The 120,872-nt window shown below is 50.4% G+C and overlaps 5 protein-coding genes and 2 long non-coding RNA genes across 20 annotated transcripts; 3 read left to right on the top strand and 4 right to left on the bottom strand.

Annotated features, from left to right (window-relative positions):
• Positions 1-2,190: 2,190 nt before the first annotated feature.
• Positions 2,191-37,281, bottom strand: DCPS (decapping enzyme, scavenger). Of its 3 annotated transcripts, XM_084867581.1 has the most exons (8): positions 37,033-37,265; positions 35,494-35,662; positions 14,037-14,182; positions 13,780-13,890; positions 12,531-12,638; positions 8,964-9,077; positions 3,507-3,617; positions 2,191-2,582 (listed from the first exon to the last, which is right to left on the bottom strand). In XM_084867581.1, exons 1-8 carry the CDS (start codon positions 37,240-37,242, stop codon positions 2,316-2,318), a joined length of 1,236 nt encoding a protein of 411 aa, XP_084723707.1. In that variant the 5' UTR covers positions 37,243-37,265; the 3' UTR covers positions 2,191-2,315. The 3 variants fall into 3 exon arrangements, with proteins under 3 accessions (XP_084723707.1, XP_084723708.1, XP_084723709.1); XM_084867582.1 differs by lacking the exon at positions 12,531-12,638; XM_084867583.1 differs by lacking the exons at positions 12,531-12,638; positions 13,780-13,890 and having other exon boundaries at positions 37,033-37,281.
• Positions 37,282-40,341: 3,060 nt separating this feature from the next.
• Positions 40,342-51,932, bottom strand: TIRAP (TIR domain containing adaptor protein). 4 transcript variants are annotated; one of them, XM_084867693.1, is made up of 5 exons: positions 51,807-51,932; positions 45,139-45,257; positions 44,791-44,949; positions 42,532-43,158; positions 40,342-41,445 (listed from the first exon to the last, which is right to left on the bottom strand). In XM_084867693.1, exons 3-5 carry the CDS (start codon positions 44,855-44,857, stop codon positions 41,426-41,428), a joined length of 714 nt encoding a protein of 237 aa, XP_084723819.1. In that variant the 5' UTR covers positions 44,858-44,949; positions 45,139-45,257; positions 51,807-51,932; the 3' UTR covers positions 40,342-41,425. The 4 variants fall into 4 exon arrangements, with proteins under 4 accessions (XP_084723819.1, XP_084723820.1, XP_084723821.1 ...); XM_084867694.1 differs by having other exon boundaries at positions 51,827-51,932; XM_084867695.1 differs by lacking the exon at positions 44,791-44,949 and having other exon boundaries at positions 44,981-45,257.
• Positions 51,933-54,464: 2,532 nt separating this feature from the next.
• Positions 54,465-63,272, bottom strand: FOXRED1 (FAD dependent oxidoreductase domain containing 1). 3 transcript variants are annotated; one of them, XM_084867595.1, is made up of 11 exons: positions 63,114-63,272; positions 60,660-60,880; positions 59,523-59,633; positions 59,160-59,278; positions 58,025-58,119; positions 57,357-57,458; positions 56,926-57,002; positions 56,598-56,758; positions 55,861-55,990; positions 55,304-55,408; positions 54,465-55,112 (listed from the first exon to the last, which is right to left on the bottom strand). In XM_084867595.1, exons 1-11 carry the CDS (start codon positions 63,196-63,198, stop codon positions 54,858-54,860), a joined length of 1,461 nt encoding a protein of 486 aa, XP_084723721.1. In that variant the 5' UTR covers positions 63,199-63,272; the 3' UTR covers positions 54,465-54,857. The 3 variants fall into 3 exon arrangements, with proteins under 3 accessions (XP_084723721.1, XP_084723723.1, XP_084723722.1); XM_084867597.1 differs by having other exon boundaries at positions 58,025-58,115; positions 63,114-63,213; XM_084867596.1 differs by lacking the exon at positions 60,660-60,880 and having other exon boundaries at positions 63,114-63,230.
• A 202-nt stretch (positions 63,273-63,474) lies between these two features.
• Positions 63,475-69,551, top strand: SRPRA (SRP receptor subunit alpha). Its single transcript, XM_084867669.1, has 14 exons — positions 63,475-63,723; positions 64,367-64,450; positions 64,733-64,896; positions 65,083-65,243; positions 65,470-65,620; positions 65,748-65,901; positions 66,294-66,385; positions 66,494-66,612; positions 66,745-66,831; positions 67,123-67,295; positions 67,387-67,600; positions 68,001-68,164; positions 68,247-68,345; positions 68,472-69,551. Exons 1-14 carry the CDS (start codon positions 63,607-63,609, stop codon positions 68,598-68,600), a joined length of 1,908 nt encoding a protein of 635 aa, XP_084723795.1. The 5' UTR covers positions 63,475-63,606; the 3' UTR covers positions 68,601-69,551.
• A 247-nt stretch (positions 69,552-69,798) lies between these two features.
• Positions 69,799-104,926, bottom strand: FAM118B (family with sequence similarity 118 member B). 7 transcript variants are annotated; one of them, XM_084867681.1, is made up of 8 exons: positions 104,829-104,926; positions 89,491-89,583; positions 86,623-86,875; positions 79,520-79,747; positions 78,002-78,130; positions 75,795-76,080; positions 70,643-70,702; positions 69,799-70,333 (listed from the first exon to the last, which is right to left on the bottom strand). In XM_084867681.1, the coding sequence occupies exons 2-8, from the start codon at positions 89,574-89,576 to the stop codon at positions 70,320-70,322; spliced, it is 1,056 nt and encodes a 351-aa protein (XP_084723807.1). In that variant the 5' UTR covers positions 89,577-89,583; positions 104,829-104,926; the 3' UTR covers positions 69,799-70,319. The 7 variants fall into 7 exon arrangements, with proteins under 7 accessions (XP_084723807.1, XP_084723808.1, XP_084723810.1 ...); XM_084867682.1 differs by having other exon boundaries at positions 70,643-70,699; XM_084867684.1 differs by having other exon boundaries at positions 75,795-76,023.
• Positions 70,716-75,235, top strand: LOC311613617. The gene is made up of 2 exons (XR_014793489.1): positions 70,716-71,941; positions 73,646-75,235. It is a non-coding gene; the product is annotated as an uncharacterized lncRNA (long non-coding RNA).
• A 59-nt stretch (positions 104,927-104,985) lies between the features above and the next one.
• LOC311613616 lies at positions 104,986-108,122 on the top strand. The gene is made up of 4 exons (XR_014793488.1): positions 104,986-105,216; positions 105,558-105,723; positions 106,443-106,533; positions 106,632-108,122. It is a non-coding gene; the product is annotated as an uncharacterized lncRNA (long non-coding RNA).
• Positions 108,123-120,872: the final 12,750 nt, after the last annotated feature.

Here is a 120,872-nt window from a genome sequence, read left to right as displayed (position 1 = left end):
TGGGGAGCGGGGAGTAAGCCTGGCCCTCAGTGACAGCAGGTGTGGTCCTACAGGAAAGACCAGCCCCATCTCCCAGCATGACAGGGACAAAGCCAGGCCTCCCTCTGGCTCAGCCCTTACCCAGTCTTGTCCTGGGCTGATCCCACCCCCTGAGCCATGCTTCTGGAGGGATCTCCCTGATACCACGGTCACCCTGAGATTTTATGCCAAATCCTGTGAAGCTTTGCCCAGGTGAGACGTGGCGCAGGTGTGACGGGTGGCGGAGTCAAACTGTGAAGGAGCAGAGATGGACCCATCAGACTGGGAGTTGTGCCTGGAGAGGCGGGAGGCCTTCACGGGGCACCCACCCAGGGAGGGGAAGGCCTGGCTCCGGGGAGGCCCTGGTGTCTTCCTCTCATTCAGGATGAGTCGCCCGCCCGCCCGCCCGTCCGTCTGTCTTTCCAAGCAGACAGCCTCCATGGGGAGCCAGATGAGGCCCCGCTGAGAGGACTTGTGCTTTCCAGGAAACACAGCCTGCACTCTGCAAGGAGGGGCCTCTGGGCTGGCGTCTGCTCCGCTCCTCCTCTCCAGGCCCCCCCACCCACGTGCCTTTTTCTGACACGTGAGAAGACAAGCCGGCTTCCCTTCCAGGCCTGGTAGGGAACGCAGCCCCACGGCCTTCCCGCCCTCAGTGCCTGATCCCATTCACTGTCCCCCTGGAGGTGCCCTGCGAGGGGAGCCGAGGACTGTCAGGATCCACGCCCCACTCGCCCACACGCCTGCTTTCAAAGCAGCTTTGGTGAGTGGTCTGTCACCGTGTGCTCACCTGTCTGCCCCACCAGCCAGAGGGTAGGAGCTTTGCCTCAGGCCCCTCTGTGTTCCCAGCCCCAGGATACTGTCTGGCTGACACTACTGTCAGACAGTTCCTGATAAAGCTTCATTGTCACAACCTGACATAGCAGATTACATCACGGACCCTCCTCCCTCCTCCCCTGCACACAACGCATGCTCAGACCGCCCTGGGTCTCGCCCCATGTTAAGGGTCAATGTCGGCTCCAGAGACACTTCTGACCGTTTGCTCACCGTCACCAGCATCTTGGCAATGCCTTGCCTATAGCACATGTTCAATAAACCTCGGAGGAATGAGCGAATGAATGAATGAATGAATGGAGCTCGGCTCTGCAGCCAGGTCTCCTGGTCCTCTGTCCAGGGGACGCAGAGGAAGAGCCACCCCCTCCTCTGCCTTATACTTTCCTCTTATCACCCAGCAAAGCCCAAATCCTGCCTCCCAAGTGCTGCCCGAGTAAGACCCGGGACCTGTCAGCCACAGCTCGACGCTGACACGCACAGCCCTGGGCCCTGACACACCTGTCTTCTGTGAAGCGGGCCGTGTGCATCTGTCATGCATGCCGGTCCCTGCTCTGCTGGGGCAGTGGCAGGGGCCCCACTGCCCAGGGAGGCAGCCTCTGCTGGCTCCTTACAGGCCACCAGCCTGGCGTCCCTTCTGAAGTCCCTTCCTGGCCTTGAGATTCTCTGGCCAGGCCTCTGAGGCTTGGCCACTCCTTGGACCCGAGCCCGCTGGGGCCGCTGGGGCCGCTGGGGCCACCACACACGTATCGCTTTGCCCCGCTCTCCTGTTTTGTACTTGATCTTCTGGCTGCTCCAGCGAGTTTGTTTTGTCTTCCTGCCTAGATAATAAACTCAAGGCCAGGGACTCGCTGACCAAATAACAGAGACACGAAGGCAGGCGTTCTGGGCACGCATCGCCCCGATTCTTTTTAAAACCCTCCCACTTCCAGGCCAGGATCCTTCATCCTTGTCAACAAGTTTATCAGCAGGCGTGACTCACCCCCATGACCTCAATGCTGGGAATGAAGGAAGCGAAGCGCCATCAAAAAAGGCTATAGATTACTCCACTCCCAGAAAGTTTGCCTGTTTTCCGCCTTGAGGGCATTCCCAGGAACACCGTCCGGCAGGAAGGAGAGGACGTGGCAGGAGAATGGGGGGTGAGAACAGGGAGTGAGAACCTGGGACCCTTCAGTCCGCAGGACCCTCGGAAACCGGCAGGAGGGGTGTGCAGGATTTGGTGTCGGGCCTGCCAGCCATCCGGGTCAGCTGAAGCCACCCCCCACCCTCTTTTTGGGGGTCTGCCCACTCCACCTTCCTGAGCACCTGCCTCCTGGGTGTGGCACGGCCAGTCCACGCCAAATGCGACCAATACTTTACTGGCACACTAGAAATAAGCCCGTACAAACCACAGTTATAAAAATTAATTTGTCGCTAAAAAACCCCACCCCAGTCCCGCGTATCTTGTGTTCTCTGGACCGTCCAGGAGCTCAGCTCTTCTGGGCCTCCTGCAGGAGCCTGAGCAGGGGGTCATCCGCCCGGAGGGCGAAGGTGAGGGTGCGCTGCTGGTAGTGCTCGGGGTCGCGCTCCAGGTTCTCGATCACCTCCGCCAGCAGGTGGGCCCGCTCCACGCCCGAGCCGGGCGCCTCGAAGCCCAGGGCGGTGAAGTGCACGTGCAGGTGGTAGTAGGAGGGCAGGTAGTGCAGGTACACGCGGAGGCGGTCCCCCCTCACCCGGTACCGCTGCAGGATGGCTTCCTGGGGAGAAGGGAGCGGTGGGAGAGGGGTCACCGTGCTGCCCCTCCTCCCGCCCTAACCTCAGAGCAACCTTCGGACAGGTAATAAAACTGCCCACAGCCCTCTGCCCACCGCGCTGCAGGTCCCTGCATCCCTCTGGATCAGAGCGGGCAGGTGACAGCCAAGCTGAGGCTCTTGCTTTAAAAAAAAATATAAATATATAAAGAAATATATATATATATATATATATATATATATATATATATATATGTGTGTGTGTGTGTGTGTGTGTGTGTATATATATATATATATATATATATATATATATATTTAAATCTTTATTGATTTCAGAGAGGAAGGGAAAAGGAGAGAAACATCAGGGATATCAGGGATGGGAGAGAATTATTGGTCAGCTGCCTCCTGCATATCCCGCACTGGGAATCAAACCCACAACCTGGCCATGTGCCCTTGGCTGGATTCTAGCCTCTCTTCCCCCATCTTCCCTCCCCTCGGGGCTCCTTTCAGCACCCCCATAATTTCATTCGACTCAACAGTCACCCCACATAGACAGTCTCCCGAATCCCAGGAGTCAGGAATACGGCTCTGTCTGCGGGCTAGAGGCGGTTCCTGCACTCACACCTCAGAGCCATCGATCCAGCTACAAGAAACGTGGCTGTGTGTGCGGCTGTCACAGCCAGACAGGCGACCCTGGGCTGGGCCTGGGGGGGAAGGCAGGCACCGAAGTGGGAACTTAGGAGGAGGAGAGAGGGGGTGAGGAGGGTTGGCGGCAGGGCCTGGAGAGAGCCTGTGCAGCCCCACGCAGACTCAGAAAGAAGCCCCCGTCGCAGACACCGTCTGGGGAGGGTGAGGAGGGTACAGGGAGCACGCTGAAAGCAAGAGGTGATTGATTCCTCTGGGCTTCGACGTGTTGCCAGGGCAACTCACCTGCCCCTCCCGGAGGATGTTCCTGAGCAGCGGCAGGTGCTCCGAGGTGAGGTCCCGAATCGACCTGATGCCCCGGCGGTGGCAGATGGCGATCAGGTACAGGTCATCCAGCTGCAGGGAGCGGGAGGACAGCGGGCTCAGCGGGTGGCAGAGCCGGGAACTGCCCAGCGAAGCCAGCAGGCGCCCACCCCCAGGCCTGCGGTGCCAGCCACAGCCCGCCCCAGGGACCCCACAGCAGGACTGATGCCCAGCGATGTGGGCGTCCACGAGCCCAGGGAGTGGACGGCCTAAGGAACGGAACTTCTGTCCATTCCTCCTGCAAAGGAATATCCTAAACTCGGAGCTGATGGGGCTCACGTGCCAGGACAACTCTCCCCTGAAGAGTTAATGGTCTAATCGCATGGACACAAGTGACTCCTCAGACACGAGGTGACAGAAGGACTGGGAGAAGGAAGACCAGCTGGGGCCATCCGGAGAGGCTTCCTGGAGGAGGCGGCGGGGATCGGCGTCTTGAAGAGGTGGGCTTACAGGAGGGGCCTTCGGGGAGAGGCAACAGTGAGAGCAAAGGCTCGGAGGCAGGAAAGCATAGAGCTGAGGGCAGAGGAAATAACCCGATCTGCAGGGACTCGAAGGCGGTGAAGGCGTGTGAAGGCGGAGAGGGAGCCGGGACCGGTTCGGCAGGGGCACCACCAGAGCCGCACTGACCTTCTCCTCTCCCCACCCCTCTCCACCCCCTTGTCCCCAGCAGCCCTTCCCACTGTCCTCCCTGAGAACAGCGCCTGGCCCAAACCTGGAGGTCACCACGCTGCAAAGAACCAAAGTCGACAAGATGGTGCCCATGACAGAAATGAACGCCTCTGGCCCAGAATCTGTCCCCACCCCTCCCCTCCCCGGCCCGCTGGCCTTGGCTATCACATCCTGTGCCTGCGTGTGAGGCAGGCCCAGCCTCCCGGGCTCCAGGGGAAGGCCTGGGGCAACTCCAGCAGCACTCAGCCCTGTGTCTGAGCTGCCAGATTCCTCCACGAGATATAGTCTGGGGACCGGCCCCGAGCTGAAAAGCGGGAATGAGGTTTTCCATGTGGCACCTGATGTCCATGTGCCTCTTCCTGCCAGCGGTCCCCTCCCGCCCCAGACGCTCTCCGCTGCCAGGGCTCCAGCCTCTCTGGGCTCCCTGCCCCAGGCCTGCTGCACACGGGCCCGGGGGAGCCTCTGGCAGATGACAGAGCTGTGCCAACCGGGCTCTCTCGCCCACAAGCGCCTTCGGTGCTCTCCTTTTCCGGGACACGCGTCCAGGACGTTTACTCTCTCATGAGGTGGAGGCCCCGGGAGAAGCCAGGAGAGAAAAAACAAAACGTCTTAAACTCCAGGCATGGGTGTGTCTGTGGATGTCTGCGGTCGTCCCAGGTGTCACTATCACAGGACTCCCGAAGAATAGGAGCCTTTGTTTTAATGCCGCCTGATGGCCATCCAAACATGACACTCAGTCGCACCCCCTGCTCCCCCGACGTGGACTGAGGCGGGCGGCCCGGCGCTGGGCGTCGGCTCATGGCGGGGTGTGGAAGGGAAGAGAACGCCATCCTCGGATATCAGACGTTACTTCAGATGTTCTGCAGCCAAAGGGCCTCTGGCTCAGAGAAACTCTCTGGAAAAGGCCAGACAAGGGGCCGGCAAGGGTCTCACACTGGCACCCCAGGGGGTGGCCGGGAAGGCAGCCATCAATCTCATTTTACAAGGGAGGACGGAGGACTCGGAGGGGCAGCTTCCTGGCTCAGGCTGAGGGGTGAGAATGCGATTGGCCGGAGCTTCGGAGGGCGAGCCATCCCTCCGCCTCGGGGTGACCCGAAGGGCAGTGTCCTGTGCTGAGAACTTAGACCAGAGAACTGAAGTCACATGGCCTGAAAGTGCACGTGTGTCTCCATAAACACACACACATGCTCCTACGTACAACAGGGAAAGGCTCTCTGGAAGGACAAAGAAATGATCTCTCCTCGCCGAGACCGGTTTGGCTCAATGGATAGAGCGTCGGCTGGGGACTGAAAGGTCTTGGGTTTGATTCCGGTCAAGGGCATGTACCTTGGTTGCGGGCATATCCCCAGTAGGGGGTGTGCAAGAGGCAGCTGATCGATGACACTCTCTCATCGAAGTTTCTAACTCTCTATTTCTCTCCCTTCCTCTCTGTACAAAATCAATAAAATATATTTTTAAAAAAAGAAAAGAAATGATCTCTCCTGGGGAAGGGAAGTAGAGGAAGGAGGGTGACGACCTATTCTCCCTGCACACCTTGGGCTGTGTGCACGTTTACTCTGTGCAGGTACGAACCAGACCTACAACGAATAAGCAACTAAAACACGCAGGCGATCTCTTAAGAGAACCGAGGGAGGGATGTGTGGCTCCAGGAAGGCAGAGGTCTGGCACACATTAGGGGCGTGGCAGGTATTCGTGGCACGGATGGATGGACACATGGACGCAGAGTCTTGCTAATTAATCCCGAGTCATTAACATAAATACAGGGCATCCCCCAAAAAATGTACACACAGCTGAGTTCTACTGCATTTTGAAAATGAAGTGTATTTTAATACATTTAGTGTAAATGTAATAAGCACTGCCTTCATAATTATTACAGATTTTGGGGGACACCCTGTATGTAAAGACACCCTCCTGGGAGAAAGAGCAGCGGGAGGTTCCAGGCGAGCAGAAAGCCTCCCCGGAGAAAATGCAGGTGCGCGCTCTCCTCCACCCCTGCCCGCCCTCTCCCTGCTGGGTACACTGCCTAATTGTCAGGTTCTGTCACAGTGACATATGGCACTACCAAAGTGCTAATTAAGCAAAGGTTAAGAACAATGGCACCTATATTACCATCAAGGAAAGTCTGACTTAAAAAAACATTTTAAAGAGAGAAAGGCAGCCGAAACCGGTTTGGCTCAATGGATAGAGCGTCGGCTTGGGGACTGAAAGGTCCCGGGTTCGATTCCGGTCAAGGGCATGTATCTTGGTTGCGGGCATATCCCCAGTAGGGGGTGTGCAAGAGGCAGCTGATCGATGACTCTCTCTCATCGATGTTTCTAACTATCTCTCTCCCTTCCTCTCTGTATAAAATCAATAAAATATATTTTTAAAAAAATAAAGAGAGAAAGGCAGAGGGCGGGAGGAAAAGGGGGAAAGAAGGGGGGGAGAGAGAAAGAGAGAGAAGGAGGGAGAAAGGGAGGGAGGGAGGGAGAGAAAGAGAGAGAGAGAGAGAGAGAGAGAGAGAGAGACAGAGAGAGACAGAGAGAGCGAGAGCTCAGTTGCCTCCCACATGCACCCCAACCAGAGACTGAAATCTGGGAATCTGCCATGACCTGAACCAGTGACCTTTTGGTGCACGGAATGACGCTCACTCAACTGAGCCCCATGGGCCAGGGCAACAGCCTGACATTCAGCGTGCGCATCCTCAGTCGCGGAGGACCAGTCCGGACCTGCGGCTGGATGCCAGTGCAGCTCCTGGAGCCTCTCTGTCTTAGAGGAACAGAAGAGGGCAGCCCTGCTGGCCTTCTCAGTGCGTGGGCTTCTAGAATGAAGACGCACAAGTCTGTCTCCTGTTGCCCCTCAGGCCAATCACAAGCTCAGATCTTGTGAGTCAGGAGTTCCTCCCACCCCACCCCCACCTCCCATGACCAGGCTGCAACCCAGGACCTCCAGGCGCAGGGCTGCCAAGGGGCAGATGGGGTTTGCACAAGGCATTGCCCACAGCTGCCACCAGCATCCCCAGGGCCTGTCCCAGCTCCCCCATTCCAGGGCCAGTCCTGGCTGCCTCTGTGGAGGCTTGAGGTGGGGCTGAGCTGCGGGGGGATGGTAAGATGGGGGCCGTCTCTCTCCACTACTGCACCCCACACTCTGCTCTTGCCTAGCTCTCCAACTCCTGGAAACTCCCTTCATTTCCTTCCACCCGAGCCACGTTCAGGAAGCCCCACAGGCTGGTAAGGCAGCTGGCGCTCACGAGCCTGTGCGCCTGAGCCGCGAGGCTGGCCCGGTGCCCGGCCCTGGGCTCCCAGCCCCCATGTCTGGCAGCGAAGGGGGCACGGCAGGTCCGGAAATCACCCGATCAAGACCAAGCAGGCTGCCGGGGAGCCCGGTAAGGATCCAAAGACCCCGAGAGCAGGCCCAGGCCGGGAAAGAAGCGGGAGGCGTCCCAGCCGAGGCGGGCGAGGCGGGCAGGGCCCAGCCCCCTGAAGGATGCCTCTGCAGGTCCCATGACTTCCAGAAGGGCCCACCCAAAGGCAGAACGGAAACCCACGGAGTCCAGTTAGAGGAGGGGGGCACCTATCTACTCCCCACTTCCTACTCGGTGATTACGCCTCTGGCCTCCGGGGCCTTCTCCTGGCCCCGACCTGCCGCGGGCCGAGTCCGGCCCCAAGGAGGCTGCGGAGGGACACGCACCCCTGGAGGCCGCTGTCTCCTGTTCTTTAAGGGCAGGGCATGCAGGCCCCCCCCGGGGGGGGGGGTGGTACACGGTGTCTGCAGTGGGCAGGTGCAGGGGAGTGAGGGTGGGAGGAGGGAAGGTGGAGAGACAGAGAGGTTTCAGAAAACTGGGAGGGACAGAGAGAAGGTGGCTCCCCAGAAGCCTGCTCCTTTGGGGGTGGAACGGCAGCAGGCACGTGGCGACCAGGGAGCACCATGGAGAGGCTCAGGCGAGGAGGGGCTGCCGGGACCCCCCCCCCCGGAACCAGGGCGGCGCAGGGGCGGCCACAGGTGGCTCACCGTGACTGCTGCCCATCACTGATTCAGCCCGGGGGCCGGCCTCGGCCTGCCGGTGTCTAGGGAGATGAAGAAAAGCAAACAGGCCGGCGCGGGGCTGCAGAAAGTGAGAGTGGCCACCCAAGCCACTTGGCGGGTTAAGGAGCAGCCCGTATGGTTATATAAACATCGCCTCAGCCCGCCTCCCTCCCCGCCCCCCCCGCAACCACACACAGACCCGCTGGGGGGTGGGGACTGGAGGAGACAGAGAGGGCTTTAAAGTGTCCACTGAGCCCTAACCAGTTTGGCTCAGTGGATAGAACATCGGCCTGCGGACTGCCAGGTCCCGGGTTCGATTCCAGTCAAGGGCATGTACCCTGGTTGCAGGCACATCCCCAGTAGGGGGTGTGCAGGAGGCAGCTTGATCAATGTTTCTCTCCCATCGATGTTTCTAACTCTGTATCCCTCCTCCCTTCCTCTCTGTAAAAAAAAAAAAAAAAAATCAATAAAATATATATTTAAAAAATAAATAAAAATAAAGTGCCCACTGAAGCATAAACACTCTGAATGACAGGTATGCATTAGCGTGCAGAGCTCAGACCTCTCCCTGTTGGTTAAGGACAATCTGCTTAGAGAGTGGGAGACCAGCGCGGGAAAGAAAGAAGGGGGCTTAAGGTAAGATTACGGCGGGTCAGCCACCCGCCCCGGCGCAGGACGCCGAGGGCAGAGAAGCCCAGCGCTTACCTGCTGCTGGTTCCACTTGAGGTCGGGGATGAGGACAAAGCCGTCAGAGGGGTCCGGGTTCTCAAAAACAATCCGGTCGGCTTCCGCCTTCTTGTCGAGGATGTTGTACACCCACTGGTAGCGGAGGGAGAGAGGGTTCATTCCCATGCTGGGCTAAGGAAGCTCTGGCCCCTCCAAGAGAACAGCCCCGGAGCTCAGGGCATCCGAACTCAGGCTGCCCCGGCCCCCTGCGGACACTCGGTCACCAGCCACCTCACAAGGCCCCGCGGGGCAGAGGGCGCTGGCTCGTCAGGCTCTTCAGGTCCGGAGTGTGCATACACTGCTGGGGCCACGCAGGCCTGGGAACCAGGGGAGAGTGGCTCCACGGGCCCCGCCCACATCACTGAGGACCTCAGCAAACGGTCAGGTTGGGGGGGTTCCCTCTGCACAGGAAGCTGGCTCCATGCCAGGGCAGAGTCTACAGAAGGTGTGGGATCCTCAGAGTGGCCGCCCACCTGGAGCCACAGCAGTTCCCGCTGACATGGTCCCTGTGTAACAAAGCAGACCTGGCCTGGCCAGTGTGGCTCAGTGGTTGCGCATTGACCTATCAACCAAGAGGTCACACAGTTCGATTCCCGGTGGGGGCTCGATCCCCAGTAAGGAGTATGCAGGAGGAGCCAATCAATGATTCTCTTATCTACCCAGGGCTCTGGCCCTCCCACACCCCTTGCGTCTGCTACTGTTGCTGCTGAGTCTTAGGGAGTCCATCCTTGGGCACAGTGTGGGTCCCAAGGACATCAGTTTACAATCAAGGCCCCAATGGCCTCTCTGAAGAAGCCCCCTGCCAGGAGGTTAAGATAAGGCCTGTTCTCACAGGGCTCAAACACCCCAGACCACAGACTCCGCATTTCTCCACTTTCCCCAGCTCTGAGCAGCCTTTGCAAGAGAGACTTCCTCCCAGGACAGTGCACTCCATGCCAGAACCATAGAACCTGCTGGAAAGCCAGCCAGAGGCCACGCTGGGCTCACACCGCTGCCCCTCCGCTTGTCATCACGGCCTCCACGCTCATGCAGGGGTGAAATGGGAGGCCAGGGCACTGACACCAACACCCGTGAAGGGCTGTGTCAGCAAAAGCAGGGGCAGAGGCTGGTTTAGGGTCTGCACACCTCATCCCAGGAATCTGCATCCTTGGCTGTCAGCTCCTAGCCAGCACGGCCAAGGTCAAGTGCAGCTTTCTGGGAAGGAGAGCTCAGGAGCAGAGGGGGCCTGCCTGGGACTAGCTGGGCTACCCAGCCTCCTGGTAGGACCCACAGCCAGGTCACAGGTGGGCCACCCACCACAGAGAAAAAAGGCCGCACTTCCCGAGAAGAGCCTGGCCGCCCGGGAGAGGTCTGGAGGGTGAAGAGGACCAAACTTTTGCCTTTGGGGAACTCATTTTTAAGCTGTGAATTAAGAAACAAGTCTCAGAAAGAAACTTGGACCCTCCTCCCTTTCCTGCCTAAGAGATGCAGAGAGTGAGTGACACCTATTCCAGGAATGGAATCCGGGATGTCGCCTTAGCAGCCTAATTTGAACTGAGTTTGGTAGGCGGAGGCGACAAGCCTGACTGGGGAAAGGGAAGGAGGAGAAGAGAGATGGTGCTGACCGAAGGGCAAGACTGACGCAGATGGGAGGATGGAGTGGCGACACCAGGCGGGCGGTGAGGAGCGCAGTCTTACGCCCTGCCAGGCCCTGCTCCAGTGCCTCACGGGTTGTCCTCACAGCAATCCTGGGAATTCGGGGCTGTGAGCACCCCACTTTGCAGGTAAGGGAAAGGCAGGGCAAGGAAGTTCACACAATTCTAAGCCAGAGCCTGGACTCGGAGCCCGAGCTCCAGGCTCCCTGGGAAAGGTCTCTGGGAGAGTGGGAGGGGCCTCAATCCACGCGTCTCAGCCAGGACCCCAGATGAGAAAGAGAGAACCAGGATACAGGATCCCCTCATCCCCAAGGGGCTCTGTATGGGGAGTAGCTGCTTTCTGAAGGAAAGGCAGGGAGATGGCCACCCGGTGATGAGGGCTGTGAGCGGCACGGAAATGCTCCTGGCATGGTCCAGCAGTGACATGGCCCGCTCCCTCCGGGCCCTCTCCTCCTTGGGGCATCCCGCTTCCTCCCCACGCTCCTGCTTCTCTGCTCAGCCCTGCTGGCCCCTCCTCTGGCCCCTTAACCTGCAGGCATCTCAGCTCTGCACTGTTCCGTCCTGTTCCCTAGAACTGTCCCCTGTGCATGCAGAAAGGCAGCTGCCACTCTGGCGCCTTTTCTGGGCTGGAAACACAGCAAACATGTGATATGTGGCACCTCTCTCCATGTCCACCCGGAGTGGAGTCATGTTCCGACAAGGAAACGGGGCTTCCGAAGTGAAGGAGTGCCGTGCCGGGCAGAGCCAGACCCAGATAACGCTGAAGCCTCGACTCAGTGACTCAGCCGCCGGCTTCAGCCTGAGCATCCCTCCTGCGCCGAGTCACACATCCCGCTGCCTTTTTCCCGGGCATTTTCACTACAAGTCACAGGCGCCGAATGTGAGGAGCCAAGCAGGGTAGTCTGCTAAGAGCACAGAGGCTGGGCCAGGCCACCTGGCTGAGAACTCCGTCTCCGAAGGGCTGTTGTGGAGATGTTTTGAGGTGAGGACTGAACTCACGGTCTTCCCATTAACCCTCTCTGCTGTCCACGCCCCCCATCCTGGTTAACTATCCTACTCTCTGTCCCCTCATGGCTCAGGCGAGACCTGGACCATCCCAGGCTCTTCCCTCAATTCTCCCCATCACCAGTTCCTACGCCCTCCCTCTCCAGTCGCTACGGCAACCTTCACCGCTGCCTCCGCCTCCTCAGACCCATGCTGGGCTCTGGCCCTCCTGCTCTCCCCCCCTCACCAGGCTCACCTCACACGTGATTAAACTGCTCAGGGACCCTCCCTGGCTATGGCAAGCGTTCTCAGATCTGATGAGCAGCAGAAACAGAGAGCTTTTAAAACACAGATTTCCCCGCTCCAGGCCCTGAACGTTCTGGTTCAGCAGATATGGACTAGGTTCTGTATTTTTAAACATCTCACCAGGCCGCCCTGATGATGAGCAAGGTGTGGGAACTGGACAGAGTGCCTCCCCCCGCCCCTGCTGGCCCTCTCCGCCTTGGGGAACTTCTGCTTGTCCCCCCATAAAGGAGGAGCCAGTGGGAGGGTACCCTCCTCTGTGAAGCCCCACTGTCTGAGCTGATCACTCCCCATGTCACCACTGCACCTCATATATATATAAACCACCAAAGTGCTGGTATCATCATATGGTCGGATCACATGTCCCTCTTCCCATCAGACTAAGGGGCACTGTAGGGTGACCCTCCTGAGCCGAGCACAGGGCCTGGCAGAGGGTAGATGCTCAGTGAATATGATAGCTGTCGCCAGGTGAGCTTCGTGCCTGTAAACTTGCTAGAAATAGCCACGAAAGAATACACAAGTGAGCGCAAGTGTCCAACAGAAGTCGGTAGAGTAGTGGAATTGTACTGTATTATTTTATAAAAAGATCTGAATAATGGTTCATAAGAAGGTACATCTGACTCACACGAGTATATGAAGGGTTTCCTCTCTTGAATCCCATGGATGTGCAATCAGCACAGAGGACACATAATATTCCAGGAGATCCCTCTAGAATCCTGACAGCAGGCGCTACCTAGGAAGATGGAGCATCTCTTTCCCACTTGGAAGACAGAGCAAGTGCTGGGACTTAAAATTAAAACATCTCGCCAGTGGAACCCTGTGCCAATACGGCACCGGGAACCGTGGCTAACAGCCAGGCTGGGAGAGGGCTGTGGGCACACCGGGCCTCCCGCCCAACCAGCCAACCCTCCTCTCCGTCCTCCTCCTGCGTACACCCCCCCCTGTGCTGCCCCTCCAGCCAGGACACCCACTGCTCTGGCCCTGGGAGAAATGGCTGTGAGTCTCCCATACTGGAACGCCCCCACCTCTGTAACCTGAACCTCGGAGAGTGGGTGCGACATGCTCAGAGGGAACAAGGGTGAGTGATGAAGACTTGGAGACAGAGCCAGTGAGTGAGCAGGAAAACAACTCATCCGTCATCCTTAACGCAGAGCATTCACTTGGGGCCAATTCCAGGCAGACGTGCTGGTTGGCGCTGGGTCCACGCCAAGGAGAAATCGGGGTCTCTTAGCTAAATGGCCTGGCGTCTGGTCCAGTCGCCGAAGACACTCAGAAAACGCCGCCAAGCCCATGGGTAAAGGTCTGCACTAAGCCTTCCCCCCCGGGACAGCGGGTCTTGCCCCTGGGGAATGGACATGAGGGCAAACTGGCCACGGGGAAGTTCTTTACTCTAAGATTCGGCTTTGGGAGGCTGGTTTGCTCAAAACCAGGATTAAAGGCCCAATGAGGCAGCGGTCTCTGCCCCTTCACAGTTACCTGGGGAGGGCACAGCCACTCAGACTCCATCAGGGCTGCTGCAGAGGCGGCACAGACTCTCCGATGGACTAGGCTGGGACCCCCAGGGAGCCTCAGGGGCCTGCTGGGACCCGGCTCAGCTCCCCTATCAATGACTAGCCTTGGAAAACAGTGGCCACCTCACCCGAGGACTTTTTATGCCACTCCTTTTTTTCCAAGACTTTATTTTTGGGTAACTATATTTTTATTGATTTCAGAGAGGAAGGGAAAGGGGAGAGAGAGAAAAACATCAATAATAAGAGAGAATCATTGATCACCTGCCTCCTCAACGCCCCCTACTGGGGATCAAGCCAGAAACCTGAGCATGTGCCCCGACTGGGAATGGAACCCTGACCTCCTGGTTCCATAGATCAACGCACCACTGAGCCACACTGGCCGGCTGGGCCTGTGCCACTTTCCTGCTGACTTTTCTCCACAGCACTCGTGACCGCGCACCTCCCGTGGCCATTTACGTCTCTGCGTGCTGTCTCCTGCGCGAGGACGTAAGCTCAGGGAGGCAGGGAGCCCCACGCCCTGGTGCTGGCTCCTGGTAAGACCTCGGCAAATGCATGAGAAAGACACGCTAGCCACAGGGACAGCACTCCGCGTCTGACCCCTCCGGGCCAGAACAAGTCACCTGGATGCTGAGGCTCTGGGACTCCAGGTGGGGCAAGGTGACGTTCTTGTAGTCCCGTCCCGTCTCTCGAACCAGGTGGAGGTCCTGGCGCAGGTACTTCTGCAGGTGCTTCTCTGTGGCCGGGTAAACCACGGTCGTCTTTACATCTGCAACGACAGAACACGGCCCGGACTGCAGTCAGTCCCCTCGGCACAGCTCAGCCACACTCTGGTCCCCACCAGGGCAAGGGGACGACCTCGGCCCGCCTCTGAGGCTCCAGTCACCTGCGATCTGGTCACCTTGTGCCACTGAATTCATAAGCTGGGCCACACTTAGGATCTGGGAAACTCATCACCTACTCCTCAGCCTTGCCCTCTGCTCACATACCAGTTCCTACGATGTGGGTTTCTGGGCCCGAAGCTGAACATCTGGTTCAAAGCCGAGCGGTCCTCTGCACACCCAGCAGTACGGGACGGCACCGTGGTCAAGGGCACGGGCCCAGAAGCTGGCCGGATTCAAGTCCTGGCTGTCCTGCTCCTTCCTTGGGACCCGGATGCCAGTCCGTTTACTTGAACTCTCCCCTGCCCCTAGGCCTCCACCTGAGAACAACAGCCCCTATGTCCTAGGATTGGGGAGGATTAAGCGAGTCAATACCGATGAAACACTTAGAACAATGTCTGATACACAGTAAATATTTACTGACTACTTTACTTATTTTCTTATTTTGGAGAGGATCGGAAAGGAGAGGACAGAGGGACAGTGTGTCCCGACTGGGAACAAAACCCTCGACCTTCCAATGCACAGGGCGAGGCTCCCGCCGGCCAGGCCATGCTGGCTACCTCTGATCCTGGATTCTCAACCTGGATGCCATCGTTCTGGCCTCTGATTCTCTGCTGTGGCTCTCGGTGCATTGCAGGGTGCTAACTAGTCAAACTAAAACTCTCTCCACTCGTGACCACCAAGCATGTCTCCAGGCGTTGCCGCATGTCCCCAGATAAGACTGCCACAGGCGAGAACCATGTTTTTCCCGCAAGGAGCCCTAGCTTAGGGTCCTCTTCCAGTATCACCTGGCTTCGGCGAAGTCCCTTTCTCTATTTCTTTTTTAAATATATTTTTTATTGGTTTTTTACAGAGAGGAAGAGAGAGGGATAGAGAGTTAGAAACATCCATGAGAGAGAATTATCGATCAGCTGCCTCTTGCACACCCCCTACTGGGGATGTGCCCGCAACCAAGGTACATGCCCTTGACGGGAATCGAACCCGGGACCCTTCAGTCAGAAGGCTGACGCTCTATCGGATAGAGTCTATCCACTGAGCCAAACTGGTTTTGGCCCTTTCTCTATTCCTAACAACATCTGCTACACCTGTTGTCACTACTCTAACATTCACACAGGAGTGGACAAAAGTAGGTATATGGTGTATTCTTATCGTATTTTCCGGCGTATAAGACAACCCCCTAATTTTACAGTTAAAACATAGGTTTAGGCCTATCTTCGTTGTATAAGACTACCCCCCACTTCCGAGGCAACACCAGTTCTTTTTTTAATAGACCGCCTCTCTGACTCTGGCCAATCTGAGCAGGCTTTTTACTAGAACACAGTGTAGCTTCGGGTACAGAACACGTACACTGTGTTACGAGTTATTGTGTTACTTATTTGTATTATTTGTCTTTTTCCATACAAACAGCTGTAAACCTACCTTTGCCCACCCCTGAATATGGCGCTTCAACAAAAGATGTTAAGGGCAGGAAAGGACAATGGGGTTTAACTTCGCTGGGCTCTTTCTCAAAAGACCCACGACCTCCCTGGCCCTTACTCTGGTTCCGATGTGCCGTCCCCGGCCGCTGAGAGGAGCCCTGCAGGCGCACTGAGCACGCCGCAAACTCTCACACTGGCCTGCACACCCAGGACCCAGCTTCCACCCGTACCTGGTCCGAGAACGGTGGTGATTTCTACCCCCATCTCACGGAAAGCGGAAGTGCTAATGGGATCCCAGACGAGCCCCCCAGCACACTGTGAGGTGTGGTAGAGCAAGCTGGCACCGGCCTGCTCTCCCTACAGTCGGTGCTCTTTCAACACCCACTGAAAGCCTACTACCGTCTCCCAACAGCCCAGGAAGGCACCCACAGGGCTACCCAAGCACATGACCTCTGGTGAGGACCAAAGCCCCTTATCACGTCAGCTTGACGCCGGAGAAGGCAGGCACAGAGACGCGGGACCCGAGCTGGCACGTGGCTCTCGGCTTGCTGGCCGCGCCACGGCTGGGCGTGTAATTGAACTCCCCGTCTCCGTTTCCTCGCCTGTTAAAGGTGCTCTTAAACCTGCCCCGCAGGGTTGCTCGCACTAAACAGCATGTGCCCCCTGGACCGCCGGGATGCTCGGTGAACACCACGCTGCATCCTGGGAATTGGCACTGGACCCCGCAGGTAGGCGTCAGCAAGGCTGTTCAGTGCTTCTCACTCCTGTTGTGGGGTCGCACCCTGGGTTCAGAATAAGACCACCGGAGGCTGATGATTGATTAAAAAGCAGGCAAAGATGTATTGAAATAGCTGGCCAGGACAGACGCGAGAGCACCACACGCAGGTGGTCTCCACACGATTGCACTGTTTCAGGGGTAGGCAGCCCCTTTTCAAGGTTCAAACCACAGGAATTTTCCTTTGCTCTAAATTCTAAATCTTAAAGACTACATTCTAAAGACTGGGGTCAGCCTGCAGGGTCGTTGTTAGTCACATCCTGCTGGACATTGGAATGTGGCCCTATCCTGCGATAGCTGATAACACAGAAGGAGAGCTCAGAGGTTATCTACAGTTTCTATCTCTGAAGGTTACTGAGTTAGTGGGAAAATTGCCTTAGCCTCCAAGTCTCCACCTGAAAGCTAAGGTAAATAGCTCCCCCCCCCCCCGCCCCCGTGTTTAATCAGGTGCAAGAGCCAAACTAGAAGGGTTAAAATTCAAAGAGCAGTTTTTACCAAAGTATGGTTGCCACTATATTTCAACTCTCACCGCTCTAGCAGCCCAGGGTCAAGGCCAGAGGTCAACAGGCCAAGAGCTGAAGAGGCAGGGACTGTCTGAAATAGGTGGGGTGGCACCATAGGGCCCTGGCAGTGGGCTCTGGGGGAATGATCCATGCTGTCTGCAGTGCGGCTGGTGGAGAAAACAGGTTCCGGCAGCCATCAGCCCGGGTTCAAATCCCGACTGCACTCGGCAGCTGAGTAACCTTGGGCTGTTGTGAGACTCAGTGAGCAGCAGATGAGAGCATTCAGAGAGTGCCCTCCCACAACAGGAAAGGGCCCCCAATGCCAGCCCTCTCTCTTGGGTTCAGTTATTCCAGTTTCCTGTGCTGGGCTGGAGGAGGAAAACCACGAGGCATGGTGCTCCCTCTGCGTGAGGGAGGTGGGCGGGGACAAAGGCAGAACTGATGTTGGAGAACAGCCTAGCCTCTTGGCAACGGACACGCAGCCCTGTGCTCACAGTCTGGGGCTCCCCGGCTGCTGCAGATCAGAAAGCGCTGGGCCCCCCGGAGCATGCCCCTGTCTGCCAAGGCTTGTCCAAGACCGCCCAACCACCCAGCGTGCTGGGAAACAGGCACCTCCCAGGGCGCCCCCTCCCCCCCCCCCCCCCAGCCTCCTGCTGTCCTTCCTGCCCTGGAGGCAGGAACTCCGGCCTGGATGCTGGAAGCCACTGTGTGTCAGGGCCCTCGGAGCCAGCCACCTGGGGGCCAGCCTCACCCAGGCCACCGGAAGCCTGGCCCTCACATGCTGGCGTCAGGGGAGGGGAGGGGCTGGTTGAGCTCGTATCCTCCTGAAGGCCTGACCTCCTCAGACCCGGACTGTCTGCTGGATCCCGATCATGGTCAGCACGGCCCTCCATCATCGTGCCAGGTCCTCTCCCAAACTCACGTAGCCCCGTCGCTGATCTCTGCTCCGGCCAAACCCATCTCCTCCCACTAAATCACATCCAGGCGTGTGCGCATTTCTAGGCCTCATCACCGGGGTCTCTTCCCTGGGGGTCAGCGAGCTTGGGCAGCCCTGGCTAGAGCAGCACCCTTAGCTCATCACTGTCTCCTCACTCACCACCACCTGATAAGAGACACAGACTGTCTGATTCCCCGTTATAATGTACCTTCCAGGAGACAAAAATTTCATTTTGTCTAACTTCCAATTTTTTTTTTTTATCATTTTTATCCCCGGCACCTGGGATAACACTGGCGTACAATAAGCACGCAACAAATGAATAAATGGATTGGCCTTTCAGACTTTAAACCAGGGGTCCTCAAACTTTTTAAAGTGGGGGCCAGATCACGGTCCCTCAGAGAGCTGGAGGGCCGGACTATATGAACTACTAATCCCTACTGTAACACCTCGGCTGCGCTCACTGCCCAAAAAACCTGGCGGGCAGGATCAGACTCCCCTGGGGGCTGCATGTGGCCCGCGGGCCGTAGTTTGAAGACCCCTGCTTTAAACCCAGGAAGAGCATTTCTGTCCCAAATGGAATAGAACTTCAGGTATTCAGAAGCAATGTAAGTTTTCCAATGGCAAACGCTGCTGTTTACCTAAATGCCAATCAAGGTATTGACTGCAACCGAACTTCCCAAGGAGCGTGGGAAGACCTCCACCGGAAGCCCGGGCCCTCACATGCCGGATCAATAGACGCCCAATACATGTCAAACCGCTGGGTGGGAATAAATACACTGAGGGCAGGATAGCCAGGCGCAGCCTCAGAATACCTCCCCACAGATCACTTACTAATCACAAAGGGAAAATACCGAGTGATCAAAGTTAATGGCGCTCCTTAGGGAAAGCTGGCACCGCGTGCCTCGGGAGGGATGTGCCATGCTGTTCTGCCAAAAACACAGTCTGAATCCAATTGTGAGGAAATGCCCGCGAGCCCGGATCCAGGGACATTCCACACACAAGCAGCTTTACAATTCTTCGAGTGTCAGTCAGAAAAAGGCAGGCAGCCTGGCCAGCATGGCTCAGTGGTGGAGCACTGACCTATGAACCAGAAGGTCACAGTTCCATTCCTGGTCTGGGCCCCGTACCCAGGTTGTGGAATCCATCACCCGTGTGTGGCGTGCAGGAGGTAGCCAATCAATGATTCTCTCTCATCATTGATGTTTCTCTCTCTCTCCCTTCCTCTCTCTGAAACTTAAAAAAAAAAAAAAAAAAGAGTTGATGAGCTGATGGACATAGATGAGTTTACCTGGAGCTTTATTTTAGGACGGAAGCCCCAGTGCACAAATTTGTGCACAGATGGGGTCCCTTGGCCTGGCCAGTGGTCAGGGATGATGGGTGTGGGTGGGGGGCTTGGGAGGTTGGCCATGGGAGCACACTGACCACCAGGGAGCAGCTCCTGCATTGAGTGCCTGCCCTCTAGTGGTCAGTGTGCATCATAGCAACCAGTTGACCAGTCATTGGGTTGCTTAGGCTTTTATACTAGAGGCCTGATGCACAAAGATTCGTGCAAGAATGGGCCTTCCTTCCCCTGGCTGCTGACACCGCCTTTGTTCTGACCCAGAGCTGCCTTTCCGCCTTCCCATGCTGCCCAGTAGCCCAGAGCAGCTGGGGTGCTGCAGAATGCCCCCCAGCTGCTCGGTGACTATGTATGCAGATTAACCTGCCATCTTTGTTGGGTTAATTTGCATACTTGCTCCTGATTGGCTGGTGGGCTTCGTGAAGGTATGGTCATTTTGCATCTTTCTCTTTTATTAGTGTAGATATATAGATGACCAGGCTATGTCTTTGCATGACAAAACCTCCAGGAATTTGAATTTTTTCTCTCATGCTGGTCAGGTTCAGCACAGGCCACTCTTCCAGTTCCACAGACAGAGGCATAAGAGACTGGCTGAGAGCTCCGCACATGGAGGAGGAGGGCAGCTGGGGAGGAGGGCATGGGGTCATCTCAACCTTCAATATCTAATTTAATAAACTGATTTCAGAGAGAGGAAGAGGAGGAGAGAGAGGTGAGAGGATGTATTAAGGCGGAGGCATCAAGCTATTGTTCCACTTATTTACGCACTCATTGGTTGATACTTCTATGTGCCCTGACCAGAGAGAGAACCTGTAACCCTGGTGTATCAGGATGATCCTCTAACTAACTGAGCTTCCCAGCCAGGGCCTTGAGCAGCATTTGTTACATTTTCTAAAACAAATACATTAAAAAACAGAAAAAATAAGCCCAAGATCACAGTGGCAGAGCTGACATTTGAACCCAAGCAGTCTGGCTTGTTTATGCAACATTGCTTTCCCGATGCCACAGGGCCGTCCCCTTCGGGCCCTTTCCTAAGACACCGCCCCACAGCCACGTTCTCCAAGCAGCAGCCTCTCACACAGGAGAGACACGACGACTCCCAACCCCTTCGAGACACATGCACCAGCCGGCAAGACCAAAGGCGTAATGAGGTGCCAGAGGGACTGGGGCTGCAGACTGGGAGGTCTGGGAGCGCGGGAGCGCCAGAGGCCGGCAGCAGCCATGCCCAGCGCTCGCTGCCAGCCTCCCGGGAAGTGCAGCGGAGCAGAGGCCGCTCCCGCATCCCCGGAGGGCGGGCTGAGAGCCGTGTCACGGGTGCACGCCACCAGACAATGGGCTGGAACAGGCTCCAGTGGGCGCACAGAGGGACTAAAGACAGCCCTGCTCACAACAGGGGACATGCTATTGCAACGTGTGTGTGGTACCCATCCCCCCCAAATATGACAGTGCTGGAAGGTGAGAAAGAAGGCCTTGGGGGGGGAGTTGTCTCCAGAAGAGGAGCCCGGAGGTGGTGTGGCAGCCTCTGAGGGGGTTGGGGTGCAGCTCTTCGTCCACAGGGATGTCCGGGCAGTGGGAATGGTCACATCATGCACCTCAGATAACAAGGGGCCTGCACACACAGGCTCCTTTCCCTGCAGCTCAGCTGCCCAGACTGGTATGGCCCTATTGAGACAACTCCGGCCTGCCCCATCCAGGGTCTCCCAAAAGGCCACCTCCGATGTAAAACCAGTCCCTGTCTCCCTCCCCCCCCCCCCCCCCCGCCCAACTACACCAGATCACAATGGCTTGCAGAGGAGGGGGGGCAGGGCTATGCAGAGAGAAGAGCAGCTGCCTCCCTCGCTCGCTGCCAAAACCAGCTTAGCCAAATCCCCAGGAAAATGCTGCTGCACATGAAACATGAAAATGCAAACCACAGACAGTCTGCTCCCCTTCCCATACACATGTTCAAACACGACTGCCTTCCAGCGCGCGCTGATGGCTTCCACACGATGAGGTCATTTCCATGGCTCCGTCTGTGGCTTTGCTCTCCCTTCGCCATCGTGAGCCAGTTTCAACTTATTTGACCCAGATGTGCGGGCCCAGGAAAGCAGGGCAGAGGCAAGAGCGACGCACGATCGGAGTGTGGAGCCCACCCCGCGCCCCCTCCGCCGAGCCGAGCCGAGCCGAGCCGAGCCCCCAGGTGACAGGCTGGCTGACTCAGACCCGCCGGGCACGCCATCCGGGAACGCCATCCGGGAACGCTGCCGGAGGCTGCGGGAAGGTCTTGGGGCTGCCTTCCCTGCCTCCTCCTGGGGCTCCCTCCTCGCCGGGCCACAGGCTCCTCACCCCGGCCTCTGTGACCAGGGAGGACAGGCCCAGGGCTGGAAAGGAGACGGTGCCCCAGGGGAAGGCCAGGGTGGAGTATTCCTGGTTCCCGGCTGCAGGGACGCTGAGAGAACTCAAGGTCTGAGAGCAGGGCGAGGGGTGTGGCCAGATCCTACTGGAAGCTTCCAGCGCTCCACAGCAAACCTCAAACCGCTAATTACCTGTCTCCAGGAAAGCAGAGATGTTCTCAGAGGCAGGGGACAGATGCTGATTTCAGCAAGACCTGGGTCTGAAGGCTCCTTCCCCCCTCCCCCCCCAACGCTGAGGCCCAGGAGTGGGGGGAGGGGTAGGACCGGGCCTTCCGGCCCACCAGCATACGTGACAACTGGACGCTGCCCTGGAGCTGGCTGGGATGGGGGCGGTCCTTTAGGAAGAGGAGATGCTGCAGGGGGGTGGAGGGTGGCGGGGGTAGGCTGAGGGCTTACGGCTCCCCAAGTTCATTTCAACAGAAGGATCCAGGCTATCTATGGAGATAATGGAGCTGCTGACCGATAATCCCGGTCTAGCAGACCGAACACTCAGGAATTCCAAAACGTGGTCTCTCTCAACTTCCCGTCGGAAGGGACGGCCTTTAATTCGCTCTGCAAGGAGCACAGCACCCGGTCGCGGCGCCCTTCAGTGGAACGGCCACAGTGCATGGTGGGAAGGGAGAAGGCCCAAGGACCGGACACACCCCCAGTGAGGAGCCCAGGACTCCGGGAACCCGGGCTGGCGCTCACTGTGAAGCACGGGCCAGGAGTGGACAGCGAGACCGGCTGCCACAGCCCAGCCCGCGGTGAAATGGATCCAGCCATCCTGCGGGTACTCTGCCTCTGCCCACGGTCCCAGGCTGGCCGACTTTTCCGCTGACTCGAACCTTAAGACTGCCACAGAGTCTTGGGACCTTGCCCCGTCTGAGAGGGAGAAGGGCGGGAGGAGAGGGAGGGAGAACACAATGTTGGTAGTGGAGGCACAATGCAGCAACTCGGGATTTATTCACTTCCAAATGGGCTCTGAGTCCGAACGGAGAGGTAAACAGAGGCCTCTGCTCTCAGGGCACGGAGGAGGCGGCACTGAGGGCTCTGGGCCAGAGCAGCAGGGGAAGGAGAGTGGGGGCCAGTCAGCCAGCCGGCCAAAGGCAGAGCCCAGCTGAGCAGAGTTCTCCTAAGTGGGTAGGAACCCCTCCACTGTGGGACTTCTGCCTGTTCTTGTCCCACTTCTGCCTGTTCTTGTCCCACTGTCCTTCCATGCCCAGAGGGAGCCCTGACACTGGCATCAGGAGCTCTGAAGCCCCAGGGAGCCGAGCGGACAGGAAGTGCCGCCTGCGGGGCCATCAGCTAATGAAGACGAGGCGGTGAGGAAAGACTCCTGCGGGCTCTCACCTTTCCCGGCCCTTTAACCCAGCCCAGCTCCTGCTCGACAGCTCCGTCCACACTGTGGCCCGCACAGGCACAACCCTTCCACCTCCCGCCCCGCCATCAGCCCAGCCCATCGCAGGAGGCCACCACGTCTCCAGGTGTGGGGCAGTCGCCTGCACACACGCCAACCCGCCAGCTCATGGGCACCCCTCTGGATCAGCATGTCACAGGGGTGTCTCCGCAGGGAGGGAGGCGGGAGTCACCGGGCTCTGGGGTCCACATGGCCTGGGGGTACGCACTTCTTGATGACACACTGACAAGCCCAGATCGATGAGGACCGCTCAGGCTGTGAAGGAAGGAGGCAGCAGGGGCCCTAATCCAGGCTAATCGTTGGATCTGCTTCTTTGCTTTTTTGTTTTCTGAGGTTAATTTTCTAAAAACAATATCTACCTTTCCACGTGTCACGTGAATATGTTCTCAAATAATTCTAATCATTGAGGTAAAGACAGATTAATAGTTGGGTGTTCACTATTCCGGTCTTTTCTTTAAAGAGTTTCCATAAATATGACCATAGCGTTATAAAAGTCTTTTTTTTTTTTTTTTTCTCTTTAGGCACAAGTGGGCTAATCCTTTATGGGTTATCTGCACAGCAGCCCACACCAAGCACGCACTGTGTCTTGTTAATCGGCCCCCCAATCCCTGCCGCCAACAGGGGTCCCTGAGGCTCGGATTTTTTTTTTTTTTTTTTTTTGTCACAAATGATGCTGCAATGAATGTTCTTGCACCTCTGTGCGCATGTGTGTGAGCGACTGTCTGGGTCAGATGCCTGAGAGCAGACGTGCTAGGTCAAAGGGAGATGAGGTTTGCAATCTCACGGACCTGGCCATGTCCAATGCACACCCCACCCTCTGTGCATGAGCACCTGGGAGAAACGGGGTCCGTCTGTCTCAGCACTAACACCAGCTCTATCTGGGGGTGGCCTCCATGGGGTAACTTCTCTACGGTCTAAGCTGCTCACACCTACAGAGACCCGCCCCCCCCCCCCCCCCCAGCACATCTAGACATAAAAGGAAGGCCACCAACTCCTGCTTGATGGTGACCCTTAGACCATTTAAAAAACCCTCTGCAGCCGAGATCGGTTTGGCTCAGTGGATAGAGTGCCGGTCTGAGGACTGAAAAGTCCCAGGTTCGATTCCGGTCAAGGGAATGTACATTGGTTGCAGGCACATCCCTGGTATGGGGTGTGCAGGAGGCAGCTGGTAGATGTCTCTCTCTCATCGATGTTTCTAGCTATCTCTCTCCTCTCCCTTCCTCTCTGTAAAAAATCAATAAAATATATTTTTTAAAAAAACCCTCTGCAATGGAAGGAAACACAAAAAGGGAACAAACGCCCAAGAGTGACGGGAATGAGTGGGAGGCTGCCGAGAACGGGAATGCGATTCATTTCCCAAAGGTGGGAAGCGGAAGGTAGCAGGTGATCGAAGACAACGCGGAAGGAAGCTGCGGCGCGGAGCATGGGACGGGCTACGGGAGAGGGAAGGATCCAGAGCCTGCTCATGGACTATCAGACTGGGTCTAAGTACAAACAAGAGAGCATTCACCAGACAGACATTCGGGGAAAACCAGCAGCCTGAAAAAGAATGACCAAAATAAACATTAAAACCAGAGCCCAAAGGAAATGAGATCACAGAGGGTCAGGAGATAACCTTTAAAACCATTCTAATTAGTGTGTCCGAGCAAGGAAACCCAATCTGGCCTCTGCTAAGCAAGAGCAAGAGGCTAGGAAAAGCGTATCATCAGAGACCCGGAGGGAAGAAAATTAAAAATACAACTGCCAAATTACAGCCTTCACGACAAGGTCTGCAAGACAAAGTTAAGGCGCTCTACCCACTACAGACAGAAAAGGCAGAGATGGGAACAGGGAGAACAGAAGACACACACAGGGTCAACCTAGGAAGTCTGACAACTAACGGGATTTCCAGTAAGAGAAAATAAAGTGAAGCATCAAAGAAATAATAGAAAAGATGTACGGAGCAGAAGAGCAGCCTAAGACTTTGCAAATCAAAAGGGTCCAAAAGTACTCAGCACAATGAAAAAAATCCAATCAGACACCTTACAAGATTTCGGCACACCAAAGACAAAGAGAAGATACTATCTGCTTCTAGAAAAGGAAACTTAATAAAGCAATGAAAAAAGGACAAAAAACAAAACCAAGTTAGCTGTAAAGAAATGAAAGTCAGCCCAGCTGGCATGGCTCAGCGGCTGAGCATTTACTCAGGAACCAAGAGGTCACTGTTTCGAATCCCAGTCAGGGCACATGCCTGGGTCATGGGCTCGATGCCCGGTAGGGATGCGTGAGGAAGCAGCCGATCGATGTTGTTCCTCTCTTATTGATGTTTCTCTCTCTCTGTAAAACTCAACAGAAACATTTGTGGGGGGGGGGAAATGAGACTCACATTGGCATCAGATATCTTATTAGCAACAACGAATGCCTGGAGTTGGATCAATGCCTTCAACGTTGAGAAGGAAAATAAAATGTAAATTTTGTTTTCAAACATCAATCAAAAGTGAGGGTAAAATAAAGGATTTAAAGTTTACTCTCCTGCCGAAACCGGTTTGGCTGAGTGGATAGAGCGTCGGTCTGCGGACTGAAAGGTCCCAGGTTCGGTTCCAGTCAAGGGCATGTACATTGGTTGTGGGCACATCCCCAGTGGGGGGGGGTGTGAAGGAGGCAGCTGGTCGATGTTTCTCTCTCATCGATGTTTCTACCTCTGTATCACTCTCTCCCTTCCTCTCTTACATATATATAAAAAATATATATATAAATAAAATATATATATATTTAAAAATAAGTTTATTCTCCTGTATTCTTTCTGAAGAAGTGCTTACACGTGCACTTCCGCTGAAAGAGAGAAGAGAACAGGAAAGGCAGGCAGGATGGACGCCAGAGGCAGAGGCCTGGCTGCACCGGGGAGCGGGGAAGGGCGTCCGGTGGAGGGATGCCTGGCCCGGCCGCCCAGGCCGGGGCGCGGGAGGGAGGCAGCGCCTGCACGTGCCTCAGGAAGGAAGCAGCCACCGTGCAATGAATCACCCAACCAAGTGTCTGGACAGCTTCACAAGCACAGTGAGCGCACTTATCCTTTTCACCACAACTGTGAAAAGGGAACTAGAAACTGTGAAAAAGTAAAAGTGGGTGAAGTCCTGGTTCACGCAGGAAAAAGTGAAAAGCAGCATGACTCGCAGGAAACGCTGGGATGTAAGGAGAGCGAACCCACTGGCCCTCGACATCGGCCTTCTCCTCCTCCTCCACGTGGCGCGGGCCTGAGCACACGCTGGGCAGGTACCCGGCGCTGAGCTCCTCGCCCTCGGCCCGAGGGAGCAGCACACACTGTCATGGCCGCAATAACGAGAGCACTGTTTACTGGTGTCAACTCAGGGTCAGCTGGCAGGCACGGCGCACAGGGCTTCGCAGTGACGCAGCAGAGCATGCCTTGACCCGTGAGAAGTGCAAGGTCAGCCCACAGATAAGGCGGGAAAACAGCGAAGGGCGGAAGCGTGGGTGGGAAGAAAAGGCTGGAGGCCCTGAGGTTCTCGCCTGACGGAGTGATAAAAAAAGTAGGTCGCAGTCGATGTAGGACTCCAAAGGCAATTCTGAACACAGTCATATAAACACCAAAAACTGGGAGGAGGGAGGGAGGAAGGGTGAGAACGGAGCAGGCGCACCTGGGAGACGCTGCAGGTTCGGTTCCCGCCACCGCAATAAAGTGAGCATCTCGATGAAGCGAGTGATGAGAACTTTCTGGCGTCCCAATGCATGTAATCTGTTTACATTAACTGTAGTCTGCTAAGTGTGTAATAGTATTAAGTCTTAAAAACAGTGTACATACTATAATTTTTAAAATATATTTTATTGATTTTTTTACAGAGAGGAAGGGAGAGGGATAGAGAGCTAGAAACATCGATGAGAGAGGAACATTGACCAGCTGCCTCCTGCACACCCCCCACTGGGGATGTGCCCGCAACCAATGTACATGCCCTTGACCAGAATCGAACCTGGGACCTCTCAGTCCGCAGACCGACGCTCTATCCACTGAGCCAAGCCGGTTTTGGCATACATACTATAATCAAAAAATACTTTATTGCTAGCAAATGCTAATATGCTATACCTTAGCGAATTGTCATCTTTTTGCTGGTGGAGGGTCTTATCTTCAATACGTATAAAATAGATTGTTATCTGCAAAGCACAATAAACTGAGGTATAAACTTCCACAGTGGGAACTTGATAATGTTGAAATCTCATAAATTAAGAAAGAGCTGAAGGCATGTGATTCAATTCAGCGTCTGGAGGAGACCACAGAGCACCAGCCCCGGGATTTTAACAGCACCTGCCCCTGGGAGCCGACCGGGTGAGGCAGAGTGTTCCCGAGCTTGTCCTGCCCAGATAGGCCTCTGGGGCTACTTGATGATTTGATTGTGTGATGGTGTGGCTTCTTTTTTTTTTTTTAATCCTCATCTGAGCACATGATTATTAGAGAGGAAGAGTGGGAAAGAGGGGAGACAGACAGATAAACAGTCGACAGGAGAGGGAACCTAAAATCCAGGTATGTGCCCTGACCGGGAATTGAACCGGCAACCTTTCGGTGCACAGGTGGGTGTGACTTTGATAAATGCTCCCAGGCACATAATTCAGTGGGTCCAGATTCTGTGTTCCAGAAAGTTCTTTAGCCCATGGTCAGCAAACTGCGGCTCTCGAGACATATGGGGCTCTTTGGCCCCTTGAGTGTGGCTCATTCACAAAATACCACGGCCTGGGCAAGTCTATGTTGAAGAAGTGGCGTTAGAAGAAGTTTAAGTTTAAAAAAATGTGGCTCTCCAAAGAAATTTCAATCGTTGTGCTGTTGATATTTGGCCCTGTTGACTCATGAGTTTGCCGACCACTGTCCTTAGCAATTCTGATGAGTGGTTCTAGGTAAGAAGCACAGAGCCTCTAGGTTCCACTCAGACCTGAGCTACTCCCATCTCCCAGGACCTAGACGCCCGAGGTGGGCTAACCAGCCATTGCATTCATGGCTTTCCGCTCAGAGAAACGAAGTCTCTGAGCAAATCCATGACTTGCCCCGGAGTCACGAACCGGCACATGTGGGGCGTTAGATGACGATGGTGCTCGCCCTCACTCGCTGGGCCGCTGACCTGCTTGGCACGGCTTTCCCTGCTGGTCACTGCTCAGAGGACTCTTGTCCTTCGGCTCAGCTGCCATGGGAGGGCTGCCGAGGGCACCCTCCGGGATGGGGTGAGCAAGGCCTGTGCCAGTCTGCGCTGGAGTGGGGCCCGCAGAGCCTGGTACCGGGTCTCCTGCAGTTGTTGGAGGGCCTCCCACACGGCCCGTCTTGCCAGGCCTGGCACAGCACAGCTCCCTGGTCCTGCAGGGAAAAGGGCCAGGCCCTGCCTCCCGGGCCCCAGAGAAAAGGCGGGGTGTGCGGAAACAAGTCTCCTGATGGCCCAAACCAAGAGAAAGGAGGCCTGAATCAACATCTTTAGTACTCCCCACAACAGGGGCTGGGAACCAAATTGGAGAATGAGGGGAGTCCTAGAAGTTAGTGGGGAAATGATATTAGTTCTCTGAGGACCCGCGAGTATGTTGTACATATAAAATGTGTGTGTGTTCACAAAGATGCGTATTTGTATATATCTACCGTGCATGTGTATTTAAATATAAAATATGCTGCCCCGACTGGTTTGGCTCAGTGGATAGAGCGTAGGCCTGTGGACTGAAGGGTCCCGGGTTCGATTCCGGTCAAGGGCATGTACCTTGGTTGCAGGCACATCCCCAGTAGGGGCCATGCAGGAGGCAGCTGATCGATGTTTCTCTCTCATCGATGTTTCTGACTCTCTACCCCTCTCCCTTCCTCTCTGTGAAAATAAATAAATAAATAATAAATAAATAAATAAATAAATAAATAAAATGTATTTTTAAAAAATATGCCACAGTTTAAAGACCTAAAATAAATATTTTAACTACACGCTCATGGTACACACTGTCCAAAAAACAGAACGTCACCGGGACTGGGATGGCCTTTCTGCGCCAACCCCACCGGAGACGATCACGCTGCTGAATCAGGTGTGAAGAGATCTTATCTTTATTGTCTTCCCAGTTTTCTGATATATGTGTGCACCATAAGCGGCATATTGTTTAGACCCGCTTGCTTCTCAACGTTATCGGGGATCACACTGTGTGCATTCCGAGTCTCGCGTTTCTTGTAGCTCATTCATTTTCACTGCAACAGAGAAGCAGCCTGGTGTAGGAAAACATCTCAATTGAGTTATCTGTTCTATTTGGAGATGATATCCAGGTTGTTTCTAGTTTTTTTTTTGTTGTTGTTGTTTTGTTTTGTTTTTTTATCCTGACCGAGGCTGCCAGGAAAACTCCCAGGGGAACAGCTGGGCTTTAAAACGCAGGTCCGGGTTTCACCTGTGCCAGGAGCCCAGGAGGAAATCCTGCCTGTGGCGCGGGTCCTGGGAGCGCCCTGCCGCCGAGAGATGAGCGGTTCCCAGGCTCCCCCTGCCCGGCCTGGCCGCGCTCACACAAATGCCTCCTGCTCCCCTGAACCTGAGATCCCACACCCCGCTCTCCATCGGGAAACAATCGGCCTTTTTAGACGCAGCCTGGGTTTCTGAGTCACACCCCTCTGCCCAGGTAAGAGGGAACAGAGGGCTCCGTGAAAGGCCTCCATTGACAGGCGTGGGCCTGACAGCGTGAGAGCGGAAGCGGCAGGAGGTGATCCGGGCCCTGCCCTGCCCTGCCTTGCCTGCTGGCCAGAAGCAACGCTGAGATGCCAGCCGGCCGGCCGGCCCACCCGGTCCTCCCAGGTGCCATCTGGCCACAGGGGGAAGAGAGGGCACCTGCCCACCGTCAGGGCTGGCATCTCCATATGCTGCACATGTTGCTCCACTTAAAGGCTCATAGAATTTTAGAGGAGTAACAATAATAGAAGATGACTGGCAGGTCAGATACACGCTGTATGCCAGCCGCTGTGCTAAGTGCCTTCTGCGCCTTCTCCCAGTGGGTCCTAGCTCATGACAGCGGTGATGAAATTCATTTAGAAGGTTACAACTAGACTTTTTTTTTTTAAAAAAAAAAAAAAAAAAGGGAAGCACACAAGACTGGAATTAAGTTAGAAAAACTAGAGAGTATCCCACAAAGTAAGGGTAGGGCTGTTTTTGCAAACCTGTGGGTGATGATGCGAAATGCATTTCTCACTGTGGGCAGAGGTTAAAACAACAAAAAAATTGTTCTCGTTCTTATTTTTGCCATAATCATCCCGAGGTATGTTCAGTTGCTAAACGAGTCTAACAGCTACTTCCCCAAACCCGTCCGCACCCCACGCCCATGGGCACCAGCTGCCCCTCCAAGCTCCCAACACAACGGCCTCCTTTCTACGTCTCTTTCCTCCCCCGGGACACGGGCCATTCCCAAAGCCCAGAACATTCTCCTCGCCCCTCACCAGCTCTCCGCACAGCGGGCTCCTCGCCCTCCCCCTCCTCCAGGTCTCAGTTTGGAAGTCAGCTCCAGAGAGGCCCCTGGACGGCCAGCCCACGCAGCCTGCTCCTCTCAGGGCCACGGAGACCTGTTTCCTGGTTGGCCATCGGCCTCCCCACAGACTCCAGAGACAGCGATGCCACCTGACGTACCCCCAGCGCACATGGCATCCAGCACGGCACAAGGCACGCGTCTGTTACCCGGGCACAGAGACTTCCCGGCTCCTCAGCTAGGGCAGGGCAAAGCGGAATCCCAGCCCAGCCATGCCATGCCTGACCCGAGGCTTGCTCAGCCCCTGCAGGACGCTGAAACCCGAACAGCACGCTGCCTCAGCCCCCACTGCCGGTCAGTGTTAGCGCTGGGGCAGGGCCCCGCAGGTCTGCCTCGAATGCCCGTGCTCTACTCTTTCAATGGAGGAGGAGTAGCCACTCGTGGCCAGCTGAGATGTGGAGGGGATGAAGGAGAAGACTGCAGGACCTCCCAGCTAAAGGAGACATGTGCCAGTGACCAGAGAAAGGCCAGAAGAAATAAGGAGAGTGACCAGCTCAGAAATGGGGAGGGGAGGGAGCCCTGGCCAGTTTGGCTCAGTGGATAGAGTGTCGGCCTGCAGACTGAAAGGTCAAGGGCATGTACCTTGGTTGCGGGCACATCCCCAGTGGGAGATGTGCAGGAGGCAGCTGATCGATGTTTCCAACTCTCTACCCCTCTCCCTTCCTCTCTGTAAAAAAAAAAGAAAATCAATAATTTATTTATTTTTTAAGAGAAGAAAAAAAAGAAATGGGGGGGGAGAGCTCCCCTAGACATCTATTCTGGGAAGGTCTAAAGAAACAGCTGGAGAAAGCAGAGAAAGTCAGGGGGTTCAGAGGGCTGAGGCTGTGGAAGCAGACTTAGTTAGGGTCCCCCCAGGCAGTGGGAGGAGCTGGTGACTCAGAATGAGATGGGAGAGGCAGGACTGAAAGGCTCTGGGGCAAGGGAGGGCAGAGGGGCCAGAGGAGCCGGCGAGGGAATGCTTTGGCAATGCTGCCCCCTCGTGGCTGTGGAATGCTTGGCCCTCAGGAAAGAACCCAGCCTTCAGCTTGGGGCTTTATTCCTCAGCAGCCATTTATGGAGCACGTAACATGGGTCTGACATGCCCCAACTCTCAACCACCTCGGTTCCCTAAACCCAGGCAGTGACCAAACCCTGCCGAGTTTACTTCCCTCTTTTCAAAGCAAGACCGTGAGGGCAAAGAGGGTGTCTTAGCCATCTCTGAAGCTTCAGTACCCCGCAGAGGGCCCAGCACGTCAGAGTAACGATGGCAGCTACTACTCGGCATGTGAGAAGTGCTTTCACATGCGTAGTGCATCGGAGTCTCACGTCTGGCCTATCTGGTACCTAGGAGACTTCCAAATGGAGACAGATGCCCCGTAGGCGTTCATTACAGTATGAGCCTGGGATTCTTGGAAAGATCAGGGATAGAGAAGTCAACAGGGGTATCACCCACACACAGGTGATGGTTAAAGACCAGTGCCCTCAAATTTTAATGTGCATGCGTCCCCAGGGGTTTTGCTCAAATGCAGATTCTGATTCTGAGGTCTGGAGCGGGAGCCCGAGACTCGGTGAGTCTGACAGCTCCCAGGGGATATCAATACCGCTGGTCCACAGATCCCATTCTGAGTGGGGAAAATCTGAACCAGCGGTTGACAACCTGGCCAGAAGGTCGAACCTGGCCCGGCTAAGAGCCGTATTTTCATTTTTAAAGGCATTAAGAAAAAGGAGAGCTCAGTTAGTTTGAGCACTGTCCTGATGTGGAGTCAATGACCAGTACAAGAAACAACCAACCAACGTATGAATAAATGGAACAACAAATTGCTGTTTCTCTGTCTCTCTCTAAAAATCAATTGAGAAAGGGAGTATGTGACAGAGGCCATTTGTGGCTCATAAAGCTTAAAACACTTAATTCTCTGGCCCGGTCCGGTTTGCCAAGAAGCTCATCCAGGGACAGGATGTATAGCTAAACAAGAAGAGGGAGAGGACAGCTCTGAACAAACTGTTATGACTTCGTCTGGGCAGGGAGAACAAAGTGGACCACAGCGCATGCATGCGAGCACTTATGCTCAGGAGGCAGCGCTGGGAAATGAGCTGACATCTGAGGCCCCCGGAGACTGTGGGGCTCCGAACGGGGAAGAGGCCTGTGGTGAAGTGATAACTGACTCTCCCTTTCACTGCTTATTTTAAGGAAATAAACGACAAAGATAAAGAGGGGGCCCTAACACGTCGTGCAGTACCACAGAAGTACTGGAAAAATAAGAGCCCTAACCTGTTTGGCTCAGGGATAGAGCATCGGCCTGCGGACTGAAAGTTCCCAGGTTTGATTCCAGTCAAGGGCATGTACCTTGGTTGCGGGCACATTCCCAGTAGGGGGTGGGCAGGAGGCAACTGATCGATGTCTCTCTCTCATCGATGTTTCTAGCTCTCTATCCCTCTCCCTTCCTCTCTGTAAAAAAAAAAAAAATCAATAAAATATATTTAAAATACAATTAAAGAAGAAAAAGCTATGAATTACAGAGCTGCTCTGTGGAGACCCTTCATTTTGACTGAGGGTTGGGGAGGGTAGATGCAGGGTTGCAGGGAGGCCGTGGAAAGGGATGAGGGCAGAATAAACACCCCAGAACCCCGGGTTCTGTCTGGCAACAGTGCCTTCTGTCAGGCTTCTGCCTCTCCGAGTTGAAGGATCTGTTTGCTTAAAGGTCCATGCCTGAGAAAGTAAACACAGCTGTCCATTGCTGTCAAGTTGAGCCAATCAATCTGGCTTTCCCTCGATGGAGGACCAGGCTGCTTTGCTGGCAGTTCTTAAAGCTTTGCTGGGCTCACGTCTACTATTCACATATCTTTCCCAAGGACAACAGCACCCCTTTGTGGGGTGCAGACAAGACTAAGCCTGTCAGAAAGGCTGTGGCAGGATACCCATAAAGCCAAACCGTCCTTAATGCCAGAAGGCAAATACCAAGGCAGATCCCAGCATCTCCTGATCACAAGGCACTTCAAGGTCAACCAGTGTCCATCACACTTCCGACAAAGCAGCCTACTCAATCTATCCACAGAAAGAAAACGCCCACCTCATGCCTGGCTTCTGGTATGGACCATTCTTTTTTCCCTCTTTTCAATAAGTTACACTTGTGTCCTGGCTGGTGTGCTCACGTCCTGTGCACCAGAGGTTCTCAGGTTCAGTTCCCACCAGGGCACCTGCCCAGCTTGCGGGTCCAATCCCCAGTCAGGATGCATATGGGAGGCAACCAATCGATATTTCTCTCTCTCCCTCTCCCCCTCTCCCTTCCTCTCTTTAGAATCAATGAAAAGCATATCCTTGGGTGAAGATGAAAAAAAAACTTTTTTTTTTTTTAAATACTTGCAGTCAAACACAAATCTCTGGCCCTGGCTAGTGTGGCGGGTTCAATTCCCAGTCAGGACACATACCCAGGTCTCGGATTCAATCCTGGGTCGGGGCTCCTACAAAAAGCAACTGCACATCAACGTTTCTCTCTCTAAAAGAAAGTAAACACGAACAAACACACAAACCCTCCCCCCAATCTCTGTCCTTTAACCCATGAGTTCCTGCCCTTCTCAAGTCCATCCTCCTTAGTCACACTCATTGTCTCCCCTCCTGGAGAGTGAGTTCCTGTAGGGAAGTGACCAGCACACTGCCCACTTTTTTTTTTTTTTAAATATATATTTTATTGATTTTGTACAGAGAAGAAGGGAGAGAGATAGATAGTTAGAAACATCGATGAGAGAGAGTCATCGATCAGCTGTCTCTTGCACACCCCCTTCTGGGGATATGCCCTCAACCAAGGTACATGCCCTTGACCGGAATCGAACCTGGGACCCTTCAGTCCCCAAGCCGACGCTCTATCCACTGAGCCAGACCGGTCCCGGCCACACTGCTCACTTCCCCCCAGTGCGGCGAGCCAGTGCTCAGCCACGGGAAGATCTCCGTGTTCCGGGCGCCAGCTGGCTGTGTGATCTTGGCCAAGTCACTCCATCTCTCAAACCCTCGGTTCCCTCACCTGCAAAGTCCTACCACCACAAGGCTATTCTGAGGACAAAATACGATGATACGTGAAGAGCACTTGGAATAGGGGCTGGCGCCATGTAAGGATGTAGTAAGTGCTGACATTCATTATTATCCTGTTAGTAGATGAACTGTTCTCTCCCACGGATCACACTTCCTCCTCAAAGCATACTCCGCCAGAGCGCGGTTTCTCAGCCTTGTCACTACTGCCATTTCTTGTTGTGGAGGCCCCTCCTGTGTGTTTTTTTGTTTTGTTTTTTTAAAAATATATATATTTTATTTATTTTTTACAGAGAGAAAAAGAGAGAGGGACAGAGAGTTAGAAATATCGATGAGAGAGAATCATCGATCAGCTGCCTCTTGCACCACCCCTTACTGGGGACGTGCCTGCAACCAAGGTACATGCCCTTGACCGGAATCGAACCTGAGACCTTTCAGTCCGCAGGCCGACGCTCTATCCACTGAGCCAAACCGGTTTTGGCCCCTCCAGTTTTTTTTTGTTTTGTTTTGTTTTTTAATTGATTTTGTACAGAGAGGAAGGGAGAGAGATAGAAAGCTAGAAACATCGATGAGAGAGAGTCATCGATCAGCTGCCTCTTGCACACCCCCCCACTGGGGATGTGCCCGCAACCAAGGTACATGCCCTTGACCGGAATCGAACCCGGGACCCTTCAGTCCCCAAGCCAACGCTCTATCCATTGAGCCAAACCGGTCTCGGCTGGCCCCTCCAGTTTTAGAGGACATTTAGCAGCATTCTGAGATGGTCCAATGTCTCCTGTGGGGGGTGGGGATGAGGGGAGTGTAAAATTCCCTCTTCCTTCCACTGAGAACTCTCGTCTCACGCTAGCATATGCAAATCCCTTCAGGAGAGGAGCCACTCCTCCCTACCTTCCCGCCACCCTGCTCTCCCCACGGGCAGCCCCTCGGCCGCCACGTCTCACCACTCAGCTGCCTCGGAGGGAACAGGTGGTAGGTGCTGTAGATGTCATTGGAGAACTGCAGCTGGAGCTCCGGGCTGCCCGTCAGGAGCTGGGCCACCTGTTCCACCTGGAATGGTGTCTTCTCCAGGATCACAATGGCGTCCTCCCCGTCCCCAGAGGCCTCGTTCACCTGTGGGGAGAGACGCCCGTGAGGCCTGGAGGACAGAGGCTGAAATCCCCGGGGGATCTGGGATTTCCTTCCCTGCAGTTTCTCTCTCCGCAACGGCACTGTCTCTCCTCCCAGAGGAGAAATCCTTAACCTAAATCCTTCCTTCTGCCAAAACCAGTTTGGCTCAGTGGATAGAGCGTCTGCCTGCAGACTAAAGGGTCCTCCTGGTTTCGGCTCAGGGCTAAACTCTTAAGCGGTGCTGCAGACTGAAGACAAGTGAGGCGGAGAGAACCAGACAGAACCTTGTAAAAAACACAAGACACACACACACACAGAGAAGCATGGATGCCTAGGACCAGGTCCCCCTGATCCTCCCGAAATGAGAGCTCCTGCAAAACCCTAATACCTGCCCTTGGCCTGGGCCTCCTCCCTAGTAACAGGCTGGCCCCAGTCTCTCCACAGTCCTTCTAGAAAGCTGAGCCGATGTAGGCTGGGCCAGCTCTGTGAATGTGTCTCCCCCAAGGTCCTCTGCACCCCTGATGATCAGGGATGGGAACCTTCATCTCTCCATCCCCACAACCTAGGTCGGTGCTGGCCTGTCAGCGCACAGCGTGTGGAATTGAATTACCCATTTAGTAACCTGCCTCCTCTGTCAGGGCTGGAGTCCCGTACAGCAGGGATCGTATCTCCTGCAGTCAGTCTCCTGTCGATCCCAGGGGCACCGAGGAACGAGGCGGTCCAGCCACATTTACTGGGTTCCTAGCACCTTTACAGATTGGATGAATACAGGATGAATGACCTGGAGAATGTCACACGAGATTATTCCCCTGCCATGCATCCTACAAGTGTTAGTGGTTACTTTGACAAGGGATGGATCAGAAAAATCAGCCGCACAAATACGTGATATCTTAATCAATAAAGAAATTAAAAAAAAAATAGAAAAATCAGCCCAAACCGGCTTGGCTCAGTGGATAGAGCGTCGGTCTGCGGACTGAAAGGTCCCAGGTTCGATTCCGGTCAAGGGCATGTACCTTGGTTGCAGGCACATCCCTGGTAGGGGGTGTGCAGGAGGCAGCTGGTCGATGATTCTCTTTCATCGATATTTCTAGCTCTCTATCCCTCTCCCTTCCTCTCTGCAAAAAATCAATAAAATATATTTTTTTAAAAAAAAAAGAAAGAAAAATCAGCCGCACGTGTTCAATTTCTCTACCTCCACGGGTGACCGTGTCTTCTCCTACCCTCCCCCGCCCCAAAGCAGTGCAGACCTGCGCTTTCTCCCTCACCCCCGAGTAATGCGATCGGTGCTTCCCGGCCGGGGCCCACGAGATCCGCCTCCCGGGCGGCTGTCCCCGGTCCCCACCTCGGTCCCCGCCCGGGGCCGCCGACCTTACCTTGCCGTGCAGGAAGAGGATCTTGTCCCGCGCGGACTCCCGCAGCACCTTCTGCACTCTGAAGCCGGAGAAAGGAAGGTGGGCAGGGGCAGAGGTGCCATTCCCCACGCCGGTTCCTTTGGCTTCCTTGTCCTCGGTGCCGGGGGCTTCGTCCCCTGCGGCTGCTACTTCGCGCTTCCTCTTGCTTGGCGGAGGGGCCGCGTCCGCCATGTTGCCCACGGGAGAGCGAGCGCCTGCGCAGACCCCGGCGCCCCCGCCCCGCCCACCTGCGGGGCTCGCCGCGACTACAACTCCCGGCATGCTCCGGGCGCTGAGCCCGGCGACCTGCCGGGTGACCCAAGTTCAGCCAAGGGACTGCATTGACCCCTGCGCTTAGGGAAGAGGAAAGGAGGCAGCCAGCCCTGACACAGGCGATCTCAGTGCTGTGCTGGGGAGGGCACCCCAGCTATCCGGGCCGGTCTCGGAAGGCTTTGTCACCTTGTTGGAATACCGACGCTTTAACAAAAATTATACCGACTCTGATTAGTTACGTGGAAGCAGTCCTTCTAAAACCAATCAGTTGATCCGGGACCGGTTTGGCTCAATGGATAGAGCGTCGGCCTGAGAACTGAAGGGTCCCGGGTTTGATTCCGGTCAAGGGCATGTACCTTGGTTGCGGGCATATCCCCAGTAGGGGGTGTGCAAGAGGCAGCTGATCGATGACTCTCTCTCTCATCGATGTAACATCATCGATGTTTCTAACTATCTCTCTCCCTTTCTCTCTGTATAAAAAAAAAATCAATAAAAAAATATATTTAAAACCAATCAGTTGAGCCGATCTTATTTATTGGTCCACATTTAAATATATATACACGTGTCTGTGTGTGTGTGTGTGTGTGTATGTTTTTTCCTGACCGGTTTGGTTCAGTGGATAGAGCGTTGGCCTGCGAACTGAAGGGTCCCAGGTTCGATTCCAGTCAAGGGCAAGTACTTTGGTTGCAGACACGTCCCCAGTGAGGGGTGTGCAGGAGGCAGCTGGTTGATGATTCTCTCTCATCGATGTTTCTAGCTCTCTATCCCTCTCCCTTCCTCTCTGTAAAAAAAAAAAAAAAAAATCAATAAATAGTTTTAAAAATATGTTTTTATTGATTTCAGAGAGGGAGAGAGAGACACATCAATGATGAGAGAGAATCACCGATGCGCTGCCTCCTGCACGTCCCACAACTGGGGCCTGAAACGCACACCCTGACTGGGAATCCAACTGCGACCTCCTGGCTCATAGTGGACACTCAATCACGGAGCCATGCCTTTGGGGCAGTGTGTATACATTTTTTTTTGACACCCTATATATTGAGTTGGATAAAAGGCTAATTGTTTCCTGAAGCAGAGCACATTAGTAGGGGAAGCTTAGGACCTGGAGTAATTAGTTATCTTCAACCAGAAACATTTGCTGCTTGTTCACAAGTTTCCTGGGTACATCCCTCACCCTCTGGGGCCGTTCAGTAGGAGGTTATCAACTGTATGCAACACTGGGAAACAAAATGCCCTGAGGGTAAATGACAGTAGCAAAACCTGCTTAAAACTACAAGGCCCTGATCAGAAAATGTCTAGGTGTGCACGCTCATTCTTTCTTTTCCTTCCTCCCCCTTTCTTGCTTCCTTTCTCTTTTCTTTGTCGTTCTGTCTCCTCCCTCCACCCATGTTTTTTCTTTTCTTTTGTTCCTTTCTTTTCTTTTTTTTTTTTTTTTTAATATATTTTATTGATTTTTTTCAGAGAGGAAGGGAGAGGGATAGTTAGAAACATCAATGAGAGAGAAACATCGATAAGCTGCCTCCTGCACACCTCCTACTGGGGATGTGCCCACAACCAAGGTACATGCCCTTGACCAGAATCGAACCTGGGACCTTTCAGTCCGCAGGCTGACGCTCTATCCACTGAGCCAAACCGGTAAGGGTTACTTTTCTCTTCTTGAACCTGGAAAGAGTAGCTGTATTTTAACAAAAAGCTCTGAATTCGGAGCCATGAAGTCTGGCTCCAACACTGACTAGCTGTGCAACTTTGGGGAAGTCTCTTACCCTCTCTGGGCCTCCATTTTTATTTGCCAGACATTGTCCATCCTGAATAAGACAGGAAAGAACTCTACGTTCATAGAATTCATATTCAAATAGAGATGAGGTTAACAAATACGATCGTTTTAGGTAACAATTGTGTTATTTACAGAATAAACAGCAATGCGATAGACTCTGGGTACAGGGAGGACTTTAGATAAGGTGGTCACAGATGGGAACTCTCTCAGGAGGTGACATTGAGCTAAGACTTGAATGATAAGAAGGAAACAGCCAGGAAAATGTGTTTCAGGCAGAGTTGATATCAGATGCTAAAGACCCTATAGCAGTAATGAGCTTGACATTATTTAGAAACAGGAGTGGCCCTTAGGTTGAGCACAGGAGAGAGATTGAGGAGAAATTTATTCATCAAGGCAGTTATAATTCTGATTAAAATATCCATAGCCCTAACCGGTTTGGCTTAATGGATAGAGTGTCGTCGGCCTGCAGACTGAAAGGTCCCAGGTTTGATTCCGGTCGGGAGCATGTACCTTGGTTGAGGGCATATCCCCAGTAGGGGTTGTGCAGGAGGCAGCTGATTGATGTCTCTCTCTCATTGATGTTTCTAACTCTCTATCCCTCTCCCTTCCTCTCTGTAAAAAAGAAAAAAAGAAAAAAGAAGAAAAAAGAAAGAAAAATATATATATATATTATATATATATAAAAGACTAAATCCTAGAAAATCTTGTTTGTGGAAACATATACAAAAAATGTCCACATGCTTACTGCTTTTACTAGAATAGCAAAAAACCTAGAGACAACCCAATGTCCATTTGTAAAAGAATGCATGACTAAATAGTGGTACGTTTACATGATGGGTTGAAAGTGAATTTACTGCAGTTACATGCCTCAATGTGGCTAAATCCTACAAACATGATAAACAAAAGGAACCTGCAGAATACAAATCATAATACTATTTATGTAAAGTATAAAACCATGTAAAAGTAAATACGTTGTCAGGGATACATACATATGTAGTAAATTTCTAGACAAAAGCTAAGAATGATAAATTCAAAATTCAGAACAGTGGTGACTTCGGGTGGGAGAAGGGAGGGAAATAATTAAGGGCCCAGAGGGAACACCGTAGGGGTTGTAACGTTTTACTTCTTCAGCGGGGTGGAAGATACGTGAGTGTACATGACAGTATGCTTTCGCCCTTTTCTATGTAATAAAATAATTCGGTTAACAATATAACATTTTTTTTACAACATATACAAATATTGACTCATACAGGTGAAACTAATAATTTTATATGCCAACTATATCTCAATTACAAATATATACAATACATGTATAAATATGTTCCAGTAAAAAGGACAGGGAAGTGAGGGAAGAGGCACCATAGTACACATTGGAGGAAAGAGAAATTGATTTTGGTTCAACCATCAACTTCTACTGAGAACTGATGAAGAACTGATGAGAACTGATGAAGGCACACGGCCCTTTGGCAGAAGAGAAATGCTGGTTTCTCTCGGGGCAGAGGCGAAGCATGAGCTCCAGCCGGACCCCTAATGCGGACCCACGTGTCAAAGCGTGGGCGGGCGGGCTTTTGATCCCATATCAAAGGTCCGAGTTTTCCTTCTCTTTACCCTACCTGCACCCTGACCTCTCTAATCTATTCAGAATGGTTTCTAGAGTGGAGTCTTTCATGACCTGCACCCAGTAAAATAAATACAGCACGGTGCTGAGTGCATGTTGCATGTAGCTTTCTGAGGTGAGTGAAGGGAAAGAAAAGGGCAGCAGTGTGAGGGTACGAGATTTGACACCCGTGACTTCCCCCTTCCATCTGTCCCAGGGTTTCCCCGGCAACAGGAACAACCACCCATGCTGAGTAGTGCCCTCTAGGCTTCTAGCTGATTCACCAGGTGAGTCACCTGTTCGGGAGGAAGGCATCTCTGTACCAGAGCCCAATCCCAGGGGAAGAAGACATAGGGGTGTGCCTGACTCACATCCTGTGAGGAGGAGGCAAAACATGGGTGGCCATCTCGGTAGCAGCAGCACCTCCTACCAACTCTTTCTGGCTTCACCATGGCCTTCCTGGGGAGTCCCCAGCTTGCTCACGGCCTTCCTGGGGGAGTTCCCAGCTTGCTCACGGCCTTCCTGGGGGAGTCCCCAGCTTCCCCAGTGCCTTCTTGGGGAGCCCAAGATAATGGAAGCCCACTGGGCAATCTGATCCCAGCATCACATACAAAGCGCTACCACCTCTGGCTCCTTGGGCCCTGTCACTCTGCGGGAGCCAGGCCCCGCGCTCTCTCCCTTGGTTTCCAGCTTGTGCCAGCTTCCTGCGTCCCTCGGTGATGTCAGAAGTGTCAGCTGAGGTTCTGCAGATCTGAAAGAGAGCAAACAGAATTACTGGGCTTGTCACCCTCCCCCAACACATCTCCTATAAATATTTCTTTCTTTCAGGGGCCTTTCTAAGGTGCTCCCTACAGTTTCCACCTCTTCTTTAAAGAAGAAAAAAAAAAAAGAAAAAAAAATTTTATTGACGCTTTTTTTTTTGTTTGTTTGTTAAGAGAGAGGAATGTCGATGTGAGAGAGAAGCCGATTGGCCATGTGCACACCGACCAGGACTGAACCTGCAACCTAGCTAGGTGTGTGCCCTGTCAGGGAATCACCCCCAACCTTTTGGTGACAGAAAAGGATACTCATCCAACTGAGCCTCACAGGCCAGAGCTCCTGTAACTTTTTATATAGTTTACTTCCCCCTGTAAGATAATGTCTTCAACTTATCAGGGGCAATTCTTCCCCATTACTTTACACCTCCTCTTGCCTCAGTAAACCACTAGAGGCCTGATGCACGAAGATTCGTGCAAGAATGGGCCTTCCTTCTCCTGGCTGCCAGCACCATCTTCGCTCCAGCCTGCAGCCACCTTTCCGCCTTCTCACGCTGCCCACATGCCCAGGGGGGTGCGGAACGCCGACAAGGCAAGCGTCCCAACCTTGGCTGCTCAGCGCCTGAGTATGCAAATTAACCTGCCATCTTTGTTGAGTTAATTTGCACACTCACTCCTGATTGGCTGGCGGGCGTCACGAAGGTGCGGTCAATTTGCATATTTCTCTTTTATTAGTGTAACTGTTCCTCCAACCTGACCTGCGTGAGAGAAACTCACGCTAGGAATGCTAACCATGGCTAAGACTTACCGAGGACTTGACAGGTGCCTGTTATGAGCGCTTTCCATGTGCCAGGCCCTGCTCTGAACAAGTACGCAGTGTGTATACTGATTTTGGTACATGGTATCATTCTCATATCCCAGTGAGGACACCCGGGCACAGAAGGGCTAACTTACTGCCTGAGAAACACACTGCTCTCAGAGCCTATGTGTTGAACTCCTGGGCTGCAGGGTTGTCGCCTGAAGGCCCAAGCAGATCGATGCTGATCCCTTCCCCGCCCCCACCCCCTCCTCACAGAGCTTACAGCGCAGGATGGCCTCCTTGACTTGGCGGAAGCCTTGGTCGGGCCCCCGGCCGTCCACGAAGTACATGAAGCGGAGCTCGGCCGGGTAGGCGGTCCTGGCCAGGCCAGCGGCGAGCAGGGGGATGGTGCGGCCCTCGGACCCCGGGGCATGGCTCAGGGCCTGCAGCATCTGGTACCTGCACCACGGGTCCCGCAGGAAGCCGGGGGTGATGAGCAGCACGCGGCAGTGGCTGCCGTCCAGAGCCCGGCACAGCTCGGACACGATGGCGCCGCCCGGGGCGGAGTCCCGCAGCTGCAGGAAGCAGCGCAGGCTGGCAGGGCTGTCCTCCAGGTAGGCCACCAACTCCTGCGCGGCCGCCAGGTCCTCCTCGCTGTGGCACACGCACACGTCGTAGTCCCTGCTCCAGCGGCCGCCGCTGCTGGCAGCGCCCCCACCGCTGCTGCTGCTGCTGCCGGAGGCGCCCTCCTGCTCAGGTGGCGGGGTGGCAGGAGACTCAGCCGATGCAGCGGTGCTGAGGCCCGGGGATGGGGGGTCATCTGAGCTCCGCGGTGGAGCATCACTGGGAGTGGTTTCCTGGGACACAGGCATCTCCTTGGGCTTCTTCGACAGCACCTGCCTGAGCCAGCCTGCGGGAGGAACTCTGCTCATAACTGATTCTTACCAGACACCCTCCTCCCAGCCACAGAGGGGAGATCAGGCCAGGAATCCCGCCGGCCTTCCTGCACTTGCCCACCTTCCTGCACTGGCCAATACCGCCCGACTCTCAGACTACTGCCCGCTAGGACCTGCCGAAGTTTCCACTGTCTTACAAGTTTTCTACCCAGCTCGTGTGGCTCGGTGGTTGAGCATGGACCTATGAACCAGTAGGTCCTGCCTGGATTCCCTGTCAGGGCTCATGCCCAGTGTGCAGGAGGCAGCTGATTAATGATTCTTTCTCATCATCGGTGTTTCTATCCACCCCTATCTCTCTCTTCCTCTCTGAAATAAATAAAAAGATACTTTCTAAAAAATGTTTTTAGGAACACATAAGAACTCTGACTGTTTTATAAGTCCTGGGATGTAATGTGCAGCAAGTGACTACAGTTAATAATATTGCATTGAAGATTAGATTTTAAAAGTTCTCTACACACACACACACACACAAAAAAAACACACCACACAAGATGGCGGCATAAGGTATACACCTGTACGTGCTACTTCTCACTACAACCAAAACTACAACTAAAAGACAAAATGTCTATAACCCAGAACTGCGGGAAAGCTGGGGGAGTAGAAGTTCTACAACTAGAAGGAAAGAGAAAAAGAACATTGAGACCGGGTAGGACGTGCACAAACGTGGAAAAGCAGAGGTACGGAGGTGCGCGAATCGGGCTGGCGGCTAGCAACTTGGTGCACTGTTGTTTTTTTCAATCCGAAGAGAGACATTAGCTCCCAACTGCTCTGAACTCCAGTTTCCAGTGAGACTCTGGGGACCTAGACTCTGACGGGGAGAAGGTGGACTGTCTGCCATCAGGTTGGAAAGTGAGGGTGGCTTTCTTGCAGAGGTGCACGCAGGAATCATTGTTTACTGCGCTGGGGTGCAGGACTCAGGGACATAGAGACTCAGAGACAGCTGACTGGCAGCCATCACTGTTTGCCATGCCCTAGTGATTCCCTGAGACCCCACCCCGCCCAATTTACAAACCCACCCAAGCTCTGCGCAGCGGCCTTTGCATACGAATGGCTTGCCCTATCACAGCTTAACCTAACAAACTGCAGCTCGGGTCAGACAGCTCCAAAACTTCCAAACCTCAACCAAAGAGGAGAAATCTGCAGATCTCGCCGTAGCTCCTGCTGGGTGGTCTCAGACAGTAGCTGACCTGCACCCCAATGGAGACCAGGAGCCAGTGTACCTAGTGGTCAGTATGAGATGACACCAGATTTCAACTCCTCACATCCATAAGTGACACATTCAAGAGGCAGACTCAATGAGCATCAAAGCCCCACGGAAACAAGTCCTGCCCCATAAGGGTGTCTCCAGCACAGCAGTTCTTCCATTATAGACATAGCGAGTCCCTACAGCCAATTGGCCTGAAGGTCCCCGTGATGCACTCCTCTTCTCCTCAGACAACAAAACCAAGGTGGGAGTCCCCGTCACCAGCCTCCCTGCACCTCTCCCCTGGGCTTGGCTGGGCCAGGCGGGTCCCTACCTCACCACTAGGAATACCGAGGACCACTCACAGGCGCGAGAACAGCGTTAGGAGTCTGCTTTCACTCACCAGCCATCTTGCCCAAAGGCTTCTTAGACCTGGAGCCAGAAGCTGGGAAGGGGGTGGATGAGGCCATAGTGTTAGGCTCAAAACTAACCCCATGAGACCAGGCATTGGTAAGGTGGGAGAAGGGAGGAGACCCAGTCTGGACCTCATGAGACAGCCATCCTGCAAGAGACAGAGAGAGAGGGTCACTTACCTTCCTCTCAGCCCCAGTGGGTGGGCTCTGATGGTCTTTCTCTCCTGATGCCTGACAGTTTCAATCTCCAGACGATCCCTCCACCCACATGGGAGAGATGCCACTGGGATTGGGGCTGATTAGATAAACCCAAGTCTGTGTGGTGCGGTGAGACTCACAGATGGGTTCAGCATGACCAGCAGGGACAGCTCTCCGCTCCACCCGGCCTGGAGTGCATCCGGCAGCTGGGGAAGGACGGCTGGCAGGTAGCTTTTAGTAGGGACTTCCGGTGTAAAGGCTGAAATGGGAGAAGCACAATTGCTATTTGGGCAAATCATTTTGTATCCAGGTAGGCTGATGCTGGGCAGAAGGGAGGAAACACATGCAGATGTGTACCTGTCTGTGTCCTTTCTGTCGGGCTTAGCAACATCTGCTTTTCTCTTTCAAGTATGTCTCTGATTCCTGCACCCATGCCCACTTCTCTTTCTGCCCCCTTGCTGCTGCAGTTCAAGTTCTTTTTTTTTTTTTTTTCTTTTTTTTTTTTGAGCATTGATATATTTTCATGCATCAACAGTCCCTGTTATCTTACAGTCATCCGCTTCACGTAGGGGTGTTTAGCATTGAACAATGGACAAAGCATTACTGTCCAACGTAGAATGACCACATGTAGTGGTCCAACATGTTATAGAATGGCATTTTGAAACTTCTTATTTTAGTGTGTCTTATCCAGGTTGTTCTATGTAAGGTCCCAGAGAGTTCGTTTGACCTTTGCAGATTCAGCAAAGAGGAAGGCGAGGAAGCATTCCTGTTGCTCCATAGCTGTAGGGCCAAGCTCTCCACCAGCCCTCCATCTCTGGCTCTGGCTGGGACCCAGGTAGGCTCTGCCCCAGAAACCTAGGCTGAGAAAACCTCTGCCATCAGGGACATCCTGGGCATTGTGGTGGGAAGAGAACGTGGCAAGTCACCCATCTAAGGTATTCTTGGTCCTTTGCATTTCCATATAAATTTAGAAGCAGTTTGACAATCCTTCCGCCACCCCACCCCCAAAACCACAACCCTTCTGGAATGAGGGACAGCATTGATCTAAATATTAGTTTGATAAAAACTGATGATTCTATTGAGTCTTCTAAACCACGAACATAGTATATCTCTCCAGTATTTAGGTGATTTTAAATACATACTATCCCACTGTTTTCTGAGCACCATGTGTCGTATACCATTGTCCTTTACATAAATTATCTCATAAACTTCACAACAATGCTGAGAAGCAGGTTCTGGTATAATGGCCAAAGGCCACAGTGAATAAAAGGTGAGGATCTAGCACTGGGCTTGCACACGCTGCTGTCTTCTCCACTATGTGGCCTTGCTTCCCTGAGCTGACAGGTGAGGGAGGGAGGAAGGGACGGTGAGAAGGAGGGAGAGAAGGCGGGGTGGTGGGTGGATGGAAGAAGTTATTAAAGGGAAGGCCAACTTAAGAGGAAAAGTTTCTCAAGGCTTCTTCTTCTTCTTCTTTTTTTTTTTTAATGTATTTTATTGTATATTATTTTATTGTATTTTATTGTATATTTCAAAACCTGCCAGAGGTTATCAGGCGTCAGCCCAGCATTAGGCTGAAACCCACTAGTGCTGGGCTGACGCCTGATAACCTCTGGCAGGTTTTGAAATCCTTTTTCTGCTTAGGGGTTACTGTCTGTCGACATCTTCAGTTCAGCCAGCCAGTATATCCTTTTTCCCCCAGTACTCAACTATTGTCACTTGGTTTTATAGTATTCCAGTATTTTTTGTTGGAATTTATTTTATTTTTAAAAATATATATTTTATTGATTTTTTTACAGAGAGGAAGGAAGAGGGATAGAGAGTTAGAAACATCAATGGGAGAGAAACATGGATTAGCTGCCTCCTGCACACCTCCTACTGGGAATGTGCCTGCAACCAAGGTACATGCCCTTGACCGGAATCAAATCTGGGACCCTTCAGTCCGCAGGCCGATGCTGTATCCACTGAGCCAAACCGGTCAGGGCTTTTGTTGGAATTTAAACTGTGTTATTTGGCCATCGTATACTTAAACTGGAGAATCATTTGGTATTTTAATGATAGCCTAAAGATTGAAAATTAGTCTAGTACGCTAATCTACTCAATAGATGTAGATTTAAAAGTTTCAGTCATATTTTATAAAATGACTTGCCCTTCTGGCTATATGTGCTGATTTGGGGGAATTGCTTTTTTTCAGTGCCTGGTTAAGAAAAAAATCCAGTTGCCCAACAGCATAGGCCACTGGAAGTGGGTTGGTAGAAGCCTGGGTGACTAACATTATGGAAAAGTTTAAACACAGAAAATAACACCATCTTTGACAGAGGTAATTGGGCAAGACAGCAGGTTAACTTCCATAAGCCACACACACTGGCTGCTTCCTGGAGCCTAAAACCCCAGCTACACCTTCCTTGTTACTTTTCAGTTCTTACACAGCTGAGGCTGGGGAGCTATTTATTACCCTCAAATATGCTTTAATCTTTACAAGATTTAGCAATAGTCACATATTGAGATTTGGGAGACAGTTTCCAAGCAGAGAAGATATTTTATGCACCCAACATAGGAGCATCTAAAATATGTACACAGATAATAATTTAATAATTTTTAAATAAATAAATAAATAAATACATAAAGCAAATTTGGATAGACATGAAGAGAGAGATAGACAGTAATAGAGTCATAGTAGGGGATTTCAACATCGCATTGACATCAATGAATAGATCTTTGAGACAGAAAATCAACAAGGAAACCAAGACCTTAAATGACACATTACCCCAGATGAGTTTAATTGATATTTTCAGAACATTTCACCCCAAAATACATTCTTTCCAAGTGCACAGGGAACATTTTCCAGGACAGACCAGATGGTAGGACACAAAACAAGTCTCAATAAATCTAAAAAGACTGAAACCATACCAGGCTTCTTCTCCTGCAAGAATAGTATGAAACTACAAATTAATTACAAGAAAAAAAACCTGAAAGACAGAAACACACTGAGGCTGAATAATATGCTATAAAACAATGAATTGGTTAATAACGAGATCAAGAAAGAAATCAAAAGATACATTGAGACAAATGAAAATGATAACACAACAAGCCAAAATCTATGGGATACAGCAAAAGCAGTCCTGAGAGGGAAATTCATAGCAATACAGGCCTACTTCAAGAAACAAGAAAATTTTCATATGCAATGGGGGAAAACTAAAAGCATTTCACTTAAGATTAGGAAGTACACAGGGATGTCCACTTCTACCACTCTTATTCAACACAGTACTGGAAATCCTAGCCATAGCAATGCAATAAGAAAAAGAAATAAAACATATCCAAATTGGAAAAGAAGTGAAACTGCTGTTATTTGCAGATGACATGATACTATATGTGGAGAGAACTCTTAAGATGTGACACAAAACAAAAAACCTACTAGAATTAATAAACTGATTCAGTGGAGTAGCAGAATACAAAATATTCAGAATTTGGTTGCATTTTTATACACCAATAATGAACTAACAGAAAGAGGAACTAAGAAACATTCCCATCAAAAATGAAATAAAGCCGAAACCTGTTTGGCTCAGTGGATAGAGTGTCGGCCTGTGGACTGAGGGGTCCCAGGTTCGATTCCGGTCAAAGGCAAGTATCTTGGTTGCAAGCACATCCCCAGTGGGAGGTGTGCAGGAGGCAGCTGATCGGTGATTCTCTCTCATCGATGTTTCTAACTCTCTGTCCCTCTCTGTAAAAAACCAATAAAATATATTTTTTTAAAAATGAAATAAAGTAAAATATCTAGGAATAAATCTAACCAGGGCAGTAAAAAAACCTCTACTGAAAAAAAATTATAAGACACTGAAGAAAGAAATTGAAGATGATACAAATAAATGGAAGCATATACCATGTTCATGAATAGGAAGAATTAACATAATCAAAATGTCCATACTACCCAAAGCAATCAATAGACTCAATGCAACTCCAATGAGAATACCAATAGTATTTTTCACAGAACTAGAACAAATAATCCAACAATTTATATTGAACAGAAAAAGACTCCAAATAGCCAGAGCAATCTTGAGAAAGAAGAACAAAGTTGGAGGCATTATGCTATCTAATATTAAACTATACTTCAATAAAAACAGCATAGTACTGGCATAAACACAGACACATAGATCAGTGGAACAGAACAGAGAACCCATAAAAAGAGCCATGCCTATATGGTCAATTAATATATGACAACATAGGCAAGAACATACAGTGGGGTAAAGACAGTCTATTCAATAAATGGTGCTGGGAAAATTGGACAGATACATTTAAAAAATAAAACTACACCACATTCTTACACCAGACACAAGAATAAACTCAAAATGAATTAAAGATTTATATGTAAGATTTGAAAACATAAAACTCCCAGAGGAAAACACAGGCAGTAAAATCTATGACATTTTTCTTTCTTTTTTTTCCCTGACACACCCTTTCTGTATCCATGTTGTGAAAAGACTGTCACAGTAAGTCTATTTATGTCGCCATACATAGTTACAGCTTTGCTTTCTTATGATTAGAACTTTGAAGGTCTATTCTCTTAGCAACTTTCAAATACATAATACAGTATTGTTAACTATATTGTACATTATATCCTCAAGCTATACATTATAGCCTCATGATTTATTTAATTGCCAAAACCGGTTTGGCTCAGTGGATAGAGCGTCGGCCTGTTCAAATACATAATACAATATTGTTAACTATATTGTACATTATATCTTCAAGCTATACATTATAGCCTCATGATTTATTTAATTGCCAAAACCGGTTTGGCTCAGTGGATAGAGCGTCGGCCTGCGAACTCAAGGGTCTCAGGTTCGATTTATTTAGTTTATAACTAGACGTTTGTACCTTTTAACCCCTTTCACCAATTTCATGCTCCGCCCCTACCCCAGAAACAAAATTTCTTTTCAAATTGAACTTAAATAATACAACCATAGAGAAAAAACAACAAATTGGACAACATTAAAATGAAAGACTTCTGTTCATCAAGAGACATTATTATGAGAGTGAAAAGGCAATCTTTCGAGAGGAAAAAAAATATCTTAAAATTACATAGCCAATAAATATCTGACATTCAGAATATTTAAGAACTCTTACAAACTAGTAAGAAAAAAAGAGAAAATCTATTAGAAAAATGGGTGGAAGAACTGAACAGATACTTGACAAAAAGGAACTCCAAGTGGCCAAGAGACATATGAAAATAGACACAAGGCATTAGTCACCAGTGAAATGCAAATTCAAACATTAATGCAGCCTAGCAGGTGTAGCTCAGTGGTTGAGCCTCAACCTAGGAACCAAGCCACAGTTCCATTCCCAGTCAGAGCGCATGCCAGGGCTGTGGGTTCTACTCCCAGTATGGGGCGTGCTGGAGGCAGCTGATCAACGATTCCCTCTCATTGTTTCTATCATCCCTCCCTCTCTCTCCCTCTTTGAAATCCATACAAATATATATTAAGAAAACTAAAACACCCTCAAAGCAATCCCACTAATGGCTTCTATGAAAGAGAGACAGAGTCAGGAATCGGTAGGGATGAGGAGGAAGAGGAAGAGGAACTCACACACTGCAGGGAGACATGTAAATTAGAGGGAGCAATCTGCAGAACTGTTTGGCACCATATAGAAAGCTGACACCGTACACACCCAGCACTTTCACTCTAGGAACAAGCCCGGCATAAGTGCTTACACCGAAAGAATTCTTCCCAGCCCTATTTAAAATAACCCCAACCGGGAGGGGAAGGGAGTGGGGGGAGGGGAGGGGAAAGTAGGGGAAATGACCCATGTCCATCAGTCCAAGTGCCCAGTTATAGAAATAAACTGTGGCCTCTCAGCATTACACACCAGTGAGAACCAACGGGTTACCGCCCCGGGGAACGTGGGTGGATCTCACGTGCCACACACACACAAAGGACAGGACATGGGATTCCAGCTATCAAAAGTTCAAAAGAAGTGAAACTACTTTGTGGGGTTGGCAGGCAGGTCAGTGGAGGTGCCAGGCGGAAGTTGCCATTGGAGGCAGGTGAGAGAGGCCTCTGGAGAGAGAGAGAGCAGCACTCTTACTGATTCTGGATACAAGCTGCACAGGAAAAGCTCAGTGTGGAAACTGGGTTAAGACACACGCTTACGGTCTGTGCACTTTTTCAAAAGCTTAAACAAATAACTAGAAGTGGCTTCCTGTGCCGGTGGGTGATCCCTGGCCGTGGGTTACCCCTGGGTGAGCTGCAGAAGGTGCCCTCCCTGAGGGTGGGCTTTGATTTCGCATTTCCAGGAGGAGGATGGCCTCTGTCCAGGTCAGTGGTGTCACTAGCACTCCCCCGGGTGCTCAGCCCACGGTAGGTGCTGTTTTAATGACTCTGGAAGGAAAGCCGGACAGGTCGCTCCCCTAAGAAAGCCACGTTCCCGCTGAAAGGCGGCCAGAAAGGCCCCGGGGAGAGAGAGGGAGAGGCTGTGGGGTCAGAGGGAGAAACAACCGCCCAGCGGCCCAGCCGGCCCGCCGCCCCGGCTTCTGCAGGGCGGGCTCCCTGCACCCACCAGCCTCTCCGCGGCGGGCCGGTGGGTGACAGCTGTCTTGGAGGCCCCTTTCTTCCCTCCTCCGCTCTGCCCGGGGTGCCCGAGGCAGCAAGTGGAGGAGCAGCAGGGAAGGAGGCGCTGGATCGGAAGGTGAGCCCTGCCCAGGACAGGGGCGAGCGCGGGGCAGAGGGGGCGGGGCGCGGGTCCCGCCCCCTCCATGGCCGCCTCCCTCCCTCCCTGCACCCCGCCCGGCTCGGCTGCCTTCCCACAGTCCCCGCACCTGCTCCGGGGGGCGCTCACCTACGCGGGGCCGGGGCCGGGCTGCGGTGCAGGCGGTGCAGGCGGTGCAGGGTGAGCTCCGGCGCCCGCCCGCCCGTCCGGCCGCCTCGGCGCGAGGGGAAGTGAGGCGCGGCCAGGGCACTGCCCCGCCCCCGGAAGTGCCGGCTGCGCCCGGCCCGGGGCCCAGCGGTGCGGGGCACCCACGGGGTTACCAGTTGGGCAGAAGCTAGCCGATGAGCCCTTGGCTTGGCCCACCAGGAAGACCCGCAGCCCCGGGGCGGAGAGGCCCTCGGCGCCCAGCTCTGCCCGCAGCCCTGCAGCTGGCCTGGGGCATCTTGGTAGCTTATTCGGGGAAACCCGTCTTCACCTTCCCTTCCCGCCTCCCTCCCCAAATCCCTGCGGCTCAGCCCTGGCATTAGACTGAAGATTCCCTGAGGCCGGGGGCCCATCTCCCGGCTCCAAACAGAGCCTAGAAGCACCGAGGTGAACACCGAGCCAAGTACTGCGCCGGCATCTCCATAGCTCGGTGCTGCGCCGAGGGGAAGGCTTAGTCCCTGTCCTTCGCACAGTTTGCTAGTGACACCGATGCAGTGATGAGCACAGTCTTCTCCCAGCCGCCCCAATACAGTCCTAAGGGGGAACAGAGGGTCCTCCAAAGCCTTGATAAGCTCCTTTGTCTTCTCCATGGAAGTGGAGGTAGTGCTCAGCCTTTCCTTCTGACCCACAGACGGGGTGTCTGTCCTAAGAGCGAGTGCCTACTGGGCACCCAAGGGCCCTACCTCACGGGGTTAATTAACAGGGGTGTCAGGTTTGACCTGATGGCACCTATCCCCACGCCCCTGGCAAGTTCCTCCTAGGCCCCAGGCCCCTGGCAATTTCCTTCTTGTCCTTCCCCTTCCTGGCTCTTCACCCCGCACCCCCAGGGGCTTCGAACACTACTCACTGGCAGCACATCTGCCCGCCCCTCCCTCCCTCCCCAAGATGACCCGTGAGACCCACCGCCATCCTTTGCTTCCTTCTTCTCTCCAAAGGACACTGGGGGGAGGGCATTGTACTGGCTGTCACCATCCCACTCACTTCTCCCTTCTGCACACGGCCCACACCTCAGACCCCGACGTGCACTTCCTCCAGAACGGCCCTCGGAGGTCCCCCTGATCTACTTGGGCTACATCCAGCCCCATGTGCATTTATATCATTGACCGTTCCACCTCTGCCGGACCCCTCACCCTCCTGGCTTTTCTTCTTTGGTTCACCCCGTGGTCCCCTACTCTCCTCACGTCCTGTGCTGATACCATCCTCTCACACGGAGTCCAGTCCGCTACCTCAGCCCAGGCCATCCGAGGCCACAATAAATTCAACCCTGAGAGACATCTCTGCAGGCGTCCTACAGGCACTCCTGGCTCAGCATGCCCCACACCTCTGCCCCTGGCACCTCTGCCCCGGCCCCCCTCATCTCCATGAATGGCCTGACAGCCGCCCAGCTGTCCGGGGCAGAGAAGGGAGTCTTACTTCACCCAATTTCGTTGCTAAGGTAGCGTCGTAGATGGACCTCAGCTGCTCCCGGGGTGTGGGCTGTGGGAGCAGCCTTCCACCTGGCCTCTTGCTTTGACATCAGGGTGGGCAGGATGACTTTTCTAAAAGGAAAACCGGATCACGTGGTTTCCCCATGGAAAACCCTCCAGGGGCCCCTGCCCACGGAATGACAGAGCTCCACACAGGGCTCTTCAGCCCTGGGCCCAGATGTACCCCTTCTCTCACCCCAGGATCCTGTTAGGACAAATCGCGATCCAGCCAGCCCCCGGAAGCTTGCTAATTCTTGGTCCCAGGCTTCTGTGTATGGTTTTCCATCCGCCTGGAACCACCCCCCCTTCCCACTGGCCTCCCCACTCCTCCTGCAATCACCATGTGAAGCTGCTCCTCCGTTAGGTTTGCCTGCCGGGGTATCTCGAATAGACCCAGCCAACAAGTTGAAGCTGAGTAACTACTGCAGAGGAATGAACACATCCCTTCCCTCTACAACCACAGCCCTGCAGGAAGGAGGGGAACGGAGGCACTGGCTTGCCAATGAGGATTTAGAACGCTCCTGAGGCCCTAGCTGGGTTGGCTCAGTGGCTAGAGCACATGTGTCAAACACAAGGCCCGCGGGCCAAATCCAGCCCGCCAGGCCTTGCAATGTGGCCCGCACCGCGCTGTCATCACTGCACTCCGCTGTCAGTTTATGACATTGTCAGTTTATGACTGTTCAGTAAACCATTCGGCCCGCGATTTAGGCTGGATTTTAGATTTTGGCCCCTTCTCTGATTGAGTTCGACACCCCTAGGCTAGAGCGTCAGCCTGTGAATTGAAACATTCTGGGTTTGATTCTCCTCAAGGGCTCATACCTGGATTGTAGGCTCCTCCCCGACTCCCCCCCAGGGCCCTATTTTGGGTGTGTGCTGGAGGCAACCAATTGATGTGTTTCTCTCACACATTTCTGTCTTTCACTCTCTCTTCCATTATCTCTAAAAAGCAAGGAAAATATCCTCAGGTGAGGATTTAAAAAAAAAAAAAAATGCTCCAGGGAAGACGGGAGGCTGTGCTTCTCCCAACCTGTGGTCAAAGGCTGGCGGGCACTTCAAAGGCACCTGCCACGAGGTGAAGAGAGGAAGGGACAGAAAACTGACAGGAAGGAGTTCATCACATTTATTGATTGACAATAAATTGGGGCCAGCTGCACCGGAATGCAGCGGTGATCATTCAGGTTGGTGCCAGGAGGGAGCCAGCCCTGGGCCTGGGGCTCAGGACCACGGAGGCGTCCTGTCCAGCTGGACCGGCTTGGTGGGCAGCATCGGCCTGGGCAGGGATCGGTCCCAGGGCCCTGCTCCCTCATTCTGCCAGCCTGGTCCTCAGGCACAGAGCCTCAGAGCCTGCGGCCTGCCCACCTGCCCAGCCACATGGGGACAGAACCACCCGGATGAGGAGAGGACGGAGGAGCTCTGGGCACGATGCTGGGGAGGAGGACGTGACCAGGGCTGACAGATGGCGAAGCGGGGTCCGCGGAGAGCTTACAGGCTCAGATGATGTTGCGCTCTTCCACCTTCTCCCCCAGGTAAAAGCGGCTGAAGAGGAAGGAGCTCAGGTCGATAGTCCGGAACTGGCCCTCCAGCACCATCTCGGCCACAGCTCGCCCCACGGCGGGGGCCTGCTGGAGCCCGTGGCCGCTGAAGCCTGTGGCAAAGTACATGTTGGAGACCAGGGGGTGGGGGCCCACCACGCCGTTCTGGTCGAAGGTGTTGTAGTCGTAGTAGCCGGCCCAAGCGCTCCGAACCTGCAGGTGCACGAGATGCTGGGGTTCTCGGGAAGGCTGCCCGGGCAGCCACCCGCCTCCTGGTCAGGCATCAGCACCCTCTACCGCGGCTGAAGGGGTTGACGGCATGGGTGCTTAGACCACAGAGTCCTTAGCAGTTGGGAGGTAGATAGATGGGCCGGAGATGCTCCAACGTCATGTCTCCTAGTTACCTTCAGACACTGGAAAGCTGGTACTCTGTGGGCCAAAGGGGGCCACACCTTGTTCTGGAAGAAATCATGGTCCACTTCCAGGTTCCCCGGGTCCGGTTCCTCCTCCTGGGGTGAGAGGTGGGGGCACAAGGACAGAGCCAGAGATCACTGGCCTCTTTTTTTTTTTTTTAAATATATTTTATTGAGTTTTTACAGAGAGGAAGAGAGAGGGATAGAAAGCTAGAAACATCGATGAGAGAGAAGCATCGATCAGCTGCCTCCTGCATACTCCCCAATGGGGATGTGCCTGCAACCAAGGTACATGCCCTTGACCGCAATCGAACCTGGGACCTTTCAGTCCGCAGGCCGACGCTCTATCCACTGCGCCAAACCGGTTTCGGCATCACTGGCCTCTTTAATCAACCCCCTAGGTGGGTGGGGGATGGGGACCAGAGATCCCAATCAAAACCCGAAAGCGTGGCCACATCAGTACCAGCACTGGCCCTCCCTAGAGCCTGTCTCTTTAATGACAACCGGGCTGTCCCCTCCCAGGCACCGACCGACCCCCCTTAGCTTACCTCGGTGGGGCTGCAGCCACCCAAGTAGTTGTGGCCTAATCCTTCCCGGCGGAAGTAGGCTCCACTGGTGTCTGCCACGAACGGGGTCTCCAGGCCCGGGCCCTCGGGGCAGTGCCATAAGTACACGTACCTGCAGTCACCGGGTGGGTTAGGAAGTGGCGGGAAGAGCAACTCTTCCCTCCTCTGACTGAACAACTGTTTTTTTTTCCTCTCTTTTTTAAAATATATTTTTATTGATTTCAGAGAAGGAAGGGAGAGGGTAAGAGATGGGAACATCGATGATGATGAGAGAGAATCACTGACGAGCTGCCTCCTGCATGCCCCATGCTTGGGATCAAACCCGAAACCCCGGCATGTCTCTAACCAGGAATCGAACCATGACATCCTGGTTCATAGGTTGACGCTCAACCACGGAACCACGCCGGCTGGGTTTAACAACCTTTTTAATTTTATTTTTATTATTATTGTTTTTTAATATATTTTATTGATTTTTCACAGAGAGGAAGAGAGAGGGATAGAGAGTTAGAAACATTGATGAGAGAGAAACATCGATCAGCTGCCTCTTGCACATCCCTCACTGGGGTCGTGCCCGCAACCAAGGTACATGCCTTTGACCGGAATTGAACCTGGGACCTTTCAGTCTGCAGGCTGACGCTCTATCCACTGAAACCAAACCGGTTTTGGCAACAACCTTTTATATTGTGCCTTTCCTCCTCGGCTGCCCTAAGGGACGTCACCTTTTCCTCGGCTCCACGGGTAGCTTGGTGCCCTCGAGGGTGCCCGGTGGCCCCTTCCCAATCCCAGCCAGCTCTGCTACTTGCCCGGACCAGGCCCCTGCGGCATTGATCACGATGGCACATTCCACAGGCTGGTACTCCAGGCTGTGGTCCATCTTCACCTGCAGGCACAGAGGGGGAGGGAGGCAGGGCCTGGCCCACACGCTGGCCGCCAGGAGGGGAACATCTCTTCCTGGAAGTGGGTTGACGTTCCAAGTGACAGTCGTCACCTTTCTCACCCCTGCCCCCACTCCGGTGAGGAAGGTAAGCATGCAGGCTGGGAACGTACATGGACTTCATGGATCCTTTTCATAGTCACCCCTTTCCCACTCGTGGTCTGCAAGTGGCTAGATGAAGTGATGAAACCTGCAGGAAAGAGAAAATTAAGGAAGCCCTCGAGGCCTTGGAGAGGAAGGAGATGGGGGTCCCGGTTTCCTAGGGAAAGGAACTGGGAGGCTGGGCGCCTTCCCAGACCCTGCAGCAAACAGGGTAACGGGGATGAACTTGGCCGCACTCAGGGCAGGAGAACATTCTAGCCAATCACGAGTCAGAAGCAGCCTCATCAGCAGCTGGAGTCAGGATGCCCAGGACCAGCCCTCAGGGGAGAAGCCCCTCCCCCCACCAAGCCGTGCTCAGCCTGTGAGCGAGGATAAGACATAGTCTGGGCCTGCGCCCTGGGTGGCAAAGGGTACGAGCGGTGGGCAAAGGGGGCAGACTCACGTGTCACCTCTCCCTGGGAGAAAAGGACCCCGAGGGACTGGACCTTTCGCCGGAGCCCCTGGAGCAGACACCAGGGGTCAAACCAGCCTTCACCCTCCAACCCTGAGAGGAAGAAAGCGGACTAAGAAGAGGGCCGAGCCGGGACTGGTTTGGCTCAGTGGACAGAGCATCGGCCTACGGACTGAAAGGTCCCGGGTTCGATACCGGTCAAGGGCATGTACCTTGGTTGAGGGCACATCCCCAGTGGAGGGTGTGCAAGAGGCAGCTGGTCGATGTTTCTCTCTCATCGACATTTCTAACTCTCTGTCCCTCTCAATTCCTCTCTGTGTAAAATCAATAATATATATATATATATATATATATATATATATACACACATACACACAATATATATATATATATATATATCAATATATATATAAAAAAAAAAAAAAAAAGAAGAGGGCCGAGAGCCCCCCTCTCCTATTGTTTCCCGCACCCCAAACTCTACTTCGGGCTCATAAGCTGGGGAAAGTCAAGCTGATGGACTGCACCGAGTCAAATCCTGCGGAAGAACAGAGCGGGCATGGCCTGGAAAAATCCTGCTGGCCAGAAGGAGGCGTTGCTCAGTGACGCAGCTTCCCACCCGGGGTGCCCGCAGCCCGATGCCCCCTGCGAGCAAGCCTCACCGTAAGACGCCAAGGCCACGCCGTCTGTGTTGATCCAGGGAAACTTGTTCCGCAGCTGCTCCGGAGACATCAGACACACTTTGGCTCCTTCCTGCCTGAGAGAAACACGTGTGTCTGTGTGTGTGTGTGTTAGTGAGGATGAGCGTGCGGAGAGGGAGCAGTACGGACCCAACTCCACAAAGTCGGGATTCTACCTCATGTATGCTCCTTCTCTGTCCCAAGCTCCCCAAGTTTCTCTCCTTGCTGAACGGATGAGGGACAAGCCTCCCAGGTCTTCAGCATCTGACCTTCCTCCTTTCCTGCATCCCAGTGTCCGTTGGCTGTGCAGCCTAAATCCCTTGTCACCCCCTAACTAGTCCATGTCCTTTCACAACAGCGTGAGTTGCTGTTCGCTCCGCTCTACCCGGGACAGCCTCTTGCCCGCCTCCTGGGACAATTGCACCCACTGGCTCAGCCCCCTCCTCGGGAACTGTGTTGCCCAAAGGCTACAAGGTGGTGCTCCAAGAACACACGCCTAAGCCAGAATGCCTGGTTTCACTCCCAGGCCTTACTAGCGCCTCGTGCCTCGATTTCCCTACATGTAAAATGGGGGACGTTCTGATGACCAAATGAGTTACCTGATGTCATGCGTGAGACTTGGAGACGTGCTTGTTGGAGATGCCTGATCTTGACTGACCATGGTTATCTCTGAGGGCAGAGCTGCCATATCCGGCCCATAGCCTATTTCTGTACTCATGCATTTATCTTAATTTTTTTTTTTTAGCGCTGCTTTTGTGCTTCGATTGCAAATTGAGTGATTGTAATAGACTGTACGGCCCGCAAAGCCTAAAATACTTATTATCTGGCTCTTACAGGGATTCCTGAACCCCTTCTTAAAGAATCTGATTTATCAGGTCTGGGGCATGTCCTTGGTAGTTCTTATCCGGCAATGCAGGACTCACCAGCAGCACCTAGTCTGTATCACAGCCCTCGCACAGGGCCTGGAAGTTCTGCATGTGCCTGCCTTTCCTGACTGAGTTCCGAAGGGGATGGGGACCTGTCTCATCAGCTCCGTCCTCCCAGCCCCGGACGTGGCTTAGGGCTTCCTGCCTGCATGTGGCCGGGAGGCGATTCTGAGGTCCAGCCAGGCACCCACCTCTGCACTTTCACGTTGTTCTCCATGATTGCAGCACCCTTTTCCGAGGCCAGGAAAAGGTAGCCTGAGGGGTTGAACTGGACGTCCAGGGGAGGGTCATTGACGACCGCCAGGTAATCCTAATGGGCAAAGAAAGCTCCTCAGAGACGCTGACTTAGAGAAGGGATGGAGAGCGCTCCTGGCCTCCTCACTCACAACCTCAGGGCTCAGGGCCCTCACCCCGATCTAAGCCTCTTCTGGGAACCACACTGGGAAACCAAGGCTCCGGTTCCTACTTGCCCGACGGCTCCTGCTTCTTGCTTTCCCTCCTCTCTCTGGGCTGAGGGAGGGGACACCACCCCAACCCCATCGCGCTGCACGTACATTGATGTTCCGTAGGAAGCCCACTGAGAAGAGGGAGAGCTGGATGTTCTCAGGCAGCGAGAACTGCTGGCGGATCCCGCCCACGGAGAGCCCGGTAGAGGCCTGGGAATACTGTGGGGAGACAAGGAAGGCCGAGGTTTACATAGGAGCAGAGGCTGTCATGGATTCTGTGAGCCACGAACCTTAAGTTAAAGGGGAGTTCTTGCAGCTTTGCGATTGAAGAGGAGCTGCATGGATAAACCCATATGCAAGTCACTCAGCAGCCCAGAGAGGACAATGGTTACAAAAGTCCTCATCAGCAGACGCGCACAGCAAAGAGAGTCAGTCATCAACAAAGGCTCAGTGGATAGAGTGTTGGCATGTGGACTCAAAGGTCCCGGGTTCGGTTCCAGTCAAGGGCACATGCCCAGGTTTCAGGCTCAATCCCCACTGGGGGGGGGGGGGCGAGCTGGAGGCAGCCGATCAATGATCCTCTCTTCCTCTCTGAAATCAAGAGAAATATATTAGAAAAAAAAAAAAAAAAAAAAGATTCGTGACTGGCTGGCAGAGGTAACAGGAACAGCAAAGTATAAAACCTGGGGTGTGCCGAGACTGGTTTAGCCCAGTGGATAGAGCATCGGCCTGCGGACTGAAAAGTCCCGGGTTCGATTCCGGTCAAGGGCATGTACCTTGGTTTCGGGCACATCCCCAGTAGGGGGTGTACAGGAGGCAGCTGGTCGATGTTTCTCTCCCATCAACATTTCTAACTCTGTCCTTCTCAATTCCTCTCTGTGTAAAAATCAATAAAATATATTAAAAAACAAAACAAAACAAAACAAACCTGGGGTGTGATGGAGCCTCAAGGGGGTTGAAGTAACTGTATTAATTATAACTTGAAGGCAGGCTTTCTTGGCCAGACCTGTGAGATCTCAAAAGATGCAACACTGAAATGTGCTTTCAAAAGCAAAAACCTATTGCCAAGACCCCTAGTTTGAAGGAGGATGAACCTGGGACTAATTCTTCACAAGGTCCCAAGCTCAGTCCCTGTGCTCCAGACCTCCAAAGATTGAGGTCTTTCCTCCCCTTCCCTTGTCCCGAGTCCTTAGTAAAATCCAAGTCCAAGCCCCACTCATGACTCTGCCCGACCCCAGACCTCACCGTGTGGTCCCGATCCACCACCAGCACCTTAATGGCACCCCGTGGCTTCTCCAACCTCTTCAGCCAATAGGCCACGGACAGGCCAAGCACCCCACCCCCCACAATCACGACGTCCGAGTGTTCAGGGGGCAGGTGGCTGGTGTCATACAGTGGATGCCAGGCCCCTCCAGGAAGAGCTGACTGGATCTTCTTCTTAATTTCAGACACCTTTTCGGTCCAGTCTGCGGGATGCAGTTATGGTCAAAGAGAGCCATTCGTTTCCTTTTCCGGTGGGAGGGGGTTAGGAGACGGGCACAGGAAAAGGTGGGCTAAATTGACATGGAGTTGGCAGTGCCCACTGCCAGCCCCTCCCATAAAGTCAACGTGCAGCCAACAGTATCCCACAGCTTTGCTATAGGTTCCGCATGCCATCAGCCTCTCTTCCTTTTCATGCAAAATTAACAGTCTATACTCTCTCCCTAGGATAGTGACTGACACATATGTAACTCCTGTGCACACCTATCTCTCTGGTGAGCCAGAGGCTCATATCCTCAACAGCACTGTCACCACCACTTGGGAGTCCCAGGCTCCTGGACCAAGAGGTCCCCGCACACTCCGAGCTGCAACCTCTGAAGCATGGTACCTCTGAGTGACACCTTACCCTGGATACCCGTCACCACCAGCAGACTTCCACTCATGTCCTATATGTTACAAAGTTCTGATGGCTTTGCCTCCTAGCTCCCCAATCCGTCCCCCTTTTTTCTATCTCTGCCACCACTGCCCTAGACTGAACCCCCATAATCTCTCACCTAGACTAATGCAAACGCCTCCTAACTGCTCCCACTCATTCCCCTCCTCTCACCCTCCCCCAGTTCTTTTCTACATGGTAGCCTGACTGGCCTTGTCTGAACACTGATGTAATCACGCACCCTCTTGCGTAAAACCTTCCAATGGCTTTCCACTACTCTAAGGACAAAATCCAAAATCCATTAACACGGCCAGGCAGACAACACATGATCCGGTTTCTGCTCACCTTGTCGTCCTCCTCTCCCCACACTCCCACCCCCCGTGTTTCCTTGATGACACCTTATTTCCTCCCATCACAGGGAACTGACACAAGTGTTCTCTCTGTTTTAAAACTCTGGGTCCTCTTTGCCGAGTTAACTCTGCTTCCCCTAGGTCTCAGCTCAGTTAGCATGTTCTTAGGGAAGCCTTTTCTGACCTCCTAGACCAGCGGTTGCCAACTGGTGGTCCGTGGACCAGTGGTGGTCCGTGAGGTCTGAAAGGTTGGCGACCGCTGCCCTGGACTAAGTTGAATCCTCCTGCCACATCATCTCACAGCTCTGTGAACCTCTTTTGCAGCATGCAACGCATTTGCAACTTGGAGTTTATCAGTGATAGCTTCATACTGTACGAAGTGTACCTTCTTCACCCCCCAATCTCCACCCTAGCAGACTATCTGGCACATCCTAAATGCTCAATAAATATTCTATATAATAAAAGGCTAATATGCAAATCAACCGAGCAATGGAATGACTGGTCACTATGATGCACACTGACCACCAGGGAGCAGATGCTCAATGCAGGAGCTGCTCCCTGGTCAGTGCGCTCCCACAGGGGGAGCACTGCTCAGCCAGAAGCGGGGCTCATGGCTGGCGAGTGCAGTGGCGTTAGCACTAAGCCGTCCTTTGGACATCCACTGAGGGCTTCTGGACTATGAGAGGGGGCAGGCCAGGCTGAGGAACTCTACCAAGTGCATGAATGCCATGCACCAGGCCTCTAGTCTTGAATAAATGAATTCTTTGTCATGTACACCTAACTCACAAATCTCCAAATCTTCTCACTGTTTCCAACACAAAGTTCAGCAGCATTAGAATATTTATTTGATTGGGCTTCCCTTCCCTTCCCACATATTTCCTAACACTACTCAAACTGTTTGGACGGTTTTGGCTAGTTCCTTTCTCCCCCTAACCTTTGCTCAGCTTTCCAGAGCCTGGAACACACACGCCTTCCCAGAACCAGTAAACATCCTTCAGGGCTGATCTCGGTAGCCACCTGCTCCCTGTACGTTTACCATGACACTAGCTGGAGACTACCCAGTCTTGAACTGGTCTAGAAAGTCTTCCCTCTCCGGCTTCACTTCACTTCCAGGACATATATAGTGAATCCTCTCTTCCTCTTCCCTCTTTCATGGGCCACCACACTAAGCACCGCATGCAGCACGCGAGCAGCACTTAATGCACCTTCGTGCACCCAGGGGATCAGCCTGGTCTCCCATTCTGGTGTTGGGCTAACGCAGAGGGGGATCCGTACACCTGCCCTGGCCTTACAGGCTCCAGGGGACAAGCTTAGCCCCTTCTCACAGCTGACCCGCCGTCTTCCCAGCCTGAGCCGGGGTCCTACGTCCTGAAGGTCACACAGCCGGGGACGGGGGGACCCCAGAACCACGACATCCTCCTGTGTCCTCAACTTTACCCGGAGTCCAGCCTCCACTGCGTGTGCTTAGCCCCCGGCCCAGAGAGCCTCGACCTGCCAAGAGCCACACCGCCCCGCGAAACATGGTCCTTTGGATCGCGGCCCCAGAGCGCGACCCTTAAACCTGGCACCGCCCTCCAAACGTCATCGCTCCGCGCCGCCGGCCATTCACACGGCTCACCCATTGGCCAGCGGCCCTTTTGGGCCCCGCCCCTGCTCTCTATTGGCCTCCCGTCTCCACGTGACCTCCCAAGAGCCCCGCCCAGCCCGGACAAGGGCCAGCTTGCTTTCCGTCATTGCTGCGCGCCCTCCAGCGGAGGCGGGTGGGAGGGGCGGGAGGGGGGGTGGGAATCCCAGAGCTCTGAGCGGAAGTGCGGCTGAGCTGGTTTCCGGGGCCGCTGGTGTGACGTGTCCCGCGCTTGGCGCAGCAGGAAGTCGGGGCGATCGTGGCCTCAGCTCCCGGCGCCGGCCGGGCTCCTTTCCTGCTGCCGCCATGCTCGACTTCTTCACCATCTTCTCGAAGGGCGGGCTCGTGCTCTGGTGCTTCCAGGGCGTGAGCGACTCCTGCACCGGGCCCGTCAACGCGTTGATTCGTTCCGTGCTGCTACAGGTACCGCCCCCGCGGGGTCAGGACTCCGGGTTCGTTCCCCCCACTATCATCACCCCCGATCTGACCCATAGTCTCCCTCGACCGGCCCCGCGCCTCGCTCCCACCCTGACCGCCCCGAGACTGGCCGGGAGCCGGGAACCGGGACTCCACTTCTTCCTCCTGTCCGCCTGCAACTTTGGGGCGCCCCCTCCCCCTGCGCTTTGGGGGGACTCTAGCTGGATTAGGCGCCTCTCCAGACTTAACCATCGTTCCCTCGGTTCGCTCCTGCCAGCTTGGTTTTCTCTTGTGTCCAAGGATGGGTGAGATAAGGGATGGAAAAACACCTTTAAACCTGTACAGCTGTAGACAGTGTACACAGTCTACAGCTGCTAGTAGACCTGACTGTTTCTATGACGACTGCTTCCCATCGGGCTCCCTCCCAGGTGTCTTGTCACTCTCGCCCTCTTCCCTCCGACCCCCACGGTATCTCCTCTTCTCCCCGGTGGGATGTTACAGACAGTGCCCCCAGCATCCTCTTGTCCTGGGACAGGTTTGGCTTTGGGGGGATGCTTGGTTCTTTCCCAAAAGGTAATCGTTGAGGGGCCCCCAAGACTGGGTTTTCTGGGGGGAATATTCTGAACTCGGAGACATACTCTCTTTCCAGGAAAGGGGAGGCAACAACTCGTTCACCCATGAAGCCCTCACACTCAAGTATAAACTGGACAACCAGTTTGAGCTGGTGTTTGTGGTAAGTGGGGGTGGTTTTGGAGGGACGAGAGCATTCTCAGCAGAGTCCTGATTATTCAGAGAACCGAAACCTGGCTAATTGCAGACGGTGTTATAGGAGAAGACAAGGGTGGGGGGAAAGGGAAGAAGCTCGGGGGCTCAGTCGGAGAGCTTGGCCACCCCTCAGGTCAGGGACACCTGCCAGGCGGCTTAGCCAATCTGGAGGCCCGGGTTGAGTTGGCTTCCCTCTGTTCTGGGATGGCACGTAAGCAGATCTGTTGGCTCTGTTTCTGTCCCCGAACAGGTTGGTTTTCAGAAGATCCTAACGCTGACCTACGTGGACAAGTTGATAGATGACGTGCACCGGCTCTTTCGGGACAAGTACCGCACCGAGATCCAGCAGCAAAGCGCCCTAAGTCTATTGAACGGCACGTTTGATTTCCAAAATGACTTTCTGCGGCTCCTCCGGTGAGAGGCCTCCCCTCCCCACAAGTTAATTTCCGTGGCTTGCTGAGCTCCCTCCCTTCCTGAGGCCCGATCAGGGGTACTCAAGTGTTTATTGAAAGATGCTTCTGAATTTGCTGCCCAGTTCTAAGTGATCCTCTTGGGGTGGGGACCCTTTCTCTGGACTCGAACCCTCCTCTCTCGCTTTAGTGAAGCGGAGGAGAGCAGTAAGATCCGGGCTCCAACCACCATGAAGAAGTTTGAAGATTCTGAAAAGGCCAAGAAACCTGTGAGATCCATGATTGAGACCCGGGGTGAAAAGCCCAAGGAAAAAGCAAAGAATAAAAAAAACAAGGGGGCCAAGAAGGAAGGTTGGTGAGCTCCTTGGACATATGGGCATGAGAAGTTCCATGTGGTCCTTCGTACTGAAGTGGTCCCCTGTCTCTCTCACTCCAGTGTCCCCCACCCTTGCTGTCATTCCCAGTGCTTGTGAGCCCCAAAATGTTTGCTCCTAATTGGAAACACCCCCCCCCCCCCACCCATTGTCTATTTTGTTGGAATCTGGTCCTTTTTCTCCAGTGAAGTTTCTCCTAACAGGTTTTGATGTCCCTTTGACTGCCAGCAAAGCAGCCCCTGCAGAAAAGTCCGTGGGGGCTGACAATGGGGTAGAACTTTCCAAAGAGGAGCTGATCCGGAGGAAGCGAGAGGAGTTCATCCAGAAACACGGGAAGGCCGCAGACAAGTCCAGGTGAGCGTTTCTAACCTTTGCCATAACCTAGCCGTGTTGGAGGGCAAGGGCCTTTTTGTCTCTGGATCTTGGGGAGATGTTTCTCCTCCTGCTTCTCCACCGTAACCCTGTGCCGTAACCCTTTCAGCAAGTCCTCGAAGTCAGATGCTCCAAAGGAGAAGGGCAAAAAAGCGCCTCGGGTGTGGGCGCTGGGCGGCTGTGCTAACAAGGAAGACCTGGATTACAGCGCTCCCACCACCAATGGGGCCCCAGAGGTTGCCCCGCCTGAGGACATCAACTTGGTGAGAGTCAACAGGGGCCAAGAGAATGGGAGGGCCCGGCCGGTGTGGCTCAGCGGTTGTTGACCCATGTACCTAGAGGTCGCCGGTTTGATTCCCGGTCAGGGCATGTGTCCTGGTTGTAGGCTCGATCCCCAGTAGGGGGTGTGCAGGAGGCAGCCGATGGATGATGTTCCTCATTCATTGCTGTTTCCACCTTTCTATCCCTCTCTCTTAAATAAGTTTTTAAAAAAAATTAGAAGTAGAGAGGAGGGCAGTACCTTGGATTTCTTTGAGAAGATGAGTCTCTTCCCAAAACCAAGAGACTGAGCAGTGTAGACAGGGCGAATCCTGGGCTTTTCCCCTTCAGAACCTTTAGAATTCCTAATCCTCTCTCCTTTCCCCAAACCCTGCAGATTCGAGGGACTGGGCCTGGGGGGCAGCTTCAGGATCTGGACTGCAGCAGCTCCGATGATGAAGGGGCTGCTCAAAACCCTACCAAACCTAGGTAGGGAATTGCAGGGGGTGCAGGGTGTGTGTGGCTCCCGAGCGGGTGAGGCTTGACTCCTGCCCGCCCACCGGCTTTATGTGAACCCGTAATCTCCTGTGCCTGCAGTGCTGCCAAGGGGACTCTGGGTGGCATGTTTGGGATGCTGAAGGGCCTTGTGGGTTCCAAGAGCTTGAGTCGTGAAGACATGGAATCTGTGCTGGACAAGATGCGTGATCATCTCATTGGTAAGCTCTAGGAACAGGTGGGCTTGTGCACGTGGGGCAGGGATGGTGGAGGGTGGAACCATCTAGTTTCCTAGCTGTACCGTAAGAATTGGTGACTTGACTTGGCATTCACACACCGCCCCTCCCCCCCAGCTAAGAATGTCGCAGCAGACATTGCAGTCCAACTCTGTGAATCCGTGGCCAACAAGTTGGAAGGGAAGGTGATGGGGACATTCAGCAGTAAGTATCGGCCTCAACCAATGTGCGCAGGGCATTATGTATACCAGTGCGTGGGCCTCAGTGACTTTTGGCAAATCTCTTAAGCTCTAAACTGTTATTACATAACTGAGACTTGAAGAGTTACTAAGAGGATTACATGAGTTAATATTTGGGAAGTGTTTATTAGGACAGTGTCGTGGGGTATGGTGTGGATTCCTGGGGCAGGATCCTAGTATCATCCAGATCCTCGTTCCCTCAGCTCAGAAAGGTGTTGGGCATTCTTGGGGTACATTACCGCCTCCTCCCTTCCAGCGGTGACTTCCACAGTCAAGCAAGCTCTGCAAGAGTCCCTGGTACAGATCCTGCAGCCACAGCGCCGTGTGGACATGCTCCGGGACATCATGGACGCCCAGCGTCATCAGCGCCCTTACGTTGTCACCTTCTGCGGGGTTAATGGAGTGGGGAAGTCGACGAATCTCGCCAAGGTCAGTGCAGCTCCCCATCTGTCTGACCTTTCTTCCCCGTCTCAGCAGCAACTCGGGTTCTAGGCGACAGTCTCCTTTGCCGCTTTTGCAGATTTCCTTCTGGCTGCTGGAGAACGGCTTCAGTGTCCTCATCGCCGCCTGTGACACGTTCCGTGCCGGGGCCGTGGAGCAGCTGCGCACACACACGCGCCGCCTGAGTGCCCTACACCCCCCGGAGAGCCACGGCGGCCGCACCATGGTGCAGTTGTTCGAGAAGGGCTACGGCAAAGACGCTGCCGGCATCGCGATGGAAGCCATTGCCTTTGGTACGGAGCAGAGTGTGTGGGAGCTGGTCTGGGCCCCCTTCCTTGGATTCCCTTAAAATATCCTGAGGATCAGGGTCACCCGACTACCAACTTAGGCTCAACTTAAGGACTTGTGACTTGCCATGATCCGCTTTGGGGAATGGATGTAGCTGCAACCAAAGCTGGGATGGCCCAACCCAAGAAACCTCTCATTGGTCACCTCTATGGCATTGCCATCCTTTTCCTGGCTATGCGTGGAGGGCCAAGTATAGACTGTCTTCTCACACTACCTTGTAACCAGATCCAGAGCCCAAGAAAGGAAACAGACCTTTAACATAGCCAGGCTAGGACTTCCCGAGAGGACGCTGGAAATAAGTGTGACAACCCAGGAGTTCTGAGCTGACCACTCTTCTCTCTGTAGCACGCAACCAAGGCTTTGATGTCGTGCTGGTGGACACAGCTGGCCGCATGCAAGACAATGCCCCTCTGATGACTGCCCTGGCCAAGCTCATTACTGTCAACACCCCCGACTTGGTGCTGTTTGTGGGCGAGGCCCTAGTAGGCAATGAGGCCGTGGATCAGCTGGTGAGGGCGTGGTTCTCTTTCCAGCCTCAGCTTTGGGTGGAAAGGTGACTTGTTACACTCACATGCCATTTCTCCTTCCCAGGTCAAGTTCAACAGAGCCTTGGCTGACCATTCTATGGCTCAAACCCCTCGGCTCATTGATGGCATTGTCCTTACCAAATTTGATACCATTGATGACAAGGTAAATACAGGACACAGTGGGACTGGGAGGGCAGGACCTGAGGCTGCATTAGCTGCGAAGCTTTCTGTGACTTGGGGTACACAGGAAGGTCCTGGAGTTGACTGGGTTCCCCTTTTTCCTCTTCAGGTGGGAGCTGCTATTTCCATGACCTACATCACAAGCAAACCCATCGTGTTTGTGGGCACTGGCCAGACCTACTGCGACCTACGCAGTCTCAACGCCAAGGCTGTGGTGGCTGCCCTCATGAAGGCTTAACATGCTCTTGCCCAAAACCAAATCACCGCTTCCCCCAAAGTCCCCGTTCCTGGATCAAGAACGTGCATTCAAGTGTGAGCAACTTGTCTTCAGTGTAGTGCAGAGGCAGTGAGGCCGCTCCTGGCGCGCAGCTCCCCCAGCCCCACTCCCTGCTCAATCCAGCCTCCATCCACAAGGAGGGCCTAATCATGTTACATCACTGCCCATTGCCCATGCCCACCGCCACTGTGGTTCTACCCACCACGCTGCCTATGGACTTGGTCTCACTACAGCTTTGACCAGTGGTCAGATCCAACACCAGAACTTGGCTAATTAGTTTCGTCATGGGGACACCTGAGCATCATAAGCAGTTTGAAGCCCCAGCTCCATTAGATGAAGAGACTTCCAGAACCAGCTCTGGGTCTTGAGTGGCACCTCTCCCTGGCTACATGGCTTTCAGGTCCTTGGGCCTGGGCAACACCCACCAACCACACTGTGGCATTGTACAGCCTCTTCTTAATTGCTGCTAATTCTGTGAAGATCCCCTCCTGTTTCCCCCGAGTGTCAGCTAGGCCGGAGGGATTTGTTACAATGAGCAAAAGGTGAGTCCCCCTCGCCTCATCCCTGAGAAAAGGGGGCGAGCTGCAGTATTGCATTGGGCTTCTCAGCCTCCCAGCTCTCCCCCATGCCCGGAACCCAGGTGTAAGCCTTGCATGTTCCCCTTCCTGGGAGAAAACTGCCTGTCAGGAGGTATCAGGTGCCCCTCCCCGTTCTTCACGCCGAGGGACCCAGCTCCTCCGCCTCCTCTCTACAGTGCCTGGTAGACAAGTGCTACGTCAAACACAAACCTCTCGTTGAGACTTGTCCTGTAGCTTGTATTACAGACGTGCTTAGTGCAATAAGGTGAAGGCTGTCTGCCCAGAGAAATGCATAATTTATATATAAGAAAATAAATTTCATAAGTAAATCGCCTTTTAGTCTCGGAGTTATTTCATATAGGAATCAAAACTACAACACCACGTCATGCTAACTAGTGTTTATGATAAGGGATGCTGCGGGAATGGATGCTGTGAGGAACCTGGGAAAATGGCTCTCCTGAGAACGAGATCCCCTCCCCTGGAAAGGTCTTTAAATTGAGGGACAAAAATTAGGCTTGTTGGTACCTTACTTAGCAGGTTAATTTTCAAAAGTGACTGAAATTAGAACCAGAGCCCTGAGGTAAATGAACAAGCTTTTAATACAGCTCAGGTATGTAAAATACTGTACACTGTAAGAGATCTAGAAAACTAGAGCTTCAAGTCTTGTCTTAGAAAAAGCCATTGAGCTGAAGTGAAAAACCAAGTCTAGAGTACAAAACGGCAGCAGCCACGGCATCCACAGCCCGAGTCCATGCAGGGCGCAGCCTGCTCAGTGGGCACCACCCAGATCTGTGCGTGGACACAGGTACGTCCGGCCCAGGGGTGGGTGGGGAGCTGCATTAGGTCCCATTGTCACTTGGGTATTCTCAAACCGGAACAGGCCATATACGACCAGGAACTGGAAACAACAAAACAAAAGACCAAGAACCAGTCGGCACGAAGGATGAAGGTAGGAAGTTTGCCACCCCTCTACGTAGCCCCAGCCTTCAACTTCTGGGTTTTGGTTCTTTTCGGAGTTGTGCTGGGTTCTTGTAAGTTTACTATCAAACTGTCCACGATAGGGCCTTACAGCTTGGTCTGATGTCGGTGACTTGAGTAGCCCTCATGTACTGAGGTCTGTGGAGAGAGAAGGGAGAGAATGAACGGAGGTTCATAAACAGGTTTACACATATAGAGCTGCAGGTACTTAAGTCCAGCTTAACCTACTGTAGAAGACAAGACATAAAAGACAGGCATCTTGTAACAGACTTGGTAGAAAAATTATCTTATGTAATACTGGAAACAATAAAGAATTAAAAACATAAAATTATATTTTAAGAAAAGAAAGAATCTTTCCCAGGTAGCAGAGGTAAGTCATTACTCCCCAAGGTCTGAGGAACATTTCTGTTGACGAACAGGCAGACAGTAGAACAGGAAATAGTATACCTCTTATTTCACCGTGCTCTGCCGATGAGCCATTTAGGTGACCTTCTCTCATCACACCTGCTAAACAGAGTGAACATCAATGTCAGCTGTTAAACACCAACCATCCAGAGGGAAATGAAAGCACAGGTTCTAAAGGATGGCATTACTTAGTAATGAACGCATACAGCGGGAGACGAGGCAGGGAAAATAAACTAGGTTAGTCTTCAAGTGGTGGTATTAAATAACAGGAACGGTAAGGCCCCTGCGTGTGTGCACTGGCACTGCTTGTAAATAAAACGTTTACAAGGGCAGAGTGTGTCTACTGTCCCTAACTAGTTTAGAAGGCCAAGTTAAGGGGGGAAAGTCTGACCAGGGGTGGGGAGCAGCATGCAAATGAGCAAATTCAACCAAGTAGAAGAGTGCTAAGTAGCAGATACTCCCACAGTACAAACTGGGTCAGATCTGTGCTCTCTGATATGATGCCATCAGCCACAGGTGGCTGAATTTCACATTAAAAATTCTGTTCCTCTACCACATTTCAAATATTCAACAGCCACATGTGACTTGTTATGGTACTGGACAGCAAAAAGTATGGAATATTTCTAACATTGCAGAAGATCCTATTGGTCAGCACTGGGATAGAAAATGGCGTTGGAAAAAGTATAGAAGTGGACACATGGGAGAAAAGAATATGGGGAAAAAAAAAAAAAAGACAGCTCTAAAACATACATGCTACTTCCCTCTTAGAAAACACTTCAGCAACATTTATCAATCTAACATGTTCATGCCGTTTGACCTAGTAATTATCCTAAGGAAATTACCTGCAAAAGGAAAAACTATATGAATGAAAATAACTTCATTGCAACAGTTCTTACAATAAAGGAAAAAAAAAAAAAAATTAGGAGCTGCATAATAGGGAAATAACTAGGGAAACTAACAGCCACACACACTGGGTTATAAAACAGCCATTAAAGATAGTGGTTATGGCCAAAACCGGTTTGGCTCAGTGGTAGAGCGTCGGTCTGCGGACCAAAAGGTCCCAGGTTCGATTCCGGACAAGGGCATGTACCTGGGTTGCTGGCATATCCCCGGTAGGGGGTGTGTAGGAGGCGGCTGGTCGATGTTTCTCTCTCATCGACGTTTCTAGCTCTTTATCTCTCTCTCTTCCTCTCTGTAAAAAATTAATAAAATATATTTAAAAAAAGAATTTAAAAAAAAGAGCTTTAAAAAAAAAAAAAAAAGATAGTGGTTATGGCCCTGGCCCGTGGGGCTCTGTTGGGTGGGAATCATTCTGTGCACATATATGTGCACTGAAGTGCAGTTCGATCCCCAGTGGGGGGCGTGCAGGAGGCAACAACTGATGTTCCTCTATCATCAATGTTTCCCTCTCCCTTTCTCAAAATCAACAAAAACCTATTTTAAACAAAATAGTGGTTATGACAATGAATGCATAAATAACTGGGACAACAAATTCATGTTTCTAAAATAATTTTTTAAAAATATCAAAATAGTGGTTATGAAAATGTTACAATCTCTATTTTAATTCTAGCTAGCATTTCTCCCGTGGCCTTCAAACTTATAGTTCCTGCTATGGATATGCTAATTAGCTAGAGGAATTCTGCTAGAGGAATTAGGCTTTAGCTTTGTCAAGAACAGCCCCTGGTCAGAAGGCACCTTTCCGTAAAGAGGTGGGGAAATGCCAAAACCAGTTTGGCTCAGTGGTAGAGCGTTGGTCTGCAGACTGAAAGGTCCCGGGTTCGATTCTGGTCAGGGGCATGTACGTTGGTTGCGGGCACATTCCTGGTAGGGGGTGTGCAAGAGGCAGCTGGTCGATGTTTCTCTCTCATCGACGTTTCTAGCTCTCTCCCTTCCTCTAAAATCAATAAAAATATATTTAAAAAAAAAAAAAGAGAGATGGGGAAATATCTACAAAATAATGACTGCTTATCAAATATTTCAGGAGCCTCAAGAGTGGACTCAGATGGCAGGAGTGGGGCAGGCAGTGTTCAATGGACCAACTAGGAACAAAGAGATACAGAGATTTCATGCTCTTCCTTGGATCCCTGTTTAACTAGCTGTCTAGGCTCCTCAGCTACCTCTTGCCTTGCCCCTCCTCCCTTCCATTGACATAAAAGATGCCTAAATTCTGGGCTCTCTTAAAAGGGATTTGCGGAAGCTATAAGATTACATCTAACCCTAATCCCCATCTTCTCAAGCTGGCACCTTCATTTTTTTCCCTTTTCTTTTTAATAGCAAAGGTGGAAATTTTATTGAAGAACAAGTGCAGACACCCACGTGGAGATGGGTTAAGAATCTCACAGCACAGACTCCTACATGGGGAGAGGAAAGAGTCCCAAGCTGGCACCTTCTTGATCAATAAACCTTTCCTTACTCCAAACTCTGACGTTTTTGATTATTGGCCTTTGAAGCATCAGGCTTCAAACCTTGAACCAGTAACAAAACCTGTAGCCTCATAGGAATTTATATGATGACATTGAATAAAAAGAAAAAGTACCAAGACTGTGTGTATACTTTTTTTTTTTTTTTACATCTATGAAATATTGTTAATTGGAAATATATCCAAATAACTGCTTGTGCAGTGGTAATGAATTATGGAAGAATTATTTTTCTTTTCCTTATTACTTAATTTTTCTGAAATAAGGTATAAGATCTTCCACTGTTTTGAACCCAAGTAATTTTCACTATGCAAAAGTGAGTCCACAGCACAAAGCCAGGTACATAGCAAATGCTCAGTGTTAAACAAACCAACATCAGTACACATGTACAGAAACTCAAAACATAACCAAGGATGACAGATAAGTTTCACTTGTCTCGAAATGAAGTGTTTTTAACCCAAAACTGCTCTACCAGATTTCAAATCACAAACTTAGCTGACCATTGTAATCCAATCCAGCCTTTCCCACCACCCCAGCTTAGCTTGTGTTCAGGGCTGCAATTGCTGTTGTGCTACAGTATCCAGCTTCGCCCCCCCCAACCCCCCCTCCATGGCGCCTGTATGTGGAGCTAAGGCCACATGGTTACTATCTTAAACAAATTGGGTGAGCGAGAAAACTCTGTTCCCCTGGGATTATATCAGCTGGGGCTTGGGAAGGACCAGGTGCTTTTTCAAAATAACCAATTTCCCAAGTTTCCACAGGCTTCTGATGGGTCCACTCCCTAGCCATTGACCCCTTTCCCAGGCTAGATTGACAGGCCTCTATGGCCAAGCACCTCCCCCTGAACCATTTTGACTTTGATTGTACATGTACTTCTCTCTCCCTGCTCTCCTCACACCCCCAAATCCCTACCGGTACCAGAAGCGGGAAGGAGGGGTGTTGATCCTTGGCCGGGTAATGCTGGGGTCCCCTGGATTGGGTGAAACTAGCTTTCTGATGAAACAAACAGGCACATGCTCCCCAGCTGACCATGCTTCACCATGTCTGATTCCCTTTGCATCCTCCTTATTAATAACTGGTTAACTGCTATGCTAACAGGACTCCTATGCAGCTAACAAAAGCTTTTGTGTCACTTCAGAGATTTTTATTTTAAAAAATTAGTGTAATAGGAACAGCTCTCCAGGGAGGATTTTGTTATTTTCAATTTTAGCATCTTCCCTGGGTAGAAGCTCTCAGAATGTAGACCACAATAAGTATGAAGAGTTTGGGTATATAATGAAAACAGAATGTGTCCAGCAGTCAAAGTGACTGAAGGGCCTCAGTGTGGGTGAAAAGCAAAAGAATCAAACACAGCAGGACAGCAGAAAACACACCCCCAGGAAAGACCAGCAAGCTGTTTTCACACACGAGAACCCGAAAGGTCTGTCTACTGGAGAAGGGCAGACATGGTTTTCTGTGCTCAGTTATGGTGGTAAGAGCTTGTGGGATTTCTCATTACAAAGAATTCACTCAAAGCAATTTGATTCAGGAGAAAACGCTGGGAATGATTATTTGATTTAGGAAAAGTTCTTTCTACATTAAAATACCTGTACTTTTAATAGGCCCTCTCAGAAGCACTGAGATTGACAATGAAAATCCACATTAACATAAAACTTTTCAAGAACATATTCTACGTACAACAGCAAAGTTTGTTCGGAACCAGATGGTGAGTCAGAGTGACCATACTCTGGGGTTTGGCTTCATTCCAAGTAAGGTTTTTAAAAAGCAAACTTCAATTTAACTGACACCATAAAGTTTTGTATCTTGTAGGGTTATTGGGAACTTGCCTCGAGCCATTAATAAACAACCTTTTATCCTCATTTGGCTTTCTCATTAGAACTGGAGGTAAAATGTCAAGTGAGTGAGGGGTACCCCAATCTCTGACTTTAATACCATGTTTATTTCCAAAGACCATTTTAAGGTGTGCTTTTTGTTTTTATAAAGATAATGTATAATCCCTGTAGAAAATGCTAACATAGAAATAAAATATCTTTTTAAAACCCTTAAGTCTAATAGTATAAACATAACCACAGTTAATTTAGTAACTATCATTGCAGATATTTCTCTATACATACACACAAACAAAAACAGAATTTCTATAATTTTGTATGAATGGGACTGACCATGTGATTTTTTCCTCCTTCACTCACAATATTATGTCTCTGACATATTTTTGCACTTGATCTTAGCCAAAAGGCCGAGAAGCGATGTCTGACATATTTTTGGACAATAAAAACATTTTCCCTTTTATAACTTCATTGTATTTTATCAATTAAATTAATGTTGTAGTATTTACAAAATTTCCTATCAAGTGAAAATTTTAAGTTGCTTCCAATTTTTTCATTTAAACAAAACGTATATTTTATGCAATTGTCCAATTAACTCTTCAGGAGAAATTAAGTGAAATTTCTGGGTCAAAGGTTTAAAAACTTGTAACATATTCCAACATGAATGTATTTCTTTCCTCACAGCTTAGCCAAAATTGAGTTATCATTCTTTTCTATTTTGAAATCTAAATCCTAACTGCACTTCACTGCTAACTAATGAGGCTGAGTTCCTTTTTTCTTCCCACTTCTGCAATGGATTTACCTTTGTGCATTTTTCTCTTATCCAAATGCCATTTTCGTCCCATATGAAGACCAGACCCGCCCTCCTCCTAATCTTAGGGTGGTAGTCCGCCTCTTGGTAATGACTTTACCCATAACCAACACACACAAGGCCGAAGAGCTGCATCTTACCTGACCTTCCCCGCATGGAGATCTCACAGGTCAGCCGCTTGAAATACTCTGGGAGATCAGCATATTCATTTCCATAGGAGATGACCTTGATCCCTTTGTCCAGCATATTTTCTCGAAGCTTCATGAATTCGTCTATATCTCCTTTCCGAACCAGCATGAAATGTTCTAAGTCAGATTTATGCTTGACGGCCTCCAGAAAAAGGGCTTGGAAAGTGGTGTCATCCACCGTCTGGCCGCAACCCAGGAAAAGAAATGACTTGTTTTCATAGAGTTTCTGAATCTCTCTCTTGCAGGAAAAGAAACAAAGTGACACGGTGAAGACACACACAAGGCGTGTCTGAGACACACAGGCTCATCATCACTGCTGCTCTTAACAGACTGTGGCTGCCACTGAACCAGGGGTAAGAGGGTAGATGAGCCCTTAAAGCTGATCTTTTTTATGTCCTGACTTGGTTCATGGTTGACATTCAACCACTGAGCCACACCAGGCAGGCTTATCACTATAACTTGATTATTGGTCTAATATGGATCTGTACCAATATTAGACCAATATCTAATATTGTGGTCATAGGCTCTCAATTCAGGGTTTCTTGGGGTTACCACTGGTCTATTGACCTTGCAATTTATTTTTGAGATCTATGTACCCAGAAGCCAATAAGACCTTTAATATATCTTACTCTTTCCATTTTTTGGACATATTTGCCTTTCTTTTGCCTTACAAAGGGAACCATGGACCAGCAGTAACGATATTTCTTCACCAGATTTCCTCAATACTTAGATCAATATATATCTATGTATGTACATACACATCCTATTTAATAAAAGACTAATATGCTAAGTGTTCAGTTGTCCAGTCAGCCATTCAACCAATCAAAACGTAGTATGCTAATGATATGCTAAGGCTGCTCAACCACTTGCTATGACGTAGACTGACCACCAGGGGGCAAATACTCTGATTGGTAGGTTAGCTTGCTGCTGAGGTCCGGCCGATTGGGACTGAGCAAGATGGGCCTGACACCCTCTGGAGCCCTCCAGTGGTCCCTCCCCAGCTCCAATCCTGCACTGGTGGGGTCTTTCAGCCTGGCCTGCACCCTCTTGCACTCTGGGCTGAGCCCTCTCCCCCATCCCCCGTGCACAAATTTTGTGCACTGGGCCTCTAGTATGTAAATATAGAAACATTCAAAATGTTTTTGCTTAAGGGATCACGCAATGTCAGCAATAAATGGAGTTCTAACAGATGCCAGGGAAAGAATATGTGGGGCGAAAAGGCTCTTATGCTTTAGAAAACATCACATTTTCTTGGTCTTTCTTTTGCTGCATCATGTAGATACGATCACTCTAAGTGACTCAGTCCTGTTATGCACTGTTTTCAGAATTGGGGGCCAGTGAATTACTCCCACATATCATTGGCGAGAGACTTTTTGGTTTGAACATGCATGTGTAAGCAAGTCTAAAATTTGGATCTTTAAAGATCAACAAAGATATTTTTTCACAAAGAAAAAACCTCTACTTGATCACCATAAGTTTTTCCATTTTTTTCCACTGAGCAATAAGTTTGAATAAGTGTGGTAATTAGTACAAGCCCATCATCATTTAAAGAAAATTACTTTAGGATGTATATTCTAATAGTGATTGGTCAATAAAAAGCTATACCAGTTATTATTGGCATAGAGAGGGTTGTTAATACTGTAATAAACTGAACAAAAATAAGATATAATGATGTATTCTTCATATGTGAAGGTGATGGCAACCAGCTGGCTGTACATCAAGACAAAGGGAGCCCAGCGACGTGGTTCAATGGCTGAACGTGGACCCATGAACCAGGAGGTCATGGTTCCATTCCCCGTTGAGGAACATGCCAGGTTGTGGGCTCGATAACCAGTGTGGGTGTCAGGAGGCAGCTGACGAATGATTCTCTTTCATCATTGGTACTTCTCTCTCTCCCTTTCTCTCCCTTCCTCTCTGAAATCAATAAAAATAAAAAATAAAAACAAAATGTAAAATGAAAAGGAAACCCTGCAGTTTGATACCTCGAGTACATTTTTTAAGATGGCATACACAGCCCTAAGCTGAGGAGCATGGGAAAGGATGTTGGACCTTCCAACTTTGAGTGAATGGAAAGAACATGTTAGCTCTTGGAGACCAATGGCACGCTTAGAGGTTTCCAGGAAGGCTTTCCCAAGCCCAGCGAGCTGAGCAGCACTCACCATAACTTCGGTGTTCCTGAGCACGTTCTGGTACCCAGCAGGATGAAGGACAATGCCACTAGGGTTGGTGTAGACCCCATGGATGTGCAGCACGCTCAGCTTCCGCTTCTCCTGAGCCCACTCTAGAACCTGCACAACACAAAGAGAGCTCAACCAGGCGGGCAGGCTGACCACTTGTTTCAAGGTCCCGACAGGCAAGATGGTTAGGCTTCTTTCTTTTGTTAATTGTTAAACTAATTTTTAGAGAGCAAAAAAGTGAGGGAGGGAGGGGAAAAGAGAGCGCCAGAGAAGAAACATCGATTTGTTGTGCCACTTATTTATGCATTCATTGGTTGATTCTTGTGTTAGGGATGATTCTCTAAACCAAATGAGCTACCTGGCCAGGGCTGGGGGTGTCCCTTCTTAAATAGGACAGTCAGAGAAGACCTCTCAGAGGAGGTGCTATGTGAGATATAACAGGTGAAGAAGGAACTGGCCACAGAGAGCCTAAGAATAGCAGGTGGAAACACTCTAGCCAGAGGAAATCAGTCTTCATGGCACAATGTCCCGAGCAATTTCCTTTTAAAAGCTGGCTTCGAGGTCAGCAAAGTTACAGAGTGGCATCACAGCTGCTCTTCTGGCAGAGGCAGTACTGAGGCAATGAAGCCAGTGGGTGAATCTCTCACTATTTAAACTACTTAGCTGGGTTCTAGGCTGGACACACAGGCAGGCTCCTGGGAAAAAGTGTAGAAGGAAAATTACAAAAACTACAGAGCAGGACAAATGAGACCTCATTAACCTCAACCCAGCATTCACTTGGCCTGGAAGATGGTCGGCCAGATGTCCGAAAGTAGTTTTCATTCATTTCCAGATGGAGCTGGCACACACAATATATTCTGAGATAATTCTTTTTTTGTGAATCCTCACCTGAGAATACTTTTTCCATTGTTTTTCAGAGTGAATAGAAGGGAGGGAGGGAAGAGAGGGGAAAGGAAGAAGGATAGTGAGGGAAGCGAGGTAAAGAGAGAGAGAGAGATGGGGGGGAGGGGAAAAGGCAGGGAGAGAGGGAGAAAGAGAAACATCAATGTGAGAAAGACACATCGGCCAGTTGCCTCCCACACATGTCCCAATAGGGAGTGGGGAGTGAATCCACAACTGAGGTACATGCCCTCTACTGAGAATCAAACCCAGGACCTTTTGTATGCAGGCCAACACTCTAGCCACTTAGCAACACCGGCCAGAGCAAAGAGAGAATTCTAAATAAATATTACAACCACTCGACATTATCAGATATTAAAGACACCTTACAGTTCAAATGACTTCCTATGTTCTAGCTTTAAAATTGGGTGAAATTGTCAAAACTCACAGAACTGAGCAATTTTAAGGTCTGCGCACTTTACGTATATTGCTTTTTATCTCAAAAATATCCCCACAGGGAGGAGCAGCTCCCTGTCTACACAAATACCGGCACTACCCAGCCACCCAACGAAAACAGGTCTTCTCCACTAGCTGGAAGCAGGCTCCTGCTTTCCTTTTTACCTTTTTTTCATCAGTGAGGTCAAGGGATTCAAGCTGCTTGCCCTGGTCTGCTGCGTACAGTTCCAGGAGATTGTCGAAATTTGTAGTCAATACCAGGGCCCCGTTCTCCATCAGGTGGAGAACTGACTGAAGTAGCTGTTTTCCAGCATCTTCAATCTTTGACTCCAAGTCATCGAATACTTCATATAAACAGTCCTTAAAAAACGTGGATCGAACATTACTAGTACGCTGGAGAGGGATTTGAAAGAGAAAAAATTAATGCTAGGTGTTTTCTTGGGTCACCTGCCTTAATAATAAATAATAATAGCAATTTTTCGAAATACACTTTGTACCTACAATAAGGGTAACAGATGGTCTACCTCCCAGTGTTATAAGGAATACAGAGGATGCACGCCAAGTGTTTAGCACAGGGGTTCCCAACCTTTTTTTGGCCACGCCCCACCTAAGCATCTCTAAAATCCTGATGTCCCCACCCCATGACATAGAATTATTATTATTAAAAAAGTGAACTCCTATTCATGTGGAGGAAGCCTTAAAGGCCATTTACTTGGTCTGAACAAGCTTCCAAAGAACATGGCATCCATGAAAGAGAAAAATAAAGGAAAGAACAGTTGAAGTACTGAGGAAGAAATCACTAAGAAATTGTTCAATAATAATATGAAGTGATATATAAAAACAGCAAATGAAGTTTCAAAACATATAATAGAGAACTGAAATGCATAAATATGTCACTATATATATATATTTTTAAATTAATTTTATGGGTTTTTAAAAATTTTTATTTATTTATTTATTTATTTATTTTTTAAGAAGGAAATTTATTTTATTTATTTATTTATTTATTTATTTATTTATTTATTTTAATATATTTTATTGATTTTGTACAAAGAGGAAGGGAGAGAGATAGAGAGTTAGAAACATTGATGAGAGTCATCAATCAGCTGCCTCTTGCACACCCCCTATTGGGGATATGCCCGCAACCAAGGTACATGCCCTTGACAGGAATCGAACCCGGGACCTTTCAGTCCCCAAGCTGACGCTCTATCCATTGAGCCAAACCGGTTTCGGCTAAATTTTATTTATTTTTTAAAATATATTTTATTGATATTTACAGAGAGGAAGGGAGAGAGACAGAGCTAGAAACGTCGATGAGAGAGAAACATCGACCAGCTGCCTCTTGCACAACCCCTACTGGGGATGTGCCCGCAACCAACGTACATGCCCCTGACCAGAATTGAACCCGGGACCTTTCAGTCCACAGACCAACACTCTACCACTGAACCAAACCGGTTTCGGCTGTCACAATATATTTATACTAGAGGCCCAGTGCACGAAAATTCATGTACTGGAGGGGAGGTGTCCCTCAGCCCGGCCTGCCCCCTCTCACAGTCCAGGAGCCCTCAGGGGCGGGAGGCGACCCAGGCGAAGGTGACACCCCCATCACACCTCTGCTGCTCCCACTGCCGGCAGCGCAAGCCTCAGCCGGCCCTGGTTACCTGAGCCTTGGGCGGCCCTGGGCAATTTGGCAGCTGCCATTCAAGGCTTCCCTGTCCCTCAGCAGGCCTGAGTCTCAGTCAGTGGGGGGTGCAGGAGGACCAGAGGCCCATGGGTGGGACTGAGGGGATTCCGGCAGCAGACATGCAGAGCAGCTGGCCCCGACCCCCCCACCTCCCCACCCCCCGCTGTGAGCACTGCCATCTTGTGATGGCATGATGACTAATTTGCATATTATAGCTTTATTATATAGGATACTGTATATGAGTCCCCTAGGACTATTAGAAATGCAAAAAAATCCACTGTAAATAACTCATTCTCAAATTTCCCCCCTTAAAAATCAAATTATGCCGAAACCGGTTTGGCTCAGTGGATAGAGCGCTGACCTGCGAACTGAAGGTTCCCAGGTTCGATTCCGGTCAAGGGCATGTACCTTGGTTATGGGCACACCTCCAGTGAGGGGTGTGCAGGAGGCAGCTGATCAATGATTCTCTCTCATCGATGTTTCTAACTCTCTATCCCTCTCTCTTTCTCTCTGTGAAAAATCAATAAAATATATTTTTTAAAAATCAAATTACCTCCCAGTAGGGCATGTGCCCATGTTGGAAACCACTGGCTTAGCATGGTGCCTGGTGGGTAGCAAGGGATCAGCACTATCACATCACATGCAAACAGCACAGCTCTGTAAATGGCACGCTGACAGAATGGAGAACATGGACATGGCCAGGATAAAGGAATGTTGGGGGCAAAGCACGGTGCCAACTACCATCCAATGTGGCCTCAGGCAAGGAGACAATGAGTGCTTTCGTGCCCTTTCTTTAACGAGGGAATAACTAATAAAAGACATCTAATGTGGATTAGCATCTTTTTCTAATCCTAGGTGCTTTTGCAGATGCACTGGATTTGGATGCTGATGCTATGAATGCTGTAGGAAACCTACTTGCCTTCTCCCTGTTTTTTTTTCCTCTTGCATAGTTCAGCAATTTGTTTGCATGTTTATTAGAAAGAATTCTTAGTACTTAATAAAGGCTACCAATTTGCAACTGTTAGACAAAAGGAATTTGAAAGGTAAAGTAACCATATATGCTGTAACATATATCTGATCCCTATCCCATCCCTGCTATACCATTCCATTAGATAATGCCAGAGCAAGAATTCGTTTTTAAAGGTCCCAATATTTCCCATTCAGACTCCATGTAACTGCACTTAGCTGCTGGGTCACCGTTAACAGCTGCTGTTTTCCCTCAAAGAGGCCCCCGCCTTTCTGATTTTCTCTGTACATCTTCCTAAGAGCGCAAGGCTCAGATAAAGATCTGTTCCCATGGAACCAGGGACGCAGATTCACAGAACACACTTAATTTGGCAAGTTCTTGCCTTAATTTTTCTAAGTATTTTATAAGATTATCCATTATGTATGCCTACCAAATAAATGGTAAATATTTCCACAGCAGAAAAATTCGAGCAGAGGTGGAATAGTCGCCCTCCCTGGTGGTGACCCGCTCAGAGGTCTGTCTGCTTTTGTCAGTCAGTCCCTGATCCAGGTTATATCTGTGACTGGACAAGTCCTCGCTGCACCTTGTTGTAGGGAGAGTGGGGGCTCCAAGCTTCTTTCTGGTGCTAACTAGGTGGGATGGCCCATATTTGTGTGGCTAAGAATGTAATTTTTTGTCCGTTCCCATTGCATAAGGGCATAAATAATTCCATCACATATTGTAGCAGCCTACAGGCAGCCCACAGGGGGACTCTAACACTTAAAAAGAATGAACAATCTGCTCAGAAACACGGGGAAGAATTTATAACCTCAGTTACTGAATTTCACTGCATAAAGAGTCGACCACTAACGAACGGCAGGCACTTTTCTAGATTTGTTATGAAAAATACAGTGCCCCTTTGACATCTATCAAAATATAATTATTTATCCTATGATCTTAAACTTCCATTTCTGGGAATATGTCCCACAGAGATAAGTGCAAACAAATGACATACACAGGGTTATTGGTGCTCTGTTGTCTGTAACAGCAGAGGACTGGAAATAAGCCCGGTACACATGTACAGGAGACAGGCCTGAAAAGACCTCCAGGATACGCTGCTAGGTACACAAAGGAGGTGCGGAACAGTGTGTCTAGATGCCACCTGTTGACACAGGGGATGAAGGTCGTGAAATAAGAATACAGCCCTGTGTGCAAAAAGGTACACTGGGAGGATGCTCACAAAGCTAGGAAGAGCCCAGCAGGTGTGGCTCAGTGGTTGAGCATCAACCTATGAACCAGGAAGTCACAGTTCGACTTCTGGTCAGGGCACATTTCCAGGTTGCGGGCTCGATCCCGTGTGGGATGTGCAGGAGGCAGCTGATCAGTGATTCTCTCTCAACATGATGTTTCTCTCTCTCTCCCCCTCTCCCTTCCTCTCTAAAATAAATAAAAATATATTAAAAAAATAAAAGCTAGGAAGAGTGGGTCACCCATGGTGGGGAGAGGAGGCAGACAAAGGCATGCTGGGATGTACATAACCCTTGCTACCTCACTGTCATTTACTTCTGCAATGTGTGTTAACAATACCTCTTCAGAAAAGCAAAATTAAGTTTAAAATTTAAAGCAAAGAATATGGTTATTTTAAGAACTTCCCTGTGTTTTATAACTTCATTTTGTACTGATTCATGCAGACAGTTATATAACACCACCTTCAAATGACAGTTTAACCATTACGCACACAGATAAAAATGCCTGGGTATACAATCAGCTAATCAGGGGTGTGGAATGTATTTTCTTGCTTCTAAGAAAAGAAATACAAAAATGTCAAAGCCTGGACATAAATGTCAGGAGTCACTTATTTTAGCTAGGCATCTTTTAGCCCTATTTCTTTAAAAAAAAAAAAAAAAAAAGATTTCAGAGAAGAAGGAAGAGGGAGAGAGGGAGAGAAACATCAATGATGAGAGAAAGCACTGATAGGCTGTCTCCTGCACACCCCTTACTGGGGATCAAGCCCTAAACTTGGGCATGTGCCCTGACCGGGAATCAGACCATGACATCTGGTTCACTGAGCCACGTAGGCAAGGCTCTGGACCTAAATTTCCCACCAGTGCCTCTGAATCAGGACAAAGGAATGCAAACAAAAGGAATTCCATGGTCAGAAGGAAATGCCGAACTCCCCCACAACTTCCACGGACATTTTTTCATTGATTTCAAACTGTGAACTGATCCCTATGCTACTTCATTTCCTTCCATTCTGTCTGTGCCTCTCATCGTTCTGATCCCGGATAGAGTGAACACAGACACAATCCTGACTCTTTCCCTGAGGTGCCTCCCCTGTACAGTGCCTTTACCATGTGCCAGACACTTAATTTTATCTCACTTACTCTTCAGAGAGCCCCCTGAGCTAAGGAACATTATACCAATTTTATAGGTGCAGAGATCAGAGATGCTAAGTGATTTGCCCAGGGTCTCTGTGCATTGTTATCTTGTTGCCCCCACACCATCTGTGTGCTGTACATGTTAACTATCCTGTACCCATCATAGTAAAAGAAGTATCTGTTTTATTTTTAACCAATCACAGAGATTTCCCTGCTTTGCTTTCTCCTGCCTTCTAATCTACCATCAATGGATTTTACATAACCCACCCTTCCTCGTCCTTTGATTCTAACATATAAAATAAGCTACATAAAACTATTATTCTCCAAAGCATTTTATCAATCTATTGAGATTGTGTTTCCCAGTTACTGTCATCAGTTTGGCCCAAATAAACTCTTGAAAGACTTATTCTTATGCTGGATGTTCTTTCATCGACACTTAATGCCAAAAACTCGGCTAGTGTTCAAATTTCCCAGTGCTCCCCCTCTTTCTCACAAGCTTTTGGTTGCCTGGATTTTTTCTTCCATATCCTCCATTGGAATGTTTCTCAAAACAAAGCTCTCAGACCTTTTGAATTCCTGAGATTCTTAAGAAGTATGCAATGCTAAAAATACTTTCATAGTAATATGAAGGTGATATTTTGTCTGAACTGTTTGTATTTGCATTGATGATGCAAAGGCAATGGTGGGAAATGGGGCTGTGCAATAAACCTGAGAAGCTCGGGGGGCTACACGGCAGGCTTGACAAGCTCAGTGATCAAAAGTAACCACATGAAGCATGGCTGGTATGGCACAGCGGTTGAGCATCGACCCATGCACCAAGAGGTCCCCAGTCCCATTCCCGGTCAGGACTTGATCCCAAGTAAGAAGTGTGCAGGAGGCAGCTGATTGATGATTCTCTCTCACTGATGTTTTTATCTTTTGTCCCTCTCTCTAAAATGAATAAAAACATATTAAAAAAACAAAACAAAACCACACACATACAATGATCTGCCAGATCCATCTAACTCACGAAGCTTTAAACCTGTTTTCTTCCATGAGTTTTCTCTCTTATATTTGTCTTTAATCCATCTTAAGATAATTTTTGTATATGGTATAAGATGAAGGTCCCATGAGCTCTTCGTTTATTTTATATATATATATTTCAGAGAGGAAGGGACAGTGAGAGAGAGATAGAAACATCAATGATGAGAGAGAATCATTGATTGTCGCCTCCTGCACATCCCCTACTGGAGATTGAGCCTATAACCCGGGCATGTTCCCTTGACTAGAATCAAACCCAAGACCCTTCAGTCCCCAGGCCGACACTCTATCCACTGAGCCAAACCAACTAAGGCCCATGAGCTCTTTAAATCCTGTTAATTCTTTACATTGTTCTACATTAGTAATTTATCACAATTAAAGACAAGGAAATGAAAAGAAGAAGTGAAAAAGGCTCTAAGTTTCTGAAAGTGGGGGAAGGTGAGGAGACGGGGAACGGAGAGGGAGAGAGACAGGGAGAGAGGAGCAGACGCAGAAAGGCACACAGAGAACTTACAGAAAGGATGACAGGCAGAGACCTATATGGGAGAGAGACAAAGAGCAAAGAGGGCCAGATATTGAGAAGTACAGAGGTAAAATCAGAAAAAGAAGCAGAGAGTCTGGCCAGTATGGTTCAGTGGTTGAGCATCAACCTATGAACCAAGAGGTCATGGTTCAATTCCTAATCAGGGCACAGGCCTGAATTGCAGGCTCTATTCCCAGTGTGGGGCGTGCAGAAGGTAGGGATCAATGATTCTCTCTCATCATTGATGTTTCTACCTCTCTCTCCCTCTCCCTTCTTCTCTGAAATCAATAAAAATGTATTTTTTAAAAACTTGTGTTGCTCCATGCATAAAAAGATAAGAATGATCTCTAAATCTTTTTGAGGTTCCCTAAAAGGCATGGATGCCAATGAACACAGCTTTTATAGAAGTGAGAACAGAAAAAGTAAATACAAAATATAGCAATAATGGAAGAGTTGTTTCATTTTGTACACATAAGGCCTCATTATCATCAATAGCAAACACACACATTGAAATGGGGTCAAGAGATAAGTACCTTGGATAAGGGCCATAAACAGACATTCTGCAGGAGAGGCAATTGCTATGTGAATCTACAAGCTAGAAATGAACATCCTGATTACATTCAGTGTGTGTGTGTGTGTGTGTGTGTGTGTGTGTGTGGTGGTGGTGGTGCGGGTAGGGAGGGAGAGGTAGGAAATTTCAAATGGCCGGTTACTCACAGGGGAGAGTTTCTGAATAAGGTCATGGGCAACATGAACAAGGTTCTTGTCTTCATGGAGACATTTCTGAAATTTTTTGCTCTCCTCATCTTCTAGAAGATCAAAGTCATTGGCAGCATCCAGTAGAGCCTGGATTAACCCCTTCCAGGATTTCAGAGCTGGAACCTGAGGTGCGACCGCAGCACTAATGCCCGTTCCAATCACCAGCACAAGTTCCCGCGGCTTCTTACTTTTTAAGCTTGGAAGCAGTTTCCTAGAAAAGTTCAACAAAGGAGACGATGGAGAACAGCCAAGAGATACAGGACACGCAGAGAGATGGTCTAAAACAATGGTCTTCAGCTATAACTTTGACAGCTACAAAGATGACAAGTGCCAGTTTCTGACACCTCTCCAAATAGCTTATGCAGAAGACCAGAATATTGTGCCAGTGCTTGCTGGCAAACAAAGTCATACACCTATTTCAGGAATTCTAAGAAGCAATCTTAAAATCAGTATTCTCCTTCCTAGTCCTCTCAATCTAAGATTCTAAGAAAACCCACTAATAGTAGAAAAAGTCCCGATTATATTACAGCTCAGCTGAGTTCTAAGTTATATTGTAAAGCAACATGCAATTTCAAAGGACACGTTTGATTTAGATTCTGAGAAGACAGAACCCCATACAAGTTAAAGTGCAATTGTTGAGAAACAAAACAGGAGCTGCCCGGCCAGTGTGGCTCAGTGGTTGAGCACTGATGCAGGAACTGAGAGGTTGCCGTTTCTATTCCCAGTCAGGGCACGTACTCGAGTTTCGTGCTCGAGTTTTGGACTTAATCCTTGGCAAGGAGGCATGCAGGAGGCAGCCAATCAAGGATTCTCTCTCATCATTGATGTTTCTCTCTCTCCCTTCCTCTCTGAAATCAATAATATATTAAAACAAACTAACAGCCCTAGCTGGTTTGGCTCAGTGGACAGTGTCGGACTTCGGATTCAAGGGTCCTGGGTTTGATTTGGTCTAGGGCACATGCCCGGGTTTCGGGCTCGATCGCCAGTAGGAACGTGCAGGAGGCAGTCAATCAATGATTCTCTCTCATCATTGATGTTTCTCTCTCTCTCTCCCTCTCACTCTGAAATCAATAAATATATATCTAAAACAAACAAACATACAAACAAACAAAACCAGGGGATGAAAGGCAGCCAATAAAAAATTTAGGCCCAAATTTTGTGAATGTTATGAAGATAAAACTGAGCATGACTAAAATTGAACAGGAGCTAGGTGGTTAAACATAGAAACCAGTCTGCTCTAGATGTCCTCAAGCCAAAAAGAAAGAAAAAGTGGCCAACAGAATTCTGAGAGCACAGGAGGAGCTTCAAGGATCAAAACCAAGAAATAACTATTCAATGGATATGACAGAAAGTGAAAACCATCGCTTTCTCACCAGGATAACAGAGACAGAGTTCTGTCCTGAAGTTTCTATGCGATACAAGGTGGGCACAAATTTTTGCCTTTGTTCTCCAGTCCCTTTCATTCTGGAGACTATAATAAAATCTGCTTGAGATATATTTTGCAATTTAATTTTTGTTGACGGCATGCTTTTCCCCCAAGAAATTGTCTTTCTCAACCTTTTGTCCAAATAATAAACTAAATAGAAACAGGATCAGCATTTGGGCATAACCCAAGAAAGAACAATACTTTAAGCTTTGGGAAACCTGGCTTTGGAATAACAACCTATAGAATCACCTTCCCTATTCCCAACTCCGGCATTCAGCACTTCAATGAATATGAAAAATTTATGAAGTACCAGATACTACTTGATATATTTATGAACAAAATGGAGGTCCTAACCTCAAAAGTTTAGTCTACTGGAAAAGATGATAATAGATATTAGAAGCAAATGGTGAAAATGATTTTCAGTTCAAGGAAAACAATTTTCTACCTAATATTCTACACCCGGCCAAATAATCAAATAAATTTAAGTGTATATAAATATACACCCTGCACCCTTACTGAGGAAGTGAATGAGGATATTCTGCAGCAAGATGAAGGAGTACACCAAAGAAAAAGACTTTCAATCCAGGAAACAGGATCCAATACGGAGATGCCTAAAGAGGAATTCCCAGGGTGATGGGAAAGGAAAATGGCACAATCAGCAGTGGGACAGCATGGAGAGCCACAGTCAGAGCGGACAGTCCAAAGGAAGAATCCAGAAGCAAATATAACTCATGCAGTAGTGATGTGTCAGTACGCCTAAGTATGCCTAGGAGATGACTCTTCTGTCACAGAGAAGATAAACTGATGGGTACACAGAAAACAAAGCAAGGGAGAGAGAATCTTTAATAACTTTGAGGGATAGATGGACAAGAAAAGAAATGTAATCATAACACATTAGCAGGCTCAACTATGAGTACCATTTATATAGTCATGTAATATAAATACTAAAAAGTAATTTAACGCCCAGAATTTGATATACTGGGAGGTTGTGGGGCATGTGTATGGTGTGTGTATGTGTATACAGTGTGGGAGAAGATCCATGAGAGCAAACCTAATCCTCATCTTCCATAATAAGAAAGAGTTGAACCAAAACACTAAAATATAGCAGTACACACAGTACTGAAAAATATGGATGTAAATATTAGAGAAACATAAAAAAAGTTGAAAGTGACTGCCTCTGAGGGGGAAGGAGTAAGGGAGGCATCATGAAGTACTGACTTATAAAACTATGCACATTTATGACCTTGATAAAAAATAAAATTAGATCCAAAAAAGAAACGTAATTTTACGTAAAGGTTAATATTAATTAGTGAAAGCCAGGATATAGAGCAAGTTCATTATTTTTCATTAACTACCATTACTAGTAATGTCTTTGCTTCTCAGAGTCCCTTCCCGTTTACCTGGGCTTCTTGGTTGGAGGTGCGCCATCACTGAGGAATCCAAAAATGTTGTCTGTATCAGAGGACTGGCTCCCTGTAGAAGCCATCGAGTTTCTAAAATATATTAAACACCATAGACCACAATTAGATCTGGAAAGTGTACCATTCAAAATAGCACATACATTCAACAGTTTTAATAAGCTATACACCCTAAAGATGTTCTAGAAGCAAACCCTGCTTAACAGAAATGCATTAATTAATGAGCGACCAAAACTTAAAGAATTCATCTGAAAGAAAGTAACCTTGAAATTATGCCTTTGTATTCCATGCTGCCATCTTGCTTCTGTTCTTGAAGGCTCTTCCCACCCTACCCCAGAAAAACCCCAAGACCAATGTCAACTCATGTCAATTACTGGCCATCATTTTGTGGGTCTAAGAAATACCTTTATTTTCCCATGAAACAGGCTTGGGGAAGACTTGGAATAAAACAACCCACAAATAAGTGTGCTAATAGCTCCCAATTATCCATTTCCTAACAGCTGGGGGGAAAAAGACATCACTGGGTCACCAGGCAAGTCTGGCTCAGTGGATAGAGAGTCTGTCTGAGGACTGAAGTGTCCCAGGTTTGATTCTGGTTTAAGGCTCCGCTGTGGGGTGAGTGCAGGAGGCAACCAATCTATGTCTCTCTCTCACATTGATGATTCTTTCTGTGTCACTCCCATTCCCTTCCACTCTCTCTAAAAGTCAATGGGAAAAAATATCCTTGGATAAAGATTAACAAAAAATAAAAATACAACATAAAAGTAAATCACTGGGCTGAGAACGGAGCAATCAGTACTAATTTGCTGACTGTCAGACATTCTTTGTTGTTGGGCGACTGTCCTCACAGACGGTGAGACATGTCTCTGTAGGTAAACACGCCATGATAAATGGGAAAGGCTTTAGCAAGCAAATAATGAAGCTCTGACATTCTGGAAAGCAGATTTACTTGAAATAATCCTATGTAATACTTAATAGCTACTACATGACCAGGCATTCACCCGCATTCAGAAGCTGAAACACCTTCTTTTGGTGACAAGCACTATTTGCTACTACCTCCTAGCACCACTAACCTACTAGAACCCTAAATCCATCCTACCATTTTCTCCTGGGAAACATGCATTTTTGCTGGATTTTTAAAAAATATACTTTTTATTGATTTCAGAGAGAAAGGAAGAGGGAGAGAAAGAAGCGTCAATGATGAGATAGAATCGTTAATCAGCCACTTCCCACACGCCCTACACTAGGGAGAGAGCCCACAACATGGGGCATATGCCCAACCGAGAACCGAACCATGGCCTCCTGGTTTACAAGTCGATGCTCAACCACTGCGCCACACCAGCCAGGCCTTGCTGGATTGTTGTGGTCAATTCTTGGTATCTACACCTGAATACTAAGCTTTTTTCTTTCCAGAGTCAACTGTTCTGAAGGTCCCCTTCACGCACATTAATTTAAAGGAGTAAATATGGCTAACAGCTCCTGACAAGTTGTTACTAAAATATTTTGGGTCCTCTTATTTAGGAACTGAATGAGAAGTACTGTAATATGCCCACATGATATCTGATCCTTATCCATTCTGTTTTCTAACTGGCTACCATCATTTTTTCAGTGTAAAGGGTGTCTCACATGATACAATCTCACACGAACTCCCCAGTGTCATCTAAGCATGAAAAATAGCTTATTCCTTCCAGAGTACTTTTTAGTGGGGGGGGAAAAATCTGTTTTAGCATTTTAACCTAAAAATACAGTTACTGCTAAAGAGCTGCCAAGCTAATTGGGAATTCCTAATATGCACCAACTAGTTCACACATCAATTTCTCTATGTAATCACTAGTAGAGTTACCTCTGGCAATGTCTTCATTACTCCAATTACTGCTAAGCCCTGAGAAATCCTTCAAGGCCAATAGAATTCAGCAAAATAACAGTCAGATTCTTGGTAAATGCTGAGAAAGTGACAGCCACCACACTGACACGGTTTTTAAGACCTAAGTTTTCATATAAGAGAGGACACATACTTTAAAACCTGCCAGATTGACAGGAAATACAATGTTTGTATCTGGTAGATGGAAAAGGGAAAAATCAAGGCAGATATTCTGGGACCAATCCATTAAAAAACATGAAAAAAGGACAAGAGAAAAGGGACTGGCCTATGAACGAAATGCCAGTTGTACTAACTAGATGACTTGGGGATCTGACATATCAAAGTCGGCCAGTAGCTCTTGCTTTCAGGGTCTCTTGGTGCCAGCTAAGATGTTAAAACCTGATGCCTTTTTCCATTTAAGGATCAGAGTGAGGTCTCCCAGCCTGTTTCTTGTGCTGATCCATGTATCTCTCCCTGTGGCTGATCCATGTGTAGTATCTCCCTCTGCTTCCAGTATCGTCGTCTTCAATTCAACCGGGAGGCCAGAAGGAACTCAGAAAAATTCACTTTGGCATATGGGTGGATGCAATAAATAGACAAGGATGCAAAATAGAAAAAAGTGCTAATAATGGCATTTTTGCTGGAAGTAAAAGGCAAAAAATGACTACTTAGCCCTGAACAGTGGTTAGAATGTCAGCTTGTAGACCGAAGAGTTGTGGGTTCAATTCCTAGTCAAGGGCACGCACCTCAGTTGCTTGTTCCCCAGCCCGATGGGGGGTGAATGTGGGAGGCAACCAATCAATGTGTCTCTCTCACTTTGGTGTTTCTCTCTCTTTCTCCCCTTCCTCTCTCTATCTTTAGAAATCAATGGAAAAAATATCCTGAGGTGAGGATTAAAAACAAACAAACAAACAAACAAACAAACAAACAAGCATATCCTCAAGTGAAAACACATCCTTGGGTGAGGATTAAACAAACAAACAATGACTACCATGTTTCCCTGAAAATAAGACATCCTCCGAAAATAAGAACTACTTACAAGTTTCCTTCTGAGTGAAATATAAGGCATCCCCCCAAAAATAAGGCCCTCCGTAGGCTCTGTCTCAGAATGCTATCGCTAAACATGAGAGATTTGGTCCACTGATTCTGAAAGAAATGGAGTCACAAGAAATTCACCAGGAAATTCAGGAATTGGATTGTTATGATGATGTTCCAGAAGATGATGACATGATTGTCACTGAATAACTGAGTAAATTCTTGATACTGTAGGATTCACAGTTTGTCTGATTTGTGTTGACAACTACCATACTACCGTACTGTATACAGGTAATAAATTTCCTTTATTTTCATTTAACAATAAATGTGTACCATATTCTTCTTCATGGAAAAACAAGACATCCCATGAAAATAAGACCTAGCACATCTTTGGGAGCAAAAATTAATATAAGACACTGTCTTATTTTCAGGGAAACAGGGTAGTTAAGAAGGCAGTAACATTTCTTGTTTTAAAAGCCTCCCTCCCTCACATCTATTTAAAAAAATAAAACAGTGACAGGAATAAAGACTGGCTATTTCTCTAGCCTAAACATAGAAAAGGGTTAACTTCATTTTCTAAGGGGAAAAGACAGTCATCCTCTGACGTGGAAGAAATCAAATGGGGGCATTTGGACTAATTCCAATACACCTGGGTTTTACAGGAAGGGAGGAAGGAAAAGGTACCCAGCATAATATCTCCAGAAGAGCATCCAACAAGGGCGTTGACCAGCAACAAATAAGCTGCTTTACTCAGGTAGCTCCTCAGTTCAGTTCTATCACGCAGAAGGCAGCTTTCCTAACGGTGTATAAAACAAACTTCCCATTATTCCAGGCTCCAGGGCTCAGATGTACTTACATTAGTGATTTTTAATCATAAAACCAAAGTAACACATCGTGTGTAGGAAAACAAAACTGTTTCAAGAAGGAATAATGGGACCCTGAATAAAAATTTGATTTGAATTAGAAGCTGGTGATGATTTTACCATGCAAAGAATGAGAAGTTCCTTGCCACTGCTTTCCCTCCTGTGAAACTTTTGAGAAGGTATATCCCCAAAACAATGACACATGTTGCTAAGAAAGATTTTAAAAACATTAAAAGAAAAAAAGAAAAAAGATACATTTTCCATGTATCCAGTAGTATTGTTGCCAGAGGAATTAATGGGCCAGATTTCTCTATCACTTGTGGGTGTGAGTTGGCTCTTAAAGATATTTTGAGAAAATGAGTTTTCTAAGATTCTCATGGGAAAACAAGATGTGGAAAACGGTTTTATTTGTGAAGTACCTTTTCCCTTAAGCCAGTTCTCAAAGAGGGGCAGCTGGGGTTCCAGCAGAGCCAAAAGTAAGGCCAGTGCCCAGAGCTTCTGTTCCATGCTATAGTGGGTCCAGTTCAGCATACAGTTCATTAAAGTCTATTAGTCCAGGGGTCGGCAAATTGTGCGAGTCACATGTGGCTCTTTGGCCCCTTGAGGCTTGGGACCAAACTACCATGGCCTGGGCGAGTCTATTTTGAAGACGTGGCGTTAGAAGAAGTTTAAAAAATTTGGCTCTCCAAAAAAATTTCAATCGTACTGTTGCTATTTGGCTCTGTTGACTAATGAGTTTGCCAACCACTGCATTAGTCCAATGTGGATCCCACGTGGAACTCAACTACCATAAGTTGGGTATAGCCAAATGCAAAGAAGAAATTAACCAACCAGTGTATACCAGCAATGGCTAAACCTTCCTTGAGTAGACAGAGCTTTGGGTGTGAGTCCTGTCTTCTTTTCTTGCTTCAAGTAAATAAAACTGCCTAACGACAATCAAGGCTGGTTTCTGAATAGAACACCCCAACAGGCGAACTTGAGTTCAGCAACACAAATGGTGATAGGTCTCTACTTGCACTAACATCAGGTGGCCACAACCCTGGCATAAACAGTGACCAGTCTTGGCTTGGAATGTAGCTTCAGCTAAGCAGTCACAACCCTAACACAAGTGGCAGCTGGCTTTGCTCATATCGTGGGGCCATCAAATGGTCCCAAGCCTGCAGCTAGTGGCAAGCTGGCCTCATTTCATAACACAGCCTCTGCCAAGCTTCTCCAAGCTCAGACTAAGCGGCAACCCACTGCAGATCACTTTCCAGATCCTACTAGGCAGCCCCAAGCCAGACACTATGGCGGCTAACCTTGGCTTGCACCAGAGCCTCTCCCAAGAGGCCCTAGACCCAATACAGATGGTGGCCAGCTTCAGACCACACCAGACCACTACCCAACCAACTTCACAATTACCACACCCAAGCAGACTTGACTGGCACCAGAGCCCCACTAAAGTGACTCATCTTTATAGGTTCAGCCCTACACAACAGCTCATTCATTGTAGCCATGGCCAGCAGGGACAGCCGGTAAGCTTGAGGGTCAACTCCACCCTCAGATGTGACAACAGCAATCAAGGATCAACTACAACAGGAGGGCACACACACCCCACACAAGAAACACCCTGGGAGCCAGTAGAACAGAAAATCAATGAATGGCTAAATCATCTGACAGAAAATCAACAAGGAAACAGAGGGCTTGAAGGACACATAAGACGGATCTAATTGACGTTTTCAAAGCATTTTACCCCAAAGCAGTAGAATATACGTCCTTTTCAAGTGCACATAGAACATTTTCCAGGATAGGCCACAAGTTAGACCACAAAACAAGTCTCAATAAATTTAAAAAGAAAATTAGAAATTTGAAATCACATGAAGCATCTTCTCCAACCACAATGTTATAAACTACAAATCAATTACAAGGAAAAAAAACCCTGAATAACACACGAACATGGAGGCTAAATAACAAGCATAACAGGAACAAACTGACACAGAGAATAAATTGATGGTTGCCAGATGAGAGCAAGGTTGGAGGGAGGGGTGAAAAAGGTAAAGGGATTAAAGTACAAATTGCCAGCTCTAAAAAATAACCATGGGATGCAAAGTACAGCATAGGGAATGTACAATAGTCGATACTGTTGTGATAACTATGTATAGTGCCTAATGGGTACTAGACCAATCAGGGTGATCACTTTGTAAACTACATAAATGTTTCGTCATTATGTTGTACACCTGACACTAATATAATATTGTCTGTAAACTGTACTAGAAAATTTTTAAAAATATTATTTATTTTTTGTTAATATATTTTTATTGACCTCAAAGAGGAAGGCAGAGGGAAAGAGAGATAGAAACTAGAAACATCAATGATGAGAGATAATCACTGATTGGCTGCCTCCTGCACACTCACTAATGGGGATCGAGCCCGCAACTCAGGCATATGCCCTTGACCAGACCTGAACCCAGAGCCCTTTAGTCCTCAGGCTTATGCTCTATCCACTGAGCCAAACCGGCTAGGGCTGTACTAGAAATTTAAGTGAAGAAAAGAACCAGGATAAATGGGTGACGTTGTAGTGTTTTTTATTTTTAAGACAAATATGTGCTGTGACTTTCAGCCACAACTTACCTACTTACGGCTCTTTATCTCTACACATAAAAATTCTCATCTGCTTTGGAGCAGTCTTCTCTAGCTTTTTGCTTTCTCCTTCCCAACAACATGAAAAGAAGCTAAGATCACAAAATACTTTGTGGGAAGTCCACAGATTTGTTTTATAAAACGGAACTGCATGCATTTAACTCGGCCCACTTCTAGTCTAGTAATTTCCCTGTGGCCTGGCCATAATTATATTCCATATATGCTTGTAGAGTAAAATGACAGGAACTGTGTTAGTCCCAACAAGTTGCTGAGTTTTCATGTTCAAGTATCTGTGAAGTGTCAGACAGTATCTTAAGAATACTCCTATTATCATATCCACCAAACACCATTTAACATTTATAATGAGGCAGGCACTGTTTTCTGTACTTTACAAATGTTCATTATTCTCTGAAGTAGATCTTATTATCTTCTCATATCACAGATATTAGAATCCAAGCACAGAGATGTTAAGTGCCTTGCTAAAGATCACACAGCTATTACACAGTAGACATAGGATGCTCACTTGAGTCCATGTTGTGAAGACATAATGCAATACTGTCTCGCCCAAGATGACTAAGACTGTAAGTATACCCATAAGGCACATATTCTTTAAAAGTCTCTACCTTTTAGGGGAAATAGAACTTATAACCAAATATGTACTGCATATTTGTGCTAAGTGTAACACGTATGTATGAGGTACAGAGAGGATTAACAATTTTGCTTGAGGAAGATCAAGGAAAGCGTTATGGGAGACGGACACCTTTAAGGCAAAATTCAATGAAATCCTTAGTACTTATCTTCTTTACCTGCTGGAAGCATCAGACATTTAATTCATCCTCACCTCATTTGGATTCTGTTTTCCTCCCATCCCTCGAGTGAAAGCTTTTTCTCTGTCCATCCCTTAAACGTTAAGAGTCCAGTCTACTTTAGGTGCTCCAATCTATTCACTTTACACATTCCCTCCCCTGACCACGCCATCTACTCCAAATGATTCAAATACCAACTAAATGTCAATGACTCCCAAATCTGTATCTTCAGCTCAGATCCCTGCTGTGCTTCAGACCAAGGAGACACCTGCTCAAAAGTGTCCATTACACAGCGCCTCACTTCAAGATAGTACTTCAAACTTTAAAGGTCAAAAAACATCCGAAACCAGTTCCTTATCATGTATTATAATACATAGGCCTCCGCAGGGCAGAAATAACCTCTAGGTGAGAGGCCTACAGGTGGTTATTTCCCTCTTCCTGTTTCAAGAATCAACACAAGTACTTATTGACTTTGAAAGCCTGTCGGGTACTTTAGCAATGCACTTGTACTTGTAAGTACATTCCTTGCATCAATTCCAACAATCCCTTGAAGAGCAGGAGAATGTTGGACCAAAGGAAACTTAGGAAAGTGGTTAATTTAAGCTTGAAACCTTTACTTAGTTTGACATTCTTTTCAGGATGTCTTTGATCTGTAAATGAACTGAGAGATGAAAGCAGTGTTTAGACCTGAAACAAGAATCTGAAAGTTCAATAAATAAACAAACAAACATGGCTTTGCTGAACAGGTAGCACCAGTCTTAAAAAGTGACCAGTAAAAATAATTGAGGGATAAAAATAGGTGAAGAGCAAAACAGGTTAGGGAGACCTACTAACACACTTTCTTAAAAAAGAATGGAGGAGGTGAGTGCAAGACCAAGGGTGAGACCACAAGGACAGCAACAAGGTCTGGCCTGGGCCCAAGGGACCAGACCTAGCCTCCCAGATTGGGAAAGAAACGGGTCCGTGCAGGCAGTGCAGGAAATACATAAAGGACAGGGAAAGATCCAGAGCATCTGGAGTGAGCAGAGGCCCCAGCCCTCCCCCGTAGACATGACCTAATGGGGCCTGTAACACTGTGACCAAGAACTAATTCTCACCACACATAAGGCTTTGTCTTTACTTTAGGGCTGACATTCAAATCTGCTCCAACGCAGAGCAGATAAATAAAACACTGTAATGGGCTTTCTTGGAAGCCATCATATTCATGTAATAAAAATAGATATTATGAAAAAGGACCAAAGGAAAAGAAAATATGGGATGAAAAATCAGAGAAATAATGTAAGGAAATGTCCCAGAACTGAAGGACACATATTTCTAAGAATGACAGGATCCACTGAGTACCCAGAACAGTAAATGAGGCAAGACCACACCATGGTACATCATCATATTCCCTAGCACCCAGACAGAGAGAATACACCCAAAGCTTCCAGCGAGGAAGAAAAGAAAAAACCAACAAAATAAGGTCACATAAAAAGGATCTGAATCCCTGTGCGTCTAGAGCAATTACAGATACCAGGTGGTACATAATGCCTTCAAAATTCGGAGGGAAAATCGTTTCCCACCTAGAATTCTGTAACAGTTCCAAACAATCAAGCAAATCTAGGGGAAGACAAAGTTACTGAAATACTTCTTAGTAAATAAGGGTGTATGCCAAGAAGTGGGACGGCCTGGTGCCAGCCCAGGAGAATGAAGGGGCAGTTCCTGAACTGTATTTGGGAAGTAGTTCCTGATAGAAAAGAGTAGAGAGAGGAGAAGGAGGAAGATGCAGAGCTCCAATAAAAAAATTTATAAAAATGAAAGTGATACATCTCAGCTCACAGGAAAGGTTACTGATAAGAATGTGACAAATATTTTAAGTGTTGGAAAAACAACAGTAGATGTGTGAGAAAAGCAGGCAAAGGTAAACCCAACACAAGGAAGAGCGGAGCTGAGATAGGTCACCTGCCTCAATGGTTGAATGATACCTGGCAGAGGTATAAACAAAGGAAAACTGCTTGTTTTAATAAAAAATTACAATGTAGCTGTGACAGGGGTGGAGGATGTGGGAAATGGGGGAGTGGAAGAATGAAATCCTAATCTACCACAGCCAGAAATCAACAAGCCAAACACTGGGGGGAAAGACGAGAAATAACAACATAGCAAATGATAGTAAAATATGAGGATAACACTTGCAGAAAGAAGGAAATAATTGAGTGATTGCCTCTAAGAAATGAGACTGAGGTGAGGAAAATGGAGGGCGTTGTTTTTGTTTTTTTTCCTTTTTAATGCTATCTGACTCTAAAACATATTCATGAATTATTTTGATAAAAAATAAATTAAAAAAGGGAAAGCCCTAGCTCATTTGGCTCAGTGGATAGAGCATTGGCCTGGGGACTGAAGGGTCCTGGGTTTGATTCCCATCAAGGGCACATACCTAGGTTGCAGGCTCATCCCTGGTGTGTGCAAGAAGCACTCAATTAATCAAGATGTCTCTCACGTCGATATTTCTCTCTCTGTGTCCTTCCTTGTCCCTTCCACTCTCTCTGAGTCAGTGGAAAAATATCCTCGGGTGAGGACTAACTTAAAAAAAGGGAAAACAGCAACATTTAAAATTTGCCATGTTTCTCTCTACATTTTCAAGCAACCTTACCTTTTGTGTGGTGTATTCATAAACAAGAGAACTTTTAGCCCAGGCCCCCAGAGTGCTTGCTAGGCAGGAAAGACCAAGGGAAACTGATCCCTGGGCCCGCTCAGAATTTACAGATTCAACATTTCTAGAGGAGTGCTCTGTACACTTAAAAGGACCTCGAGTGAATCTTACCATCAAGCTAGTTGGGGAAATGCTGACTAGTGGGTTAACCCAACATACACACTACAGTTCCTAAGAAAAATACCTGGTCACTTTTTCCTGGAAGGAGCTTCTGTTTGCTTGGTTCCACAGCACAGTCTTAGCAAATACTGGGACCAGTAAACTCAGTGTGGATCTGGTTTTCTAAATCAGTTGACAGCTCAGCTCTCCTTGTACCAGCTCTGGAAATTATTTTCATTAAATTAACAGGATCCTTAGGGCCAACAGAGCATGTTCCAATCATTAACAATGAAAACACAACAATCCACATTGATAATTTCCTGTTTAAATTTTTAAGTAATCAAAGAATAGGTTTATTCAACTTAAGCAATTATATGTTGCAAATACCTTCTTGAATTTCTCTAGGATCCTGATAGCCTCTGCCTTTTGACTGTGTACTTGGTGAGTATCCACTGTCCATGTTCTGGAAGCATCGTCTCTATGTTCACCCTGCTCGTGTATATTCCTTTTCTCATAAGATACCTTGGTCATCTTCATTTATGTAAATGCCATAAGATACACAGCTCTTTATAGTCTTGAAAATGCTCTAATGTAATGATCTTATTTTAACTTAAAATCATGAAATGCTACTAATACTTTGAGTATCTGGATACCACGTATATTTATCTCGTGGCTCGTCAAAGCTATCTTACTAGGTATGAATTATTAATGCCACTGCTTATATGAAGAAACCGGCTGAGGTTGGTCATGTGGGGACTGGGCACAGCCACCGCTTCCAGGCCAGCTGTCTTCTGTGGGCTGCCTCCAGTTTTCCTGTTTGAAGCAACAATTATTTCCACATGTGTCATGATAGGAAAGAGTTCAGGAAGTTCTGGGTTAAGCCAGACCTGCTTTGATCATCAATCAAAAGATTAAAAATATGTAGGGGTAACAGAATCAGTACAACACACTTTCTTTAAAATGCTGGTGTAGAAAAAAAGCACTAACAGCCATGGTATAGGTCCACACTACTGATTTCTAATATTCTTTTATTTATTTATTTTTTGGGAAAGATATAGAGACATCGATTTGTTGTCCCATCTATTTATGCATTCATGGTATGTGCCCTGACTAGGGATTAAACCCACTACCTTGGCCTATCAGAACAATGCTGAAACTAACAGCTATCAGACCAGGGCTCTCATATATTTTTTTTTCTGTCTGCACTCCCTCTGACATGCCCCACTTAGGAAATTTTAAGGTGTATTCCAACAACCCTCAATAAAGTAACCTCCAAATATAAATGTTAGCTCACTGGCATAACTTTAAATTCTGGGGTAAAGAGCAATCATGGTTCTCTAGGCCAATACTAAATGTACTCAAGATAAGTCTGAAATAAATTCCACTTGGTAAGAAAGAGAAGTCCTTAAATGTCAGTGGAAAAGCTTTATAGAATGAAGCTCAGAGCTGTGAGGATCTCCTTTTAAAAGACAAAAAACTGAAGCCCAAGCAGCTGAACTGGTGCCAATTCCCAGATCTCTGGCTCCCAACTGCACTTTTGGGTTTTTTTTTAGTAATATATTTTTATTGATCTTAGAGAGAAAGGGAGAGATAGAAAAATCAATGATGAGAGAGAATCAATGATTTTCTGCCTCCTGCGGGCTCAATCTCCAGTCCTGGGGATTGAGCCTGCTTCTAGGACATGTGCCCTGATAGAGAATCAGACTATAACCTCTTGGTTCATAGGTGAATGCTCAACACTGAGCCACACCATCTCCGCCTAACAAATGCACTTTCTAAGACACCTCCAGAACTCCCGCTGATGCTTCACTGACTCACTCCAAAACCATAAAACAATGTCCAAGTACTTCCTGCTTCTCAGGGAAACTGAATTGCTGGTTAATATGCAACTAGCAAATCGTTGTTTGAGAAGCCAGCATTTAACCTTATGCTACTGATTAAACTTAAATTTGTGCTATTTAAACACAAGTTCCTTTATTAGTAGTCCTTATTTATATCTGTGAAATAAAAAGGCAGCTTTGTTTCTGCATAAATCAGGAAACATCCTTAAAAATGAATTAAGGCCCTAGCCGACTTGGCTCAATGGATAGAGAGTCAGCCTGCGGACTTTAGGGTCCCGGGTTCGATTCCAGTCAAGGGCACATGCCTGGGTTGCAGGCTTGATCCCCAATAGGGGGTGTGCAGAAGGCAGCCAATCAATGATTCTCTCTCATCATTGATGTTTCTATCTCTCTCTCTCCCACTTCCTCACTGAAATCAATAAAAATGTGTTTGTTTTTTTTTTAAGAAAAAAAATGAATTAAGTTCTTTATATTTTTATTTTGGGGGCACTTGATATATTATGATATAGCAAAATCTCTAAGTAGTGGTTGCCAGAGAGGAAGAGGATAAAGGAGGACAAATACATGGGGATGCAAGGAGACTAGACTTGGAGTGATGAGCACAAAATCGAGTCCACAGATGTCATTTTACAAAGTGTACACCTGCCAGAGCCAGGTAGCTCAGTTGGTTGGAGCATCATCCCAGTGAGCTAAGATTTCGGGTTTGAACTCTGATCAAGGCACATTCAAGAAGTAACCAATGAATGTAGCAAAAAGTGAAACAACAAATCCATGTCTCTCTTTTGCTCTCCCCCTTAAAAAAAGAAAAATCAATCAACTCTATTGCTTTAAAAAAATTGTACATATGAAACTTGTCATTAACCAATGTTACGCCAATAAATAAAATTTTAAAATATATGTACATATGCCATCTTTGAACTCTAAAGAACGAAAACAGCACAAATAGAATTTTCTTCCTTGTACTGAGAATACAGTCCAGATGAGTCAACCAAAAACAGAATGTGAGATTGCTGCAGAAATGGAACAAATAAACTGCCTAAGGAAGAAGGCAAAATAGCTTTAAAAAAACAAAAGATAGACACCATATTTGCATAAATTCTTCTGCACTTAGCAGCTCTACTTTAAATCACCAGATGCATAGACTCATTAGGGAAGTTATAACTTTCGTACCCATGTTGGCTAAGACTGATAACAAGCAAACAAGGACTTTGAATTCTTACAAGTTTTCTTATGACATTTCAACCACAACAAATCTAGGAGTTCCTTCTTCAGAAAAAAGTGACCAGTGTTTTTATTCTTGGGTGCTACAGTGTTGTCTTGGGTTAAACTGAAACCCAAGAACACCAGCTCTGTGTCACCAGCAATGACATCTGAGTTGGTTCTTCATTTTGTTTCCTGCACAGAAGGCCAATTCTGCAAGAACAGATATCATTTCTTGAATGCCATCAAGGACAAATTAAGGTAGAAATAGTTTTTCCCAGCCCCCACAAAACCATAGAAGTCCTATCCCCAAAGTGAATTAAAGTCCTGATGTCAAAATTTCAGAGTCTTCATGCACCTAAATAATATGTGATGTGCAACCTTTCAGTGAAATCAGAATCGGGTCTGAAGCATATCAGTAAAACATAATAATTCTTGTAGGGTGTAACGTCTCAACTTTCACAGATCATGTCTTACCTGTGAATTTGCAGAGGGGCAGGGGCAGGCAGGAGAGAGAGAAGTTGCCTCCCAAACTCCCTTGTAATTCTTTGCATTTATACCTCAGTCCCCTGTCTTATTACAGAAACACATACACACCTTCTTTCCTACTCTTTACAGATATCTCCATTCTTCAAAAAAAAAAATGACAGAACGAAGACAAATCGAAATGTTCAGACACACCCCACACATGTCTATGATGCATTTCATCTAATGAATCTTCGACGTTACCCTTGTGCCAGATGTGGGAATAATAAACTGAATGAGTCCGTAAGTGACTCACAGTTCAACAGCAGCAGCCAATGGTGCATTTTATATATATATTTGATTTTTTACAGAGAGGAAGGGAGAGGGATAGAGAGTTAGAAACACTGATGAGAGAGAAACATCAATCAGCTGCCTCCAAGGTACATGCCCTTGACCGGAATCGAACCTGGGACCCTCGTGTCCGCAGACCGACGCTCTATCCACTGAGCCAAACCAGTTAGGGCCCAATGGTGCACCTTGACTGGTACAACTCAACCCCAACTCAAACTCAAGAGGACAGGGCAGTGGAGGGAGAGAGGCCGCTGAATGAAGAAACGTAAAGGGTTCTACGACGGACCGCCCGGACTGCAGCATCCTCGCAGATTTCCCTGCCGCCCAAGCCCTTTTCCTTTTTTTCAGTCTGTCCTGATTACTTTCCACAATTCCCCTTGCGCGGAGTCTCCGTCCTACTCAAGAAGCTGCAGACTCCTCCCTCCTTATCGTTCAAACTCTTCCCTTTCAAGCCGTCCACGGGCTGGCCGGCCCCCCTGACCTGCTCAGGTTGATTTCTAGCTCAATCGACGGCTCCCCAATCCCTTGTGGAGGGGTTAGGCGGGGCGCGAACCCGATCCCACGACCCCACACCCCAACTCCTCGGGCGGCCTCCACTCCAATAAGCCATCAGTCCTCGGTCGTCGGGGCGGGGGCCCCCCTCGCTCAGAACTCGGCATTCGCTTTCTCCCGACCCAGCAGGCAGGCGGGTCCCACACCCCCATCCCCACCAGGCCGTCCATCTCCCCGGCCGCCCCGTTAGTGAAGTCAGAGAAAGTCGCTTACAGTGTGGGCACGAGAATCCCAAAGGAAGACGGGGAGAGGAGAGGGTTTGGGGCGGTTGCGAAATATGGAAGGAAAAAAAAAATGAAGGGGAAAATAAAATGAAGGTTAAAAAAAAAAAAAAAAGAAAGAAAAGAAATGAAGGGAACAGGGAAGGGGACGGTCTCAGCCTATTCTTGGGAAGGAGCCGGGAAAGGGATAAGGAGGGGTGGGGGGGAGAGGAGGCTGCAAGAAATGCATTCTGGAGGGAGGACAGAAAAGTAACTCAAGGGGTTCCCTAGGCAGGAAATCGGTTATGGGGGGCGGGGGGGGGGCAGGATAACGCGAGGGCTCCCCACCCCCCATCACCCCAGGGAGAGGACAGGTTACTACGTAAGACTAAGAGGCTGGGAGCCGGGAGGTGACAGCCACGGCCGGGCATCTCCGAGGGTTGAGCGGCACGGAAATGGGCGGTGAGGGGCAGGACGCGCCCCCCGGACAACGGCCAAGAGCCCCGCGGACGCGGCTGCCAGGACGAACGAGCCGGCGCCTGAGGCGGCTCCGGGGAGAGCGTCCGGGAGCATCGCTCCGCGCGGAGGCGGACAGGGTTTGAGGCGGTGCCGTCGCCCTCAGGGGAGACAGGGTCTCCCAGGGCCGTGCTCTCCGAGACAAAGAACGTGCGACCGCGGAGGTAACGCCGGAGGAGCCGGCATGCCCCAGCCCCGGCCCCGAGCTCCCGCGCGTACTCACCGCGTCCTCTCCACTCGCCGGCCGCTCTAACTGCGGTTAACGGCCGGCGCAGGAGCGCTCAGCGTGCGCGCTCACGTGACCCGACCCGGCTCTGTCCCGCCCCTCCTCCCCCACGTGACCCGCACAGCCCCGCCCCCCGCCCGCTTGCCTCAGTGAGAAGGGTCGCCACTCGCCCCGCCCTCCTCGGCAAGATGGCGGCGCCCAGCTGGGGCGTGCTGCGCCTTCGGGTTCGGGGTTCCGGGCAGGGTGTGGGCAATCTCCTCTGTCTCGTTCCAAAGCCATTTTGTACCGCCGCTGCTGCTGCCGCCGCCTCTAAGCCCCTGGACGCCCAACAGTTAGCGGAGAAGCTCCGAGCCCAGAAACAGGAACAAAGGCGAAGAAGGAGCCGGTGAGTCCGGAGGGAAAGACTACAATTCCCAAGAGGCAGTGCGCTCTGGGTCCCCTGGCGGACGAGGGTCCTCTAGGAGAGTGCAAGTCAAGGTCCTGGTTGGTGGCGGAGAATGGAGAGGAAGCGAAGGGGAAAGGTCTGCAGCTTGCGGTGCCTTCCTGTGGGGCTGGTCCTTGGGTCCTGCGGGCTCGGTGCTAAGCATCCCCGCTCTCAGTTTACTGGGGGAAGGCGCGAGTCTACTGCAAAGATACAGTGATGCCCTCCCTGCCCAGATGCTCACCCAGACTTCTTGAAGGTCTTCCCCATCAGGCATGTTCCCATCGCTTTTTCTCTCCCCGTAGGAGTTCAAAAACCCGGTCCAGCGGAGAGTGCACGAACTAGTGCGGTTCACACAGCAACTGCAACGAGTCCACCCCAACATGCTCGCTAAGGCACTGAGCCGAGGGATTGTCCACCAGGACAAGGACCTTGTGGTCATCAATAAGCCCTATGGTCTCCCTGTGCGTGGTAAGGACCACGTGGGAAAGGGAGGGAGGGAGGCCGCTGCCTCTTTCTGCCACAATTAGGGGCAACACTCAGACACCACTTCGGGGGGCTCTCAGTAGCCTTGCATTCAAAATAATTTAAAAATTTTAATATACTTTTTATTGATTTCATGTTAGTGCATATAAGTTACCTCAGTTTGCTTTTTTAAAATATATTTTATTGATTTTTTTTTTTTTTTTTTTTTTTTTTTTACAGAGAGATAGGGAGAGGGATAAAGAGTTAGAAACATTGATGAGAGAGAAACATCAATCATTTGCCTCCTGCACACTCCCTACTAGGGATGTGCCCGCAACCAAGGTAAATGGCCTTGACCGGAATCGAACCTGGGACCCTTCAGTCCGCAGGCCGACGCTCTGTCCACTGAACCAAACCGGTTTCAGCCATACTCATTTTTAAAGACTAGAATGGAAGACCATGTTATCGATATAATTTTTTTTTCTGTTTCTCCTCCCCAAATATTCTACAATGAGCTTACATTACTAGAGGAGTAAAAGAGCTAGGGTCGTAAGAATCGTATGAAGCTCTCAGGCCAAGCATTCTACGAAGAGGTTGTTTGGGACCCTCTGATCTAAGGAAGGGGCCACAGCAGTTTCGCTGTGAAAACCTCCAAGCAGCCAAACCCGAGGAATGCCTCACTCTTGTGGCCTCACTCTGTGTCTCCCCTTTCCTCCCCCTGCCAGGACCATCACTGTGCGGGTCCCCGTGCCCTCAGCGGGCGTCGTGGACATCCCCATCGTGGAGAAGGAGGTGCAAGGGCAGAAGCACCACAAGGTGGGTGAGCCACCTCCCCGGGGGGGGGGGGGGGGAGGGAAGGGGGGCAGGTTTTCTGCTCGTCCATCGGAATCACATCTGGGTTTCTTTGGCTTCAGATGACGCTGTCCCCGAGCTACCGCATGGACAACAGGAAGATGGTGAAAGTGCAGGCCACCCGGAGCGCGCACGTGGCGGTGGCCGAGTACCAGATGCTGAGCAGCACCGTGTCCTCCGCTCTCTTGGAGCTCCACCCTATCACTGGTGAGGGTTCTGCCACGCCACGGCGGGAGGCACCACAGTCCCGCATGGTGCCCAGTGCTGCTGGGCTCTGTCCTCCTGAGCAGCTGGTATGGCGGGGGCGGAACTGCAGCTGACTTGTTGGAACGGCTGGGAGCTCCAGGAGGGATAACAGTTAAAAGCACTAGGTAGCTGTCCGGCCGGCGTGGCTCAGTGGTTGAGCGTCGACCTATGAGTCAGGAGGTCAGAGTTCGATGGCTGGTCTACGGGCACATGCCTGGGTTGTGGGCTCGATAGCCAGTGTGGGGCATGGAAGAGGCAGCCGATCAGTGATTCCCTCTCATCACTGATGTTTCTAACTCTCCCTCTCCCTTCCTCTCAGAAACCAATAAAAGTATATATCAAAAAACAAACAACAAGAAGAAACAGTAGATACCAGAAAGATACAGTTTGTGTATAATTATTTAAAATAGTGCCAAGTGGCCGAAACCAACCTGCGCACTGAAAGGTCCCGGGTTCGATTCCGGTCAAGGGCATGTACCTTGGTTGCCAGCACATCCCCAGTGGGGGGTGTGCAAGAGGCAGCTGATCAATGTTTCTCTCTCATCGATGTTTTTTTTTTTTGTTTGTTTGTTTAATATATTTTATTGATTTTTTACAGAGAGGAAGGGAGAGAGATAGAGAGCTAGAAACGTCGATGAGAGAGAAACATCGACCAGTTGCCTCTTGCACACCCCCTACCGGGGATGTGCCCGCAACCAAGGTACATGCCCCTGACCAGAATCGAACCCGGGACCCTTCAGTCCACAGACCGACGCTCTACCACTGAGCCAAACTGGTTTTGGCTCTCATCGATGTTTCTAACTCTATCCCTCTCTCTTCCTCTCTGTAAAAACTCAATAAAATAATTTTAAAAATAAATAAATAAAATAAAATAGTGCCAAGTGGTTTCTCAGAAAAAATGAAGCCTAGAATTACCATGTGATCCAGCAGTTCTACCCCTGGGTATACATCCAAAAGAATTGAAAGCAGGGATTCAAAAAGATGCTTGCACACCTATGTTCCTAGCAACACTATTCACAATAGCCAAAATGAAAATATCTCACATGTCCACTGACAGATGAATGGATGAGCAATGTGGTATATCCACGCAGTGGAATATTATACAGCCTGGAAAAGGGAGGACATTCTGACACGTACTGCAACAAGGAGGGACTTTGAGGGCATTTTGCTGAGTGAAGTAAGCCAGACACAAAAGGGCAAATATTGTATAAATCCAGTGATATGAGATGCCTAGAGTCAACCTAACAGAGGCCAGCTGGTCCCAGGGGCTAGAGGGGAAGGAGATGGGGAGCTATTTTTTTTTTAAATAAATTTTTTTTTTAATATATTTTTATTGATTTTTCACAGAGAGGAAGAGAGAGGGTTAGAGAGTTAGAAACATCGATGCGAGAGAATCATCGATCAGCTGCCTCTTGCATACCCCCTACTGGGGATGTACCCGCAACCAAGGTACATGCCCTTGACCGGAATCGAACCCGGGACCTTTCAGTCCGCAGGCCGACGCTCTATCCACTGAGCCAAACTGGTCCCGGCTAAAATTTCTTTTTTTAATTTTAAATATATTTTATTGATTTTTTACAGAGAGGAAGGGAGAGGGATGAGAGTTAGAAACGTCGATGAGAGGGAAACATCGACCAGCTGCCTCCTGCACACCCCCCACCGGGGATGTGCCCGAAACCAATGTACATGCCCTTTACTGGAATAGAACCCGGGACCTTCCAGTCCACAGGCCGATGCTCTATCCACTGAGCCAAACCAGTTTCAGCTTATTTCTTTTTTATTTTTAATATATTTTTTATTAATTTCATAGAGAAAGGGAGAGGGAGAGAGTAATAGAAACATCAATGATGAGAGAGAATCATTGATTGGCTGCCTCCAGCACGCCCCCCACTGGGGATTGAGCCTGCAACCCATTGCACATGCCCCTGATCGGAATCGAATCTAGGACCCCTGAGTCCACAGCCGACGATCCATCCACTGAGCCAAACCAGCTGATGTTTAATGGGTACAGTTACAGTGTGTGACCATGCAAAATTTCTGAGATGGATGGTAGTGCTGGTTGCACAACAGTATGAATGTACTTATGGCCACTAAGCTGTACACTTATACGGGTTCAAATGGTAACTTTTATGTTATATATATTTTGCTACAATAAAAATAAATGTAAAAAAAAATAAAACAATACTATTGTGTTATATAATAAAATTATCTTTTGAAAACCCAGCATGGCAGAGATAGACACCAGGTTGATTCTGGTGGGGAGGGGACTGTGTGGAGGAGGGGAAATTGCCATAACAGTATTTATAATGTTTACTCCCTAATAGCTTATTGGTTGTTATATTGTTCTTCATACTTGAATGTACTAGTAGGGGGTGTGCAGGAAGCAGCTGATCGATGTTTCTCTCTCATTGATGTTTCTAACTCTCTATCCCTCTCCCTTTCTCTATGTAAAAAAATCAATAAAAATATTAAAAAAAAAATAAATAAAACAGCCAACTTCACTTAGGAGTAGAAATAAGCAATAGAAAGAGCAGTGAGCCTAGAGAACATCAAGTACATTCAAAGCGCCATCATACACCCACGCGCTCTGCTCTGTGGGTCCTGGCGGGTGTGATGCGTGTGCTCCCGGAAGCCCTGGGGCGAAGGTGGACTTAGATGAGGGTGTCAGCTTCGGCTCCCAGAGCCTGGGCCCCGCCTGCTCTGTGGCTACGTAGAACCAGCTGTCTATGCCTCTCACTTCAGGAAGGACATGTCAGAAGGCCGTTTTACCCGGAGAGGAAGCACTCTGGCAATCAGATGATCAAAGTATCGATCAACCGCTTGGACATAGCCCTGGTCGGCTGTCCTCAGCCTCAGCTCTGGGTCCTGCAGTAACCAGCTGGGGGCGAGAGGAGACAAGCTCAGCGCTTGAGTTGGGAAGGCAGAAGGCGGAGGTCAGCCAGCTCTCCTTCCAGAGCTCCCTCCAGCCCAGCTTTATGTCTTCTGATCTCCTGCAGCCCTCACGGGGCCTGGAAGATGCTCTCTGGACCATCCTACCGGGCTGTCCGACTGACAAGTGTCCGGTGTCAGTTCCCAGCTTAGGAGGTGCGGCAGCTCCATCAAGGCCCTCGGCGGGGATGGGGGGGGGGGGGGCCTCCAGCTGAGAAGAGCAGGCCATTGCTCCTTTGCTAAAATATCCCTTCCTTCACGGTCAGGCCTCTGTGGCTCCTGAGCTGGATGGGAGAACAAGCTCATCCCTGAGGAAACAGAGCCTTGACTGAGTGACGGGAGGAAGGCGCCCCCTGGAGCTGAGCCGGGGACTGCACACACCTGGCAGCTGTGGCGTGAGTGGGAGCATGCGCCTGGATGCTCACCTTGCACCCAGCTGTCTGCACTAAAGGCCGCCCGCACAGAGGAGAGAAGGCAAAGGGAAGGGAGGGGGAACGGAGGAGGGCTGAGGTCCCTCGGCTCAGTAGAGAGCATGGTCTTCCACTAACAAAATAAGAGAAAAGCCAGGGGAACGGGGGGTCCCGCAGAGCAAGTCCAGAGGTTGTCAGAACCCCCTTCCACCCCAGGACAGAGACCACAGACGGGACAGGAAGGAAGAGCTGCGACCACCGCAAGGCTGCCTCTCCCCGCCCAGGCGCCCGCGGCACCAGGACCCGCATCTGTGACCAGGACAAGGGTGACAGTGGCGCCCGTAACTCACCGGGCCTTCCCCAAGAACACGGGCTCCGAGCTGTCAGATTCCAGCTCTGCTTTTAGTGAACCAAACCATCACAGCCCTCCCCTCAAAGCACGCTCACCTGGGCAGGCCGCCGAGGTCGATCTCGCTGCAGATGTAGGGGCCTGGACGCAGGATCACCCACAGCCCCACCTCCGCGCCTGTCGGACTTGAGTCTGTTATCTAGTGTGTTCTCAGAGAGGCAGGCCTCCTGCCTTCCCTCAAGGCCGAGGAGGAGAGGGACCAAGCACCCATCGGGGCCCTGCTCCCCTGTTCCTCAGGCCCAAGGGGAAACCCCCAGGACTCTGGGGAAGTACCCCCGCTCTGTGAATTTTAGGGAGCTCCGTTAGCCTAGTTAGAAGCAGCGTGAACATCCGCGTGAGAACTACGTCGCTGGCTGAGACAAGTTCCAGGAAGAGGTTTCCGATCCAGGCCTTTCCTTTCCAGTCGAATCTTCTCAATTGTGACTTTTTCACTGTCTCTTCTGCTTCTGTCCACTCCTGCCTTTGTTCCCTCCCCCCCACCCCTGCCCCCTCAAATGTCCTTCTCCATCCTCATCTCTGTGTCTTTCCTTCTCGCCGTGCCTGTCAGCATGTGTGTCTGGCAATGAGGAGCAGAGGCACCGGTTTTGCCCACCGCTCTGCACCATGGAGAAGTTTGCTTCCTACTGCCTCACGGAGCCAGGTGGGTTTGCTGTCCTCCAGGTGGGATGTCACTCGGGCACAGTCACTGATGTCACTCAGGATCAGTCACTCCTTAGTGCATTGACACACAGAACCCGGTACTTGCCAAGAGGAACAGATTGCCATGATTTAATGGTACAAGACTAAGAAGCCTTGAGGGCACCCTTTCTCTAGGACAGCGGTCGCCAACCAGTGGGCTGCGGACCACTGGTGGCCCGTGAGGTCCGAAAGGTTGGCGACCGCTGTTGTAGGAGGCTCCTGGGAGATGGAGATGGAAACAGCCTGAATGTATATGCAGTTTGCACCCAGTATGGAAAGTCCCTTTGGCCATCTGGATTTGAAAGTACCACGCTCTGAGTTTGTTTATGATTTATAAGGGAAGGTTCCCTAGGAGATGGGACCAAGCCGGGGCTCCCTTCACCTCACCGACTTTCTCCCCCACCCTCTCCTCTCTCTCCGGTCCCTGCCTCAGGAAGTGGGAGCGACGCTGCCTCCCTTTTGACCTCAGCTAAACAGCAAGGAGATCATTACATCCTCAACGGCTCCAAGGTACCAGCACGCTCTCCTCCCGGAGCAACTTGAGATTGTCCCCATCTTCTTGCTGACGGCGCCTGGATCCTTGCTCTCTGCGAGTTGATAATCCCTTGGGATTTTTACATGTTGGGAAGAGAGCCTCTGACCGCTCCCCTTTACTCCCCTTCCCTGGTTCTGTCTCTTCTGATTGGTTCCCGATCATTCCATTCATTTGTGTCTATGCTTCTTAGAGTCTCTTCAACTAGACTTCTCATCCCCTGCTCTCCCAGTCAGTACCGTTTCTCTGCGCCCCTTCTTACACCTGGGCCATTGTACCGCTTGGTGCAAGCATGTCAAACTCGCGCCGGCGGGCCGCATTCAACGGGGTGCGCGGCTGCATGAGTCTGACATGCTTGTCTCTGCGAGGCCCTTAGGTGTTTTCCCTGATGGCAGGCTCTGAGGACCCCTCTATGGCCACTAGGTGGCAGCAGCCTCCTAGGTTTGATCCCGTTTCTTGGGGAGCTATTCTAAGTGGGACCAGTTTTCCTCAAGTATAGGGTATCCTCCACAAACGGATTGTGCTGTCTTTCTCTAACCTCCTCATGACCCCGACTTCGGCTACCCCAGTGAAGCCAATTTCCATCCCTACTTTTCTTAGTATAAACTTGTCGTTTTCTGCTGTCTGGTGGAATGAGATAGAAGGGCTTCTCCATGGTGGTTTGGACTCCCCACCCGAGCGGATTTGAAATAGAATGTGACTCACAAACACTCCGCGGTAAAAGCACTGCACGTTCGTGATAGGAATGTGGACGCCTAATCAGGCTGCTCTCAACCATCAAACACATGGACAGACGCACTTACCTACCACAGCTTCGCTAAAATGCCAAGAGTTCTTAGCTCTGGGCTCAGCGTAGTAAAAATGTCCATTTCTCTGTTGATCAGAAGCACCGACGGATAGTTATGGTTTTGGCTAATTTACAGGTCAAAATGTTACGGAGTAAATAATAGAGGGAAGATAAGGGTGACAAGTTTGGAAGCCACAATGACGTGTGGTAGTTGCAGCAAACGTGTGTCTGCTGGCGCCCTGCCCTTCTCCTCATCCCTCCTGGAGGGTGCTCACCCAGGGCAGCCTCGCCCTTCCTCCAGCAGGTCTCTGCTGCTCCCACAGCCTTTCTGACGACGATTTAGGCATCCTCAGACTCTCACCTCACACCCACCTCCCACTGCACGGGTGGGCCTCTGAACCCCAGGCCAGAGCTAACTGACACAACTACCCAGCCTGCCCTGCGAGCTGTGAGGGTGGGGCCAGGGAAGGGGTGGGCAGCCTCCCCCACGCAGAGATCGAGGCCAGGCCCGCGCTGAGGGAGGAGGCTCTGCCAGCCTGTCTCTCAGCACTGGGGAGCTGTTCCCATCCATCCATCAGCAGCTCCCGGGAGCCAGGAGCACGGGGAGCGGGCCCCCACTTTGATGTGGGCAGAGATCAGCAGTGAGGAGGCAGAGGTGAGGGCCCGGGGGAGGGTTGTCCAGACAATCTCCTCTCCCATCACAGGCTCCCAGGAGCAAAGACGCCAGCCTGTCCTCTCCCCTCTGTCCCTGCCCCATCCTGGGGCCTCTGATCTTCCCCCTCACCCCCCCCCCCCAACCATGCTGCTCCGGGCCCCTTGTCCCAACCTCCAGCCTGTGTGCTGACTGTGGCCCCATCACCCGCTCACACACCTCCTTGGAAGGGGAATGAGGGACATGATGGAGGGGTGGCTGGGAACCAGGGGTGCTGGCAAGAGGGCCCCAGGGTGAGGGCCAAACCATCGACTTCATTTTAAGGGGTGTGCAGCAATTACTGCATTCGTGAGGCTCCCAGATCTGAGAGTCGGGAGGATTGTCCCCGTGCAATCAGGGATCTCAGTGTGGGAGGCGCATGGAGGTCGCGGGCTCTCTCTGCCTTTGCTGCTACCAGGCAGCTGCCAAGGACTCACAGCGAGGAGCCAGCATCTCCCAGGGTGCAACCTCGCTGGTGGAGGGAGAGGAGATGGAGGACGAGGACGGACGGGGACACACACACACACACACACACACACACACACGCGCGCGCGCGCGCACGCCAGGGCCTCCTTCAGCCAGGCCTGAGAGGCTGCCTGCCAGCCCATCCTGGCCCAGCCGGGAGTCTGGCCTTTTTCCTGTCTAAAATTACAGAGTTTTCCAGAAGTTGCCCTGTTTGGTTTTCTGTTTTCTGGAGTTATAAACCAGATTTCCCCTGTCTCCCTTTCTCTCCCTCCACACCCCTACCCCCTTTTCTGACCCAGGGAAGGAAAGGCAAAGAGGGAAAGACAGGGCAGGAGAGAGGGCCTCTGAGCATACCCAAAGCTGACCCTTCCCTTCCCCCTCCTGCACTGGGGTTCCAGGAACCTCCTGGCAGCAGAACCAGGTTGTGACCCAAGCCTGGCTATCTTTGTAGCCTTTCTGTTACCTCCACTGTGCCCCTCCCCCTCCCCCCCATGTAACCCAGGTGTTCTCGTGCAGCCGTCCCAGATCACACCGAGGCCCTGAAGGGAGAGCGAGGTGTATGCCTGGAGTATCTCACAGAGGGAAGCATCTCACCGAGGGGAGCACCCCACAGAGGGAAGCATCTCACCGAGGGGAGCACCCCACAGAGGGGAGCACCCCACAGAGGGGAGCACCTCACAGAGGGTAGTACCCCACGGAGGGGAGCACCTCACAGAGGGGAGTACCCCACGGAGGGGAGCACCTCATAGAGGGGAGCACCCCACGGAGGGGAGCACCTCGCAGAGGGGAGAATCTCACAGAAGGGAGCACCTCACAGAAGGGAGCAGCTCTAAGAGGAAGATTGTGTGTTCATTCTGCTGCTGGCTAGCCAGGTGTGCCCCAGTCTCTGGGCCTCAGAGTCCTCGCCTGAATATGTTTGGGATGAGCCTGGCTGGCGTGGCTCAGTAGTTGAGCCTTGACCTATGAACCAGGAGGCCATGATTTGATTCCTGGTCAGGGCACATGCCTGTGTAGCAGACTCGATTTCCACTGGGGGGACGTGCAGGAGGCAGCTAATCAATGAGTCTCTCTCTTCATTGATGTTTCTATCTCTCTCTCTCCTTCTCCCTTCCTCTCTGAAATCAATAAAAAAGATTTTTAAACAATAATAAAGGTTGAGATGAGACAACATGCCAAGGCCATGTCTGAGACCCCGCTCACTGCAGGCCCTGAGTCTGACTGTGCCGAGCTGACTTACTTGGGCGAAGGGCTGGCACCCTCAGCCGCTTGTGCAGAGTCCCATCGGCCTCTCAGAGGAGGTGGTGCTGGGGCTCAATATTCGGATCCAGTGCGGGCGACTTGCCTGTGGTTGGAGGCAGAGTCTCCCAGAAGAGCCCTGAGCATCGGGCCTTGCTGTCTGCCCAGCACCGGGCCGGGCTCCACCGTGGGGTGAGTGGCCGCAGCAGCCACTCCCAAGGAGGACCCTGGGCACAGCCGTACCTCGTGGTATGTGTGGGAGGGTTCTGCAGTGTGCCTGGTGGCCCGCAGCTCGGAAGGGCGGGGCTGAGGGTTGAGGGTGAAGCAGGCATGGGAAGCATCTCGTTCTCCCCACTGCCTGTCAGACAGGAGTTCCCAGCTGGAGGTACGGTGGCCGTACTGGGAGCTGCGGGGCAATGCCTTTGTGGCTAGAAGCCCAGGGGATCACCCTGAGAGCAGGGCGGGAAGGCAGGTATTCCCCAGACTGGCTTGTGCACGAGGGATGGCGCTGGAGCCCAGGACGTGGGAGGAGAGACCTGGCCGGCCCAGCCGTGGCCTGGCCTGGAGGTGAGCATCTATGGAGACAGCATCGAGCAGCCCCGAGGGGCCCGCTTCCCTGAGGAGCCTGGGCTGGTTTGAAGGTGCGGCCATAAAGCCAGGATTGTTTGGTTCCTGATTTGAAAATCCCAGGACACGGGGGCTAAGGGCACCCCAAGATCTGGCATCAATTCCTTTCCCTGTCCCCAAAACTGGAGGGCTGAGGTGGCTCTGTCAACCCAAGCAGGCTCACTCAGCACCCGCGTCACTCATCCGGGGCAATTTAGCGGCCACAGAGTGGCTGCTATTCGATGCAGGGGCTGGGGGGGATGAGAGGGGGGGGGCGAGCAGGAAGGAGAGCGGAGGGAGAGCCCTGGGCCTGCGGGACACCGGCAGCTTTGTTCCCCTCGCCCAGCGTTTAGGGAGGGAGGGGTCGGGGGTGGCCCCCACCCGATCCGGCAAGCGCCCCGTGTCTGGGCCAGGGAATTAAGCTGTCTTCACCTCGGGCAGGAACGAGGCCCGGGGGTGGGGTGGGGGTGGGGGGGGCTGTGAGAGAGCTGTCAGTGCTGGCGTCCTGTCCCAGCATCGCTGGCACACGGGCAGCCAGGACACCTGGGAAGACAGCCCTGAACAGGGGGGTGCAGGGCCTGCCGGGAGGGGACGGCCGGGACACAGCAGCCTTTGTGTGCCCCGGACCAGGGCTGGCCGGAGCTGCTTCCTGGAGGGGGCTCTGTTCCTGTCCTGCCCGCCCCCCCCCCCCAAACACTTAGACTTTGAACATTGAGACAATCCCCTTCAACGCGTTCCCGCCTCTCCTCCCTCCCCCTCCCCCAGGGCCAGACAACTGAGCTTCTCTGGAGAGCTGTCCTGGGTTACGGGACAGGGATGAGCTCCAAGGAGACACCAGCTGACTTGGTGCTGGTCCCGTCCTCCCCGCCCTCCCAGCCTCTGTGGGGCAGGTGCCAACCCTCTGCCAGGTGCCAGGGGCTGAGGCAGGCAGGTGCGAATGGGTGGGAGATGTTTTCATGGGTAGGATGCCCAGGCGGCACCCAGGGAACCTGCCCGCTCGCCTTGGGAGGGATCCTGGCAGCGGTGGGAGCTGAGCTCAGCTAGAGAGGACAGCAAACACCTCGGGGTCCTCGGCCAAGTCCTCTGAGGGGGGTCGGGAGGAACCTGGCGTGCTGACCCGCGTCAAGCAGGGGCCTCACGGGGCTCAGGTTTCTGTCTACTGAGAAGCACTGGGGACCAAGGTTCGAGGCCCTGGGCCACAGCCAGCTCATTTCTAAACCATAAGGCCCGGTGCGGGTGGGCATGGGACGGGGTGGGGGACAGGCCACAGCTGCCAATGGCCCCTCACTGGATGGTATTCAGGGTTCGTCTCAGCGGGAAGCACACATGTGCGTGGCTCTCTGCCTCCTCTGATCACTGCAGGAATTTCCACAGAGAAGGGCCCCCATCACCAGTCTCCGATTCCACCTTCCTCTGGCCCATCCGTCCTGAAACCCTTGGCTAAAGTCCCTCTGCTGTTGTCTCGTGCCTTTTCCTTTCTGCTTAGAATGTCCTTTCCCCTCCTCATCCTCTCACTCCTGAGCCTGGCTTCCCTGTGTCCATGCCCCTGCTCTCCTCTGGGTGGCAGCTTCTGCGCATCCTCTGTGCTGCCCCTTTCCCTGGGAGAGGCCCCTGTCTCAGGGTCCCGGCCCGACACCCTCCCAGAGGGGCGGTGGGAATGCTGCTCTCCTCGCTGGAACCCCGACCTGGGGCTCTGTGGTGGTGGTGGGGAGGGGGGCAGAGCCTTTAGTGGCAATCTCCACCAAGTAGACAATCTAAGAACAAAGGCTGCCCTGATCGTGTTGCTCAGTGGATAGAGCGTTGGCCTGAGGACTGAAGGGTCCCTGGTTCGATTCCGGTCAAGGGCATGTACCTTGGTTGCGGGCACATCCCCAGTAGGAGGTGTGCAGGAGGCACCTGATCAATGTTTCTAGCTCTCTCTCTCTCTCCCTTCCTCTCTGTAAAAAATCAATAAAATATATATTTGGGGGGGGGGGGGAGAAGAACAAAGGCTGGCTCTGCAGATGTCCCAGACCTGTCCCCTCAGAGGGGCCTCCAGCTCACCCTTCAGGCCCGCACATCTCTCTTCACTCTCTCCTCACTCCACTTCCCTTCTCCCCAGTCCGTGGCCTGGCCCTGTCCCTACTCAAGGCCTCACTCACCTTCCCTCTGGCATCCCATCGCTTGGCTAAAGTCCCTCCTTCAGGTCTCAGTTTGAACATCCTATCTCGGGAAGCCACCCCCCAACCGCCCCCCCGCCCCTCACCATCCTTGCATGACTCTAAGTCCTTCTACATGGTCTGGCGGCCTGGGCTCCCCACCAGAAATGAAGTTAACTGCCAGGCCAGTGTGGCTCAGTGGTTGAGCATCGACCTACGAACCAGGAGGTCAGGGTTTGATTTCCCGGTCAGGGCACATGCCCAGGTTGTGGGCTGCATCCCCAGGAGGAGGTGGGCAGGAGGCAGCCGATCAATGTTTCTCATCATTGATGTTCCTCTCTCTCTCTTCCTCTCCCTTCCTCTCTCTGAAATCAATTAAAAAAAAAAAAAAAAGTTAACTGTGTGGTGTGTATGTCCCCATCAGACTCTGCCCTCTGTGGGTTCAGGGAAGGCCCGTTTGCTGAGAATCTACCGTGTGTGGTCATGAAACGTGGGAATTTTGTATGGCCGACCTCGTTGGGTCATCTCAGCAGCCTGCCCTTTACGGAGGAGATCAGAGAGGGAACGATCTGCCAGGGCACACAGCAGCTCTCTGCACTGCCTCCTGCACACCCCCCTCTTCTCAGGATGCCTCCCCCCCTCCCAGGACGCAGCCTGGCGGCATCAGCACCATCTCCCCGCCCAGCTGTGCTCTGGCGGCGGCAGTGGCAGGTGGATGCATGGGTGTCGCCTGCGTTTAACCATCTCTGTGGAGCACACTGTCCCACTGGGTGCTGGGCAGCTGGGGGTCTGGACTTGCCAAAGGGGTGAGGGCGGGCACCTCTGGGACATCGCCCATCTGCCTTGTTCTCCAGCCGAGTGTCTGGTGGACGCCTGGCCAGGCTGCAGGGAGGAGGGGCCGGCCTGGGCTGGTGTGGGGTGGGCTGTGGGTGGGGGTGCGGTGGGGGGCCTGGGTTTAATGAGGTGACTGCCACTTGTAAGTGAAACAGAAGGCGGAGCGTCTTGTGTGAACTCTGACCTCCCGTCTGTCTGGCCTTTCATCGGGAGCGCTCCAGCAGCTGCCTCGCTCAGAAGGGACCCCCCACAGCCTGGCAGGCAGGGCTGGCCGGGGGGTGCTCAGCCCAGAGAGGAGAGAAGGAAGGCTGGTCCTGGGGTTCCTTGGAGCCCTGTACCCCCACTCCCCCTAGCAAGAGCTTTGGAAAACAGAAGGGGGAAGGGGGAGCAGGAAGGGTTGGATTTAAGAGGCATTGGGGCTGATCAGAAAAAAAGAAAAGATTGGGGCTGATGAAGAAGATCCAGACACCATTAAGAACACCTGTTACCTACATTTGGGACAGTTCATCTGGCATAAAGGGTGGGGCCAGTGTTGGTGCAAAGGGTCTCACGGTGTTGAGAATGGGGAGAGGAGTCTAGGCAAAGAGGAACCAGGTGGGAGGTGGTCCGAGTTGGCTTCTGAGGCTGCACGGGAAAATCTGCCTTCTCACCTGCAGGCCTGAGGGATGCAGCCGCGTGGTTTTTATTTTTTTATTTTTATATTTTATTGATTTTTTTACAGAAAGGAAGGGAGAAGGGATAGAGAGTTACAAACATCCATGAGAAAGAAACATCGATCGATCAGCTGCCTCCTGCACACTCCCTACTGGGGATGTGTCTGTAACCAAGGTACATGCACTTGAGCGGAACCGAACCGGGGACCTTTCAGTCCGCAGGCCGACGCTCTGTCCACTGAGCCAAACTGGCTAGGGCATGTTTTGAAGAGACATCGCACTGATTTCCTCGGGCCCTCCCTCTCCTCGGAGAAGGAGGAGTAGAGATTGGACTGGAGGGTTAGAGAGCCTCTGGGCCGTGAGATTCAGCCCCATTGGTAAACGTTTCCGTTCCCATCCTCAGAGGTCAGGACTGGATGGAAAGCACTCTTAGAAGTCCAGAAGCCCAACTGGGCATCTGCCACTGCACAGAGAAAGAGACCGGGGCCCCCAGCGGTCAACAGACTCACCCGAGGCTGGTGGCCAGGCTGGTCTGGGACCCAGTGCCCCCTCCAGGTCAATGCCACGTCTCTCTGCCCCTTCCAATGGGGCAATGACATCTGTGGGAGCCAGGACATGTCATGGGTGTGGATGTGATCACGGCCAGGGACTTCCCCATCGGATGAAGCCCCGCGATGGGAGTGCCTGGGACCGTGGCCCATCTCTCTGCCTTCCCGGAGGCCCTGCGCTGGGAGAGCAGCAGCAGCAGCAGCATCTTGTTTGTATTTTCCCGGCTGGGCGGTCCTGGCAATAGCGCTTCATTTCCTATAAGGAAATGAGTTTCTAATCTCTGAGCTCAGCCTCCCTTAGGGTGGGGAGAGGGTTTAGAGCAGGAACACCGAATCCCCAAAAGCAGATCCCTTCTCCCTGCCCTGGGGCGTGATGATGGGCGGGTGCTGTAGGGAGTTAAAAACCAGGGGCTCCGTCCACATGGGGCTCTGGGCGGAGATCCCAGAGGCCTGGAGGAGCAGAGGCTGCACAGGGCCTCCTCTGCCCCCTGTCCCCTGCCCCCTGCCCCTGCCCCCTGCCCCGGCCCCCTGTCCCCTGCCCCCTGCCCACTGCCCCCTTGAAGCAGTCTGTCTGACCTCGATGAAGACCCTGGTCTTTCCTCTTCCATTTAGGACAAGCTGGAGGTTAAAAATCATCCTCCTCTTGCTGAAACCGGTTTGTCTCAGTGGATAGAGCGTCAGTCTGCGGACTGAAAGGTCCCAGGTTTGATTCCGGTCAGGGGCATGTACCTTTTTTGTGGGCACATCCCCAATAGGAGGTGTGTAAGAGGCAGCTGATCGATGTCTCTCTCCCATCCAAGTACTAACCAGGCCCGACCCTGCTTAGCTTCCGAGATCAGACGAGATCGGGCGCGTTCAGGGTGGTATGGCCGTAGACTCAATGTCTCTCTCTCATCGATGTTTCTAGCTCTCTATCCCTCTCCCTTCCTCTCTGTAAAAAATCAATAAAATATATATATATTTTTAAATTGAGATTGGCTAAAAAAACAATAAAATAAATAAATAAAAACCATCCTCCCCGTGTCGATGTCATTTCAGATGACCTCTTCTGGGTAGCCTCCTGGACCCCCCAACTCTGGATCAGGTGTCCGTCAGGTACACCCACAGCACCTGTGCTGCCCCCATTCGTTGTCCCAGCCACC

Source organism: Pipistrellus hanaki (genome assembly GCF_964339955.1).
Source record: "Pipistrellus hanaki genome assembly, chromosome: 19".
Classification (NCBI taxonomy): Eukaryota; Metazoa; Chordata; class Mammalia; order Chiroptera; family Vespertilionidae; genus Pipistrellus; species Pipistrellus hanaki.
Note: the sequence above shows the minus strand (reverse complement) of the source record. Positions and strands in the feature narration are given on the sequence as shown.

Bases quoted from the DNA above. Each gene is read 5' to 3' on its own strand.
- DCPS (XM_084867581.1), bottom strand. From the start codon at position 37,242: ATGGCGGACGCGGCCCCTCCGCCAAGCAAGAGGAAGCGCGAAGTAGCA. The intron at 14,183-35,493 runs GTGAGACGTGGC...CTGTCGTTGCAG, and splicing joins CCCTCCGAGGCAGCTGAGTG to ATGTAAAGACGACCGTGGTT. The intron at 9,078-12,530 runs GTGAGTCAGATG...CTCCGCTACCAG, and splicing joins GAAACCCTTCATATACTCGT to TGGGTGTACAACATCCTCGA.
- SRPRA (XM_084867669.1), top strand. From the start codon at position 63,607: ATGCTCGACTTCTTCACCATCTTCTCGAAGGGCGGGCTCGTGCTCTGG. The intron at 66,613-66,744 runs GTAAGCTCTAGG...CCTCCCCCCCAG, and splicing joins GATGCGTGATCATCTCATTG to CTAAGAATGTCGCAGCAGAC. The intron at 66,832-67,122 runs GTAAGTATCGGC...CCTCCCTTCCAG, and splicing joins GGTGATGGGGACATTCAGCA to CGGTGACTTCCACAGTCAAG.
- FOXRED1 (XM_084867595.1), bottom strand. From the start codon at position 63,198: ATGTTTCGCGGGGCGGTGTGGCTCTTGGCAGGTCGAGGCTCTCTGGGC. The intron at 60,881-63,113 runs GTAAAGTTGAGG...TGCATCCCGCAG, and splicing joins CAGTGGAGGCTGGACTCCGG to ACTGGACCGAAAAGGTGTCT. The intron at 59,634-60,659 runs GTGAGGTCTGGG...GTCTCCCCACAG, and splicing joins TGGTGGATCGGGACCACACG to TATTCCCAGGCCTCTACCGG.
- FAM118B (XM_084867681.1), bottom strand. From the start codon at position 89,576: ATGGCTTCTACAGGGAGCCAGTCCTCTGATACAGACAACATTTTTGGA. The intron at 78,131-79,519 runs GTAAAAAGGAAA...TGTGTTGTGCAG, and splicing joins ACCTCACTGATGAAAAAAAG to GTTCTAGAGTGGGCTCAGGA. The intron at 76,081-78,001 runs GTGAGTGCTGCT...TTTTCCTGCAAG, and splicing joins TCAGGAACACCGAAGTTATG to AGAGAGATTCAGAAACTCTA.
- TIRAP (XM_084867693.1), bottom strand. From the start codon at position 44,857: ATGGCCTCATCCACCCCCTTCCCAGCTTCTGGCTCCAGGTCTAAGAAG. The intron at 43,159-44,790 runs GTGAGTGAAAGC...TTCCTCCCGCAG, and splicing joins GCCTTTGGGCAAGATGGCTG to GCTGGCTCAGGCAGGTGCTG. The intron at 41,446-42,531 runs GTAAGCTCTGTG...GCTCTCTTTCAG, and splicing joins CAAGGAGGCCATCCTGCGCT to ATCTGCAGAACCTCAGCTGA.